General features: G+C 42.6%; 5 protein-coding genes across 10 annotated transcripts; 2 read left to right on the forward strand and 3 right to left on the reverse strand.

Moving 5' to 3' along the window:
• Positions 1-2,133: 2,133 nt before the first annotated feature.
• METTL18 (methyltransferase 18, RPL3 N3(tau)-histidine) lies at positions 2,134-3,824 on the reverse strand (the record flags this gene model as incomplete). 2 transcript variants are annotated; one of them, XM_083867312.1, is made up of 2 exons in its annotated part: positions 3,763-3,824; positions 2,134-3,303 (listed from the first exon to the last, which is right to left on the reverse strand). In XM_083867312.1, exon 2 carries the CDS (start codon positions 3,184-3,186, stop codon positions 2,134-2,136), a length of 1,053 nt encoding a protein of 350 aa, XP_083723438.1. In that variant the 5' UTR covers positions 3,187-3,303; positions 3,763-3,824. The 2 variants fall into 2 exon arrangements, with proteins under 2 accessions (XP_083723438.1, XP_083723439.1); XM_083867313.1 differs by lacking the exon at positions 3,763-3,824 and adding an exon at positions 3,384-3,528.
• A 61-nt stretch (positions 3,825-3,885) lies between these two features.
• FIRRM (FIGNL1 interacting regulator of recombination and mitosis) lies at positions 3,886-31,225 on the forward strand. The gene is made up of 25 exons (XM_083867468.1): positions 3,886-3,989; positions 4,577-4,617; positions 5,288-5,376; positions 6,609-6,713; positions 7,233-7,370; positions 8,283-8,445; positions 8,783-8,867; positions 9,385-9,523; positions 9,962-10,042; positions 10,377-10,441; positions 11,793-11,941; positions 12,478-12,586; positions 13,078-13,264; positions 13,601-13,683; positions 14,063-14,114; positions 14,395-14,488; positions 15,156-15,337; positions 16,012-16,134; positions 17,030-17,125; positions 17,544-17,657; positions 18,066-18,170; positions 18,476-18,556; positions 19,264-19,377; positions 19,662-19,843; positions 31,113-31,225. Exons 1-25 carry the CDS (start codon positions 3,892-3,894, stop codon positions 31,183-31,185), a joined length of 2,748 nt encoding a protein of 915 aa, XP_083723594.1. The 5' UTR covers positions 3,886-3,891; the 3' UTR covers positions 31,186-31,225.
• On the reverse strand, positions 20,318-35,701 carry SCYL3 (SCY1 like pseudokinase 3). The gene is made up of 14 exons (XM_083867467.1): positions 35,617-35,701; positions 32,204-32,478; positions 31,208-31,393; positions 30,444-30,557; positions 29,798-29,854; positions 29,028-29,130; positions 28,392-28,503; positions 27,955-28,032; positions 26,418-26,557; positions 25,943-26,130; positions 25,495-25,666; positions 23,530-23,673; positions 22,197-22,921; positions 20,318-21,020 (listed from the first exon to the last, which is right to left on the reverse strand). Exons 2-14 carry the CDS (start codon positions 32,366-32,368, stop codon positions 20,958-20,960), a joined length of 2,247 nt encoding a protein of 748 aa, XP_083723593.1. The 5' UTR covers positions 32,369-32,478; positions 35,617-35,701; the 3' UTR covers positions 20,318-20,957.
• A 4,970-nt stretch (positions 35,702-40,671) lies between these two features.
• KIFAP3 (kinesin associated protein 3) lies at positions 40,672-109,566 on the reverse strand. 3 transcript variants are annotated; one of them, XM_083868042.1, is made up of 20 exons: positions 109,484-109,566; positions 104,943-105,074; positions 103,553-103,707; positions 102,417-102,472; positions 101,778-101,919; positions 100,555-100,654; positions 99,676-99,800; positions 99,098-99,196; positions 98,248-98,426; positions 95,925-96,087; positions 82,812-82,912; positions 78,414-78,522; positions 77,234-77,346; positions 76,122-76,287; positions 75,778-75,903; positions 75,437-75,535; positions 74,550-74,635; positions 66,157-66,346; positions 61,899-61,998; positions 40,672-42,049 (listed from the first exon to the last, which is right to left on the reverse strand). In XM_083868042.1, exons 1-20 carry the CDS (start codon positions 109,513-109,515, stop codon positions 41,944-41,946), a joined length of 2,379 nt encoding a protein of 792 aa, XP_083724168.1. In that variant the 5' UTR covers positions 109,516-109,566; the 3' UTR covers positions 40,672-41,943. The 3 variants fall into 3 exon arrangements, with proteins under 3 accessions (XP_083724168.1, XP_083724167.1, XP_083724169.1); XM_083868041.1 differs by having other exon boundaries at positions 75,778-75,906; XM_083868043.1 differs by lacking the exon at positions 109,484-109,566 and adding an exon at positions 109,366-109,478 and having other exon boundaries at positions 75,778-75,906.
• A 13,506-nt stretch (positions 109,567-123,072) lies between these two features.
• Positions 123,073-141,120, forward strand: NTMT2 (N-terminal Xaa-Pro-Lys N-methyltransferase 2). Of its 3 annotated transcripts, XM_083867902.1 has the most exons (5): positions 123,073-123,363; positions 123,854-123,986; positions 130,699-130,874; positions 136,272-136,521; positions 138,899-141,120. In XM_083867902.1, exons 2-5 carry the CDS (start codon positions 123,971-123,973, stop codon positions 139,165-139,167), a joined length of 711 nt encoding a protein of 236 aa, XP_083724028.1. In that variant the 5' UTR covers positions 123,073-123,363; positions 123,854-123,970; the 3' UTR covers positions 139,168-141,120. The 3 variants fall into 3 exon arrangements, with proteins under 3 accessions (XP_083724028.1, XP_083724026.1, XP_083724027.1); XM_083867900.1 differs by lacking the exon at positions 123,854-123,986 and having other exon boundaries at positions 123,170-123,363; XM_083867901.1 differs by lacking the exon at positions 123,073-123,363 and having other exon boundaries at positions 123,476-123,986.
• The last annotated feature ends 1,804 nt before the right edge of the window (positions 141,121-142,924 follow it).

Below are 142,924 nucleotides of genomic sequence, written 5' to 3' on the forward strand. Positions count from 1 at the left end.
TCACCTGAGAAAAAGCATCCTTCATTTTCTAATCAGATTCTGAAATGGGAAGCTAATTATAGTGTGTGGGGTTACTTGTGTTGCAGGTGTGCAGTCACTGTAAGATTGTGTCTCTGCCATTCTTCCCTCTAAGCCCTAAAAATTCTGATTCTGTATTTGCACAAAACCAGCCGTGTTTGAGCCAAATACTGAGTGAAGGCACAGTAATTAAACCAAAGATGGTGAGTTTGATAGTGGACTATTACAAAGAGGAAATATTATAGAAGATTTTTTAAGTACCTTCATTTATTCATCCAAAATGACATGAGATTCTTGTTCCTAACCATATTCTTTGTCATAATGGTCAACATTCTTATTACTTCAGGTATGGTTCTCTGGAACTGCCCTAGACTAGCAGGTGTAGAACAACCTATTCAGTCAAGCTATGATTTATCTTAGAATTGAGTTTGAAAAATGACAAACAGTAATCCATTTGTTTCCAGCTTCTCTGTTTTGACAGAAAAAAAATTAAAAAGTTGTTAACAGTACCTTCTTGATTTCCCAAAGCTAAAACTTTTTCTGTTCCTCAGCCTGTAGTCAGCAGTTATCATCATTAAGTTTCAGAGTAGGTACAGAAAAATTCCAAAGCATCGTGGCAGTCATGGCAAAACTGACTTTTTTCCTCCCTCTTCTAAAGAGAGGCTAAATTCAGTAGTTTCCAAAGCATCCCTTTAAAAGTCTGAAACAGTAATGAAGGCTCTTCTGTAAAGTACAGGAAATCCTTTACAACACTCTCTTAATAACAGCAAGTTCAAAATAGGAACTCTGGGGTTGACTTTCAGCATCTCCAGTGATGGAAACTTGATGGCGTAACTTAAGTGTTGTATTAAATTTCTTTCCATCTCCTCAGACTGTTGTTCCTTCTGCTCTACACTGAATATCCTTGCATCCACTTGCATGCAGTGGTCACTGTCTCAAAGTTTATATTTCTGCAAAGGCAACTGATAAAGCAGTGCATGATGACAACAGCTGTCTTAATAGCTCTCTGCCTGGTTTTGCCTTGGCCAAATTTCCCTTTTTTGTTTGAATTTCTGGTGACCAAGACCAAGTTTTGTGGTTCTTTGGGGGGTTGTTTGCATTTTTGGTAAGGCAATTCCTTCAGCAACGTCACTATCTTCAGCCTAGGAAAGTGCCTTGTATTGCAGGCTTTTCTGAGTCCTTTCTGTCCTGCTAAACTGCTGTGAAAAGATTGAAGGTGTGGATGTTCACAGTAGTATCCCCAGCAAGTTTTGAAAACAGGGTAATTAATTTCTAGAAAAATCATGTTAAAACAGTACAGCAATCTATTAAACTCCTGTAATAGCAGAATTTATCTCCTTTTCTAATTGTCTCCTAAAGCTCATTTCTATCATCCTCCAGTGTTTCATTTGTAGGCTTATTGGTTGGTAGAAGGAGTTTATCTTCTATAGAATATTTTTTCAAGTCAGCTTCTAAGCCAGCATGGCTTTTTCTAATTCCTTGCTGAAATTTTCTTAGCCTATGACAGAATCTGAATGTGAAAATTTACAGACCCTCAGCAATAGTTAATATTGCTACATTCTTTAAAAGGCTTGAGTAAGTTGTGTGTGCATTACACATGGAAATATTACATGGACTTCTGAGATACCCAGCAGGGTAAAACAGGGCTGATAAATACAATCACATCCCCCTCTGCTGGCAAAGCAGCAGAGCTCAGGGCTGTGTGGTCCCTGCCGGAATCTGGCTGCAGTTTGGCTGCCCAACCCTCAAGGAGAGCCTGTTGCACTAAGTTTGCATGCTAAATTTATCTCATTCAGCCACAATATGTCATGTATGTCATTCCTGTGACATACAGTTCTGATGCTGATAGAGAATGTGAAAGCCTGGCTGCAGACAATGACTTGCTAAATCTTTATATATAAATTGATTTTTCCTAAACAGATGCTGCTTTAAGCAGAACTCTATGCAAAGTCAACATCAGAAAAGTCCCTTACTTCTGGTCAGACACCAGAACTTGTCAAACATTTCAACAACTACCCTCCTTAATTTGTTAAACCAGAATAACAGAGGAAAAAGTAACAAGACATGAGTATTAAAACATTTTTGAGTTATTTTTGGAAGACTAGTAGTTTAATTTTAACAGGAATTTTTAAAGGTAATTTCTATAATGCATCGCTGCAGACCCTGATCAATTGTTTTAACCAGACTGGTTCTAAACACGTTTTTCTCTTCAATGAATTTCTCAAAGAGATAGATACCACCACCAACTCCAAAATAATGCACTTTGCTTGCCAAATACACACGGCCATTTCTGTCCAAGAGCTGAGCCAGTGTCTCATGCAGAGCACTGTAGTAGTCAGGATTGTAGATGGTCTCAGAGGTGAGAATTATATCGTACTTTGAACAGGGTTCATTGCTGCTTAACAGGAGCTGGCTGACTTGAGACCACTCTCCAGAAAAAAACCTGCACCTGTTGAGCACATCAGGTGAGCCCTCTGCTTTCCTGGGCCTCTTTGAAGGAGGCTTGCTGGCTTTTCTGTCCTTCCCACTGCCCATCCTCCTGCCTTTACTGGTGCAGTTAGCCACCACGTTGGGCAAAGTTATCTCATCAATCACTGTGCTGTTGTAGTCCTGAAAATGGACTCTGGCAGCTTCACCTCGTAAAGCAACAATTCCCAGCAATCCAGCCCCACAGCCAAGATCCAACACAGTCTTGTTGGTAAACTCTATTTCAGCCTCGGAAAAGTAGTCCATGAGATCAAAGGTGCATTCCCAGATTTTCAGCCCTCCTTCGTAGACTCCTGGGATGAGATCAGTGTGAGAAGAAATGCTTTTGGACACGATACCTTCGCTGTCAGCGTCACCTGAACATGTCCTTTCCACTACAGACAGCTTTACATAAGACAGGCCCAATACTGTTTCCATGACTTTATTTTCCAATACTTTGTTGAGATCTTTGGGAATGTTGTGCTCCTTGGCAGCTTTCACACAGAGGTTTTTCTTCAAAGCTGCCTCATCCTGGTGCTCTGAAGCAGCCAGCTTTGGGCTGGAGTCTGCTGCAGGATCAGCAGTTTCCCTGCTCTTTTCTCTGGATTCCTGCTTGTCTTTTGGAGAGCACAGCAGTAAGAAGTCAGTATCTGCTTCACTGTTCTCATTTTCATCAACAGCAAAATTAAATCGAAAATCCATTTTCAAGAATAGCAGTTTAAAAAAAAGCTTAATTTATTGCAGCCAGCTTTTATGTAGGTATTGCTGCAGGACAGAGTATTTCACTGGTGCAATATCAGATGTTTTGCCAAGAGCCAGCTAGAAATAAGAGTAAATAGCTTTAAGTATCATTAATATCAACGCAAACCGTCTAATTGTAGCATCCTGATTTCCATTACCAGGCTCCGCCGGGATGTCGTGGGGTCCCCCTCTCTGGAAACATTCCAAATCCACCTGGACGCGTCGCTGTGTTACCAGCTCTGGGTGACGCTGCCTTGGCAGGGGGATTGGACCGGATGAACTCCAGAGCTCCCTTCCAACCCTAACTATTCTGTAATTTTAAAAACCCGCTCTCTAACCACTTAAGTTTATTAAAACACAGCGTCACCGGTGACCCCATCTCACATACCACACGTACAGGCAAGGGACTTAGGACGCTGCCAGCTCCGCTAAAACCCGCGTTTCAGACTCAGCGTTTCAAGGCGCGCACACCTAGCCCGCGGAGCGGCCCCGGGCGCGTTTCCCATCCCATTTTCCCTGCCCCGAGCCCGCACTCACCGCGGCCGCCGCTCCCGGCCGGTCCCGCTTCTCCCACGTGGAGCCGCTTCCGCTTCCTCGGGCGCAGGGCCTTGTGGGAGCGCGCGGCCCCTTTCCCGCCGCCGGCCCGCGCTGAGGGGAGCGCGCGCCATGTCCCCGGCGGAGCCCGAGCTGCTCCTGCGGGAGCTGCGCGCCTGGGACGGGGAGCTCTGCCGCCGGGAGCTGCCCGCCGTGCTGCCCCGGCTCCTCATATCCTTCCCGGCACGGCGCTTGGGTGGCTGCGGGAAAAGGCACGGACGGGAGTGGGGGGGGGGGTTGGAGGTTGTGCGCATCCTTCAGAGTTCCGCGGTTCAGCCGCATCTGTGTGAGGGAGAGCGGTGAGACCTTTGTGAGGGGCCGGGAATTTCGCTGGAATAAAAGATTCATAGAACGTAGAAAGAGCGTGTGGTTCATTTAGCAATGTAGAAAACTCCCCGACACACCTCTCACCTACCGCCCCCCAACCAAACAAACCCAACCCCCTAAAAAACCCCAGACCACACACCACCAAAAAGAGAAGGAGAAAAGAAAAGAAAAGAAAAGAAAAGAAAAGAAAAGAAAAGAAAAGAAAAGAAAAGAAAAGAGAAAAGAATCCTCAAGACTTACTCTCTAATACATTTTGGAAATACTTTGTTGATCTTGCGGGTACTCCGGGCTCTCAGCCTGCCGTGGTTATGGAGCATCCCCACCGATTTCATACCTGCGTGAGGGAGTGATGGAAGTCGCTGTGGCTTCTGCGGGTGCTTTAAAGATATTCTTCATAGCAGAGCAAGTTTGATTTTCTTTAACGTTTTTACTCAATGTATCAAGAGTCTGAAGACTGGACTGAGCATATTCGTAAGTAACGGCTGAGAAGTCTCTCTTCCTGTGGAGCCCTGTATTGCAATTACGATAAGATCACTGCAGTGCTTCAAATGCTTATGCTGCAACTTTTCAGAGTCTTCAGCAATCCTGCTGGACCTTACACATTCCACTAACTGCATGTTGAATAAGCTTTATAAATGCCCCTGTAGAAACTGCTGCTTTTTCTTTTCTGCTACTTCTGGTCTTTAAGTACATGAAAGAAGAGTGTTTTTAATGTAGTGTTTTATTGTCTTTTGGGCTGTTATCTTCCGGGTGACAAAGCTGATAGTTAAAAGAAAATGAGGCTCATATGTAACTCTGTATGAGTGTTGCTAAACCTCACTGTTACAATGCATATTATGTTGCACTATAAAATGTGCAACTGTTTGGAGTTTGGAATGTGGCAAATACTGGATCTGTAGGCTGGTAGCTGTGCTCAGCCTTCAACTAAGTTTAGTCAGGTGTTATTTTTTATGTGTTTGTGCTTATTGGAGCTGTTACAGTAATTTGATTTGTATGTACACATAATGTATGTGTGTTTTCATGCATTTCAGTGCCTCTCTCAAAATCTGATCTGTTTTTGCTTTCTACAGTTTATTGTTTCCTCTGGTAGGTTGCTGTATATTTCTGAGAATTACAAATTATAAATGTTTTTTCTTTGCAGGTGTTTTGAGGATCCTGACTGAAATGTTTTTGCCACATATCAGCCTTGAAGATGTGGAAGAAATGTTTTTCTCAAAAGTATTACCTAAGGTAGGACAACTTCAGTTAACTGTGGAATTGTCAGTCAGTCCAGTGTTAGAACCTGCTTAGATTGCAGTGATTCTTCTTTTGGGGTTGCACAGTATCTACGGGATACAAAAATTGAAGTTTTACCCTTTAAGAGCTTTCACAGTGTTGTGTTGAATTGTTTCTGTGATTGTTCTCATTCTTTACAATAGGGAGAGAATCAAATATACAATGTTCTGCTTTCTATATTCAGCAATAGAGTTGGGTTTTATTTCTTTCTGAGAAGATTGAGCTTTTTATAAAATTACCAAAGTGGAGATTTTTTAAGTGAGGCAACTTCTCAGGACAAGTAAACGGAAGAGCTCAACACTCCCATGTCATGAATAAATATTGTGAAATTTGTGAATTAATATAGTGAATGAACTTTTAGACCATACTGACCTCACACGTGGGGTTGTTTTGGTTTTTTTTTTAATTAAACGATGGAGAATTTTGTGCCATAGTTGTATTAAAATCCGTGCTTGTGTTTTAAGTGAAGTAAAGCAGTTGCCAAATTACTGATTTAAGTTTCAGGCCTCAGCTTGTCCATTTTAAGAAGCCAGTAGAAACGGCCACTTGATTTCCCTTTCTCTTATTTTATCTCAAGTAACAAATCTTGGGAGATTACAAGAAAATTATCTCATAATAGGCATATCCTGGTAAAGGATCACTGTACTACTGTTAATCCTGCATGTGCCCAGAAGCACCTCACTGTCTTTGCAGTCTCAACAACAACACTCATCAGATATCCCAAAACCTCAACTAAAGTAGAAATAGATGCTGTTTGTACATCACAGATTAATTTTTTAAAATGTATTCAAAATGTTAAAAATCATTCTCAACAAACAATTTTTTTTCAGAGACAGAATTAAAATCTTTTTTAAATTACGTGATTTTAACTAAGTAAAAAGTCTTTGGTAGAATGAGGTATATTTCAAGCAAATTTGCTGTGAAGCTTGTCTTAACAACAAACCTTAGAAAAAATAACAGCTACAAAATCTTCTGTCTATAATATATATATAAAAATGGGGTTTGCTTCTTCTTATGTACTGCTTTATGAGTGAAATGCTGGGAAGTGTTTTCTGATGTGAGTTCTCTCTGTGCCTCCATGCCAAGGAAACAAGCAGGTATAGAATGGTGTTATTAATAGAATGGTGTTATTATGTGCATGTGTACCTTTGTCAGTAAAATGTTTCAGTTTTGTTGTGTTCTGGCAGACTCTGCAGTTCTTTGATAACTTGATGTGTGAATTATCCAGCAAGGCCAAAGGACTGACCAGCCAGAGCACAGAGCTGTGCAGTACTGTAAGGAATCTGCTACAGGCAAGTCCCATCACACAGAGCTGTCAGAATAATGTTTACATCACTTTTTGCTTTTGCCTAAACTACTAAAAGATTTTTAGAATGTTTTTGCCAGCTACTGATGGTTAAGATGTAACTTAATCTTCCTTTGTAGTCAGTTAACATTTTGTCAATGATTTGATTACATCTAGCATGTGATGCTAATAATAATTTTTAAAATCATCTCAAATTCTGTTTAAGTCCCTCCTGCAGATGGAATGTAACTCCCCATATTTAAAGAATGAACCTGGCACCTGTTTATAAGTCACTTCACTCTGAGTTTTACATTTTTGTAAATTGAGAACATTAGTTAGAGGAGTTTTCATAGAGGATATGGTATCGGAGAAAAACTCTGGAGCTTCATTCATCTTTAACAAACTACTTACTTATGCAAATAGCAGTGAACTTGAAATGCCATAAAAATCCAGGTGTGTTTCAGCTGAGAAAAGCTGCTTTCGGAGGTGTTGCAGGAGTGACTGCTGTGCTCTCTGTTGTTGTCAGGCCGTCGTGCAGCTGCTGGAGATGCTGACGGGCTGCGTGCGCCGCCTGTGCTCGGTGCAGGAGCTGTCCCTGCAGAGCATCCGCTCCCTCCCCTCCTCCGTCCTCTGGGTGGTGAAGAGCACCTTCACACACTGCAAGGTAGGGCTCTGCTGGCTGCACGGAAGTCCTTGTGCTCCTTGGCTTTTAGGAGACACTTTAGGAGATCTTATTTTGAAATGATACTGTTAAAGTCTTATTCTTTTAATCTTAGTTGTTGTTTTCAGAATGCACTCAGTGCACAAATACAAAGGTGATTTTTCAGCTGTCTGCCCAGCAAATCTGACCTTCTGGTGAGAGGCTCAGACTGGGCTATTTCCATGCTTTGTATCCTCAGTGTTAACTGAACATTCTGCTCAGAAGCACAGTGCTCTGAGGGATCTGTGAAGTCCTGTTGGCTACAGTATTTACAGAGCTACAGATGGCAAGTTCCAGAGTGGATTGAAAGTTTAGATTAGCAGGTTTATGTTGGTTACAATGAGCAGTGTGGATCAGTTTCAGATATAAACTGCTCTGGATGTTCAGGTGCAACAGTAATTCCCTCTGAGATTTGAAAATAAAACAAGATTATCATACGGACACACTAACTTTTGGTTGCCTTTCATTTTCATGTTTGATACTTCTTTCTTATGGGAACATTTACATCAGTTTTCCATGTCAGAACTCAGGTGCCATATCTTTGTCTAGTAATTCTAATACAAAAGTATGGGAAGTCTTTGGAATGCCACTTCCTTTGCTGCTGACATTGTCCTGTTTGGTTCAGAAATAAGATTTTGGGTTCATACATGGAGGCCTGATCTGGAGCCCCCTAAACTCACAAGAGGCAGCCAGACCTCCTTAGTTTCCCATGAGCTGCAGGTGAACATATTTTATATTGAGTGCTCAGGGGCTGTGTGTTAAAGTACACATTTGTGCCTTGTTCTTTTTTTTTTCCAGAGAAATGTATGGCAAAGCTCATGGTATTTCTTCATGTGAAAAGTCAGGCTTTCACAAACCTCTTCCTCTCCATTTCAGGACAGTGAATCAGTGTACTATGGGCACCTGCACTTAATTTCCGACCTCCTACAATCCATGTTCAAGGAAACTTACTCCCTTCAGAAACAGCTGATGGAACTGATTGATTTGATTTCCATAGGCTCTGCTTCCAGTGAGGAGGATATAACAGATATGGTGTCAGGTATACATAGATTTGATACTTTTTTAGTCTTGCTCAGTCTTTTTTCTATAGAAAATTTGTTTGAGATTTTAAAACAGGTTTCTGAGTGTGCTTACTTCCTGCTGTCCTGACCAGCTTTTCAGAAAGCAGTGTTTTGAACTCAAAATATTTCCATTTTTCTCCTGAAGCTTCATCTGTGGGAATGTTTTGTAGGTTTATGGGAAAGGGGCAGCACCTAAACATTGACCCATTTTCTCAGTTCATGTCAATGTGCTGGTATTCTCTTCATATTCTTTTGGGATTGCTATGAACTCATAAATCTGATTTAACTCTGTTGCTGCTGCTGTTGTTCCCTCAGTAATCCACACTGTGCTGGAGATCTGCTCTGTGATTTCCAATATGGACCATGCTCTTCATGCCAATACATGGAAGTTCATAATCAAGTATGTAGCTAAACTCTTTGGGGTTTATTGTGGTGTAATTTTAAATAATGAATGTCTCAATTGCTTTGTGCTCAGGGTTTCTAATAAAATTAAAATGAGAGAACTCAATGTAGCTATTTACTTTGGTAATTTAGAAATTTAGCTAGGAGGTAATATTAAAGCACTGCCAGTGAAAGTAGGTAGGAATTGATATGAAAAGTAATAGAAACCTGACTTTCTGTATTGCAATGCAGAAGAAAATTTGCAGCACTGTTGTTTGAGTGATGAACATTAAGAGGTCTGACCTGCAATTCTGTAGCTGTTTTTGGCTTGAGTTGGCTGTCTCATTCTTCCATCCTGCCTCTCTGGGTTTCAGTCATGGCCATGGAGAGGGCTGTTCTCTCTGAGTTTCTGCTTTCAGTGTTCACAGATATTGCACCAATCACTGCTATATAAAAGGCTAAATAGAGGAATTAGTTATTTGGATTGCAAAATCACTTCTGACAATTAAATATGTGGTTCCATCACTGTTTTTCAGGCAAAGCCTGAAGCATCACTCCCTGCTGCAGTGCCACCTGAAGCACAGTGACATCCTGGGTGGCCTGTGCAAGGACACTCTTCTTTCTTTTGACTCCTGTTTGCAGCTGGCTGAGCAAATGAAGGTGTCGGAGGTACAGGTGAGTAAAAAGCTCCCAAAGCTGCCATGAACTTGAGGAGGAGAAATTCTTTGTGCTGTGTTATTGCTTGGAGTAATTTGGTTTTGGTTTTTTTGGGTTTTCTTTATTTCTTGTGGTAGACAGGATAGCTTTGAAACCACATGAAAATGAGGCTCACAGTTCTGTGTAGATTGAGGATGTTTTAGTGAGTTTTCACCATACTATGTGAGATTTTTTTGTTTGTTTCCTAAACTGACAATATCCCAAGGTTAATCAAATCCATAATATTGCTTTGAAAATGTTGAAGCATACATACTGAATGTTTTTAAAATTTCCCCCCTTAGCTTAAGAGTCTGTAGAGAATCAAATGTGAAATAGGTTTGAACACTGTTAGCAATCTAACTTCCTGCTTTATTGTGTTACTCTGCATTAACTTTTAGAACTGCTTCTTTTGAACAGGAGGGCACTGACTTCAGGCTGTTCCAGAAAACAGTGAAACTGTGCAGGTTCTTTGCCAACTCCCTTGTACACTACACCAAGGTAGGTTTTAATACTTCAATTCTATGTTAGTATTAAATTTAAACCTCTGGTCTGCAAATAAAATCCTTTTGTTCTGTGTAATATCTTAACAATTTACAGCTATCCCATATGGGCAGTGTAATTAAGATCCATACATAACGTGCTTTAGTTCTTCCACCAGTAAATGCTCACAAGCCTGTGCAGGGTTACTGCTGGGATTTCCCAGAAAAAATAAACTATAACAGGTTGTTTCATGCAGTGTCACTGAGTAGTTGGTAGGAGATGTCCAGTAATTCATCTAATTAATCATGGATTTTATTTTAAAAGTATCACTCAAAATTGATGGCTTTTGCAGGAATTTCTTGCCTGCTTCTCTGATTCCTGTTCTCAGTTACATCAGCTCTTTCTTCAGATATACAGGTATGTGAAGTAAAAATAATTGATTATTGATCATATCTTAATAACATTTCCATATGGCATTCATAAATTACAAATATTTTGAGATGTAAAAATGCAGTTCTCATTCCAGAGTTGTTGCCATTATTTTTCATGTACAGGCAGCTAAAATACTTTTTAATAAATTAAGTGGTTTAGTATTCTATAGTTACCTTAACCCTATTCTTGATCAATACTGTGCATGTCCCATAATGCCAAACTATTAACTTCATTGCAACTATTTATGGCAAGATTTATTAACAATTTATGTGTAGGATATGCAGAAAAAGAATTCTACAACTAAATGCAGGTGTCAGCAGAGGCTTTTGACAGATTTTTTCTACTGTAAAACCAAGTTTGGAAAAATTTGTCCTGGAGAAAGGGGGAATCAGAAGCAGAATGTCCTGAAAATTTTTTATACCTTTACTGTTGTGTTAATAATCTTGTGGAATCTCACAGGAGGACTCTGGTTCTCCTGGAAGCAGATGTTCTTTTAATGCTACACTTAGAAATGTCTGCAAGTGGTTTATCACTTTCCTTTCAAAAAGTTTTGTTGCTGCAGTGGTGAGGAAGCATAAGAGAACCCAGACTTCATAGTAATAACTCTTTATACTAATAACTCTTTATATATCAGAGGGCTGATTTCAGCCTTTTGTTGGAATTCAAACCAGGTTCCATGGTGAGATGTGCATCTGAGTTCATAGTATGTTCCACTGCAAGACCAGGTGGTTATTTTTTTTTATGAGTTTCTTCTTCTAAGTTTACTCCCCTTGTAGGTTTTTCTCAACTGGAAGGTTGTAAACTTTTATTCACTCAGGGAAACTGAGCAGGATTTTTGAGTAGGAAGGTTGTGTTTTTACAGTTCACTTGATAAGCTGCAAGAGTAGAAGGTTTTCATTTCATGATCTCTATCTTTATTTTCTTACTGGTTCTTCTTTTCTTTTATTGCCCAAGTTTTTTTTTTCCTTTTCAGAGAAACTGTGGTACCCTTTTAGGGTCATGAGTTAAGTTAGTGCTGTGACATTTATGGCTGTCAAATTGTGTATAAAGGTGTCTTCTTGGCTTTTCTCTTTCCCTTGACTCTTTGTGATTTGGTATGTTTCTTCTGAGAGATGCTACTAGATTTACACACATTTTCCGTGAGCTTGTAAGGTTTTCTTCAAATGTTTAGTAAAATATTGGATTGTGGTGCTTATTTTAAAGGCTGAATGCAGAGTTGTAACTCTTGGACTATACAGATATTCTAAAATGAGGAGCCTTTTCTGTATTTTATTTCACAGGAACAAGGAAATAATGAATTTGCCTTTTGAGAATTTTTTTTTCCATTCCTCCTCAGCAAATTTCCTCCCAGTCTTTATGCTCCAGAGATCCTGGAAGTTCATCAAGATGAAATATCCCGGGTTTTTCTTGTGGCTCTGGACCCTCTCATCACCCAGCTCCTTCTCTTTAATCCTTTCATGGAACAAGTGTTAAGTGAAAATTTAGGTGGGTTGAAAGTACAACTTCCAGTGCTGTCTGCAGGATCAGCACTGACATTTTGACTTCCTGGGCCATAATATTTTGTACTCATTTGCTTGTCTCTGTTTCTTTTGTAAGTCCTGGCTAATTTGGATGGATTTTCTAACAGATAGTTTATGTTGTTGCTGAATTCATCTTTTCCAAAGTACTCATAGTAACTGCACTATTAATCTGGTTAACAGAAATCCTGTTAATTCTGTTCTTCTGCATAATTTCAATCCACATTTGCCACAAACGTTCAAATTAAGATGGATTTTTTTCTGCTGTCTTATTGGTAAGGGAAGACAGCTTTTTTTTCTTAAATATTTTCTGTGAAAACTAGCATGCCTTTAAACATGGGGAAAATGTCAGCTTTTTGTTTCAACAAGCTTTTCTTGATTTCTGCCCTGACCAACATAAAATAGCCCATCAATTTGCCTTTACACTTGCTTAAAAGCCAGTTTGCACACACAGTAAATATATCCAGGCAACTTGCTCCAGATTTGAAATCCAAACTTCTACAGGTCTCCCTCCTGAGCAGCAGCTGCCCCAGTGTCTCCTCTTGCTTACCATAATGGACAAGCTCTCCTCTCAGCCTGAAGAAGTGCAAACTCTCTGGAATACAGGAAAAAGGTACTAAAAAGGTTTTTGTTGAAGTTCTTCACCACAGCAGTTGCTCCATACAGGCAAACAAAGGGGCTCAGCTGCTGGAGTTGCCTTTGCAACTGAACTTGTAAAATTGTCACTCTGGATTTCCATCCTTTTGCCAACACAAACAGGATCTGATATTCATAGCCTCAGGAATGAAGGATACAGAGACAGAGAGGCCTTTGTTTTTTCAGGGAAGGGCTGGTATTTAGAGTACTTGTAGGGTAGGAATAAGGCTATGGATGTAATTTGCTGATACTTCACTAAGTTAAAATCTCATATGCCTGAACCCTCTAATAGTCGTCTGAATTTATAAAAGAGGAAGCCAGTCAGGAACATAAATCTGGTGTAAAAGCACTGAATTTATTGCCATCTTTTCTGGCTGAAGACAAAGATTTTGTAATACCAATGTTACTTGCAGGAATTGGGATTTAGTCTGTAACCAAACTGGTTTTGTTTTTGTTTTTCCCTTGCAGCCTGTCTTTGTTTTCAGCTCTGTTCTTCAGTTTCCAGCAGTGCTGTGGGGAACTTTCTCTCCCCGTCTGTTTGCCACAGGTGATCAGTACTGGGCAGCCAGCAGTTCCCATCACCCTCTATCACTATGTCTGTGTCCACCTGTGCTCCTTCATTGCTGCCACACTCCCATCACACTTCCCTCAGCTGGTAAGATTGGGTTTTGCCTATCAGTTCTTCAGCTGTTGTGATGCAGAGGTGCTACTTAAAAAGAATGGGTTCTTTCTAATGATGTGGCTCTGAAAAGATGCTCAGAGAGAATCATCTCAGAGACGGTTTTGTAGAAATCAGCTGTGACACAGTTGCATGGCTGGGGTTCAGTTACACTGCAAATGTCGCTTGTGGGAAATGGGAAAATAAAGTTCTTGAGGACCTCAGTGGTCTTGGCAATTTTTATTCTCTTTCAGAGGAGGGAAGGTCAAGTTGTTCTGAAAGTTTAGTGCTTTCTTTTCTGTGGTGTTCAGATTGGGGTAATTTTCTCCTCAGGAGCGTGCCCTGCTGGATGCTGTGCTGGGTTCCAGTATGGTCACGTCTCTGCTGGCAATGGACTCGTGGTGCTTCCTTGCTCGGTAAGAGGCTCACAGTACAAGTCAAGCAGGTTTTCCACACATCTAGCTCATTCTGTTGTTGTACATAATTTGCAATGTGCTTGAGAGAGATTTTTGTAAGACAGAATTGCCCCAGAATTAGATTATTTTCAGATACAGAACATATTTTGAAAATTAGGAGTAGAAATGTCTTAGCCACTTTTACATTCTTTCAAGGAAGAGGAATGTAGCTTCTCTAATAATTGATTTCTGAAATGGTTCTCTCAAGTAAATTGTGTCTCTGCAAATCAAGTTTAAATATGTTAGAGGAAATGGCAATTTCTCAGACCAGATTTATGATATTTAGTCTGCAGAAGAACAGGAAGTACAGATTCACAAGCTGTTGTCTCTCATGTTTCAGGTATGGAACAGCTGAGCTGTGTGCTCACCATGTTAATGTGATTGCCCACTTGGTAAGAACCACAGTGATGTTTGCAGTTTGGCACCAGTTTTAATCTGAATGCTACCAGCAAAGATTTAAATGGAGATTGTTCCAGTTCTTCAAATTGGCTTGGTAACTAGCAAAAGCAGTACAGTGAAAATATAAACCAATATGCCCTGCTTATTTTATTTACAATGTTACTGCTGTGATCCCACATAGCAACTCTCAGAACATCCTGTATAGAATTTGTTTGCTCAGTGGTGATTTTTCCCTCAATGTAATGAGGTGCATTACATTTTATCCTAATGCAGGTGAAGGCTTGGCCCGGTGACTGCTGCCAGGTCTGTGCCCTGGGTGTGCTGCTGAGGCGAATGCTCTTCCTGATGGCTCCAGAGCATCAGGCAAGTCCAGCACCAGCTCCTGCTGTTGTCACTAGAAGGGATTTGAATCAGTGGCCTGTGTTCAAATACTCCCTTTCAGTTCTGGAGAAGTGACAAGATGTTGAGTGCTCACTTGCTGCACTTGTTACTGTACTTGTTATTATTTAGTCTAAGGCAATCAGTCAGTAAGTTATTACTTATTGTGGATCCTACGTTGTGCTCTTTAAAACAAGAAAAGCATATTGACCTTTCTAAGAGTCTTGCTGGGTAGCAATGAAGTCTTTTTTTTGACAAAGTATGAAAGCAGCACATCTCCCCAGATTCTCTGGAACTGTGTCTTGTCATTGCATCTGTGACTGATGTGAGTGTTCTGGTGACATCAGGTGTCAAGAGGAGTGTCCTGTCCTGTCAGTGCTTCTCTGTGTACCCTGGAGGGGCTGAAGCCCTCTCTTCCACTCACTAGGGCCATTGCTTCAAGCAGCTGAAAGAATCAGTTCTTTATGTGACAAGGGAAGTGGCAGTTTATTAACATTTTTTGTGTAAAAAGATGGATTTTACTGAAATACTTTACACAATTTTTTTCACATAATAAATCTGAAGCAAACCAGCAGCGCATTTTGGGTTCTCATCTCTCGGGCTGTCAGATTGTTTTCTGGTCTGTTTAGTTTCTATTACCTTTTGTTTCCAGGTAGAATTTGCTCATAAGTTTCCTCCTGAAGAGGTGGAGAACTTGGCTGTGTGGCAGCATGTGTCCCTCAGAGCTCTGAATCCTGACCTGAGGGCACAAGTGGCATCTCAGCTGTGCTCAGCAGGGCTCAGGCAGTGCCAGCAGTGGCTGAACAGCAGCCGTGTCTTGGGAGGGCTCCCACCCGTGGTAAGATTGCTTCTCTTTGGAAAAGTGAATGAACTCTAGTTTTTCAAACTACAAGAATTCTGTTGCTGTCACCTCAGTTCTGTTACTCGGTCTGTTGCACACTTTTTTCCATGCCTAGCTGGATATGGCATAAGCAAAACTCTCATTTTAATGTTTTCTTGTAGTATGCAGCACCTTAGGACCTCTACTGTGCTAGTGGAGGTTCTGTGATTCACTAGTTATTCTAGGTGTTGTTTGCTCTCTGGCTGAGCAGATGAATTTTTTCTTCAGAATTTCTGATTTATGCTGTACCTCAGCATCCAATTCCTCTTCAGTTTTAAAATCCTGGCTGGTTTTATGCAGCATCAAATCTGAAGGATGCTCACTGGTCTCCTTAATGAGGGAATGTGAGAAACCATAGGCTTCCACATGAAATGTCTGCTGCCAGACTTCTCCTGGCAGTGCAGAAAATTATCTGCAGTGTGTGTGAAACTCACAGGAGTAATGGATGGTTTCCCTGCTCTGGAATCTTTGTTGGCTGTTCTCCTGCCGGATTAGCTGTTCTGTACAGCTGAGGCAGTACAGTGGGCTTCTTGCCACCTTGTATCATTCTAGATGTTTCATTTGAGCCTGGAGTTTTGGGTTGGTTTACATGTGGTGTGTTTTGGTTGGTCTTACACATTTTTTCCTCCTAGAACACAGCCCTTTCTGCCCTGCTGGTTGCCTGCAGTTCTGCTGATGCCTCTCTGGAGGCAGAACTTAGGACATCTGTCTTGGGAGTGCTCAGTCAGTTCTGGTCCTTTCTCCAGACTAAGCAGGTAAGAGAATTTGCTACTCCAGCAGTGAAAGCACATCTTGGAGAGGCTGGTGCTGTTTCCTCAGGTTGTTGTTACTCATTTATTTTACTTGGATTGGACTGTTTCAGTAAAGCCCAGTGTACCAGTCCTGCCCATCTGCTCTCAGCTGGTTTATCTGTAGGGCAGGCATGAGCTCTGGGATGCTTGAGTTTGAATTTCCTGAATGTTACATATATTGTTCCTTGTTACTCCATCTGTTACTCAGTGTCACATTCAGACTTGCTCAGGGAGAAGCCTGAAATACTTGATTTTGCTTCATACCAGTTATGAATTTGGTGTATTTTAAATATTCATTAGAATGTGAACAAAACTCAGGCTGAATTGATTAGAACACAGCCCAGCACATGGAGACACACAGCAGTCAGGCAGTGTCCTTGTGACCATGTACCTGCTCATGGCTGTGCAGCTGCATAAAGGAAAGGAAAAATAAATTGTCTGGTTTTTCATGCTCCAGATTAAAAAAGAAAGTTTGAGAGTGGGAGTGAAGAGCCAACCAATGTGTCCCCCCTGAGGTCTTTTCCAACCTCAGCCATTCTGTGAGGACATTTGGCAACTGAAAGTGAAAAGAAAGAGTTCAGATAACCTTTAGGAGCTTATTGTAGTGAGTGGTGGAAGGAGAGCAGGGTCAGGAAATGTTCTTTAAAAAAATCAAAGAAAATGGTCTCATAAAATATGACTAGCTAGAAATACTGATGTGATTATTTTAATATTTTCTTTGCTGCTTACAGTGCAGTGTTTTACATGTGTGAAGTCAGGTTAACAATTTTGGAATGCTGCTGTAACTTGACATTCTCTCCTAAGCAGTTATTCCATGAGCTAAAATGCAATGTTATTGATATCCTGTGCTCTCTTCAAGGTCTCAGATGAGCCATGTCTCCAGAAGACACTCTGTTTATTACTTCACCTTTTGGAATATTTCATCCAAGCATTAGATGCTCAACTGCTGACCCAGGTAAAAAAAAAATCCTAAATCCCCAACATCACCTTATGAATAATTCACTACATGAAAACCACATTCTTTGTGATTTGTTGAAATCTCAAATGAGTTATTTCACGGTCTGGCCTTCTCTTAATAAGGAAATAATCCTCCTTCATTACTTTCCTGGCCTTTAAACCAAGCACATGGCTTTTTGGTTAACACTGCTTTTGAGAATCCCTTTCCTCTGTAAGATAATTGAGATATATGGAAGTGCTATACAGAGAGCACATTCATTTCTTTCTAAAATGGACCCTGCAGCTTTATCCTGGCCACTTTTATTGGAGGTGCAGCATACCTCCTTCAGGTTTGTAAATTCCATGTGTTTGGATTTAAAGATGAGCCTTGCACATTTTTTACTTGGAGTCTGTGTGATGGGGTTTGTCTCCTGCAGGTGTTTGCAGTGCAGTCATCCCTGCTCCAGCTGCATCCCCCGGATCATGTCCGTCTAGCAATGGTGGATTTTCTGTCTTCCATGGGAAAGGTGTTTATTCCACAAGAAGCACAGGTAAAGGGAATTGTGGCCTTAGTGAAAGTGGCTTGTCTTTTGATATAAGGACTTTTATTTAAATACACAGTTAAAGGATTGAGTTCATTAAATACACACAGGAATGCCAGGACAGTTGTCTTGGATTCATGGTCTGCAACTGGTTTATTTTTCATTAAGATGGGCTGAGTGCATGCAAGATGCTTGGAGGTTTTAATGCCAGTCCTTTCTCACTGGTGAGAAGCAACGAGAACTGAGAACAGAATATCACCTCCCTCACAGTGGTTCTTTGGCCAGACAGGGCAGTAGCACTCTGACATTTCTCAAACCTGTCCCTCAGACTTAGAGCGATTCTTTAGTAAGAAATTGCGATGGTGAGATATGCACAACTAACCCTTGGGAACTGATGGCTGTTTGTTACTGTTGCAGAGGCAGGTTATTCCCCAGCTGTCCTGTCTGTTTGCCTCTCTGCTGGCTGACCAGACCTGGCTGATTCACCAGCACGCACTGGAGGCATTCACACATTTTGCAGAGGTGAGCAGAGCACAACTCTGGGTGAGGGCATTTGGTTCTGTTGACTTCTGTTGTACACAAATTCTCCTGTCTCAAATGTTTGCTGCTCCTCACTGCACAGTCTGAATCTCAGTTACAGATGCTATTGCACATTAAAAGTACTGAGAGCTAGTGCAGTCGGTGGAGATTTCAGGAGCTGAAAGTGAAGAAGGATTAGACACTAGTTGCTTAGATTGGTTGCAAGAGGGCAGGGGCTTTCATAGAATCATCTATTTTGTTCCCCTGTTAGCATGGATGTATTGAACAACCAATAACATTTTTGACAGGAAACAAGACATGAAGATGTTGTTCCTTGGTGCCTTAATTCTGAAGAAGCTAAGAACAAAGTTGTTAATTTTCTGGCTAAGGTATGTATATTGTTTAACCATTTTACTGCTGTCTTAGTTGATGCTGTACATCTGCTATCAGCAATAACACAGCATGGGGCTACACTTGCATTATCTGCATGACCATTGAATAACTTCAAAATAAACTGGTTGAACTTTTCTGTTTGCTTTAATCAGCAGAATTAACATCTGCTATTCCCATGCACACTGCTCCTCCAGTACTTTCAACTTAAAGCATTTTTCTTCCTTAAACAAAAAATAGCTATTAAATTGCACTGTTATTTTTGAAAGAAGTTACCTATTAAAAAGATAGAATTTGGTTTGACTTCCCCATTTCTCTTGGATCGGTTTCTGATATGTAAATGAACATGTATGAAACTTCTCAGTGCCTTTTGCATACAAGGAGAAATTCTCTTAGGAGCAGGTCACTTACTGCAGAACATTGACACTGGGGAAGAGGGGGCAGCTGTAACCTGGGGCAAGACTCTCTGGTTGAGCAGCTTTTGGCAAATAGATAATTTACAAAAGAACTGATATCTCCCAGTGATGCTAACCCAAAGTTGTAGATAACCTCAATCTTTGATCAGAAGAGTGTGTGAGAAATAATATTCTTTGAACTGCACATTAAAATCCCTCCCTCTCCCTTTCATTCTGGCATATAAATTGAGCCTGTGAAGGTTGGTAATGCTGCCTGGGTTTAGTTACCTCTCCTGGGGCTTTCTCCCTAGACAAGGCAGGTGGAAGAGACAAGAGAAGCACGAACAGAACGCCTGAAGCAAGAAAGGAGTACCTGGAGTGCACAGGTTTTCAAAGTGGATGGAGAATTGGAGTCAACAGGAGAGGTATGTGTGCTTCTTTAAACTTAATTTCTGTAAGTTCTGGGGAGTCTCTGAAAAGGCTGAGATGGTCTTGCTGCCCCCCATGTCCTAAGAAAAAGGTCATGTGCACGGCTGGCCCTTAGTCTGATATCCTAATGGTGTGTGGTGCCTGCCAGGCAGCAAGAACCCTCACAGGACAAGGGACTGCTGCAGCTCTGTTTCACCTAAGGGGTTCCTTGCTTTTGAAAGAAGACCGATTGCTTAAGTACAACATTAAATTGATGTTTTGTGTTTACTTAAATCTGCAGCCTGTGGCCAAAAGAGCCTGTCACCCCCCCTCTGAGGAGCAGTACAAGGCAGCAGTAGGCTCGATGGAGGGGGCACTGGAGGCTGTGAAGCTGCTGCTCCAGAAAGGGTCCCCTCCAGGCTGGCTTGCAGTGAAGCTGGAGGCTCTGCACACAGCCATGGCCACCCTCAGGGATGGCTTGCGGTAGGTGCTCCACAGGGCCTGGGGACAGTGACCCAGCTCAGCTCCCTGGTGGGAGGGAAGAGGTGCCTTTGTGCCAGGAGGGCTGTAGAAGAAAAAGCTGTGACATGGGGCAGTGCTTGGCAGGACTGCTGGGTCTTGGTTTATGTGCCAGAGTGGACTGAGGAGTGCAGTGCCAGCTCCTCCTGCATAGCCTGATGGATGGGAGTGGACACTACTGCACATCAGAGCTGTGGGTTTGTATATTGCTTGTTCTTCTACTGTGTGGAGATAAACATTCCATGACATTGTATTCTGAATACTGAGAGGTTTGAATCTGTTTTAAGAGTAGCAGTGACCTTGTTCGTGTCACATGCAGGGGCCCAGGCCGTAGATGTTTTTATCTTTATTTTAAAATACACTGAGGAATAACAATTAAAGGCTCTCTACCGTTCTCTGAACATACCTCTGCTGCTGGTTCCATTCAACACTAGGATGATCCTTTAAAAATAATCTTTATTGGTTACAGTTAAGAGCAGAAAGAACATGGTGCTTAAGCAGTTTGTGGTCATTCACTGTATGGTTCCTAGCACTTCTTGTGCCACCCATTGACAGAACTATACAAACAGAAATAAATAAGTTGAATAAACTGTACATTCATCTTAAAATCATATCTTAGCTGAAAAGTTAAAAGGAGCCATTTCTAAGGGCTTTATTTTTGTGGGGTAGGAAAAAAAAATAAACCGAACAAGAAAACCAAGGGAAAAAGGCACATTAACCAAGAAATTCAGTGTGACTTTCATTTATTGTCAGCAGTTTTTTAGGGCAGGGGTGAGTTTGGGATCAATCTCCTACACCACTCTTGGCCTCCAGTAGCACATCCGCACCATCACCACCATCACGCTGTCCTCTCTCGGGAATAGTGGCAGCACCACAGCTGGGCTTATTGCTGGAGTGCAGGCTCACCCCTGCAGCTTTTGGCACAGACTGGGAAGGAGCAGCCCTGGCAAGAGCTCAGGCCCCATGGTATCTCGTGGCTGTGCAGCACTGAGGTACTTTATCCATTGTACTGGGGAAGCAGCAACTCCTGTCACAGGATCCAGTACACCATAAATCACCTTGGTCTGGTTCAGAACTGTTACCAGTTTGTATCATCTTCCCAGTTCAACTCCTCTTCTTCACCCCAGCCTGTAGCTTCAGCCTAGAATCACATAAAATTATCAAGATTAATGTATGTGGAATGTACTCATGTGCTTAGCACAGCCCCAGGAGCCTGTGTGGCTTGGGAGGGTGGAACATTCATCCACAAGGCCAAAAGCCCAAAAATGAAGTGTCAGTATTTTCAGCTTGTGATTTTAAAGAACTTTGAACTACAAGAGGAATCTTGTAGTTCAACACTCCCCTCTCTTTAAGCAAAGTGTTCATCCTGGTTTAAAGATAAAAGCAGACTTAACAAGGAGTCTTACTTTTTTTTTACTGTTTGTATCAAACCCACTTTCCATTAAAAAAGGACGCCACGCATTAGATTATTTCTTTACCCCTAGGAAAGAGCTGTTTTCTTGTATTCTAACACTAAATTTGATCTCTCACTGACACAGCACAGGCTGTCTTCCCTCCAAAATGGGGTTGGAGCCATGACAGTCACAAGACACTGTGCTACTTTCAAACATCATAAACAACTTAAGTTTACAGCCCAGGCTCCTCTCCCCATGGTCCCTGCTGTTCCTGGGGTAGCTCTCTTGAGGCTGAATGAGCAAAACAACTCGAAGTCAACACCTATTCCCTAAGGGAGTTAGGTGTTCAAGTGGAAATGCTGCTGGCCCCTCCTAGGAAACAGCAGTGGTCCTTGGAGTCTCCCTGATTGGGCTACAGGGATTTATCTGCTTAAAGAAATCCCAGTTTTGTGACCCTCCTGTGTCTCTGAAATAGAGAAATGTTTCAGCTATTCTTTCATGAAAGCAACACACCCAAAAAGCTTTACTCTCTAATTCAGAGGTTCAGGTTTCCTGGACCTTAATGTACAATGCTGTTGTGTTTTGCTAGAAGACTCAGGAAAAACACTTCAGTCCTGAGCATTCTCTTCCTGAAAGCCCCTTCTGTTTGAACATGTCTGTTCAGCAGCCAGGATCCAGTCTTGTTTTACCTGTCTGACAAACCAAAACTCTCCTTAACAAATCACAGGATTCCTGCATCCAGGATACAGCAGCACAGAGTCAAAGCTGGAGCTAAAATTCCTTAGTACTTCTAGTAGTGTACAAATGGAATCCATTCCATTTCCTAACAGAGCTCTTTTTGCTGTATCAAGTGCCCACTGCAGTACCTAGTGCCTGCTAAGATGCTCTCATGGCTGTAGTCACCTAAACCTCCAGCCTCTTACCTCAATCACATCAGCTGCTGCAAATTTAGATGAAAACAGCACAGTCTGGGAGGCACCTTCTCTGCTGGACACCCCACCCGAGAGAGGAGCTTCTGTCCTTGCCTCAGGTAAAATCAAGAGGGGGGAAGAAGGTTTAATGTCTGGGATCATGTCAGCAAACCAGTCCAGCTCAGGGTCTTGCACAGGTTTCCTCTTCACTTTGATCGTGAATTCTTCTCCCAGGCCAGACTCTGATGAAGACTTCAACCTCTCCTGAAAGGTTTTTGGCAACACAGTTTCTCCCAGCTGTTCCTCATGATCCCACTTGTCATTGCTCCAGATGTTCCCATGGCAAGACTTCATGGCAGGACTCAGTCTGAGGCTTTTGAATTCTTTGCTCAGTTGATGGGTACCTGGCAGAGGCCTCGGCCTTTCAGCTGCAGCAGCCTGTGTCATAGTGGGGCAGTTTCCTGAGGACAGGTTAGGACTGGGGCTCCTGGGTTCAAGGTCATCCCAAGGCTTCTCATCTACATCATGATCAGCAAAATAAGGCCCTGCACTGCCCTGCAGCTCCCGGGGCTGAATCTGAATGTTCACAGTTTTCTCAGTGTCCGTCTCCTCTGGCTCACTCCAGTCTGGCCACTCCTCTGCTGGTTTTTCCGAGGTAGTCAAAGAGCTCCTGCTGTTCCCCAGTGTATTAATGCTTCCAGGAATTCCATTCAGGGGGAGCTGAGCGCCTTGCTCACCTGTGGAAGACAAAGGTGTTACATACCCCTTTAGAGAGAGCAAGTGGAGGCAGAAATGGAGTTGTGTCTAAAACTTCTTGACATTACAGGCACCACCTGGCATGGGAACAAGCCAGTAATTGATTGGAAAGCAAGGTCCTCTTGGATTAAAAAGCAGGGACACCTTCCTGCTTGCAAAGGAGGGAATTCACCTCAAAGCCCAGGGGCAGTACAAGCTTATTGCTGATAAGCAACAGGTGATTTGGAAAAGGCCATGTAAGGAAACAGAATCAGATTTGACTGTCAGAATGAGCTGACCTGTAAATCCAGAGTATCTGCTGAGCTGTGGGAGGGGTGAAAGCACAGCACAGAATCTGCCATACGAAAACAAATTCAAAAGTCCAGGCACCCAATCTGTGAATGTCAGCTTCCCAAAGAGCTATTCCCTAGGATGTTAAGGATCACACTCCCCTTCCTTCACTGTTGCCTTCCGTGGTTCCCTGAGTGTTTCAGATCAGCACGTGGGGGGAAATGCACATCTTTTCAAGCAACACTTCTTTGGTGAACAGTTGATTTCTGAAAGGAAGCACATTTTACCTGGGTAGAGTACATTTTAGGGTACGTTTTACCTGTCTTTGAAGCCAGAGCATTGTCTTGTCGCACGGGAAGCTTTTTGGCAGGTGCATTTGCAGAGCTGGGGAATGAGCTGGGACTGCTCTTCAGGGGCCGAGAGGTTTGGTTTCTCTGATTGCTCATGCCATGACTGGGGGAACCTGCCAGGATAAAGGAAAAGAAAGGACACAAGCTGAACTGCCTGCATCACTGGAATGTTCTTTTTGAACAACACTGAGGCCTGGCACAGCAATCCAACAGCTGCACCTCCTGATCCATATATAACACAATACTCCTCTGTTCCTGCTGCCTGCGGCACTTGCCAGTACAAAGTTATGGCAACTGTACCTGGTCAGCTTTTGCTGAGATGTTCTTTCAAGAAAGACACAATGAATAAAGTGATTAGGATCAGAGCAGGTGATTTAAAAATGCTGTTTGCCACCTGGCTGGATCCAAAATCCCAACTGCATTGCAAATCCCCTGGTACCTGCCTTATACAAAAGCACTGCACTCACTCACAGCAATTCCAAGCATAAGCAAACTCATGGCACTACACAAATCCCTTTCCATGGCTGGGCATGGGCACAGCAGCTTCCTGGAATGAGAGTCTCTACTCTGAAGGCTGACTGCAATGCCAGCTGCCCTTATCCCAGCCTGAGGTGAGGAGGGTGGTGGGCAGTCAAGGCCATGCTCTGGAGCTCTCCAAGGTGGGGCTATTTCCCTGGCCCAGTGCTGACAGCTCAGCAAGCACCTGGTTGCAGTTCATTTTTGGGAGCTACAGGGTATGATCAGTACTGGTGGTGATTTGTGAACACCAGCCTCAGCTGTGTGGGACCCTATTGCCACCACTTCTAAATGGCACCGTTTGGGCCAGTGCTGCACTTCCTGCCACAGGGCTCATGTGTGTTCCCAGCCAGCTGTGCCTGCCCAGGCTAGGGACCACCAGTGCCACCAGGGACAGGAAAAGACTGCAAGGAACACACAGAACCCAGCCTCTCCCCCAGTGCCTTTCATAAAGGGCACATCCTTTGCGGGGCTTGAGCAAAGCTTGTTAAGCCTCAGGTGCTCAGGCCCTTGTGTTGCTTTTTGCAGATCATCACTCACTGTTGAGGACAAAGGTGGGGGTTTTGTTGTTTATCAATAGTTAAATTAGATGTAATTTTAAGTATATTCTGAAAAATAAGCGTGGTTTCAGCCTGCAATCCAAAGTGGTTTATTTACTAGTTCACTAAAACAAATGATGTAAAGAAACTAATGCAGTAAGCCATCCACAGATTTTAATGAAGGGTGGTAGCTGCCAGTACACACATAAACAGGAAGCAAACACTTAAACTGATCTTTGTCATGTATTTCATTTGGTATCTCTATGTGTAAAGTTGCACAGATATTGACTTTTGCCTCATTATAAATATTCTTAGTTTCAACATCCAGAGAAGCTTTCCCTTAGCACACTTGGTTCCAAGTTATTTAGCAGGTGCAGGGGCTACTGTCTTCACTTGCATTAGCTGAAAAGCCTCCAGAGAGCTGATAAAATAGGGAAGTTCGTATTCCTTTTCCAATCTATGAATAGAAATTGGGGGAAGAACATGAGATTTACTGGTTTTAAGAATAGGAAGGACAGAGGGAATATTAAATAAATAACTGCCTATATAAGTCCTTTAGAAAGGCAATATAGTTTTTCCACAAAAGACACACACACACTCTATCTCCTTTACCTACAGGAATTCTTAAATGAAGAAGAGGTTTCACTTTTTCCCAATATATTTGGTATATTTAAAATACTTTATATAAAAACTCTTCTTCTGATATCAATTCTCTATCTGCAAACAGCACCTAACTTAAAATCCAAGTTTGGCTGCAAATTAGCTTTTTTTTTCAATTAACCTGTCACCAGGAACAGATTAATAATCCAAGAAACTCTGCCTACACTGCTTGGACAGAACAGGCAAGCATCCCAAGAACACTCTGACTGTATCTTTTACCTTCTGGGGAGAGATCAGCAGTTTTCATGAAACTTGGTGCAGAGCTTTTGAAAATCTTGGTTCTTTCTCCACCTACAACCACTTCAGGGCCAAGCAGGGAGACGAGGACGGCCAGGCTGTGCAGGGTTATCGCCACGATGGAGTCACTGGTGTCCCGCAGGCCCAGCAACACCTGCACCAACCACACACTGATGTCAGCACAGCAGAGAATTCTGCTTTGCCACTGCTTTCCTCTTCAAGTGCTACTTTGGCAGCACATCTTGTTTCTAATCCCCTTTAGCTCTCAGTAGAGACTGGATGTTGTTTCACAGCATAAAATCAGCCTTCCCTTCCACTTGGCAGGGGGTTAGATAAGATTAGATGGTCCTTAAGGTCCATTCCAACCCAAACCATTCAGAGATTCTGTGAAATCCCATATCCCAGGATATCCCACCCACTGGTCTTTAACCTGTGGCAAGATGATGTTCTTCAGCTCCTCCTGAGAGAACAGCTCCGCGTAGGCGTGGATGTGAGACAGCAGCACCATCCGCACGTGCTCCTCGTGCACCTCAAACAGCTTCAGCAGCACAGGGATCACGTGGGCCTGGAACAGGGCTGGTGACAGCAGGCAGCTCATCTGGCTCTCCCCACTTTGCTCTAGGGAACAGAGGTGAGGATGGGAAAAGGCTGCTTCACCCACGAGAGGCAGCTCACCCAGAAGCCACTGAGTGCTGACACCAGGATCATTCCCAATTCTCCTGCCAGCATCAGCAGAGCAGTGCAAAGGAGGAAACACAGATAACTGTTCTTTCCAGTTCTGTCTGTTACAGTCTTTGTTCTGCTTAGGGAAACACCACTATTCCCTTGATTCAGTGAAACAACTGCTCTGAATTCATTCCAAACTTGCCAGGAATAATTGTGATGAGGAAGTATTTAAAGGTCACCTTTCTTTGGGCCCAGCAGATGAGGAAGAAAACTCTTGACAGCTACAGGTTCTGCAAACACGAGCTGATTGAGTAGGAGAGGCACCAGCCGTGATGCTATCAGCTCCTCTGACAAGCCAGCCACCCTGTCCAGCAGGAATCTGCATTCCAGGAGACAGCAATTAGTATCAAGGCACCCTTCCATGCATTTATGCCTGTTTCTCTTAACATCATTTCCCTCTTTTTGTGTCTGACTCATCCAGAGTCAGTGCCCCACTGCAGCCTCTCACTCTGCACTCTGACCTACAGAGAGAAGCCTCTGCTCCTGCCTGAGGCAAGGATAGCACAGACCAGGAGCCAGAACCACATCCTGTAAAACCCCACACCCGGATCATGGGCTGGCACAAGCACATCCAGCTGGCACAGGAAGCTGCTGGGGCACCAAACTGCCTCAGAGCTGGCATCCCTTGTGAAGAGCTACAGTTAAAACTGCAGCAGAGAGTTTTCCTCTCACTCCACACCCTGGTCCATCACAAGGATTTTCCTGCTGCTTTGGAAAAGACTGTTCTATCACACAAGGGAAGTTTTTCTTGCACAAAGGGAATCCCATTTTGAAACCACTTCCATCTAATGAAGCCAGCAGAGTACTGATTGGGTTTATCAGAGTTTGATTTTGTGCAACTGCTCTTGTCTGTCAGATTTTCATTTTTGAAGTATTAATTATCAGTTACTGCTTTTTCTCTACACTTGGAGGAGACCAAGAGAAGGGTGCACATGCTGTGAAGGCCCCTATGCCTGATAAAAAGGGCAACACTGCCCTATCTTTAAGCAAATGTTCATCCCCTCCCTCAGTAAACACTGCTGACACAGAGATAGTGAGAACCACTCTGAATGTTCCTGCTAAGGATCCCCATTCTCCTCTTACTTCCTTCACTTAAGCCTCAAACTAATGAAAAATAACTGATGTATAAAATAGCAGGAAAACAGCTCTGTGAGAACACCAAGGCACTTTTATATGGAAAAAGAAAAATTCAGCTTCTCCCCTTTTCAGGCCTAGATAATGCCATGATTACACAGATGATTTTCCTGACAGAAAAATTCTTGGGGACCACAACAGTGGAACTTACTGCAAGATGTTCCACTACTGCAGCCAAGACGTCCATTACAGGCAACAGCTTTACTCTTGGCACCACAGGATTAATTCACCCAACAAGTGTTATTGCAAACTCTCTAATTGGCAGCTGCACCACTCTGAGGCTGGGGAGCATCAGGATGATGCAGAGCCCAGCAGGGACTGCTCCTCCCAAACGCCAAACCAGCCACAAGGAATTGGGAAACAAGAGGTGAAGTGTCCTCTTTGACAGGACTCTTACTTTGACTGGAGTAGCCAAAGTGTTACAGAGTGAACAATGTTCTGCCAAAGCCACCAAATCTGCCACCTGAGGAAGTACCTCTGGCCAGGAGCCCTCCCAGGTTTATCCCCCTCCAAATCCGTTTGCAGAATTGTGCTTTATCATTCTGAAATTTGAAGCTTCCACATTACAGTTCCTTCACTTACTTGAAAAATTCAGTTTTCTCTTCCTCAGATTTTAGTGTTAAGGTCTTCAGAAAATTCACAACTTCCAGAAAATCATTCCTAAGCACAAAATCAAAAGCCGTCAAGTGTAATCCTTATTGATGCTTAAACCACCCACAGTGAAGAAAGAGACTACAACCCCACCACTCCTTTAGCAGAGAGAACGAGACAGAGGGACCAAGTCAAATGCTGGTGAATCAAGAGTGCCAGCAAGGAGGTGACACCTGAAGGCTGCTGCTCAGCACCTCCTTGGGAGGGCTGGTAACACCTTCTTCATTTAAGGTGTCTCTTTGTCAAAGATGCCTGCCAGGGGCAGGGATTAAGTCTGCACTCCCATCCCACCTTCACAAAACTGGTGCTTTGCAAGACAGAAAAAAACAGTATCAAGACCAAGAGAGGCCTGACATTCCTGTCCTTACCTGAAGAACTCGTGAGACAATAAGCTGGACAGTGGTGGGCGACACTTTGGGTCTGGATTCAGCAGTGTACAGTGCAAGGTTTGCTGAAAGCTGGAGAGAATATCTGCTGAAACTGAAATCCAGAGCACCTACAGTTAGATTTCTCTCCACACTGAACAAGATATGTTCAGGAGTCCTCCACCAACCCCAAAACTTATTTTTAGCTCTAACTGAAAGCAAAAGGACAAAAGGAAAGGGAAAATAGCCTTTCCATTTCTCTTCCTAACCTGCCTGGCTACTGAGCCTCCAAGGAGTGCTGCTATTCTCCCAAGAAACTTCCTCTGCTGCCTCTCTGCTAGAAGTGGCAGTCCCTGCTCAGCTGTGGCACCCATGACTCACGTGCCACATCCATAACCCTTGGTAGGACCAGAGCAAGTTTGGGAGTGCTCCTGTCACTCGGACTGGTGACCTCCAGCCACATCTGACCACGTCCCCACAGGAAAAGGGGAACACAAGAGAAGCCAAGGTCTGCTAACAAACATTGGCCACTGAGCCCACAGCACTCCTGCCAGCTGCAGTTAAAGGTGAAATGTTCAGCCACACAGGGAATGAACCACAGGGCCTGTCACCAGCAAAACAAACCAGTGTCATTCTCACCCTGATCATTGAGAACTGTCAGGAGATTCTCAACCGTTGTCCCAAAGGCGTAGGCGTCCCTTGCATGCCCGTAGCTGCTGGGCAGGATTTTGAAGTCTGCAGACTGAAAATGAAACAAAGAAACCAGCAAAGCAGGAGCTTATGAGGTGTTTTCCATAAGTCTTTATTCTCACCCCCCACCATATACACTCTCCAGTTCTTTTTATAGCACCAAAGCTCCACTGTGTACCCTACAATTAGAATATTGTGCTAAAAATTCCTCCACTAGGGAATTTATAACCCAAAGGAGCAACTCCATCATGATGAAACAACTCCCCAGTGAATGTAGGCAGTCAACAGCTTTGAGCATTTCTATGGAAACAGGCAGTAATTAGAGAGCAGAAGCATGCTCCTTCAGCACAAGCAGCTCCACGGATTCTCAACAGCTAGGAAGTGACTAACAGGTAGGGAAAAGGCTGTGTGAGACTTACACAACCATGGAACCACAGTGATCTGGGCAATCTCAGCAACTACTCTGACTTTTGAAAACTTTGATGATTTGGAAGCAACACAAAGTGTTTGAAAAGCAGTATTACCTGTGCCCAACACCATTCCCAAACCAGGGATGGGACAGAGTAGGGACAAAAGGAACAGAGGAAACCTCAGGTATTATTCAAGAGCCACTTCCATGCCATTTAGGCACGACAAAATGCAACATGAATGTAAAAACATTTCCTTTCCATCACGTTTTGCTGTGCTGCCAGCAGGAAGCTCCTGGAGCTGTCACTCACCATCTCCTCGCAGGGGATGCACGACTGGTCCCGCACCGACTTCACGTGAGTCAGGAACTGCAAGGACAAGAGAGGCCCTGAGCCTCCCCATGTCCCCTCAGTGCCCAGCAGCACAGCAGGCTGTGCCCACGAGCTGGTGGTGGCAGCAGCTGTGCCCCTGCCCCTTCTGCTGGAACCCAGGGCAGGCTGTGCCTGCTACTGCAATGACTCTGCACAGCAGACAGCAGAAATCAGAACAGGAATTGTTCTTTCTGCTACCAAGCAGTGAAAATGCCACCAGCACAAGCTAAGGAGGCATTTAAATTATTTTCCTTAAAGGACTTGTTTCGACCTGAATCTTCCTGCTCTTTTTTTATTTTTTTACCAATCCAGAAGGGCAAAGATTTCTCACTCTCCAGCCAGCAGTGTCCCTTAGAAAAGGAGCTGCATTTTGGCTAATGGAGAATTAATTTGTGGGGACATTTTAGTTTATACTTATGGTGTCCTTAGAGCAAAGATTCAGGACAGAGCTGGAAGTGAGCCAACACATTTAATAGCAAATCGAGCTAAGTGGAAGGACTTGGGCCTTCAGATCCATAGATGGCCAGATTCCATGGGCCAGGAATCCTCCCCTGAGCATCCAGGGTGCCCTTGGCTTGGCTCTTACCTCTGGGGTGGCTTCACTGAAGTTACAGACTGTTTCCATACCTCCCAGCTTCCAGTGCCCATCCTCACTCACAAACAGTGAGGACAGACAGACGTTGTTATGTGTTAGGTTTCCCTAAAACATAAAAACCAAAAGAAGGGTAACTGACTTGGGGGATAGATGAAGATGTAAGATCTTAATCAGCACTAATTAGGTGCTGCAGGGGCCTGAGGGAAAACTGCCAAAAAAGCCCACATTTCCTCTGGGATTTTGTAGGTGACCAGCAGGTGCCAGGCAGGAGGGACATGGTTTTAGAGCAGACAAAGCTCTAATTGTCACAGCCCCTGCAATGCAACTGTAAATCCAGGGAAGTTGTCCAACTGTGAGCACAAAACTCCAGAGCTACAGTCTGAGCTGGGATTTACCTGCAGTCCTGGGCAAACACACAGTGCCCAGACAGGGCAGCAGTGACACCAATCTCTGGCACGGGCCAACGGCTGTAAACAAACACCAAGGCCAAGCAATCCTATTTCCTTAAAGCAAGAAGCATGACAAGCAGATCCCTGAACTGAGAAATGCCTGTTCCCTCATTTCCACAACATTTTCAATTACCCTTTCTCCTCCAAAGCAGCCAATTTTAGCAGTTTCAGTGTACAAGAACTGTGGGACACGTGTATTTCTGTTTGGCAGGAGTCAGCAAGGAGTCACCCAGACAAGCTCAGGTACAACTGTCACAGTTCCTCCATCTCCCACCAGAGCCTGACAACGCTGCCAGGAGAACCTACCCTGTCATGGAGGAAGATGAGTGCCAGCAACACATCGTAGATCCCTGCACAGATTTCTGCAGCAGAGAGTGTCTCCAGGACCATCTCCAAGGGCTTCACCCGCTCTGTAACCAGGTGGATCCCGTTTGCTTCCACAGTGCAGGAGAGGAAGCGCAGAAGGCAAGGATGGCGCAAGGTTTTCAGGTGCTTCCGGGAAAAAAGGTGTCTGTTAGACCTCCTCTGAGGCATCTCCTCCACATGCAGAGCTTAGTCCTGCCCCCTTAGCCATGTTTTCTCATGGAATTCACACAGCCCATCTCTGCTCCTCACCCAACAAACCTCCTCACTCAGACTGCAGAACTTTTTATAATACACTGAAACAGAATCATAGAATGGTCTGGGTTGGAAGGACCTTAAAGATCATCTTGTTCCATCCCCCTGTTAAGGGCAGGGACACCTTCGAGTATATCCCAGGTTGCTCCAAGCCCTGCCCAGCCTGGCCTTGACACTTCCAGGGATCCAGGGGCAGCCGCAGCTTATCTGGGCAACTTCTCCCGGGGCCTCACCACCCTCACAGGGAAGAATTTCTTCCTGATATCCAATCCAAACCTACTCTCTCTCAGTTTGAAGCTATTTCCCCTTGTCCTGTCACTACATGTTCTTGTCTCTCCATCTGTCTTGTAAGCTCCTTGCTGGCACTGGATGGAGAAAATCTTACACAGAATAAATGTCTTACTCATAATAAATATGGTATTTTGGGTGGGATTCACCCAAGAAAGACCCTGACTTGCATCTGCAGGAGGAGGCAGCACCCTCAAAGGCAGGCAGGCACTGCTGTCCTCATCAGTCAGCACACACTGAATCTGCAGCTGCCAACCCCTTCCTGCCCCATGGCCAGGTTGTCTCCCACCTTTTCTCCTGCTCTCACTCCCAAGGGTTTGACCCCTGTAAAGTGATTCCCACCCTGCCAACAAAAGGAGGAACACTGTGCAGTGTGTCCCAAGCACGGTGCAGTACCTTGGCAGCTTTGTTGACCTTCTCCTCGTTCTCCCTCTTGTACACGAACACAGAGGCGAGTTTTCCATCCTGGAGCACAGCCGGGTGGATGGTGTGACCGCTGGGCAGCGTGAAGGGCGGCTCCTCCAGGGTGTAGTTCTTCAAAGCACTGTTCTCCGAGCCCATCCCTTGCAGAGGTGCCCTCCCCACCACAAACAGCCTCTGGGGGAAGGAGGATTTTCTTTGGACAGGTTTCGTTCCAGCGGGCGCTGTCCAGTTCACATTCAGAGCATTTTCTGCAAAGCACAGAACAGCCATGAAGAACCTCCTCCTGCCAGTATCCTTGCCTTGAGTTTAAGGACAAGAACAAAATCCCCAAAGTTTACTTTGTAAAGGAAACCCAGTGTCCACAAAAGGGTTTGGACCAACAGCTGAGCAGCTCTCAGCAGTGGGGCTTGGACTGCACTGCATCACCACCAGCTGTGACACAGTGCAGCACCCACAGCCCATCCCTGACCCGACTGCCAAGCTGAGATCCACCAAAAGCAGGATCCACCAACACCCCCAGCCACACAGACACCCATTCCAAGGGTTTAACTGGCATTAAGCACAGTCAGCAGTTAGGAAGTGTGACTGCCACTCCACAAGGAGCCTCTGGCTTTCTTAAAAACACCATTCCTCAATTCTCCAAGCCAGAAAAGAATTCAGTGAAGGAGGAAGGATTACGAGCTGAATTTCAGGTTATCTATAGGCAGGTACCCTCCTCCAGCAGTATGTTTTCCCCCTTGATCACCTTCTTTCCATGTGACAAATACTCCTTCTGCCTGCCAACCCTTCCTTCCTCCCACAGCCTGTCAGGAAGAGGCTGACACAGATTTCTGTGCTGTTTCCTCACATACAGAACCAGTAAAACAAACACACTGATTGCAGAGGCTCTTTTGGAAAACACTGACCCAGCACATGCTCTATCATCAGGCTTGTTGATCACAGGCCACGGGTGAGACCTGAACCTGCCTGCACACAGAAGTCAGCAAACCTTCACCCAGAATCAGAAGGAAAGAGCAAATCCCTGTTTTCAGGAAAAGTGGAGGGAAATTGCCCACCCCCAAGCTTTTTTTTTTTTTTTTTTTTCAACTGGAGAATTGGTTAGTTGTGGCTGTTTCCAGCTATGACCTGAGGATTCAGGAAGACAACACAGGAGTCTCCCAGCTTCCCAGCAGAGCTGTTCCACCAAACCTGCTGCTCTGTGTCTCCAGTTAGGTCTCCCACAAGCCCTGAGGTCAGAACTGCTCAGGGCCTTTGGAAAAAGACCTGGTTACAGTTTCCTGGCTCCTTTAACCCTCCAGAGGGTACAAGAACCCCTGCAGCCTGAAATGGGGTGGGGGGGGGGGGGGGGGAGAAGAGGGGCTTTTAATTGAGCTTCTGTGTCCTGATCCACCTAAAATCTAAACTGAATTAACTACAGAACTTGCAGCTTCTTCATTCTCTCCTCTCTGGTATCAGGCATGGATCGGCACCTTTTCAGCAATGATTCTTTAAATGAGATCTTTAAGACATAAAGGTAAAGTTATGGAAGTCTAAACTGCAGCTTCCCAGCACTACACAGAGGGGTTGACAGGTGAAGAGAGAACAATGCAGCAATAGCACACATCTCTAAACTGGATATTTTTTTTTTTTTTTTTTTTTTTTTTTTTTTTTTTTTTTTTTTTTTTTTGTGAGCTCTTTGGCACAAAAGCATTCATGCTGCCCCCAGACAGAATATTCTCCTCTCCAGCCAGATCCTGGGAGCTCTGCCCTGGCTGCCCCAGGTTATCCCTCCCCACCTGTGTGCAAGGCACCAGCTGCTGCTCCTGGGCACAGCCAATGCCTTTCTCTGTATTCTGCTTGTCCCAGCTGGGCCTCATTTAGTTGTTCTGCCTCAATGATTTCTCACTCAGATTTCACTCAGGACACCTGAAAGTACCTGGGCTGACCTGCTGCCTCAGGTTCCTCCAAACGCACTTGGGACATATTTGGGTTCAGAGACACACACAGCTAGAGCAGTCATAGAATGGTCTGTGTCAGAAGAGGCTCAGCTCATCTCCCCTGCCATGGGCAGGGACACCTTCCACTATCCCAGGCTGCTCCAAGCCCCATCCAGCCTGGCCTTAAACACTTCCAGGGATGGGGCATCCACAGCTTCCCTGGGCACCCTGTGCCAGGGCCTCCTCACCCTCACAGGGTTTTCTCCACACACCTCAACTAATTTTCCCCATGTTTAATTTGCAGCCATTCCGCCCTTGTCCTGTCACATTTCCTGATGAAGAGTCCCTCTCCAGCTTCCCTGTAGCCCCTAGAGATCCTGGAAGGCTGCTAGGAGGTCTTCATGCAACCTTGTCCAGGCAGAACAACCCCAACCCTACCAGCCACAGGGGAGGTGCCCTAGTCCCCTTATCAACTTCATGGCCTCCTCTGGACTTGCCCCAGCAGTTCCACGTCCTTCTCATGCCGAGTATTGTAACACCAGCGTCATCCTCATGTGATGTACCTGAGATCTGCCTACAACAGCCGGCTGCAAACACTCCTCTCTCCAGGGAAGCTCCTCTCAGGAGGCGCCCAGCAACTCCCAGTGTCAAACATGGGCCAGCCTGCGGCACCCCGAGCTTCCTAGTTCTTTTATGGCTACTGAAACGCCAGCTGGCAAAAGCATCTGCAAAGGTCTGTGCCCAGGTGTGGCTCTCCAGAGCCAAAACAAACCATTACGCAACTCTCAGTTAAGAGCATTAACCTTTTGTGTCTCATTTTCAATGAATTGTAAAACATGACCGTCAGATGTAACACACAGAGGGACAGAGAGGATCTCGGCAGGGAAAGGCAGTGGGATTGGTAGTTAAGGACAATGTGGATTTGCTGCCAGAAAGGGGTGGAATTTCCATTTAGCTTCCTCGTGGAGTGAATGACAGCCGTATTCACCTGACACACACACCGAGCCCCGGGAGCCCTGCCCGCCACCTCCGCCGCCAGCAGAGCCTGCTGGAAGTGCTCTCGGCGGTGCCGGGGGCTTTGCTCCCAAAGGCAGAGGTCTCCCAACGTGACACCTTCCGATGCCCCCCCGGCACCCTGCCCCAGCAGACCCTCGCAGGCAGCCGGGCCATCAGCAGCCAACTTGGGAAGGAAGGGGGTTCTACCGCACTCCCTCAAGGCCGGTCCGACCCTGGGCACAGGGCAGAGCCCCGGCTCCCCGGGAACACCGGGTATGGCGGGCTGCGGGAGCGGCACAGGCAGAGCCGCCACTGCGGGGCTGTCCCCGGGAGCTCAGCCCCGCACACGCCGCCGCGGGCACTCCCTGCCCCGGGGGGCGGCAGCGGCTCCGCGTCCCAGCGGGGCTGGCGGGGCCCGGCCCGCCCGTCACACCCCACGGCGACCCCCGACAACATCCTCGCCCCGCGGCCCACCTGTCCCCGCCGGGCCGGGGGTGCCGGTGCCGCTGGGCCCCGCCGGCCGCTCCGTCTGTCGGTCCGTCCGTCCGTCTGTCCGTCCTTCCGCCCGCCCGGCAGCGCCGCCCGCCTCGCGCGCCCCCTGCCGGCCGGCGGCCGCAGCGCCCTCACCGCCCGGGGCGCGGCCCGCGAAGCGCCGGCCGCCATTTCGGGTGAGGGCGTGTGTCCCTCCAGGTGCCCTTGGGATCAGGGACTCGTGGAGTCGGCAGCGTTGGAAGAAACCTGTCAGATCATCCAGTCCACTCGTGCACCCAGCAGTGCCACTGGAACCGCTAAACCGCATCACCCAGCGCCGGGCCCGGGCGCCTCCGAAACACGGCCGGGGACGGTGACTCCAGCACCTCCCTGGCAGCCCGTCCCAGTGCCTGACCGCCCTGACAGTGATTTATTGTTTCTCTCTAATACCTAATCTGAATGTCCCCGGTCTCGGCTGGGCCATCTCCTCTCGTCCTCCCGGCAGAAGAGGCCGAGCCCCGCTGGCCGCAGCTCCTGTCGGTGTCTGCGGACAGCGCTGAGCGCCCTGAGCCTCCTCCGGGCCCGGCACCTCCCGCTCCCGCAGCCGCTCCTCAGGGATGTTCTGTGGACTCTTCACGAGACTCGTTGCCCTTGGCTGGACACGCTGCCGCCCCACAAAACCCTTTTTTAAAGACACTTTTAAATACCGCTGCCGTCCCCTTGTCCCGCTCAGGCCCGCCCGGGGCCGCCGGCCCGGTGGTCTGACACTCCCGCGTGAGGGGATCCATTTAATGCCATTAAAACTAATTGCTCTCCGTGCCGCGGCCTAAAGTGACTCCGGGGAGAGATTTCACGGGAGTGTTTTGGACGGCGGAGCGAAGGTTGAAAGGAGCGGCTCCAGAGCGGTGGGAGGTCTGGGCTTTTCACACGCTATTTTCATATCGCCGGTGTTATTCCAGTTTCCTGCGGCGCCAGGACGTGAGGATGTGGTTTGCTCAGCCCCTGCGAACAGCAGCACAGCCCGGCCCCGTGGCCTCGTCTAGACGCAGGTTTAATGGCCAGGGCAGAGTGTTTATCACAGGTGGTCTGAGCTCTGCAAGTGCCTTGGCTTTCTTTAGTAACTCAACTCCACCAGTTTAACCTGCACTGAGTTTTGTGCTGCCAAATCCAGCACGAGCTGTGCAGAATGTTTTCTTCAGCAATACGCTTTGCCCACTCCATTCCTAGGGAAGCCTTCCAGTGCTTCCAAGCACGGATGATCGCAGACACACAGGTCTGCTGGACAGTGCCAGAGTCTCTTCAGCACAGCTAAAGCTCTGCTTCCTGGATAGCAAAAGGGATTCCCTCAGATCCACACCCAAATTCTGCTCAGCTGAGCCTCACCAAATGTTCAGGAGAGTGAGGAGAGAGGATTTCGCCTATGACTGTGCATGGGGAGGGCTGTAAGGTGGCACATCGGGGTTAACGTGCGGACACAGTGCTAGGAGGAGTCTGCTCCTCTGGCAGGATATATTGGTAGATGGATGATCTTTTTTAGAAAAAAGAAGAAATATGATGGGAGGAGCAGGGTGCAGGAAAGTAAAATGGGTCATGGATAGCATGACATATGTAGTACATCACACATTACAGGGTAATATAATGCACACAGGAACAGAAACTAACTAGAGTTCAGGTACACCATCTCTATCTGTCAAAGGCAGGAAAGATCCAGAGTCTTTGGCCCAAACAGGACAGACACACAAAAAGATCCTGGCCCCAAAGTGCCAACTAAAGGGAACTATGAACATTAGTCACCAGTTTATTCAAGGGGCCAAGCATGGGTTTGTATGTTTGTGTGTGTTTGTGGCAAGGCAAAGGCAGAAGGTCAGAAGACATGAGTAACTGGAGGTAAAGATAAAAACTTCTTAATAAGCAACAACTGATTTCTACTCACAGTCCTCGGCTCGAGCTTCAGGCTGTGGTGTGATTCATGCGGCTGCCAGGAAGAAAAAGCAAACTTTGGCTGTTCTACTTCATTTCTGGTGTGTTTCCTTTGCTGGGCTGTCTCTGTGCGCAGCATTCCCTTTACCTGCTTTTCCCTGGCCATTCCATCATTTCACACAGGCTGAAGAGGCACCGAGGGGCGTGCCCTGCTCAGGGCCCTGTCACCGACTGCTGCTCAAACACCCCAGCTGGGCTTCTGTCCCAAACTTCACCCTTTGTCTTTCCTAAGCACAGCCAATGTGTTCTCCTCCAGAGAACAACCCAGGACCTGATCAGGGAGGTGTGAACCCCTCTCCTTGTCTTTCAAGGGCAGAGGGAAGAGCTGGAACCAGCAGGATTACAGAGCTCCTAGCAAATGCCTCATTAGGATTGCAACTGTTTCTTTAAGTCAGGTGGGCAAGAAAAGATTGGCACAGTGGAGAGAGAGAAAGCTTGTGACTGAAGAGGGGAATGGAGCAAAAATCATTTCAATGGAGTAGAGCATGACAGGTGTAAGAGGTCAGCTGGGGAGCACTTAGAATCCCAGAATGGGCTGGGCTGGAAGGGATCTTAAAGCTCATCTCATTTCCACCCTGGGCAGGATCACCTCCCTCTATCCCAGGGTGCTCCAAGCCCTATCCAGCCTGGCCTTGAACACCCCCAAGGGATGGGGCAGCCTCAGCTCCAGTCTATCCAGCACTGTGCAGGTTCTCAGTAGTGCAGAGATGTTCCCCAGCTCAGCCTTTTCCAGGCCAGGAGCCTTTGGGAAAGGCACAGGGAACAAAGGCTGCGGGGGTGCTCCTTCTCCAGTGACATCCTGCATGGCCATGTGAATTACAACTACAGCACAGCAGCTTTTTGCTTCCAATGATGTTTCTCAATTTCTTAATAAGCAGAAGTGGGTTTCCTTGATTTTAGGGGGCAGGGACCCCAGCATATTTTTTCCAGCTCTGGAAAAGTCCATGTTTTTATTCAAGTGGGTGTCCAGACCAACTGGCTGCAAATACCACCTTGTGACTATGAAACACCTGCAGGGGAGTGCAGTCTTCCCGTCTGTGCAGCTCCAACACATCTCTTGGCACCTCAGAGCTCTTTCAGAAGAAAACCCCAAAACCTTAACCTGGAGGGGAAAATGAGCAGATCACAGGAGCTTCAAGGGTGACATGAATTGCAGCAGGAAGGCAGCTTTGTGCATTTCATGGTTTTTGAGGATGGTCACAGAGGGAATGGAGGCTGACACCTTTCTCAGCCTCTGGCCATGGTGAGTGGATAGCTGAGCTTACCAGTGCTGCACTGCAGGAATTCCATTAAAGAACCTGCCAGAGGGGCCCAGAATCTCTTGTATCTAAACAGAGCTTGTCCTGCTTATTCCAGAGGAAGATACATCTTGTTCCTCTTTCATTTAATCCAGAGTGGATAAAATTAAACAGAATCATGGCAGTCTGATTTCAGAATGAAATGCACATGTTAAACTGTTAGCAGACAGCTCCACAACCCCCTGGATATTTGAGAGACCTTGAATCAGGTCCTCCATGAGCTCGCAGGGAGAATAATATTTGTTTACTTTTGCTTTCACCCACGCTGCTGCCCTGGAAAGCTCCTAAATACTGGTGTAGTACAAATAATAACTGAGCACAAGATCTTAAGCGGCTACATGGAGCAGATTGCTCCTAGAAATGAGCCCGGCCCTCTGCACAAAGCCTCTCTAATAGCTACCAGACGTAGGAGCTTCTCACCCATTGCTTATTTCATTGTGCTATTAACTTTACAGCCTAATTGAATCTAAAACACTTGCCTAACCAAACTCATTAATTAATTAGCAGCAGGCTGGGAAAGAGGATACTCCTAGGATGGCTCGGGATTGCTGCTGGAGGAAAAGAAGAGCTCTACAAAGCCAGGGAGAGAAACCAGGAAAGAGAGGACAAAAGAGAGGACAAAATAAAGCGGATCCCTCCTCGCCCTGTTTTGCGCACAATACCCAGGGACTGAATCCATAAAATACAGATAACTAAACAGGTCAGACTCTCCCATCTTCCTCTGACGCCCACAGGAAATGTGATATAGTTTGAAAAGTCTGTGTGCTCCTATCTTTTCTCCCCATTTCTGGCTCAGGAACTGTAATTAAAGGGAAAATCAGCCTCTCTCCTGCCTTGAAAGTGCAGTGGCACAGCTGGTTTTCATCTTAGCAAGCAGGCTCTGTCCTCAGGCTACTAAGTGCTGAGTAATTTTTACCAAGCTCTGTTTGCAGATAAATGATGTTCTTCTCTTAGCTGCTGCCAGGCAAAGCTACAAATACTTGATCTTTTATTCTTTTCCCATAAACTCCTAACATTGAATACTAAAAATGCAGCCAGAGATTTTTCCACTGCCATTTATTCTCAGCATGGTCACAACTGTATTACAATTACAGACACTCACCCTTCGCTGGAGCTCCACTGCAGCTCCTCATTAACCTGAAGCTTCCAATTAAAGGCTCCTTCAGTTTCATTGATAGTTTGCATATACTCCAAGGACCCACTTCATTTTGTTTTTCCCCCCAAAACACGTTCCATGAGAAGGGCAACTGCTTTAAATAACTTCACACTAATTTCTGGAAAAGCCTGACGAGCTAGTGCCAGTCTCAGAAGAAAAGCCTGAGTGTGCAGCTTGGGGAATTTCTCTCACAGCTATTAAATATAAAAAATATCTGAAAGCTTTTGACTAAATGTGGCACAATCTCTGGGCAAATCCACTGTGGGCTCAGAACAAAGGAAAGAATCTGGAAAGGTACAACACTGGAAACCTGTTAATGTAGTTCAAGTTTTCTGCCATGTTTCTTAGTGAGAGATTTTACCTATTCTAAGAAACTATGTAAGAATTAGTTAAAAGTGGTAAAGAAAATAATTTTTAAAATACTACTTAATCTTGGCAACGCTGTTCTTCCACCTACCTCCAGTGAGTGAAGCCCTGAACAAGAAGCCAGCACAGGGAGAAGGCTGAAAACTGGTATGAAATACCATGGCTAATTTTAGACTCCTTTCCAGTCACGCAGCTTGAAACACAGGGAGTAATGGTGCTTATAAAAGTACTTGCACACTTTGTAAAGATAACAGAGGGTTTCAAAACAATTTTTATTTCAAAGGTATTTTTGAAGTATAAGACTATGAGTTTGTCAGATTCCCCAAACAATCCATGCCTTTGAAGATCACCTTCCCAGCACAGACCCCAGTCTTTTGGAATTACTGGGGACTGGTTCTGTAGGATCAGCCCCTATTGCAAGTCAACTTTCTGTTTAAGCCATAAAGCAGGGAGGAAGAAGGAGAACAACAGATCTGCAAATCAACAGACATTAACTAAAGAAAAAGGATGAGGTAGAGGTAACTTTTCTGTTAAAAAGTGAAAATTTGAACTGCTGCCTTGGTAGCTGTGGCAGAGAGGGCATTATCATCCCTGTCTTCTGTCTGTTACAGTGGGCATGCAAAGCTGAAGAACAGCTTTAGCCTGAATTCCATTTGCAGGTTGTTTCAAAACATGACATAAACCAAAACCACATTGCAAGTCCAGCATGAAGGGGTCCTGGCCTGACTCTGCTGCTCAATGATCCCTGCTTAGATCCAGGCTTAAACCCTAGAAAGGACCAGGACAGGATGGATTTGTGTTTCCAGATAGGGAAGCTATAGGGGTAAAGGCTCTGCCTCTGGATTCTGAACCAAGTTACAATGTTTCTTGCTCTTGCTGGACCTCAGGATGGATGTGGCTGTCTTCTCTCAAGCTCGCAGAACTCTGTTTGAACACTAGGGTAAAGATATTCTGTTGTGTAGTTTCAAATTTTAAGTGTTTTCAACCATTTAAAATAGACTGTAAATGTATGAAGCTCCAGGGGACTGAATCTGTGCCATCTTTCCATTATTAAAATGTTCGGACCCAGGACTGGACTTTGGTCCAAACTCTGTGTCAGGGCAGTGCCAGGAGATGCTGGGGCTTACTGGTGTTCTGTGACTGAAGTGTGAGAGGGAAACAGTCCATGTTAAACACACTGCACATGGAGCACTCTTCTTAAGTGCCTTGTAAAACACACAAAACATTGGTTAGAAACACATTCACCACTGCTGACCACACAGGTTTTTATATTTAATAGAAATTAAATTAGTAGCTTAATATACATAATGTGAGACTTTCCAGTCCAGTAGTTTCCAATTCCCGCTTTCAAGTCACAGTTACTGTACAAAAATAATAACAACAAGGAGCAACCGAAGAGTAAACACTGCCACTAACAAAGGGGACCCAGAAAGGCTAGATTTATGTGGAGTTACACATGCCAAAGGATACAGAGAGTGGAGCCCTGGCGGTGCAGTCATGCAGGAGCAGGGCAGGGGCAGCGGGCTAGGCTCACCGCGCTCCGTAGCTGTAGTAGAAGGGCTCGTCGGGCCGGTAGCCGTAGGCAGTCACCGGGCGCCCGGGAACTGCGCTCTGACCGAACCCATCGACGTCAATGCTACAAAATAACAAGGAGAGAGAAAATGCAGGGCTTTGTATGGTATGGAAGGAACACCATTGCTGGTGGCTCAGCTCCTCCTGCTGATGCCTTTTCGGGCTTACCTAGAAACAGAGGCCAGACAAAGTTAAGGGAATAAAAAGCAGGTGTATTTGTTGAAGGGCCTTCAGGTATATTACAGGCAGAAAAAGCCCCCCAGGGGCTACACCCAAAAATGGACGACGGGTCACGGGTTTTCCCACTTCTATAAGTTTGGACCATTTGAATATTGGGGGTTAATCTTCCAATTCCAGCTTCAGGTAATGAAGTAATTTACCACAAGTTTTCTCCCCCCAACTCACTTTTGTTTCCATCTCTCAGGGCCTGAGGAAGTGAGGTGTCCCTGACTCCCAGGCCTGGACAGGAATTATGTCTGACCAAAATGTGAAGCCACTACCTAGCACTAGAGTTCTACACTAAAGAATTTCAGGATTACAAATGGATGAAAAAATATAAAAGCTAAAATCCTAAGGCGTCATTGCCACGGAGATGGTTTTGTGAGGAAACTTTGCCAGCCATGTTCCCCTTCTGGACACCAGTTCCCTGGTGGGAAAAGAAATGCTGCAGAGACATCAGTGCAACTCCAATCAGGGAAAGGCTTTCAGTTCCAAGACGAATCCCAGGAGAGACAAAAGTCTTCCCTCCTTTCACAGATTTACTGGCCAAGCACTTTACTTCCATGACTCAGCGTCTCCCTCTGTACATTAAAGTCACCATGTCCTTCAGGCTTCTGGCAAAACCTGTTGTAACCCTGCCCCACACAGCACATCTGAAGAGTCTCATTCCCTGCCTTCAGTCCAGTTCTGAGGTGCATGGAGAACACCAGTTAAAAGTGAGAATATCTGGTTGTCCTGGGTTGCAGTGTAGGATGTACACAAAGTATTTATTCTATCACCATCTTCATGAACACAGGTGGGGCAGTGTTTTTCCCAAGCCCCTGCCTCTTCTGCTAATGGCCCATCAACGCCTGGACAATGACTCACAGGTAACTCCCTCCAGGAGTTATCTCTGTTTAATGGGCCATCAAGGACCCACTTCACACTCCTCATCCCATTGTGAGATGCTCTGCCCAGGGGGAGGAGCCAAGCAGTCTCACCTGGATATAAGCTGGTATGTGGGACAGTGCAAGCAGCCCTGACCCACTGGATTCCCAGAGGACCAGAGCTACCAGACCTTTCTACAGGATCACTGCTTCAGGAAGACCATCTCATCTGGACTGCTTCCACCATCCTGCTCAGGTTGTATTCTGACTCTGTCAGTGGTCCTTTGTGTTATTGCATTTATTTTATTTTTACCTTTTTACCTTTTTTCTTATTAAATTATATTTCTGACTTGGAGCCTCTCACTCATTTTGCTTTCAAACCACAACACTGGTAAAAGATGGTGCTTCTGGTGGGATACAAGACTAGCAGCCAAATGGTGGAAGGAATTAATCACATACTGAAAAAGATATATATTAATGAGACAGCACAATTATTTTTGCATGTAAAGAGGCATCTTTTACACCTAGATAGTCCCACAACAATGAGTTAGATACTAAAACACAAGAACTGCATAGGGAAAAGTGGCTCATATTTCATGCTCAACAATAACTCATGCAGGAGGTAGAGAAAAAACGAGCATTGCCTAAGACACTGGATTACTGCCTATTCATAGCTATGTCACTTCTTAGCTTCCACTTCAGTAGGAGGACAAATGGAAAAGGATCCTGATTTATTGTCTGACTAAAGATGCATTGAAAGGAGTCGAACTTCTCCTCTGAAGACTGTCAAAACACAAAGAACCAAAGTGCTTTTGGAGTGGGGAAAAGCTGAACCTTATTACTGCCAATTATCCATATGGAACATGGGTTATGCAACAGTCAAGGCTGGGAAAGAATGACCCCTGCAGAAGATGTACAATGGGGGGGCCCCAGGCCCTGGCTCTGCAAGCAGCTGGCACTGCTGAATTGGTTGGGCTGAAAGGGCTCAGCTGCATGGGGGGGACCATGCCCATCACTGTCCTCACAAAGGCACTTTCCTTGGATTTTATCTCAGTGAGGTCCTAGAAAAGGATCCCTAGTGCCTGCTTTCTCAGAAAACAACTTCACTCATGGGATATCCTGATAGTCAGGTGAAGGTGGAATGTCTGAGGCTGAGATTTGTCCTGAGATGGAAGGGACATAATCAGCAGCCAAGCTGCACAGAAAAAAAAAAAAAAAAAAGTGAATGCATTCCTCCGGCCACCCATTCCTTCCTGTATCCACTCCCAAGTACTCTTACCCTTTTACAAGCCCATTAGGAAATGAGCTGGTGACCTCTGAGGCACCTTCCCCAGATGCCTCCTTTGTACCTGGCCAATAACAGCTTTCTCATTATCGGGCCTGAGGCTTTGAAAGAGTCCTGAAAGAAGGGATTAAGAGAAATCCTGTTACTTTGTGTTTATCTCTCATCTCCAGAAACCCCAAACCCAGCACTCACCTTAGCCAGTCCCTGCCTCTCCTGTGTCACTGATTTGCAGTGTGCAAAGGGATTGACAGACAGACCTCACCCAGGCTGCCCTTGGCTGCAGTGTCTCTGCATCAGGCCCAAAGCTCTTGTGAACAAGCCAACAAGGACAAGCATGAAGCTGACCGGTTTGTTCAGCAGTTCAGAAAACAAACCAGTGTCAATACCTTAAAGGGTTCTTTCAGTACTGTCAGTGCCATGAGTTAACAATGTACTAAAAGAAAGCGCAGTGGGAATTGGAAGTACAGGGTCCAGTTCTGTTGTGCTTCTACAAATTCCCAGTGACACCAGACACATTACACTGCAGAGAAGCAGGATCTTTTAAGGCTACCTTTAAACTCAGGAGTTTCATTGCTTTTCTCCAAAGATCCTTAAAACATCTACAGTTGATTTATAATGAAGAGCTATTTTAACAGAAAACGCTTTTCTGGGTTTACCTTTTCATGATGTTTTCTGTGACTATAACAATGTTAGTTGTGGATAAGTTGTTTTTATTACAAGTGTTGTAGAATTGGGGGCTTTTTTGCATTTCTGCAAACCACTGCAAAGCCCATTCTGGAATGATACACAAGTGAGTGAGGAGGTTGTGGGTGCCCAGGGCTGCTGACTGCAAGTCAAGCTTGCAGCAACCATGCCCAGGCTCACAGCAGTGTCATCCTCAGGTTTCCTGAGGCAAAGAGGGACACAACCAGGATCCTGAAACCTAAACTCCTTTATACAGCCCAAGCCAAACCACCACGGGTTTTGGCAATGAGGTGTAATAACGCCCTGAGCCACGCGGTGGCAATGGGCCTCTATCCCTGCAGGCTGAGCTCTTCCAGCCACTTCCCAGCTCAGTAATCCTTATTCAAAGAACTTCTAAATGTATTTAAATTGATAACGAGAGCAGGGGAAATATGGTTTCAATCACATTCTCAACAAATCAGTTTTTTTAATATTTTTTAAAATAAATGTGTAAGTAATTAGGTAAAGATCCCTAGAGTTTAAACTTTGAGGAGTATCAGTTATTTCCAAATGGTTCAGACATATGTTAGTGTCCTGAAGAAAACTGGAAGAGATGGATCAGCTGATAACTGCTTTGGACAGTCAAACCCCCCCCCCCCCCCCCCCAAACCAGAAAATCACATTAAAACACCTTGATCAAATCACTACTCTCTCTTATCTAAATATTTCCCTGAAGTAAATGAAGTCTTGACCATGCCTGCAAAAAAACTGGCTTCGTTTTTCCATGTTAGTGCTCTTGAAGCACACCAGCTTTGCCTGTTGGATTGTTTGCACTGGCAGCCTGCAGCACGGAGCCTGCTGGAGCTGAAGGGAAGGGTCCTGAGCCCAGGAGGTGACGCAGGGGCAGGACGACCACAGAGCAGCACATGCCTGCAGACCAGAGCCCAGCTCACTCCCGAGGCTGCCAGGACAAGGGCAGCACCCACCGAGGTGAAAACGGATTTAAAAACAAGTCCTGATGAATCCCTGCCCCTTCTGCCAAGAACAGCAGAAAGGGAGAGCCAGCAGAGATGGCAGGTCTGCGGCTGTAAACACTTGCTGGGTAACGACTGGCCTGAGATCATGATCTGTGCCATGTGTGCTCAGATTTATACCAGCAATCAACCTCAAGACTTGCTCTTATGAAAAACGTGTTGTTGGCTTTATGCTACAGCATCTACCAGGAAACTCAGTGCTCAGCAGAGCAAGCACCAAGCCTATCTTCCCGTAAATTAGGGACACATTATTATCCACTGAGGCAACAATACTTGTGCCTGAGCTAGTATTTTCTCCTCCCAGTGCTCCCTGCTATGTAACTGGGTACCCAGAAGTGCATGCACCCCTGCAGCTGTAGAGTGGATGTGGATCACAGAGCACCACAACAGCCTCAGTACATGGCTCAGGCTGCTGCCTCAATCTGCAAGTCACCGCAGGCAGTTCTCTCACAAATCACACACGTGCACAGAGCGGCGCTCGCTGCCACTCTGGCACAGCACAACTGTGCTCTTGTGCAGAGCTCTGCCCCTCGCCTGGGGCTGATGGAGTTAAACAGTGAACAGCCCAGCTAATTACTGTGTACTGCTAACCTCAGTTGCTGGTTCATTTTGAGACCCTTTAAAATATGAACTGTGTATTTTACCCCTATGCACTCTCTTAATGATTTGTTTTTTTTAGACTGAAATCACTTCCAGCCATCAGTTATACTCGAGGTCTCTACACATGCACTTCTCCAAGCACAAATATTTCTTTTTCCTATTGGTCTGCCAGCCCCTGTCAGAGCAAATTTCACTTTAAACTAAATGCTGTGATACTTAAAACCTCTTGGATTACTCAGGCTGCTAGTGTGATCTATGACCTTCCCCAAATGACAGCTGAACTTTCCAATTTGCTTGTACTGCTAGGGAACTGAGGAACACATGCCGAAGAGGAAAATGTTCCTGATGTGCATGAGTGAGGAGAGATTTCTTAACAGCCTTGCTTATTGATGCTTGCTCTGATTCAGAGCATCCAAATTAATATACCCTTGTACAATCTTAGGTGCCCTGCCAAAATTCAAGATGTAAAGACCAGTTGTGTCCTTTCTCCCAACAGGAAATGGCAGCCAGCATCCTGCTACATCCACAGAATCCTTTTGAACTAGATAGGCTTTGGACTAGACAGGTTTCATGGGGTGTGTGGAAGGCTCAGCAGGCTCTATCTAACAGGGAGCATTCCATGGGGAATCCTCAGCTGGGGTTCCTCTCCAGGTGTCTGTGCTGCTCCCCAGGACAGGGTATCAGGAGAGGCTGGTGAGCCTGGGCTGGGTAATTAACACCTGGGTAATTAACACCTGGGTGCAGAGCTCCCCTGACGCTGCACATCCCCACCCTGTCCACACCAGTGCTCACATTGGGACCAGTGCTGCTGCTGACAGGAGCTCTCAAACTACTGCCTAATTCCCAAGTTCTAATTCCTCCAGCAGGGCCTCAGAAAGGCAAGTCCAGCATCACTGGGGAGATTCTTGGTCAAAAGTAAACATTTGAAATCCAACTGAAAGCCCTCCAGCAGAATCCATGGATCTTGGAGTGATCCCAGCAGGAAGCACTGCCTGGGAAACAGGTCTGAAGCAGTTTGGCACACATTTTATCAGAGTGTTCTGTAAGATACTGTCACTGCCTGTGTAGGTGACAGTGGCCCTGGAAAAGCCTTTGGGGGTTAAATACCAGTTTAGGAGCTCACACTTCAGGGCCAAAGTTTCATTCATTCCTGCCCAAAATTAAAGCACCCTGGAATCACTGTCCCCCGAAAATGAACTGCAAGTTAAACACAGAGTGCTTCCACCAGAGCCAAGATTTCATCTCTAATTCTTTTCACTCTAAACTTCTAAAACCCTGTCAATCCTCCCTCCTTACTCTGCATCAACAAGCCCTCATGCCTCAAAGGCTCTCAGCTACTCAGTGGGGATACAAGATTTATAAGCTTATTAAAAATAAAATCTATTTTATTGTCCTGGGTTGCAGTGTAGGATGTACACAAAGTATTTATTCTATCACCATCTTCACGAACTGTTGAAACCAGGTGGGCTAGTGTTTTCCCAAGGGTGTCTTCTGCTAATGGCCTTTGGGGTGTCTTCTGCTAATGGCCCATCAACGCCTGGACAATGACTCACAGGTAACTCCCTCCAGGGGTTATCTCTGTTTAATGGGCCATCAAAGACCCACTTCACAACTCCTCATCCTATTGTGAGATGCTCTGCCCAGGGGGAGGAGCCAAGCAATCTCACCTGGATATAAGCTGGTATGTGGGACAGTGCAAGGGCACTTATCCACTGGATTCCCAGAGGACCAGAGCTACCAGACCTTTCTACAGGACACTGCTTCAGGAAGAGCACCTCACCTGGAGTGCTTCCACCATCCTGCTCAGGTTGTATTCTGACTCTGTCAGTGATCCTTTGTGTTATTGCATTTATTTTATTTTATTTTTACCTTTTTACCTTTCTTCTTATTAAATTATATTTCTGACTTGGAGCCTCTCATTCGTTTCGCTTCCAAACCACAACATTTATAAAAAAAAATCTATTGATTTTTAATTACATAGATCCTCTGACCTTAGTAAGACCAACCAAACACTATTTGCAACTCTAAACTCATCAGCAACCCTACCAAGTCCTAATGAAGGACTCAAACCCAAAGTTCTCCACATGCTCCAGTGAGCTGCTAGGAGGGGTTACACACGTGGCACCTCTGATCACACCTGCAGCTTTCCAAAACGCCTCCTGAGGATCAGAGAAAGGTGTTAGAACCAGAGGGGTTCTGAGCATCTTTCAGAAGCCTGATGTCAGCCTGATGTACAGTTCATAGCAGCCCCACTGTTTCCTCTGTACCTCCTCTCTCTATACACTGGCTATTATTGTTTCTAAAAATCAGACTTCACTCCCAAGCCATCCCCACCTCAGCCCAGGCAGGCGTTCAGAATTTCAGCCACACATCACTGAGGTCCAAAATTTTCTCTTCCATGAATCTACTCATGTGTGACAGTACAGCTCCCATCCTGTATTCCCTTATAAGCTCTCATGCCATGAAGCCCTGTATTCCACAATGCTGGATCAAGTTCCTGTGTGTAAAAGACAAAACAAATCAGCTGAATACTGAAGGCTGTACCTTCCCCTCAGGAGGTGCCAGAGCCGCAGGAGTGGCACACCAGTCTCTAATCAAGACAAGCACAGCATTATAACCTGTACAAACGACATGCGGTTCACTGATTAGAACACTTGCCAACAAGACACACAGAAGTTTGCCAGCAGCAAAGGCTGTATTTTTTTTCCTCTTATCTCAGTGGGTGTTTTTGTTTGTTCCTGAAGTGTTGATGAGTGCTGGTCTGGGACAAGGAGTGCAGTGCAAGGCAGTATAATGACACAGGGGATGCTCAGCCCTGCCAGCCCAATTAGCACACTGGCTGATGAAATCTGCAGCTCCCTCCCTTCCTCCCTCCCCAGGTTTCCTCTGCAGAGACCAGGCACAGAAAGGCAGGGAGAGCTGGGAACATCCAGCCCTGACCCATTGTACAAGCAGGGATTAAGGCATGATGTGCATCCAAGCACAGCAGGTGGGAAATGGTTTGGAATTCCACAGAACACACAAAGACCTCCAGCTTCTAAAGCTGTCTGCAGGTATGACACATTTAGCTAATCCTTTGCAGGTACCAAGGAACCATCACACTTGAACCAAGGCTCAGAGCCTCTGAAGCTGTGGACTCTGTGGCCTTTCTGCTGCTATTCCCTGGCAGCTGAGTACTGGATGGGATCCCATTCTCCCAGCACCAGCCATGGTAGGGTAAAGGGCATCAGAAAGGGGCACAGGCCTGTTGCTTTTGACCTTGCTTTAAGTCCAGGGATTTAGATGATAATCCCATTTCCTCCTACAAGCCAGTTACCTCTGGTTTGCCTTCACTGACCATAAATTTTCTGTCCTTCAGAGCAACAGCACAAACCATGGGTTATGGAGAAACTCCATACAACTGAGAAGCCTTCAGAAAAAACAATGTTTCTTTATATAATGTCCTGTAACTGTAGATTCTCCAACTACTGGTAATGATGTTAAACTATAAACCACAAGTCTACTAAATTCTGCCTCATGACCCCAAATTTTTCTCCCCTATTTTTTTTTTCATGCTTTCTATTCCTCAGGCTCAAGTGGGAGGGGAGTTTCCTGGCAGTGTCTGTGATTGTGCCCACTGCATCAATCACCCAAGTCCATCTCTACATTAGCATTAAACATTAGTGTCAATTAAACAGTAATATTGTATCTGCCCACAAGATAGAAAATATCCAAATGAACCTGTGCAATAATGCTTTAGCTCCCTCATGCATCATAATACAGCTTTTATGGATATGATCATGTCTCTCCTTCCATGTGATCCAGCTTTCTTCAGCATACTTAATGACTTAAAGTTTCCAATTGCTTCTGGACTTGTTGCCCAGTTGTATCTCAGCACAATACTGCTGTTTCTCCCATTTAATTACAAACAAATGGAAAGCTGACAATGGTGGAGAAATGAGCACTGTGTCTTCTGTGTCAGGCTCCAGCTATGCACCAAGCAATAACCACACCAAAATCCACTGGGGGAAGGCAGCATTAAAAAAAAAAAAAAAATAAAAAAAATATCCCAACTGAATAGTAAGAAAGCACTGAACCAAAAGCAAATGACCCTACTTAGCCAAATTCAGTGCGAGCCTTGCTTGAAAGCTGTAGCTCCTGCTATCCCTGCTCTGCAAACACAGCCTGGGATTTGGCCTCAGTTTCTTGCTGTCAGTTACCTGCTGTGTGATCCTGGACAAGTTGCTCCTTTTCTCCATGACCTCAATTTCCCACCGGAGTATTGGAAGAGAGAACACCCCAGACATTAAAGACGGCCAAATGACAAACTACAGTAATGAGAAGACTCAAATTATACTGACATAGACAGAAAAGACTTTTGCTTATTTCTGAAAGACCCTTTAGGAAAAAACCCAAAATATTATTTCTGCTCTGCCAGAAAAGCAACCAACCCCCAACAGAGCCAGGGGGCAAAACAGCAGCTCAAAGGCTGCAGTTGTTTCATGCAGCCACGTTGTTCCTTTGAAGGGCAGCGGAAGAACTCCTGTAGCATTCCTGCATTCAGGCTCACAGGTCTGCCACAAGGACAGGGAGTTTCTCAGCCATTCCCTACAGGATTTCTTAAAAGGTCAAGTGCACAGACAGAGCTGGAACGGAAATCAAGAGCTCTGGCTTTCCATTTTAAGCCTGACAGAAACATCTCCACTGCTCTTGGCTCAACAACTGTCCAAACCCACTGATTAGATACATCCATTTCTTAAGAATTAATTAAGAACTAAAACAAATTAAAAAAGCCCCAAGGAACAGGCAATAAAAAGCAAGATGTCCTTTCCTCCCCCTCTCTCCTTGCACAGTCCAAAGTATATGTGTCAACTCCATAAACTGAAAGAGTGCATTGCCTTAATCTGAACTGTGAATAGGCCTGGCCTGGGAAGCTTTCACACCTCTCTTTTAATTGTTTCCAGCAAGCTCAGTGCTGGGCTGGGTATAGAAAGCTTCATGCAACTGCCTGAGCAAAATAGGATGCTGAAGTTTCACAGAGATGACTGGTGTCACTGACCAGATCAGGATCTGCTCCAGCTTCCACCAGTCTTCCCATTTCCACACAGGAAATGTTCCTTGCTTTCTGTGCTAGAGCAGGTCACTGAAAATATACCCAGAAATAAGCAGCTGAAGCAAAAATGCAGCTTTTTGGTGGAGAATTTTCCCTTAAAATGTTTATACAAACTCCTCCAGCCCAAGCATAGCCACTCAGTTCTGTCCTTCAACACAAATGGGGCCAGAAGTTCCCTGCTGTGCACCAAAGCCTGGAGAAGGCAAGGCCACAGGGCACTGGTGACATGGTGCTGTCTGCAGGGCAGCCCGCTGTGGATGAGAATCCAGATGCTGGAGGGAAGGAGGGAGGGAGAATCAAGAAATCTGTTCTGCTCTGACTTCCAGCTGCAGCCAATAAAAGCTTTCAAAGCCTTTTCTGAAAGTTAACATTGCTGGGGGATTTGCAGCACTCACAGCAAATGCAGTTGCAGTGTAATTACTGATGAAGAAACTTTATATATTTTTTTTATCACCACAGTTGATTGTCCTGATTTCAAATACTTCTATAGATCAGCACAGGGCCCTAGTGAAATCTTGACAAGATCTATCCCAAATCAGCAATGATTTTAGTGAAAATCAAGAAGAAAGTAAATCTCAATGTCTCCTAATACTTTTTCTTAAGAATAACACTGGATATATCAGGAAAGAAGGCATATACAAATACAGACGAGGAATGTGTTCTTGGAGATTTATATCTTAAGAGTATTATTATTATATAAGAAACTCAAACAAATGAAAAATCAAATGTTTCCAGACCAAAAAGGATGATCAGGGAGTATTGGAAAAAATAAAATTTAAAAAGCTCAAAACCCTGAAGGCAAATAAACTCTGTAAGCCAATTTATTATTTTTTTAAATCTCTGAGTTAAAACCCCATCATCTTAGTTTTCCAGAGGGAAAAGGGTGGGTCAGTCTTTGGAGTTGGATGGCTGATGCTGATAAACACAGAATCAGAATAAAGTTTTAGAATCAAAACAATTTTAAGTATTTGGCAAAGAAATTAAATTGATGTATTAATTTTTATGCTAGAAACTTGTTCAGAGCACATGTTCAGTTCAGATAATAACCACAAGAAATATCCCACTGATATATGGGCCTTTTTAAAACTCCTCATTTTAAGTTTAATTTTGAATCCTGTGAGCATGCTTAGGCCCAGCACACCAAACACCCCTCACTTTATTACAGTTTTAAATCTTTCTTCCAGATCTGGCCTTCCAACCACTTGTCTTGATAAAATAGTTCACTTGAAAAAGGAAAGCTCAATAAAATGAATTACAAAACCAACAAGATTAAACTGATTGTGCTGTTTTTGTACAGTGCAGCCGAATTCTGCAAATATGCTGCTGGCTGTGGTTTGGCATTTAACAGCATGTGATCAGTGAGAAGGAGGAAATTTTATTCTCATTAACTGTTGCAGATTTACTGCAGTGAAAAAGGGCTATGTAACCTGAGAAGTGACAGAATGGAAAGATCAAAGCAGCAGTCTGGAAACTAAATAAACCTTCTGGCTACTTCCTGCAAGGAAAATTCACTTTGGCAATGTAAAACAGAGTCCAGTTAAAAACTACTCTCAGTTTTATGAGCTGTCACAGCAGCTTGAGTGGTTTGGACCAGTCAAGTTTAGAACATTATATTTCCTTGTTTTTGTCTCAGATACTTCTGTAAGCAGTTTTATAGTTTCTTTTTCTTCTTTTTTTTATTTTTAAAGAGAAAAATAAAATTCTTTTCTTTTGGTTGAAATTGAGAAGGTCACAGCTAAACTCATTAAAAACAAGCAGGTCTTCATTTGCACATTCCATTCCCCTTTACTACATTTTAATATTTTACTTTGAGATTTATATGCAATGTACATTTGCTTTAATAACTCTTCCGCATTCTGTTCACTTATTGTTTAATATAAGTGCAAATCAGTTTACAGAGCCCAGATGGCTTGTAACCAGGGAGCCAGTCTATTCCTAGTAGCACATCTGGAGGGACTGAGCAGCAGACAGAACGTGGGAATTAATTAATGCTACATTTCAGAAGAGACAGACCCAGGTTTGGGGGATTTTTTGGTAAGACATTCCAAAGGACTTGAGCTCACTGCTCCAGCATTTGGGTATTCTTTTAAAATTCTTAATAGCCACCTAAACCATGATGGTTAAATGAGGCCAACTGCAGGTGGAATATAATAAAATAAAAAGCAACTAAAAAAAATGTAAAAGAAGTGACTGCAAATGAAAGAGGCCCAAGTATCCTGTATTTCAAGAGAGCTGAAGTGCATTAAAACCTCACTACTTATTCTCTTCCCAAACGGCATCTGCAACTTGCTGAAAAAACTGCTATTTTAACTGTGTTAAAATATTCCCCAGCAAGCTATTTCATCTCTCCCATACTGCTGCAATTGTTGGGAGCAATTAAACCTCTCTTACAGTAAATGAAATAAGGGCAACCTGATCCTTCCCAGCTCCAGACCACACACCTTGGCGAGGTGGTGTGGTCTGGTCACTGTGGGAGCACTCAGAAGAGCCCTGCCCTGTTCCAGCTCTGGCACCTGGCTCTGGAGGAGCAACATCCCTTCTCCTGCTCCAGCTCTGGCACCTGGCTCTGAAGGAGCAACATCCCTTCTCCTGCTCCAGCTCTGGCACCTGGCTCTGGAGGAGCAACATCCCTTCTCTTGCTCCAGCTCTGGCACCTGGCTCTGGAGGAGTACTTCCCTTCTCCTCACCTGTGCTTCCCAGCCTACCTTGGCTATTACCTCTTAAGGACTGTGGGCATTGGCTGTGTGTGTGGAATACATGGAGAGCTGCTTGGCAGCTTCTCCTGATCCTAAGAACACATTGAAAACAAATAAACACCCAAGTACATTCAAAAGTTGTTGTAGATCAAATATTGGATATGAATAATATTGTCCTTTAATGGATATTCCTCAGTTTACAGCTCTAATTCTTCAGTGGTGCGGAAGTTCTCCAAACTCTGGGAAAATCTCATTGATGAATATGGGCCACAGGGCAAAATCTTCATCTTCTGGAATAATGAGACCCTTGTCTTCAAAAATGCTCCAGTAACTGTCCACAGCATAACAGCAAAATTTGATTAGATCCTTATTAGTGACATCTGAACTGGATTATATGATCAGGTTGAAGCCTTTCTCTGAACAAGGCTTTGAGAAGCCAGTATGAAAAAAATAATGAAGTGACAGCTAGCAGGAATATGAGCACTACTCAAAAAAAAAAACCCCAAAAAAACCAAACCAAACCAAACCAAACCAAACCAAACCAAACCAAACCAAAAACCACCCAGAAAAGGATGGAGAGCTCTAGTTTAGTACTGATGCAGAAACAAATTACTGTAAGACACAAAGAAATTCAAGCTCACATTCAAAAAGCTCTTAACAATGAAGCCTTCCTGTTCTGGAAGCACCACAGCCACTTTTCAGTACAGAGAGAGAATAACTACACAGTGAATTTTGGGTCATTTTAGGCCATGATCCAGGCAGGAACTGAAGCACTCAAGTGAAGCCATTCAATAAGCTTGTCTCAGACTGTGACCAAAACCCTCCAAAAAGCAGCAATTCCCACTTTCTTCTCACATTCTTTTAGATGCACAATCTCAGTTCCAGGGATTTGTAGCACTGAGGAACAAAATTTCTCTGCCAGTTCCCCAGGAAGTCAGTGCCTTTAACTTCTATAAAACTAAACATGTAGGCACAGTTAGGACAACAGAGTATGATAAAAAGGTGACTCTCCTGCTACTAACAAGGTTTCTGTGGGATTAAAAGAAAAAGAACACAAACCAATCAAAATAAACTCTCTTTGTGTCCAGGAACTTCATAGGTTCTTTAAGGCCTTTTCAAATTTGTTTCAGTGGGATTTACAATTTGCTAATACTGATGTGTGATAAACTAATAAAACCTGCCTGCAAGGTTATAGGCCCAATTTACTTATAAACCCTAATTCGATTCTCCTGGGAAATGCAAATTAAATAGTGTCCAAATGGCAGAAGCTGAGTAAAACTCTGCTGAACACATTGCAAAGGCAACTAAGTTGGGTTTTGTTTTTAAAATAAGGTTAATTATGGAAAAGAAGAAGTACTGCACAGAACTGTAAAAAATACCACTAAGGTAAAATGGTTCAAAGTAGAATCCTCTTGTAATAGTAATTTATACTCTTCTAGGTTTTCTTTCCATTAATGAAAAGATTTTATACTCCCTATATATCCACCTCTAAGACAGGGAAGTATTACTGACTGTTCAAATAAGGAGGAAAGAGATGTGGGTACTTTCAGCACAGATCCCACAGGAGAACATCTTTTGTCTAAAGGAGGATGAAACAGTTTGTTCTGCCACTGATCCCTGCTGCTGTTTGCTAACACAGTAGGTTTTCACCCTCAGAGACAGACTGCAATATGATTCTCACCTCCTGAAAGGCTGGGAAAGGAAATGTTCCAGCTTGTAAATAAACTGTGCTGAACTTTACTGAAAATACAAGATGGATGAGACACACTCCCTGGCAGGGTCACTAAGATCACCAATTCCTTCAGTCCTTTCCTTTAGCAAATCTAATTGAAGATGAGGATCTATATGGAATATAGCTCTAAATGTCAAAGTAAGATGTTACAGGTACAACCATTTAAAGGCATTTTGATAATCATTCACACAGTGCACATTTGCCAGCACCTGCTGCAGTTCCTGTACCTGACCCAGATGGGAGCTGGGACTCATGACTAGGAATTCACACCACAGGGCAGCAATCAGTGGCAATGAAGGGCTACAGCTCTAGGTTGTTCCACCATGAAAACTCCCACCAGATTTTCATCAGGGTTTCTGAGTGAAAAAAGGCCACAGATATGAGCATTCTTGCCACTCAGGGTGGACTTTTAGCACATGCAGACATCACACATGGTTAGCTCAGTTATAGATAAGCCAAGTCACACTGAGAGTGTTGGAGCACCAGGACCTGTGGCCAGGTCCTGTTTCCATCAAGCCCAGACACAAGAGCCTGGCTGTGCACCCTGGAATTTGCCAACAGCAGCCACAGCTCTGCTGGGCCAGCTCAGAGCAGCCTGAGAGGGCCTGGCTCCAGACACTGAGCTCACAAAACATCCCAATGACCTGCCATGGCAAAAACAAGACATGCAGCTACAGCTTTAGGCTGTAAATCCAGGCAAGAGGAAAGATGTTCCACCAAGGACAGAGACATGCAGTCACCCCATAAAACTGGCTGTGCTTGACATGCCAAACCTCACTGCTTCCTGGGGAGCAGCCTCAGTCAGATCTCTGTTGGGAAGAGCTGGGAGTGCACATGCTGGGAACAGCACACACAGAAAGGCCTTGTCTCAGAGAAAATGAGGATTGTGCAATGGCAGCTCTGCTGCATTTTATAACAAGGTTAAAGGATCCTGCACTGGAGAAAATTTCTTCAGGGAAAAAAAAAGTTCTGTCCAGCTCTAGCATTCCTAACTATTAATCTTTTCAAAGCTACAGACTGAGAAGATTTGAGAACTCTGTTGAAGATATTAACCAAAAACTGGCTTTTGCAGTCAGAGTTTGTACCATTACCTAGCTGTAGCTGGGAAAGGTTAAAAAGTGGCCTCTTCCCCAAAGGAAGTGGCCTCTTGCCCCAAAGGGCAAGAAAAATACTGTAGCTATCTCTATTATAAGGTATTTAGCCATCACTATTATGTTTGTGTCTTAAGAAAGTAATTAGTCTCCAGAAGGTGATTAAAATTTGATGAATGACCATAGATTCTGGAAGATGTCTTTCAGCTGGTCTTTATCCCCTGCAGCTCAGACACTAAGCTGTCATCATCTCAGCCAAAGGTGAGCAATTTTTGTTTGCCACAATCATAAAACCTTCACTCAATATTAAGCCTTATCAGAACCAGAAACCTTGCATTCAGATTTTAATAACAGATGAAAATTTCAAATCTATGCCTAATGCCCATCTGTTTCTGAAAGACAGTAAGATGATTCAAAGCTGATAATCTAATCACAAAAGTTTTTTCCTAGCCAATGAAAAAAACCTGGATAGAAGCTGTCAAAACAACCTCCTCAGCCACGTCTTTTCTGCTGAATGGAAACCATACCCTTCAATCTATCTGCATTCTGCTCCAAACCTTTGAGGAAAACAAGCAATGCTGTTTATGGACTTTACCACTGGTCCTGTGGATGTTACATTCTGAAATAATTCTATTTATAGGCCCCATACATAACAATACAGTTCAGGGCTAAGAGCTGTAAAGGGAAGCTGCAAAACACACAAGCCAGTTCCCCAGAAACAAAGCATTTCTCAGGGTGGCACTATCAGGAAAATGGCAGCTGCCCAGGTCTTCACTTTTGTGCTGCTTCTGCTTCATGATGACAAGTAACAGAAATAACAATTATCAGGATGTGAACATGTCTTGTAGATTTGCATGCAAGCAAATCTACAAACTGAATGCAGGGCCAGATTCTTTTACAATTCTTTTCAAAGCTCTTTACTTCACAATGCAAGAACTGATCATGTGAGGTGCATCTCAACTCCTGAGAATAACACTACTCCAGGTTTCAAAGGAAAAGTCCAAGACAGCCCATGAAGGGAAGGCAGTGTCTTTGAAAAAAAGCCTCCAAGACACTCCACCTAATTCCTCAGATCAACAGATGTTTTTACTGCCAATGCTGTCACTTCATGTTTCCCTCCCGAAAATGACAGGGGAGAACAGCCAGAATGTGGTAACCCAGTGAGTGCAGATTTTTAATTCCTGTTCTGCTTGACTTCACAAAAGCATTTCCCTACCCTCCTAAGCCTGTGCAGCAGCTCTAGGTGTGTAGGCCCAGTGTCTCCTGGGACAGGGACTCCATAAGAGATGCTTGTGGGACCCCTGCTGGATTACAGAAGAGTCAACAACTTCAGATCTGCACCTTCAGACACAGTTGCTGTTCCAATTGCCCTGAACTTTCCCAAATGAAAGAGCATGGAATTGCAATGGCAGAGAGAGTGCCCTGGATCTCTGCTAGCACAGCATCCCCCAGCCAAGGAAGTTGATGATATAAATGGAGTAACAACACGACAGGTGGCATGGGCTGTTATCAAACATTGCTCCAGGGAAAATCTTCAAAACAGTTTGAGTTTCATTGTGGCCCTTGACAGCCCCTCCCCATTATCGCATTTCTTTGGCTCCAAGAATTAGGATAGTGATCAGAACGCATTTAATCCCTGGTAGTGCACTGAGGGCACCAACAGCAGTTCAACATGAACTCAGTTTCTCAGTGATATGCAGCCACTAAAAACGTGGGACTTGTTGGCTGCCTTTTCAGCCCTCCTGGAGGCAAGGGGAAGTCCTGATCCACTCTGAGCACATTGCAAGGACAGGAAACAGTCTCAGAGAAATTAAAGAGGTAACATATCCTTATTCTTTCTCATAGGAATGCAGAAAGGAGAGGAAAGGATTAAATTATTCAAGGCTGAGTAGCAAGGAGTCAGCTCATGGTTGTTACCTACCTCAAAATTCACAGGGTGGTCTTAAATGGCAAAGAGTCTCTCTCTTAAAGAGTCTTCAGAACTCACCCCATTGCTGAGCAGAAACTGCTCCTATTACAGAATTGAAAAGCCTAATATAAAAGGCAAAGACCAGAAGACACAGGCACAACAAATAAATGTATAATAAATAAAGTATAACAAATGAAAACACAAAAACCAAGAATCTACTCATAATTAGCAATCTCTCTCTGAACTTCCAAAACATGTTACTATTAACTGACTTGCTAATTGTCTATGAAAACCACAACTCAGCTTTCTAGCTAAAAAAGCTTCTGAATACATATTCAAATATTAATAATAGAAAAATGAACCATTTTTATAACGAAAATCTTGATTTATTAGAAGCTGGAACTGGTTAAAAATAAATCCTTGACATAAGGTTCTTGTTAGCTTTAAACTGTAAGCACAAAAATACCCTAGAATTATGTTTTGGTATGGCTGAAATGTACACTATATAACACATAAAAAGCGCCTTGACTTGCTGCTATTATTTTTAATTAGGCTCTGTAGCACGTATGGTTTTACCTTCCAACACCAGCTCAAATTGGGAGAAGGGAGCTGCAGACTCATGGGACTGGCAATTCCATGGCTCATGCCTTGGAGCACTAATGCATTTTACATTAGGTCTGAGCATCAGGAAATCCTGGCTGCTGGCGCCAAGCAGTTTCAGCCTATAATGACCCACATGTGAAAAGTCGGATTCGCCACTCAGCTGCCAGTATCTATTCTATCAAACAATTCACTCCTGCTCTGCTACAAATAAGACAGAACATTTGCAGCACTCCACACTGTTTCCAATTAGACTGCGCGTCTGGACTGCAGATAAGCCCGTGGAGCAATCATATTGAAAAAAGTCTTCCTGGAAAACAGAGTTCTAGTGAGAAATCCCAATGTTTCAAAAGACCATCATCAATGAGCCAACTTGCAGTTTTACTGTTTTTATTCTTGAGGTGAGCCTTCAGAATGCCTTGAAACACACAAGAAAATTCTACAAATACTTAGTTTAACTAGGTATATACCAGATGTATTTTGCTACTCATGTTAGTTGGAACACAATCCAATTAAAAAGCAGGTTACTATTGGAACTCCCTGATGAGGGACTGCAGTTTGAGGCTGACTGATGTGCCTTCACTTTTAACCAAGGACACTGAATGTGGTTTTGTTTCACAGCTGAAAGCTCTCTGGCAAAACAAAAGTATCTTGACAGGGAGTTTCTCTAAGTTTACTGGAAACAAAGGAGTCCACAAGCTCTACCCTACACCTTTCCCCACACCTTCAGGGGGGCTTGAAGACTGTTGGGAGCACCCTCCAGTGTTCTGGTGAACAGAGAAATCCATCACCTCGTGGGCTGTGTGTCTATTCTGAAGTTAAAAATGGTGAGTCACCCACTGAGGCCCCAAGAGCAGCACAGAGCTCACACTCACCTCAGTTTCTCTCCCACCTGCAAGCTCTGCAACAGAACTTGCACATTTGGAAATGATCAGCAGAGGCACCAGCATCCCCTTCCCAAACACAGACTCACACTACTCTAAACTTGATGCTTACTGAGTATAAATATTTACTTTTTTTTAGAAGATCTATCTCAAATCCTGCCATTTTTTTCCTGAGCACGTTAGTTTTAAGGACAATTTTAATTTGTCCTTAAAAATGTTACCACCACTCCAACCCTTACTAAATGTTCAGCTTTCTGGTCCATCACAGGTAGAATAAACAAACAAAAGTAACTGTCCACCACGCTTGATTACTTACAAGAAGCCCAAGGAAGAGAGGAAAATCTTTTTTGCTTCAGCTGTACATATTGTGAATAACTTACATTTTACAAATGGTGACTAAAGTTGTGAGTGGTGAAAAGAACATCCTCCCTTTGGAAAGAAACATCTTCAGCCCCAGGGTTGGGCATATCCAGATAGCTGGGTCCTGTTGAAGTGAATGCTGTACCTTGACTATCAAATGTTTGAACTATTTCCTGCTCATGAGTGCACAGAATTCATGCTTTATAAAAAGGCACTTCCTAAACTCCATAGCATCAGGATTCATGAAGATTCCTTTCTTGGAAATGAGTCTTTTCTATTTTGAACTCTCATGGGAGAAGTTGACTCAGAAATTCAAACTGGAACTGCTTGCCAACATTGAGAAGGAGAGGTCTTTGACCAGAGGGGAAATTTAGAGAAAGATCTCCCAGAATATCAGCAAAAGCTAATGTATTTTGCTCCTACAGCCCATTTTCCAAGTATCCTCAGGAATCTAATTGAAAATAGCTTGGGAAGACTTAGGTTAATGGAAAAATACCAAAAAAACTCCAGACCCACAGCAGCTGAAAGACTTTTTTTGAATTTAAGAATACTGGAAACAAACATCATCTGGGTAATCAGCATCTCAAGCCTCTCTTTAGGTGTTTCTCAGTGTCTGAAGAGTATTTCAGTAGTTGTCATAACAGGTGGTGTGTTCTGTGTTATTGTTCTCTTCTACAGCTTTTGCAAACCTGTGATGTATTACAACACGTTAGCATGTTAAAATAGACGTGATTCAGACAACAGACCAGAACTGCTTGTGCAGTGTAAATCATTCCTGCTGCTATGGGGGCAAAAATTACTCAGCACTACAAATGAAGCCCTATAAAGAAACTTGAAGAGCCATTGTTGGATGACAAGAATTCTTTACTAGGAGCAACTTACTTGCCAGAGAAGGGGTGCTGCCCAACCAGGTCTCCATTCTGAAGTTGGTAATCCCCGAAGATATCCGGACTCACCGCTCCATCGGGGGCTATCAGCCCATCTACAAAAACAAAATATGGTGACATGTAAAGGAGGAGGACTGAGGGTAAGTGGGCAAAACCATCTGTCCTGGTTTCTTTTAGCAATTCAGCAGGAATTAATTTAAAGTATTTCTGTGAGGAACAAAAAGCCCACTGCCCTGAAAAATGCTATACCTGAGAAATATTGGTATATATATACATAGGTATATATATATACATATATAGAGCCTATATTATAGGCTTCTTCAAGCCTACAAAAGTTGTTTCATGACAAATCTTGTGTTACCCATCAAAGTAAGCCCAGAGAGCAAGTAATCAAAAAGGTAAAACATTAAACTGGGCCAGCAGCATAAAAATAAAAGGCAGCAAAGGTCTTAATTGTTCAGACTCTACACTGCACCACTGTAACTCTTCAAACTTGTTGAGAAGTTGAGAACAAGAAAGTGACTTAAAACCTATTTCTTTTATCTTGTTCATCTTTTAATATCTCAGAGCTCTTTCCCACAAGAGCAAGCTTTTCATGTGATATCCTCTTAGGAACACAGATTACAGGTTTTTTGTGCTTCCTTTACATTACAGCATGGGCATATGAAGATGCAGACATTTGTAAAGCCAGAAGTATTCCTTAAAGGCTTCACAGTCTCTGCTTGCTTTATGAGGAAAAGAAAATCAGGAGCTAACATCTTCCTTCTGTTACATCAATGTAAATCCAGAGAGTGTCTTTGAAGTAAAGTCACTGAACTGACCCCAGCTGAATGAGAGCCCAGTTTAACTCTTTGCTGTTCCCATTCACAAAACACATTTCTTTTTAATATTAAAGGCACAGTTCTTACTTGGCAATTAGCATTAGGCTCTAATCAGATAAAACAAGCTCTTTCATTAAAATAGACCCTGCATTAGTTTGTCTCCATTACTGTATGAAAATGATTCCAGACTTGAAGTGCACAAAGCATCCCCATAAAACCAGTGCAGAAACAGGTACACCAAGACTGGTACATTAAGAGTTTGAGAGAGGGAAGAAAGAGATTCCTAATGACTAGGAAGTTACAAATGCCATTCCACTTTAAAGAAAAAGAGATAAGATCCAGGGAGTCACAGGCCACTTAGCTTAACCTCTGTGGTTTCAAAACTACTAAAACTGCCTGCACAGGAAGTGGTGGAAAGTTACTTACAGACACAAGGGCTTAGAGATGACGACTCTGGCATTCAAACAAATCTCCCTGTGCTTTATGAATTTACCTGATGTTTTTTGAAGATAATATAGTGACAAGTGATAAAAGGAATACAATTGACACATCTAGATTTCTAACAGACATTTGATGAGGTGCTACAGAGATTCATTTAGAAGATAATACCTCATGGGAAAGTGACTGAATGCAAGGCAGCAGATTGCAAATGAAAAATGCCAGCCGTGATCAGACGACATTTTAGCAGCATCAGATTGCTGTACATGGCCATGTTCTAATTGCAGACATGTGTGTACAGTATGTGCAGGAGTATGACTTGACAAGCAAGTGATCTGGCAGGGATCAATATTCCTGTCTCTCAGCATGTTCAGCGGGACACAGGTGCCCTGTGACATCACACAAATAGAAAATGTCCAAAGAATGAAAGGAAAGTTGAAATGGCCTTTATCAAGACTTGTGCCAAAATTTTCTATCTCACCTCCTAGTCTGTGTGCTCCACTGAACTGAAATAAGGACCATAATCACTTTTACACTTGCAGCACTTCAGACCAAAACAATCCATTTAAGTGACTATGCATTTTAAATAGTCAGGCTAGGTTAAAACTTCTCTTCTTTGAGAGCAGAGAATCTTAAAAATAATGTCTTTCTTTGTACTAATAAAGCAAGCACTACATTTTAACTCTGAGGCTACTGCTGCCACTACTTAAAGTGTCTTCAATCAAGAGTGTTAACAGTCAAACCATAACACTCAGAGTTATGGCTCACATGAATTTATAGGAAAATGAAAGCACATGGATAGCATCAGCTGCAGAAAATGTGATTACACAGTTAAAAGACATCTGTTGTTATGTACATTTCAACATAAATTAGGTTATGCACTTTCAGAGCAAGACAGACACTGAGCTCAGGAAGGTAACTTCAGAGATTCTACCACATTTTTCATGTAGATTTAAATTACTGCTCAAGAGAGAGGTTGGCCTGTCATGAAATAAGGAACTCATCTTGCCATCAGCAAGCTCAAAAACTATTATGGTCAAGGTGGGACTTGTACTGAGTGTCAGCCATCAGTGTAGATCACTTCTAGAATTATTAAACTGAAATACAAGTATTTAATTTCTGACTGCACAAAGATTTGTACTTTTGGTGGGTTTGGTTTTTTTTCACTAGGTAATGATTTGTCCTTCAGAACCCAAATCCCTGCTCCAATTGGTACCTTAACCTGTAGCCTTTTTAAAGGAATATTATGTCCCATTTGAGATGCCATATTTCAAAAGTTGAAGTCTAGGAAATTGCAGAAGCACACAACTACTGACACTTGTTGCAATGAACCTGAGAAGTGAATCTACTTTTTTAATATAATCACTCTTTAAAAAGGGCTACCTTTAAAAACAAAAGCACATTTCAAACATCTGCAGAACATATCACCAGAATTCTACCACTCCTTCCCAGTCAAGTATCAATTCCAACACAAAAAATGCAAAAGGGAAAAAAAAAGATTACACTAAAGAAGTAAGCTGCTATAGTAGAAAAAAAAGAAGCCTTATGTTCTGATATCCTTTGAGAACAGTATTTGAAAGGCTACTGAGATCTTGCACAATTATTTTCTTGCAGCAACTATGAGTGAACATGATGGGGTTTAGTGGTTTTGTTTTTTTAGTTACTCTTCCTGCAAATTGATTCGGAGTCACAGAATTTTGTGACTCACGCTTCATGGCAGAGGACTGGACACTTATGTGGAAAATTAAAAACACAGACTCAAACCCAGCAATTTACAAAAAAAGCAAAAATTCATGCCTCAGTTTTCCAGGTGTTTGAGGAGGATCTAAACCCACCAGTCTGAGAGGGTAAGCCAACTCCTAGTTACAAAAAATTCTGGAGACATTTATCCACTGGGCAAATTATTTCATTATTGTCTCCTGCAAAGTTTTTGTGAACCTTCCTCCTGAACAGCTGGCAATACTAGGTTAGGTAAATCAGTATTTACAGAAGAGATTCACACACTTCCCTAAATCCTAGACACACAACAGCAAAAATCATATAGCTAGATTAGTATGAAGTCATGGAATGATGGCCTCTGCTAAGGAATCTACAAGTTTGCTGTGACTCAACTGAAGTCTATCATCAATATCTGCAATAAAATTCCCATTATGCAACTAACACAATAGGCAGAACAAAATTCAGCATAAATTCCACAGTTGTGAACTTAGCAGGGATGAGAGAAGGTTTTTGCTTACAGAAAAAACAAACTACGGACACAAGAAATAGGTGGGAAGAACAAGGCTGGGCCACCTTTACTTGACTCCACTGTCATGGTCCATCAGCTCTGAGACAGGTCTACTCATACTTCTGCAGAGCTGTAACATCTCCTAAAATCATGGATATGCAGTATTTGATCCATCACTAACACCCTGATACCTTGGGATTTTAACTTTTATACCTTTCAAATCTTGTACTGCTTTAGTGTGTAACTCTGAACTCCATATAGAGTGTTAGCTGCTGTCTTCACATTTTGGTCAGACAAAACGATTCCTCTCTGGGCCTGAAACTTAAGTACACCTCACTGTATCAGGCCCTGAGAGATGTAAACAACAGTGAACTGGGGGAACGTGACTTCATTGCCTGAAGCTGTAATTGGAGGATTAACCCCTGATATGTAAATGGACCAAACATATAATTGTCTGAAAAACTCCTGACCATTGCCCATCTTGGCTGTAGCCCCTCTGGGAGGCTGCTGACTGCCCAAGGTGTATCTGTTGAAGGCCTTTAATAAATACCCACTTTTACTCTCTGAATCTAGCCTCTGTTCTAGGTGGCCCCTCCAAGGCATCAACCCCAACAAGGACAAGCCCATCCCTGGCTGGCATCAGTGCTGCTCCCAGTGCCACAAAACAGGAACTGTCCTGCTGGTTTGAGCCAAGCCCAGCTCAAGCTCTCACTGCAAATGCAGAGGTGGCAATCCCAGTGCTAAATACTGACAGGTGCTGCCCTTACCTGCATTGTAGTACAGGTCAGGTCTCTCCAGAATATCCCCCTCATGGATGTAGGGCTCGATGGGATCATCCCCATACAGGTACTGCTCGCTGTCATCCATCTGCCGGCTCTCCACCATCTCCAGCCACTGTGAGTTGTGCCATCGGAACTTCTCCGTCTGGATCTTTTTAGCCCATTCCTCATCATATTCCTGGTAAAAGTCACCACACAGTGGTTTAGGGTGAGCTATAGACAAAGCTGGTGTAACAGGAAATGGCAGGGGAATCTAACAGCACCAAAAGATGCAAGTTCAGGGGCCAGTGATTGAAATGCTCTACTCAGTTCAATGTTCTTAGAGCAAAGAAGGAATTTTGCAAGCATTGGGCATTATTCTGGTTTGTGATGCAGCAGTACAATCTTCCCTTCATGGTTACGAACTTTACACCATTCAGAAAAAACCTCCTGCTTTGAACAGAACAGTTCTATCATCACTCTTCTCATTTGGTTTAATTAAGAAGAGACTCAATTACTGCCAATCTTCAGGGGATTTTTAGTAATTAATTATTAACACTGGCCATATACCCTGCACATCTTCATTAAATGAGCATTTCCTAGGACAACTGGTTATTAAAAAAAATATTAAGAAAAAAGGTTGTGATAAAACCAATAAAATTCTTTTTTTTTTTTTTTTTATGAGCTCCAGCAAGAATTTAATTTTCAACCTCATGCCAAATTGTATGTATAAAGTTGATCAACCACAAAAATGGTAGGTTAGTAAACTCTGAGAGAAAGTTCTCCAGAAAGCTGAGTAAAACAGGACATAGATTCCAGTCACTATGGAAAAATATGCAGGCATGAAATTTCCATCTGGATTACAGCCTAATTGTACTCAAGTGGTGTGATATTCATGTAAAGGAACACCAGCATGAGGGGACATAGCCTGTGGTCACTGCAATCAGCTGTTCAGAGAAGGATCTTCTAAACAGAGCAGATTTTGGGAGCTGTGATTTCCCCAGAGGGAGCACCAAGCCATGGATAACAGTTCCTCAATCCTGCTGGGAAGATAGGGCCCAGCTATCTCTAGGAAGTTCATCAACATAGGAAATCTGCAGATGGTATCCACTTGGGAATAGTCACAAATAATGCACCACGATTTCTACTTTTTTAAACCAATGTATTGTGAGCAAGAATAGCATTCCTAACCAGAATGTTTCCTTTTGTGGGAAGAAATATCCTTATGAAATACATTAGAAGACAGGGGATTGGGATGTAACTACAAAGGAGAGAAAAGTTAAAAATAATTTCTTAACTCTCATGGTGTTTAACACATGATCTAGACAGACTTTCCTCAGAGATCTAAGCTGGAGTAGTTTAAGGCTTTAAAAATCCGCTTTATCTAGCCCTGAACAGGATGACACACAATTAGTGACAATACCTTGGTTGTGGAAGTGGGAATTTCTGCTCCTGCTAGACATGCCCAAGTAGATCTGTCTACAACCAGAGGCCATTAAAGGCAGAGAAGGCAGAATCAGCTGGCTTAGTAGCTCAGGCTAAACTTCTGAAAGTCCTGTAGTCTGAATTGAGGTTTTAAACTGACTTAATATTCAACCAGCCATGTCTTCATTGCTATCATATGTGTTCCACAGGTAACAATTTCTGCCCTGTGCCTTTTCCACCTTTGGACTGGAGGATAACACAAAAAGCAGCTGGCCCTGCCAGTCTGCCAAAGGCTTCTCTGACACTGCCAACAAGTATCTAGAATATCCAAGATTTCATTATGCTCAATTTCTCCAATTCCACCTCTGATCAACACCAATTCCTAGACCTTGCTAATTCTACTCCTCACCATCCTGGCACTCTTGTTCAGTGATACTGCCCAAAACCTGGTGTCCTGCACAACCTCCACACCCAGAGCAGGGATCACCTGTGGGATCTGTAGATACTCTCACTGCCTAGGGAAGCAAAATTCCACTTTCTGTCTGTCAGTATTACTGCAGCCTTATGGAAGGAGAAAAGACAAGGCCAAAATCCAACAAACACATACTTCATACTGTTTGGAAAAGAACACCTCAGGCTATTTCTTGATTTTTGTCCCTCATTTCTACTCCTGATTAAAGAGAAAAACTAGAAGTAACAGTAAAAACTTAGAAAAAAACAAGCTCATCACTGAGATTCATAAAATAACCCATAAAAAAGGACAAGGCATGATTTTCAGTGATGACATCTGACCAGCACCTTGGAAACAGCTCCTTTGCTGCATCTGCCAGAGCTAAACCCTGGGCTGGCTATTATGTCAGCCTCCAGCAGTCGTGAATTACTTAGAAGCTTTAGAAAAACATCTTGTAACTGCCAGAAATCATACTGCAGTCTCAAGAACACTATTCCCAGAAGTCATGATTACAAGGAAGGGGAGGAAAAGAAACAAATTTAACAAACAGCTAATTAGATTAACCTCTGTGAAAGCTGAATCCCTTTTACATTATCCCGTTTACTTTTCAAAGTTCTCAAAAGCCAAAAGGCCATCAGCTAAATCACCTCATTCACATTTACCATCAACACACTTTGAAAACACTTGAATATTCCCAAAGTTACAACCCTAAATGTATCCCACTTCCTGACATCAGAGTTCCATTCACACCACTGTCTGAACATGCTGAATATCTGTCAGAAATAGACATCAAGTTCTTATATCCTCCTGCAAAATCAGTTAACATTTCTCAGATTCTTAACTGATTTTTCCCTCAGATGATGACAGGAGGGCAGAATATTCCTATATATTCTACATTTCCCATCCTATATTAAGAGCTTTAAGAGTCCAGGTATTTTTCCTCAATCATTCATCTAAATTTTGGAAAATGGTATTAGCAATTGAACAGCACATTACTTAAAACCCACATTTTATCCATTCATGTACTTAAGCAACTTTCTACTTGTTGTTCATTCCCAGTGAAAAAAGCAAGGTACAAATGTTACAAAGAAGTGACTGCACCAGAACTAGATCAATGATCAGTTCTGTCAGAAGTTTCATTCTGGCAGCAACCACAGAAAAGAAAGATTTAAAATAATCTAGAATGATTTACATAACCTCAGCACAAAAAAAAGTTCATTTAAGTAGTGCTAGATCAGGAATATGTCTGTAGATTTTCCACGGAAATATGCAGAACCACCACTGGGTAAATGATTAATGGAATAACATGAGAATGGAAGAAAAGCTGTAAATGCAGGACTACAGCCAAAAGGCAGTAAGAAACCAAATTAAAGACATTTAGAGCAAAACAATTCCCTAAAACACTGCAAGTCTTCCAGTAATTATATTTTGAACTATTAAAACATTATTATTATTATTTTGTGGGGTGTTTTTTTGTTTTGGTTGGGTTTCAGTTTTTAAACACATAAAGCACTCCTTTACAAGGGAATTTCTGCAAACATGAAACCAGAAAACTAAAAATTATGGAGATACACCTATAGCTTTGAGCCCTCCAGTCCTTTTAAATGTTAAGCTACTGGAAAAGCACTGCAAGGGAGAATGAGAAGGTGAACAGAATGTACCTATTTTCCAACACCACCCCCCTCAAACACCGCAGTCATGGTCAGAAACTTAAAAGCAGGAATTCTGAAAGCTGATTTTATTCTCTTTGGAGCTCCCTGACATCACTGTTTTTAACATTCGGTTTCCATAAATCCAGAAGTGTCATAGAAGATGTATGGCTTGACTCTGGGAGGAATGTGCCATCCTTTTTGAAGTTCTACTTCCAGCTTTGTTTACTACTGAACCATTGAAATATTATGAAGCGTTAACTGGCCTATTATCAGAGCGTGTCTGTTCCCTATCAGGGTCCCCTTTGTCACTGGCTTCCGTCACACCTTGTATCTGATTAACACACTATAGGATAACACAGAGCTACACAGATCTGCTTTGTGTTCTCTCACAGCTGATGAAAAACAGATTTTCCTTTTCACTTTAATGTGGTTGCCCTTTAATTGGGTCTGTAATAGGGTTCATTTGATGTGATTCCTCATACTGAACTGAAACTGCGATACAATAAGTAGAATGCTCATTATGTTCAAGGCTCCACTTAGTGATTTGTTACATTCATCATTAAAAACCTACTGTTTACATGAAAAATTAACCATTTATTAAGAAAGAAAAGATTTATCTTGTCTAGATATTCAAAAGCTAGATATGTGATTTTAACTCTGTACCTCTATAAACCAAGGAGAGAAACAGATGTTAGGGATCACCTTCTGCAGGTGTCTCCCACACCTACCTTGGGGTAAGTACCACTGCAGGGTAATTCCTTCACAGGCTGGGGGAAAAAAAAAAATTCTTCCACCACTTACACCTGTGCAACCTGGAGTCACTGCTTCACAACCAGCTTCAATACTATAAATATATTCTGACAGGAAGCTCACAAAAATCTGGGAGCTGAAAGTAATGGCCAGATAAGGAAAGAAGAGTAACCATTGATGCCCTCTCAATTTAGGTGGCTCCATAAAATGTAGGACACCCTCAAAGTTCTTATATTGGCAGTAGCACAGTAAAGAAATATTTTTTCCCTCCCTTTTGGAGGAATGCAAGGTATCTCATTGGCAACCTGTTATGTAAGTAACAGATCAGTGGTTTGGCTCACCTTCCTAGTCCTACAAATCCAGAGAGCAAGCATCAGTGCTGAAAGGCAATCTGTCCAGGGCAGGTTTTATGTGAAGACAAAAACAATCAGGATACTCTTGCCCTATCTAAAGCTGCCTGTGGTTACTCTGCTGCAGGCAGAGCCACAAGAAGCAACAGCACCAAAGCAGACTGCTGGCAAATTGAACAGTGAACAGAGGAACTTCAGCAGCTCATCTGCAGCCCCAGCCCCTTGCTGCCCTTCTACCCACCTCTGTTTTCATGCTTGCTACAGGATAACAGGGCAACAAGATGCACCACAGAAAGGAGGGGGTCCTGTCAAGTGAAGGGACAACCTTTTTTCCTAGAGTGACTACAGCACCCTTCATGGAAAGAGGACATCGAGCTGGAGTCAAAGGTTATCTATTTTCAGAGCATGCTGCCTATTCAAATAAAGCCCACACCAAATCCCTGTGATCTGCTCTTCCTTGACTCTAAGAGAGCTGGCCAACATCTCATACAGCTGGCCCCAAATCCCAGAGCACAGAGGGCTCACAGCACATTCCTGCTGCTTATGTGAAATTCCAGCATTCCCAACATGGAGGATTTCCAGCAGGGAGCTTAACTAATGTGGAAAGATGCAAGCTGTTCATTAACAATGAATTCCATAAAAGGCAAGCATTATTTGCCATTCATTACAAATACCCAGAGCAAAGAACAAGAGCTGGAAAAACACCTTCGGCATGAGGCCGTTTCTAAATCCCATGGACATTGCTGTAACTATCTAAAAGATGTATTTTTACTCCTGCAGGAAGTATTGTGAGCCACTCTTGATCATAAGAGAAACAAGATGATACAGCAGGTCTGGATTTGAAGCTGCAAAGGCACTGAAGAGAAAAATTGGGGGAAAGGAGGAGGGTCAGGCTACAGAGTCCTAGGATCTGATGATGGTTAATTAAATATCCTTTGAATAAATGAGAAAAATAGTTTGACTGCAATCAAACTGAGCTAGGAGCAGAAAAAGAATAAGAAAGCTGAGAGATTAGTAGCCCCCTTGACTCTTGATAATGTTGCCTAAGGTGAACAGAATAAAACCATCTCAAGTAAGCTGACATCTCTTTCCACAAGCTTGGAGTTGCAGTTGTCCAGGCTTCTGAAGCAGGGGAAAAGGGAAATTAATTTGCTTGAGACTCCTATACCAGCTGCTGATTCCAGGCTTTCAGCTAAGCCCTGAGAGCTGCCCCACGTTAGGGGTACAACACACTGAACTGGCTGCTTGCTGCCAAAGCTCAGCACATGACTGAGACTGAAGCATTCCTAAATCATCAACTCAGACTTTTTTTGACAAAAGGGATATCTTGCTTCTCCCACTGCAAAGCTGAGACTGCCCAGTATATACTGTGCTAAAGCAGCACATCTGTTTCAGTTCATCAGTGGCAGAGTCCAGCCAAGCTATATTAAACAAATCATCACTAGTGTAACATTTCCATAATTTCTGTGACAATTACTTTACTACAGAAAGCATTTCTCCCCTAAGGCTTATAAGCCATGTGATTTTCTCCAGTGCTATTTCAATCACAGTATATACAGCTCATTGATGAGTGAAAGAAGCATTTGTCTCTCTGAGTAGAAATTATTTTCTAATCCACTCCCCAACATTTATTTTCTGATTTCCATCAGAGGACCTATTCCTGTCAGCATGTGTGCAACAAGAGTGAAAAGTGCAGGTTTGCTTGTTGTGGATTTAGCATAGATAAGAAGTTTCACCATTCCTGGAGAATGTTTAGACACCTCAGCAGGCACTGCTGGTGTAAAACTGCCCCACAACCAAACACCTCTGTGTTTACAGCCTGCTTTAACATTCCTTTAACACCCATCAAGATCTGAGCTTCTGATAATTTGCTCTCTTGTATTTTCTACCATCACTATTTAGAATATGTTGCCTTTTTTGCTTGTGACTTTTTTGTACTGAGAGACACAAGTGCAACCAGATTCCAACACGATTGAGAAAGCAACCAATTAATTAATGGTTCTCTTCGTCTTCCAGAAAAGAGAGCACATTATGCTTTCTGTTCCCCTCAGGGCCATGGTATTTATGCAACTTATAACCCCAACACCCAGATAATAAAGCCAGAAAGACCTTCTTGGTAAAGGAACTCTCCTAATTCACCAGCTAACACCATTCTAAGTGTGACATTGGTCCACAAGCAGGGAAAAATATAATCTACCACCATGCAAGCTGCTCTCAGTATGTGTTTGTTGTGTCCTCCTCCACCCCCAATAACCACAGTACCACATCATTTCTTCCCTATATTCTTCCTCAAAGCCCTGAAAATCCTGCCCAGTGTTTTCTGCAAGTTGAGAAGCCTTTCCCATCCATTATCTTAGCATTCCTCACTGACTCATGGTGAGCATAAAGATTTTGTGTTGTTAGGAAAAAATGCCAAGTACATATTTTAATCAGATGGTAATATTGAATATGAAGCTGTATTTTGGTATGTTTATTCTTCCAGATTCTATAGATTTTACTTAACAATATTACCAGGATTTTTTCACTAACTAGGTATTACAACACACCTCACTGTAAAGCTTCCCCATATGAACAAACCAACATGTGAGTCACTTGGAAATTGCAGTGGCCCCACAAGGTAAAACAAGTGTTGGATGCACTCAAGATTGTCAGATAAAAAAAATCCTTCCACTGTTTCCATTGGAGATGTCACTAGAAATAGCTGATTGTATTAAGCTGAACATAATGCCCATCATAAATAAGTACTAAGTGCAAATTCATCTGTGTTTAAATCTAGTCCTTAATGAATATCAATAGCAACTCTGCCACTGGAGCAAATCTTCATTCCATGCCTCCATGAAGAAAAGACAGAGCCAGATAAAAAGAATTCCAGTTCAGAAAATGTTATGTCATTTTACTGGTTTTAGGGGACTATTAAATTAGAAGACATTATTAATGAGTATAACAGAAGAAGGCAAACTAGACTATATACAGTAATTTGCAGTGTAAGTTCGGCCTTACACTATATTAGACTTTTCAGAGAACAAGCTGCAGTACAGATAATTCAACTGAAAAAGGAACAATGTAGAGGACTGAAAAAAGCAATAGGGAGACAAAGATACTGCTACTCTTGACTAAGTTAAATTGTTCTTGATGATAAAATTTTATTTCATAACAGTTACTTTGTATCCAAAAGAAAGTACAATCACCATAATCCTCAACAGCACATGATAATTTAGTATTCTTTTTTTTCCAATTTAGCAGTGTAATACAACTGTCCCAAAAGTTTACTGTGATCCATGGATAGTTGGACAAACTAAGTTATGTAGCTAAAGGAAACCTATCCAAAAGGTGAAGACAATATTACTGCCTGTTCCCCCAGCAGGGAACAGCCAGTGTCAGGATCACTGCCACGTTTTCTTTTTGAAACAAATATTGGCATCAGGCAATGTAGAGAAGCTGAATAAAGCTGCTGGGTAACAAGAGCCATTTGTCTGGAGAACTAAGAAATAATGAAAGCTTGGCATGCTTATGTAATGTGATTAATTTATTAAAGTCCAAAAGCACTTTTAAAATGTGTAAAGTTACCTTGTATGAATTTTCAAAGTACACACACACACTTTTTAGAAGTTTGATGCACAGCCTAATGATTGTCATTGTGCTCTGAAAATTCATTTTTTATCCACATGATTAGAAAGTTGCACAAGAAAAATACTTTCAATTTGCAATCTACTAAGTTATTTTAGAGCTCTCTTGTGTAAAGAGGCTCTGGAAGGGTAAAGAAGTCAGACCTACCGCTATGATGTCCAGAGTGTTGTCGCAAACCTTGCGGATCTCGGCGTTTTTATCATGCATCAGGTCTATCAGGTATGCTGGGGCTTCTGCAAAGCAACTGCTAAGGAGAAAAACATTTCTTTTAACCCCCTCACAACCCTAGGTTCTTCAAACTGCAAATTTCACTAAGAAGCAGAGGCAGGAATTTTTCATCTCATGTAGCAAGAAAGCATTTTTCAAATGCTGGTGCTTTATCATGCCAGAATTAGCAAGAGATGAAACTTCTTATTTTTAATTTTTTAAAGCTAGCAACCTAGGAATCCATACAGGACACAAAGAACAAACACCCAAATGGCTTCTCAGATATTGCACAGAGATTAAAGGCAAAAAGAGCATGAAGAAGGATTCTTTGTATTGTTAGCAATGTAATCACTAACTTGCTATCCCTCCCAGGGCTAATTCAACCCATTCTGAATGCTTCAATAAAATTTAACATTCAGCTAAGGCCCACAAAATTTCAGACCATGCAACATATTTGTCTAATGGTGCAATGCAAAAAGTTTGCCTATGCTCTACATATGTTCTTCTATGAACTGTGAATTTCATTATGATTTGCAAAACAAATTCAGACAGTGAATCAGATTGGACAGCAACTAATGAGTCAGCTGGTCCAGTGATCCCCCTCGTACTTCCCTCCCTGCACCAAAGCAAACTAAGTTTTTATCTTTATTATTAATCTTACAGTCCCTTTACATGCTAAGGCTGCTTGGGGTTTTTCTTCAGCTGAAATAACCATTTACAAAGAAACCTCTGAGATCATAAAGTTACTGCAAGAGAAATACAAGTCTAACACCAGCAATGGCAAATTAAATGCTGCAATTGTAGATGTTTAATCTGTAAAAAGATACGTGTTTCCTTGATGATGACATCTCTGGTGGCTTGGTGGAACACCATCTGATAAAACACATAGATGATCTGGCAGACAAACTCATCATCTTCCTGCTGAGCTGCAAGGAGAAAAAAAATCCACCACAATTTCAAATCTCACAAATAGAAGCTTTTGATGGTTAAAGAGTTGTGAAGGTTTGGGAAAACCCCAAATCTCTTAGACGACTAAGAATCTAACACTAATGGAGTAAATAACTGCTCCTATTCCTCACACAAACATCACCCCCTGCCCTCCAAGGAAACAGCAATGTCAATTCCAGCTCCTGCTGTGCACAAGTCAACTCAAACACGGCCAATTTACCATTCAGAAGCTCGATGAGTGCAGGGATGATTCCAGATTTAGCCAGCAGAGCAGCACAGGAGTCATCCATGGAGACTGTCCCAATCATGATCACCACTTCCAAAACAAGGTCATCCTCTGCTGAACCTGCTGAGACAGAAGGCAGGAAGCAGGAAGTATTACCTCTCTCAGGAATGCTTAGTCTACTGGCAATTGTGTATTTATCTGAAGACATGCTTCTACTCTTCAGTGTTATGTTTTCCTAAACAACCACAAATTCTAAAGTTAAATAGACCCTCCTCTGAGTGCTCTAAATATTCTTTGAGAGACCCTGCTTTAGAAGCCCAACCCAACTTTGTACAGACCTGGTTTTAGCTTATCCTTGAGATATGGAACCAGTTTGTATTCCTTCAGCACAAGTTCCCAGTCCAGCTCTGGTAAGGTCAAATTTGCAAGTGTTCCCAGGCATTCAATCACAAATTCTTCTTCTTCATCATTTGATACTTGAGCTGCTAAATCACCAACATATTCCTGAATAAAATACAGAAACAACCATTACAAAGGAATAATTTGGGTTTCTGAAGAACTCACATCTCAGCCAAAACAAAGGTAGTTCCCATAAGAAAACTAAAAAGATTTTGCTCTGAAATTAGGACTAATAAGGCAGTTTCAATTCCAGTTGATGAATAACACAAGAAAACATTCCAGCACTCTTCTTCTCCATCCTTTAATTTTCAAAGGATGTGAATCATTTGTTCCAATGTTCCAAAAGTAGTTACTATAGCACAGAGTTTAAAGAAGCTCTTAGAAAAAAAATAAAGCAGATAGAGAATACCATCCTGCCTCACTGGCAGTAGTGGTGTTCTTTACCTAAAGATTTAAATAAATAACTATGAGATTTTCTGAGGACATGAACAGGGGAATAACGGCTTCTACTTACTCACTTCATTCTGCTTTAAGACAATCTGATATTTGATCCACATTTATGAATATGTTTAAAATCTCCATGATTAGAATGTTGTGTTTTCCTCCTTTCTTTGAGAGGGTGGCTTTACAGGATCAATATTTAAATATGAAGTATTTAAAATACCCACACAGTGGGTGGGGGGGGGGGGGGGGGGGGGAGAAACCCTACCAGATTTTTCTCTCTAGGTCCAAAAGCAGAAATTTAGGTTAACTTAATTGTTATGATGTTCACCCCAGCAACTGGGGCTTTTTTGTTTGTTTTGCTTGGGTTTGTGTGTTTGTTTTGATACTTACTGGATAAGGCTAAAGATCTGTTTTCTCCATAGTGAGGGATCCAAACTCTGATCTACCAGCTAAGATAGCCTTAAAAAACAAAACATAAATCACCCCAGGACAGACAAGGAAACTTAAATTGGACACCCTGCAAAACAAACCATGGCAGCTCTCCAGAGCCAGTCTTTTCCAGAAGGATAAAAAACAGAGATAACATTAGGTAAGACCTAATACTTACAATAAACTGGCTTTTAGTTGGTCCATCGTGTTGGGAAATATTTCTGATCATCTTCATTAACAACGGGTCCTTAAACTTCAAAGCCCGCTTCATGAGCATTTTCAAACCATTTCCTGAAAAGAAACAAACACTTAGACAATTCTCCAACTAAAAAATTCTCTCCTCTAAAAAAGAGGAAAGTACTGGCTGATCAAAAATCAACATGCATCCAAAAATGTGCTTTAAGCTTTAAAAGTTTAGAATGGAAAAGTGCACAGCAGTTGGTCCAGGCACAGAGATTACTCTCCTCATTCTATGGAATAAATACGTTGTTATGCTTTTAAAAGTTGATTTACCAAAGATCAGTGGATGGGAACAGATCTGAAGTACTTGACAGCACAGAGCAAATCCTGGTGTTAGCATTATGCTTCCAAAAGATCACCCTGCCTACCTAAAATGTGCTGCTAGCTTGAGTTTCGCTTTTAATATAAAATTGGATCTCCCTGCTCCCCCTTCCACAGAGCTATGCATGGAATTTTAAAGTGGAATTTCAGGCCACAGAATCTCTTGATTGCAATTGTCCCCTTTGAAGGCCAGTAATTGACTGCAGGGGAAAATGTTCAGCACAAGTGAAAGTTGGAGCTACTGAGTAATATAGTTTCATTTAAAACTGCTAGTATGAAAATAATGGAACTTTAAAAGCAACCCAGAGCTACTACAAGAAATGCAGTAGCTAGACCACCAATCAAAATATTAGAACCCAAAAGAAGCTCAATTATAATAAAAAAAAAAGGAAAGATGCAACTAAAAGAATCACTGCTATTCATCCGATACTGGCAGGTGAAACACCAATCAGCCAAAGATGGACTCCAGGCATCAGGCAGAATAAAATCCTGATGTCTCCATACAGCCATATTTTCCCATAGCAATGTCATCAGCCTGTTTATCAGAACTGTGTCCATGTGCAAGAGGTGTGGGCATCTCCCTCAAGTGTCATTCCGGCCAGCAAGAGCACATGTGAGGAGGATGTGGCCATTTGCTTCCAATCATTACCCAAATACATGCATTTTATTTTTTAAAAACACATATATACATTTATAACTGACTCAAATATACATAATTTATATATTTAAGTATGACAAAAGAAAATATACAAAGTGTAATCATCTCCAAACCCCCACCAAAACCTCGGTCCAGTTACCTTCACAGATGAGCTGCACATTTCTTTTGTTGGCAGCAAGGTTAATACAGAAAGAAATAAGTTCCAGGTCAACTCGCTCATCAGGACATTCAAAAAGCATCTTCATTAACTGCCAAGAAACACAAGCACACTTGGGTCATTCATCTTTCCAAAAGCGATAAAAAAAGCAGTGTTATGATATCAACTACAGTACCTTTTTTAAAAATTAGTATTCAGCATTTCTACAGGAACAATGGAAGTTACAAAGGTCAGGGGCATGACATGTACAGTTCCGTTATTTAGGGATAACAATCTCTATAAAGCACCAAAAATGGCAATCATTCATCACCTTAAATTAACTTGGCTCAGTTACATTTTATTGCTACCACTGAAATTTTTGTTTTACTGGTTTTTAGTATTTGTGAATGGATAAATTTGTTTAGAAAACTTAGGTGAATTTAATACAAGAAAAAATGAAGAAAAAAACAACCCACAACTTAATTACACAGAAGGTCAGATTAACACCTATTATCTTAATAAAATTATGACTCTAAACAGAGACTTAATTGCAAAATAATTTTACTATTTTGCTGTGAGTTACTCCATTGATAGGTAATTTAGCTGTCCCTGCAGCACTGTTCTTTATCTTAGCAGCTTCCAGCTAGAACTGAACACTGCCACATCCCACAGACTCCCCAGCAGTAATCCCATTCTTCTGGTCACATTAATGTAAACAGACAATCACCTGTAATCCTGTTCAAACTGTTCAGCAAATGTCAGTGAATTCCCAGGTGGTTCCCAAGGCTCCTAACCTATGGATTGCCATCATTTCACACACCTGCCTCTGTACTGTCCATTACATCACAGGCTGGCTATCCTGGCTCATTTGGTTCAACAGGAACAGGTTTTGAAATGCATTTGGAATATATGAACATGACTAAAATAAACCCATTTCTTTTCCCTCTGGTTCCAGTCCTGGCAGAGAGGCCCTGGACAGCCTCAGGGCCGGGGCACATCACCCTGTTTGCTACCAAAAACCACTCAGTTCATAAGACATGTTCGGATTATAATGCAAACCAGTGTGAAGACAAGACAGATTACTGGAAGAGGAAACAACTAAGCCTAAAGATAAGCAGGACATAAGGTACAAAAACTGTAGCTCAGAAAGGGGTGGGAGGACGAGAAACCAACAAATAATCATTGAAGTTAATGATTAACTAATCATTAAATATTTGTGTGCTTGCCTCCTGCTGGAAAGACAAGCTTGTAATGCATTAAAAGCAGAGAAAGTAGGTGAAGAATCCATTTAAAGAGGAGAAAAATAAAAAGAAACAATAGGATTGCAGGAATTCCCTCCAAACTATTTTACTCAGCCCTTCTGTATGTTTACCTATGATCAGACAGAAGGCAGTAATTCCAAAGGGACCCAAAAAAAAACCCCAAATAAAAACTACATTACAACACAGCTATTTAAGTCTTTCCTGAGACTTTCATGTACTCGTTTAAAAGCTATCATTGATTTCTTCCTCCCTTTCTTAGAAAGGTAGAATCAGATTTCTCTAGGTTGTTTTAAGAACTTATAAAATCCCTGGTTTATTAAATCCTTAAGCCTGACAGTCACGTAAGAGGGAATTAACAGAGAAGAAAATTGCCATTTAACAAGTAGAACATGAGCATTCAAAAATCACCCCCTGCAACTCTTCTGTTACAAAACCTTTAAAAACAGACTTTTAAAATCCTTCAAATAATTTGAAGGGAAACATTCTCATTACTTACACAATACAAAATCTGTGGAAATTAAATGTTTAACAAGATGGGATTACACTGTTAATTACTGAACTACTTCTCTATAAAAAGAAAAAATATATCCAGTTTCAATTAAAGCTGTTCAAATTTTAAAATAATAGTTTCATACGAGTTCCATGTTTCCCATTATGTCTTCATTTAATTTGATCGCTTCTTGCGCCACTTCAAAAGGAAGAGTAATTGCTGCCAAATAGGAAATATTAAAATTAAATTTGTTCTGCTTTTACTATGTCCATTGTCATCTTTTAGTGATTTAACAGGAAGGCAGTAAAAAGACTGCAGCATGTGCAATGAAGAGGCAGTAGTGTTCAATCAGACAAGTCCCATATTGAGTATCAGATACCACAGACCAGCACTGAAATCACTGTGTCTAGACTCTCTGGCACCTGCCTTCACTTATTTACCAGTGACCAGAGGCCAACCCCCACAGCTCTGTGTTCACATACACCTCTGTCCAACCCCCTCCCCAAGCCCAGCTCCAACATCTTTGAATGATTATGCCAGAACTGCATGCCTCAGGAATCTCTCCTGAGCGGCTACTCCCTGACTCTGCTGTTTGAAGTGATGCTCTGGTTTCTGAACTTCAGCAGATAATGGCGGACAGGAGCAAAGGGGGCTGTCAAGAGAGGACGTTTACCAGCATTAAGCTGAAAAGAAGCTTAGAGATCAAAGAGGGGCCAAACAGGACAACTGTGGTGGAAAACATGTGGACAGCTCTGGAGAACCTTGCATACCGCTCTGCGGTAAAATATTAAATATCGCCATGACATCACTGCCTAACCATGCTCTTTGATTGGCCAGGTTATTAGCAATAAAGGCTTTTATAAGCATCTGGATGGCATTTGCACCTATTTAAACAAAACACGCATTGCTGAGGTCTAAACAAGAATGAACTGTTAATACTCACTTTTAACTGTTACTAGAGTAGCACCCACTAACTCCTGCAATCTGCAAGGATGTTTACCCGGGACAGCACGCGCGAGCCCTTGGCCAGCACTTCACATGGCCAGAACTACCACAGGGGGTGCTTTGCCAAGCACTTTCTACAACTGCTAAACATTAATTATTATTTGCCAGTCTAGAGGAACAGCTTTCCTCAAAAAGAGACAAACCCATGCAAGGGCGTGTACCACCACTGAAAAGAGATTTTGGGTTTTCTGGATGGAATTAGATAGCAGTGAGTCCTTTCAAAACAGTCCTTTTCCTGATGCCTTATCCACTTCCTAATGCTTTCTACTACCTGTCTTCCTTGATAACCATCCTAATTTTAAACATTCATTAGTAAAATGCAAGCTCTGGTTGCTCAGATTCTTTTTGAACAGTGTGCAGATGTGACCTGTGAAGCATCAATAGCCATAGTTATACTTTCCAATTTTATTGTTTACTTCACTAAAGCCCATTGAAGGCAGCAGAATTATTTGCTGCTCCACCAGTTTTTGGGCACAGCTCTGTAAGCACTGAAGGTCCAGGAGTCATACCAAGATTCTCTGGGAGCACATCACAAGCAAGTTCTGGTGCAGGAATTTGAGTTTGGCTGGTAACTGCTAGAACAAAAAGGCCCCTTATATCACACAAATGCCTTAAAAAGTAATTGCTTCTTGTGGTAGAAAAGACAGCAGGATGCTTACAAGACCACTTTGTAACATCTATTAGTTGTTCTCACCAGTTCCCCCCTCTCTATTATCCAAAATCATCTTCTACATGGAAAAACTTCACCGATTTTACCATAAGATAACTACTAGAAACATTCTGATAACTTTTCATGACAACTTTCCATTCTGGAGTATTTGATGTTAAAAACCCATTTAGGAGGAAAGAAGATACCATGGTGCAATTCTCAAAAAGCTCCCAGAAAGCTTTTACACTTAGGCAACACAGGGTTTCTCAACATGAGCCTCACCAGGACTGAGAAATAGGTCAGTAAGAGAGGACTCGGTATTTGAGGAAAACAAAAAAACCCAAACCAACATGAAACAACAGAGCACATGCACAGAAGAAACTAAACATACCCACAAAACCCCAAACCCCATAATATTGACTCAAGCATCTTCTTGAGTCAGTAAGTAAGAAAACATAGCCTGAAAGATCTGTGAAGAGCCTTCCACAGTCATCAAGTCTCCCTTTGCTGTACACACCTGCAGTTGGAAAAGGAATTGTCATGTAGGAACGTAACCCTCCTTGGCTGGTTTCCAGTTCATATCCTGCAATGCAGGAAACACTGAAATTTTGATACCCAATGGGATCAGGCAAGAATGCCTTCTAAAACTGTAAAGGAAATACTTTCCACTACATTCCCTAAGGAGCTGCTCTGCACAAGCTTTAATCTCTCTCAAGCTTTCCAATCTCCATTAAGAACCACTGGGTCACCTGTAATTTCAGCAGTTCATTGGTGCAGCTCAGGTGTCAGCAGCAGTGACAGAGATCGGTCACCTCTGCCTTTGCTGGGGACCATGAAAACCCAGAGGAACAGTCCCTGCCTGAGGAGGAGGTGCCTCCCTGCCAAGCAGCACCGCGGCTGTTCCCCTTGTCACCTGCGGGTGTCAGTGAGAGCTCTGCCATGAGCGAGGGACTGGGAGAACGAGGGAAGAAGGATTTTATCAGCTCATCACATACCTGAGGGATGCAGTCCGTGTATGCAAACATCGACTTAAAGCAATCGTCCATGCTGATGTGATACAGAATGCAAATCGCTACTTTTTTGTTATTTTCGTTTCCTAGAAGGAGAAAAAAATATATTAGGAGAATTTCTAGCTGTTGTTAAATACCCAAAAGAGGAAAACGAAAAGCAGAACAATTCTAGCTAATAGAGGGAAAATTTAAATCAGAAATGACACATTAATGAAAGGGTCTTGGCCTGGCCCAGCCAAATGAATCACATATTAGTGCAAAGAGGGAACCAGGGCACTGGTGAATACTCCTTGCTCTTCCCAGCATCTCAAAACACTTCCTTAATCCCACTTTGCAAGGAATATATTTTGTGAAAGGAATGCGTAATAATGACTGGCTATCCACAGAAAGGCTTAATCAGTTTCCAGCTAGACAATTAAGATTTAGCTGTGGATACTCCTACTGAAATAACAAGCTTGTCTTGAAGTGAAATAATAAAGAATGTGCCAATGCCAGAGAGAAAAATAAGAACTACCACTAAGAGGTGTTATAGAAAGAATCCACTGCCTTTCAAGCAAATCACATACTGGTTGTTTTACTCTCCTATATAACAATATTATCCCATGGGTGCCTTTTGTGTTTCATACACATCAAAAACTACATTGGTGTATTTTTCATAGTGATATTTATCAAGGAGAAAGACTCTCAAGGAAAACTGGAGCAGTTAATGTGAGTGGGGTGTGAAGTCTTTAACTGAAAGGTTCTATAAAATCATTTTACACAAACATACAAATGTTTAAGAACAACACAGAGGAATTTGCTTCTGACTCACTGCTGAAACCCAGACTGGGCATTCTCAAGTTCCCCTCTAGCCCTGCATGAGCAGGATATTGGCTATATATGGAATAAAACCTGCATCTGAATGTGTACATTAGTTAAATCAGGATGTAATAAAGTCACCAATTCTAAATTCACTCACAGTTCCTACACAACTCATCAGCAATACCCTACCTCCCACTTCTATATAAGCTAAGTCAGAAAATATCTGTGTAATAATTTGGCAAAGCACAAAGACCTCAAACAGCAACCAACACAGTGAAATTTTCCTTCTGCATACATCACCGGGAGCTGGAATTTCCTTTGAGCAGCAAGGATATGATGCCTTTATCCAGGGAATGAGCCTTTTTCAAAACTGAATTATTCAAAGAGACCCATGAAACCCCTCTGGCAGCTGCCATACAAGTGAGTGAAGTATTCTTAGCCACGTTAACCTAAAATCACAGCTGACCTTTCAAATCCTTCTAGAATCTTACCTGCTTGACAAAACATAACTGGTATCATGATACATTTAACAGCTGGAGGAAGTATAAGGCCCAAATGTGAAAGCTACTCTGACAATTATGAAAATAAAAGCACAGACGGTACCAGCAAACAAAATGAACTGGGTGTTATCTTTAGTGCTTCTCCTCTGACTGGTCATCTTACCTACCTATTCACCTGCAGAAACATTGGGAAAACAATAACTTCATGAAAAAAACTTCCCACGCATACAGGTAAAGGTTTCTTCTATACAAATTTAGAAGTTTACAGAAGAAATTATTCCTTGGGTCTAAGGAAAAAAAAAAATCTATTTACATTACTCTTAACACTTCACTCCATGCCTGTATTTAGGACTTAAACACAAGACACATTTTACAATTACACTAAGCTGGATAATGCAGGAAACTGTGTGTGAAGTAAAAGAGAAGCCAGTATAAAACAGAGGTAAGTTCCCAAAACACCAACAAGAGAAACTGGAATGAAGTTAGACCATATCTTCAGCACATATGAACTGCCAGACCATTAACAAGAATGATGCCCAACTTAACTGTTTAACCTCTGTCCTTTGTGGGTTTTTTCTTCCTCCTTATTTTTGCAAGTTTCATTTGTGCCAACATAAAGCATCAGCTAAGGTACAGTTTTACATCTGGTAAGCTCAACAGCTTCCTGGTATCTGGCAATATTAGTGGCTTATTTTCAATCATAATAGGCTGATATAACAGTAAAGGCCTTCTGTTTTCTTTCTCAGAAGAAACTCTGCATGATTTTCTAATCCCTTTTTTACAAAGGTCCAGCTGGTCAAAATAACCTTTCTGATGCCTGAACACCATTGTGGGTGTCAGTGCTAAATTACAGCACTACCACAGTTTCAAAACTACCAAAAATAATCAAAAATACTCAGACACTCAAAGTGTGAAGAATATGTGGAATCCAAATAAACTTATTTTATCTGAACAAACTCCTAAAGAGTTTCTTTATAATGACCAGCACTTAAATCATTCTATGAAAGTGCATTCCATAAAGTAATTTTCATGACACACAAAAGGCAGACAGCTAGTTTCAAAGAGAGAAACTAAATTTAAATTCCTCCTTCCTGTGGAATATCTGACCAATTTTCTCTGAATTGCCCTGTCCTATTGTCAATAGGGAGAACAGAGAAGAGTTTAAAGCATTTAAGTCACAGACAAATATTGCATAGCCTCAGCAAGGAAGTACTTTTCAATTTTGAATAAAACAAGTGAATTCTACTAACTTGATGATAAAAGTTAACTACAGAACTAAAGCTGAAAGCAAAGAGTCTATAGCTAACCATCTTTTTAAGTTTAAATTAATTTTAATTTCCCAGAAAGGAAGAGATTTCAGGCTGATATCTGCAAGTTTCACTGTTCTACTTTCCCTATGGATGCACTTCGGTGAAGGAAAAGCAGCACCTTGTGATTTTGTCAGTTCTCACACAAAACAGCAGCAACTCCTGATCCACAGAGTCAAACACTGCAGGAAAATCAAGAGGAGGTGGTTGTTCCCAAGAATATAATTTAACACAATGTTCATCTCACGCTCACTTGGGAAGCACAGAACCTGCTGGAAAGCTGACTGAGACCAGGCAGAAGTAGCGGGTTGAAGATTAGGAAGAAGACAAACACAGCAGCTAAAGCATTTTAAACTCGAAGCATCACCTGCAGGCTGAAGGTTACACAAAAGGGGAAGAAATGACAGACTCTGAAAAACCTACCAAGCCAGTTCTCAGCCTTTTACATTGGTACTTCACTTCCAAAAATATTTACTGGCAGCTGCTCACTATTACTGGAATATGTCAGTACCAAGCTTCCTTTTTCTAATTATATTCTACTCATATAAATGCTAATTAATTAACCCTGAGTCAAGCATTGCATAAATACTTGGCTGTAAGAATTTCAAACCCTGCCCAGCACCTGGCTGGAAAACAGCTTTCCAAAGCACCCAAGTGATAGCTTTTCTGCTATTTTTGACCACTGCTGAAGGCCACACTTGGAAAAGCAGACATTGCAAGGAAGACTTCCTTATGACTGGGTGTAGTAAGGATCAATTATTGCCCTAACTAGAAAAAGCAAGAGGAAAAAAAACCCCAAAAAACAGATCTTTGCCAAATGTGTTCATAAAAATCACCAAAGTTTTGGTGGGCTGCCAGAAAATTGTGGCCTAGAAATGCTGGTAAGTTTTGAGCATCAAGCTTTTTATGACTGAAGGTGGAATAGCCAAATGGCCTAAAGCAGTGAGGGCAGCCCTGGAAAATAATGGCCTAGTCGTTATGGATTCTTCTGGTATTTATGGCAATAAAACATGAATCATAATGAACTCATTGGATATTAAATGTGGGGGTCACGAGCCCTTTGATAGGATTTCCACAAGAATCTACCATTAATTAACCAAATAATTATTTGAAAGTGTAACTGAATTAGCCTTAGTTCTTATACAGCCATTCCTGAGAAATTGGTCATTCCCAGCTGAGTGCAGTTAATGCCTTAACAAACCAGTCATTAACTGCAGTTACTGATTTTGTGGGAATTATTGTGTTATAAAATACACTCAACAGTTTATAGAAACAATACTTAGATTTTTTTTTTTTTTTTTTTTTTTTTTTTTTTTTTTTTTTTTTTTTTGCAGCTGTAGTTCAGCTGGAGCAGATGGGATGGAAAAATATCAGGTCCCTGGGGCTGTTTTCACAACTAGTTTTCTGCAAATTAGAGAGGAAAATAAATACATGATGGGTTCTAAGTTCAAAATGGCTTCAGATTTTTAGCCTTTGAACACTAATAAGAAGCCATGTGCCAATTCTAGGGACCAATACCTGAATTCTATGTTTAGTTCTTAATATGGTTAAAGATCTAAATACTATTAGTAGCAGAAGCTAAAAAAAAAAATAAAATTTCTTGCTCACAAGATCAAGTCCTAAATTTTGGTTGACTTTGTGACCTTAAAATAAAAAATCCTCCATTAGCTCCATGACAAAAAGAAACCCTAAAGCTGTAAAACTGAATTACCAGTCTCAGTTGCAGCAGCAGCACTCAGGTTTCAAATGCTAAAGTAAAAAGGAGAATATGAATTATGGACTAAATTATTCAAATATAACACTCTCAGTAAATCAAGCAGCCACCACTTCTAATGGAATAATCAATGTCTCCACTTTAGATATGAAATATGCCCTATCCCACCCATGTGCAAAACATTAACAACACTAAATCAAAACCAGAACACAAATGAAGATAAATACCTGTTAAAATGGCAGAGTGAATCTTTATTTCAGTTTCAAACTCTAACACCCTTACGTGATCTGCTGCAGAATTAGGCAAGGAAGAAATCTAGATTATTAGGAATGTCACAAACTGAGTATCAGATCTATGTGTTGTCTCACCCTAATGTCAGAAAACAGATTAATCAAGAGTTTGTTCAAATGTATCATAATTAGCAGTGATTTTATGAAAAAATTGATAGAAAGGTATCTCCACTTACCTTTATCCCATACCATTCCTCCTAACCAGCTCTGAAACAGTTGGACCTAGTTAGTTCATGTGTGCTTTAGGCACATATTGGTTTGATTTACATACGTAAATATAAATCATATTGGATATATCAGTTTATTTTATCTAGAGAAACTGAAAGAATTTTCAAATCTGCTCAGACTCAAGGAGACTAGACATTGTAAATAAAACATTATGATAGTAATTACATACTAATAACCCCCCTTGTGCCACCTTTATGTTATTTGAAACTGGCTTCATACCATAAGCCTAATTTAAAACCTCAGTGTTGCCATGGCTGAGTTTGGGGTTTAGTTTTCTGGGGATTTTTTTTCCCTTCACCAAAAAACCAGTACATGCAACATCTGAAACCTGGTTACAATTTTTTTCCTAGGAAACAAACAAAGAAGTTTAATGGCAAAACCTAAAGGACTCAAAACTGACTAATTTGAGTTATTTAATGTTGCAACACACACAAAAAAAAAAAAAAAAAAAAAAAAAAAAAAAAAAAAAAAAAAAAAAAAAAAAAAAAGCTGTATGTCTGGAACCCCAGGTTCCATTTCTTTGCCTGTAACTCCATGCAAGACAGCCTGACAGACATTCAGTAACCACCTCAGTGCAGCACTGCCACTCAGAAAGACAACACAGCACAGCCACTGGAAAACTAACACTAATGCTGTAATTAGGTGTGTCCTTTTTTGAGGCAAAGCAAACCCCATTTTTGTCCTTAGGATGGGCTATAATCAAGCATACTTGAACTCTTGTGAATTCACACAGAAACTGGAAGCTGATGAGTTGCAATATGCCATATATCTCACAAAGCAGAAAGAAATCAACTAAAAATTCAGATTAAAGAGAAATCAAGAGATAATAGGATTATCCCTGAAAGAAGAAGGTAAAGCTGCTTCTCTTTTCTCTACAAAAGTATTATGGTTTGGGTCAGGCTATGAAGAGATAGAAAAAAGAATTAACAATTGTTGTTATTACCAGAAATTAGAACTCAGAACAAGTTCTTAGTCTGATCCAAACTAAGGAAATATACACTTCCAAAGTAAGTGGAAAAAATTCTAAGCAAAGATCTTCTTCTAGAAGTCTCCACCATGCTACATGATTAAATGGAAATGTACAGGACATGCATAATTTTTGTCATATCTGCACTATTATTTCATTAAAATAAACCAACTGTTCCAATTAAAATTACTAGAAAACATTGAGACTTTTTGGATCTAAACACAGCTTTCTAATCTAGTTTGGAATTCAGTGGGAAAGGACATAGGTGGAGGTTTTCGGTGCTCCTGGCTCCACAGCAGAGCAGCTCAGCTCTGAAAGGATGGTGCAGCTGGATTCCAACATGCTCCTGTGCTTGAAGGAAGAACAGACCCAATGCAGGATGCTGCCTCTTGCCTTGAGAAAGGGATGATTCACCACTCTGAAATGGACACTGCTTTTACCCCTGTTCTGAAGATGCTGCAGTACAAAGCTGAGGTTCAAATCTACTAAGCCCAAAAGGTGGAGTTAAATATTGGTTGAGCTTTTGAGTCTTCCAGATAGCAAGAATTGAGCTCCATATTACTCAAGCACCCATTTAAAAGGGTTTGAAGAGAATATTAAACTGCCAAAGCATTTCTCACCTCAGCAACTGCTGACATGGGGAACCTACAGTTGGTCTCCTGGACTGCAACAATCATTTGAGAAACTCTTAAGGAAGGAACAAACTTCTGAGTTAAGGTGCTTCCACATGTCCTGAAGGAAAGCAGAGAGTAACCTTTCTTCCTTACACCTGAACTTGTAAAATCTTCAGGAGCTCTAGGACACTCCAGCAGAAAAATTGTTCTACATGGTCCTTTGAGGTGACCCCTCCACCTGCAGCCCTCACAACAGCTCTGGAAAAGGTGCTCCTCTCTTCCACCCTGGCCCTCTTCATGATGAAACCACCACAGCTCAGGAAGATTAGCACAAGTGCCCCACCCCTTCTTTATGGAGATTTTTCCAAGAAACCAGAACTAGTTGTTTGTGTTCTGTAATGCTTCCGGCATCCAAGTTAAGCTCTGTAAAGCTTTCAGATGTCAACAGTTCAGCAGAAGATTAGATTTACTTTTTACTATTAAGTATTAATTTGCTCTTGCAATAAGCTAAGGAACCATTAAAAGCTTTGAATTAATCAGTCACATCTTGTAAGCTCCACAGCAGAAATACTGGCTCAGGGAATCCTTTCCATTTGTGAGTTCAGTGAATTTCCAACAATTCAGCTCCCTCATCTTTAGATTGCTGCCATTTCTCCACTCCTGTCCTTGCTGCTGCCATGAACATTTTTATTTTCAGTCAACACACAGGAAGTTAGTTTCTTTTGTTCCACTCAAGTTACCATCTCTACTAAAAAAAGCCAATAACACAGGTAAATTCACACATGCAGTTGTGTGTGTGAAAGCAAGGAGCTTTCACTCACCTGATACTGGTGAGTCTCTGCATTCAGTTCTGTATTTCTCAAAATGAGAAGTCATTTAATCTTTAAAGTTTGCTGTCTGATCCACATTCAAGGTATCTAAATATAAATGCTGAGTTCTGAGACATACTGCACCCACCTCTCCTTAAGTCACTCCGACATGCTTAGGTCTATCTGCACTTCTAATAAGGATTTTGAAAACTAATGTTAAGAGATGTTTTTTGTTTGAGGGGGTTTTTTTGTGTGTTTGGGTTCTTTTTGTTTGTTGTTGAAGATTTTTCTCTTTTTTTAAGCCTTGGCCATACTCACCACAAATGATAAAAAAACTACCATTAAAATAAATCCCTTAATAATTGCTGCTTTCCAACAGACTGGTCCCTGTAGTTGAACTGTTACTTAATGTGCTTCAGCCAGCCTTTACTATAAAGGAATGGAGACACCCCAGGCAATATTCACACAAGTAGTATTGGAACCAGCTGCTGCAGAGCCACCTTAGGAAAAAAAGGTTTCTCAATTTAATTGGGAAAACAGGAGGAAGCATAAATTTTACTGCCATTAATAACTTCAAGCACTCCCGATATGACTTTACCTCACCCTGATGGCTGGACATGTGCTTTTTGTTAGGGTCTTTGCCACATCTGACCCTTATTGTTTGCTCACTTGATCAGGTAAGAAAATGTATGTTTCTTTATAGGATAAACGAGGCCTATTAAAGTCAGAAAAAACCACTGCAGTAGCCTATAAGAAGCTCCATTTTTCAACAGATGTGTGAAGCTCCATAATAAGTTCATTACAAAAAGGCCAAGTGAACTCATAAAGAGAGCACATCTACTTTAAGCCTTCTTAAAAGAAACTTTCATAAAAGGAATAGAGCATTAAAAACCCACAGCACTCCGTTAATTAGAGAGCAAAGTACTACTTGGCTTTTTAAACAGCAGTCACCATATAATCCAGCTTGGCTGCAGACCATATCAAGCCTTGATTGTTAAGAAGCCCAACATACAACTGTTTGGCAATTCTTTGATTGCTCATTAAGCCCAACTTGTAAAGAATGGAAAAATATCAGAGGAATTTCAGCAGTTCCCAGAAAAGATTCTATCCGTGAACCCAGTAAAGAAAGGCTCTTCACTGAGGACTAAATGTGACTGTCAGTGCTACTCTCTGCTCTGTCTTCTCCAGCTTAAATGAACAAGTCAGAGAAGTCTGACTTACTTCAGAGTTTGCACAGCCCTTGAATTTTATCTAAAATAGGTGGCTACTGCTCCTCACTGTGCTTATATTGAGTCTTAGAACACCAAGAAATTAATGGTGAAATTGTGAAAACATCATGGCAGGATGCTCACATTAATAAGGCAGAGAGGCCTGGGCACAATGTGTGACTGGCAAAACTATACTGCTGCTACCTGGGGCTGCCCACACTGTGTTTCAGAGTGCTGTATAACAAACATTCATCTGCTTGGCTGAACACAAATCCACAAAGCCAAATTGCTTTCAGCCACTGTAATCTGTGCTGGAAAACATAACCCAGGATGTTCCTCACCACCTAAAATCTTTTTGACATTGACTACCTTGGCACTGTGTGGCACTTTCACAGCTGTATGCACAACCCTTCTGCACTCCATGTTCTGTTTGGGCCTGATCTGCAGCCGATCTGTTTTGTGACCCACCCACTTTTCAGTTCATCAGTATCTATCTGTGTTCAATCTTCAATTTTTTAAAGCAGACAGTAATTGCAAGACACCAAAGAGATACTTCAATCTGACTTCCAAGCATAATGGGGTTTTATTCTTTCAGCATGGCTCACACTGGGGAGTGAACGAAAAGAAAATGGCATTTCAAGAAGGTATGTATTGAGTACACCTAAGAACTGTCCAGCAGCTCTAGGAGATTATCACATACACAATCAAAAAAATGTTTGTTCCCTGCACAGAGTCAGACCTACTCCTTTTACTCTTTAAGCAGCAACACAGTTCACTGACAGCTTTTGCAATATTCCCTATAATTTGCATCCTTGGAGAGGGATACCTCACTGACAGGAGGAAGCAGAAATGCCAACACTGCCCATCACACAGGGAGGCTCCCGGGAGCTGCTTCTGAACAGGGCTCCACCAGGAGCTTTTCAGGCTGCCTTAACTCCCACAGCAGCCCTCAGCTGGCTCTGCTGTACAAACTGCCTGCTGCTCTCCTGGCAAATGGGGAACTATTTGTCTCACTTCACAAAGACTAAGAAACAATCCAGACACAGCATAAAATAATACCCTTATTAGAAGACTATGAATCACAAGCTGTGCCTATATTAAGGAGAGCTGTACTAAAAATTTTGTATTCAGTTTGGCCATTTAACTGAAAAACAAAGTGGATTTGGTCCAAACAAAAAGTGAGGGGGGGGGTTATTTTTCCTTTAGACAATATTTTCTTCTGTTTGCTGCCAGGACATTTACTTTAGAAGCCAATCACACATCCAGGGGAAGAATTATGAAAAAGGGTAACATTTCCCTTATGTGCATCAGTGGGAGAGCATTTTCAGGGATCAAGATCTGTATCCTGTTTTTAAGTTCAGCTCTATGTTTCCCTCTTTTGAAACTCTACCATAACTAGAGAAACTACTACCATAACTAAGTCCTCTCCTCCACTTCCCTTGAATTCTGCCATGCAAAGCACAATGAGAGCACTCTAAGAGGGAAGCAAACCTCCATGGAGTAGTGTGTAGCAGGCTGATTTGGTCTCTTTCCAAAGGGATTACTGGAAGATACTGAACCCGTGTTTTCCATATTTCAGGCAAACATCTAGTTTAAACCACTTGATGAATTCACATGAATTCTCACCTTAGGCAACTGAAGTCATACTTCACATATATTGGCACAGAAAGGAAAGATTGCTTGCAAGATAATTTCTAAGTATTAAAACAGAGCCACACTACAAAAAAAATCCCTGCAGGGTTCTGGTGGTTCAGCATTTAAAAGGTCTGGTTAAAGGATGGAAGTCACACAAAGCAACAAAACCTCTTTTCATAGCTCCTCAACCACCCTATGTATGGAAAAAGCTGAATACAGCAGACTGTATCTTACAGGCCTCCACAGCTCTGCTCTGCCTTCAGATCTCAAGTCTGAAGCCAAACTTCCCTTAGCTGCACACAGCTCTTTGAGCATCACAGCGTAACACAGATCAGCTGTGGCTGATTAATTTGGGTGCCTGCAGGGAGCAAGAGGAGCCTTGTCATATACAATACTTGTGACTTGTGAAGAGAAACCGCGAAAACGAGCAAGCGGTGCTGACTGGCACAGCTCCATGGGGAAGCAGGCACTGGCACTATTAAAAAGAAAAAGCTAATTAAAATGGAAACCAAGACTTAAGCAGAAATTCTCATGTCCATGCTTTCAACAGCAGCCTCAACACTCTGGAGTGTGATTGAAAGAAAGATGGTCCTTCGCCATTATATCCATGGCATACTTATTCCACTTCTGAGAGCTCATTTGGAGCCAGTTCATCACCACTGCTTCAGCCTCTACCTCCATTTAAGAGTCTTCCTGCTCCCAGGCAATTAAGTGTCCCTTGGGAAAGCAGTGCATCTTCCAGAACTGCAGACTCCATTCACCTCCATGCTCAGCCCTACACCACTGCCTAACAAACCCTTTAATTCTTTGCAATCTCAACTCTCCCCTTGAACACCTACGACACTTAATTTGTACCCATCTCAAAGCCAGTGCTAAAGACTCAGAGGCCCAGCATGCACAAATGCTGAATTTCAGGAGGTTGAGTCAGCACATTTGACCTCTTGGCATTAAGAGTTGTACAGGTACTTGTCAACAGCTGTTGTGCTCTGTTAGCACTTGGAGATGACCTGCAAATGTAAACTGAAGGGTATTGACTTGAATAATGTGTGTTTAATACCCAAATAACCTGTATAAATGGGGCATCTGGCATATGGCTGTTTTATTATTCAGATTGCAGACTTCTCTCAGACAGGATACGCCAAGTGATGCATTTGAGAATTGCTTGAATCATCATACCAAGAAAAGTCTCACAAATCACAGTTACAGCTTAAAGTAATAGACAGTATTTCCATCTAGGTTTTCTAGTTAGCACATGAAAAGTAAGTATCAACCAATTCTACAGGGAGAAGCAGGGACAAACAGCACATGCCTCTATGAAAAAGTAAAATTAGAAGCAAGAGAAAGAATGGTTAAATACTTCTGAGATGAGAAAAGAAACACTGTGAATATTCTGGAAGTACCAGTGGGACTTGCAGTAGATTACCCTAACAGCCACTTGAGGAACAGACTCCAATCCTAGCAACCAGCTCTTCTGAGCTAAACAGCCTTCACACGGGCCTAGTTACCACTCTAAGAGAATGGCATTTGAAAAGCAACTCTCCTCTCCACATTACAAACAGACTCTAGAAAGCAGATTTTAACTGGTGAGTTCAGTCTGACTCTAACATTAAATGGGGAATTTCTGGGAGCAGGGACTTCAGTGATTTGTGTCATGCCATTGCCCGGGGTGACAAATCCCCAGAAGCCCCACTTAGAGCAGCACTTTATGAACAAAAGGGACAAGTTCCTGCTCCAAAAAGCTTACAACCCAAGCTGAACCAAAGTAATCAGACCCTCTCTCAGACAAGAGGAAAGAGATTTCCTCATCAGCTTCTGTTTCTCAGTTCACTTTACTAATAACATTGTCTTGAGGATAAAAAGATAAAGAAGAGGGATTTCAAATGCCAATTTTCATTGTCCTAGTTCAGACCACGCAAACATGGTTGTGGGACAGAAAGTATAAAAGGATGTGAGGCATTTTAGGCTGAACCAGGTAGCTGTTACATAATAATCACCAACAGGATTAAGGCTTCCAAAGCACTGTAAGTTTTCATGGTGTTCACCAAACAGCAACAAGGTTGTGTTGAGATTGAAGTAGAATTGAGGAGACAAACAACCCCAAGAGACTTCAAATCTAGAGAGGAAAGCTGAGATTCACCACTGCATTGCCCTTGCTCCAGCCAGTATCTGGATATAAGCTCTGCACTAGATTTAGCACATCCCAAAGCCAACAGATTTCAGAAGATTTTAGCAATGTCTTGCATCAGTGATTCACACCAGACAAGATCCTCTACTCTCACTCAGCAATCCTTAGAGCCAAACATTGCTAAACCTTTAGTGTATCTACCAGAGCAGCCTCCAGGTAGTATCAGCCAAAGAACACACAAAAAGCAATAAAAGTTCCTCCTCAGAACTCCAGCGTACAACAGTGATCAAACAGAACGATCCTCAGCTTTTTCCAAACTCCTTATTGTTTCCATGGCTCTCCCCTAGAGACAACAAAAAGTTTCACTTGTAACTCATGTACTTACAAGATCTTAACGCAAAACTGCCAAGTTGAAAGTCTAGAAATCAGTACTGCCTAGATTGAAAATTAACAAAATTGGGAGATTTCTGATCTGGACAAGTTACAAGAGTCAGCAAGTATATCAACCTTCATTAAAAACTTATCTATCTATCTATCTATGTAGTTTGCACCTTCATCAGCTAGGCTCATTGCTGGTTATTCTTCCTAGCTGCTCCCCCAGAATTTCAAACATCATTCATGTGTCAGCCCACATGGTTTTCAGGTAGCCACTGAAGTAATTTTGAAAAACTGCAAGATTCATTCTACAGTTTAAGAGACTCTAGAAGTAAATCTACTGGAAACATTCTAACCTTCCATTTAAATCTGTGTGTGCCACGATGATCTGAATGCTGAGAAGCTGGGAGTAGTGAGGAATGGCAAAGACAAAAGTGACACAGCAGCTGTGAGGTACATCACACCATGATGCAAAGAGCTGCACTGGAATGCTGAAATGTCTGTGTCAGACAAAAGAAGACATACCCAGCAGTGCACTGAGTTTGGGAAGCAAACCAACATGGACCATTTTACTTCTCAGGCCTGTATCAAAGGAGAGATTCAGTAAGAGTCGAAGAGTGATGTTCAGCAGGTCTTCATGTTCACACGGTACCATTTTCACAAGTTTTTCAATAATATCCATTTCAACCTGTATTTCAAGAAAACAAAACAAAACAAAACAAAACAAACAAACAAACAAACAAAAAAAATCATAACCCATCCAAACTTACTTTGGCTTCAGTATCCAATTTGTAGCCATAATACTGAATGCTAATGCATTTTAATATGAAGTAGTTTTGATTATGCCTTTGTGGTTGAAGTCTTCTAGATTGGGTTACTGGGAAACATTGATTAAAAACCAGTTCAGATGTCTTGGAAACATTCCTCACAGATGGAATACTGCAGGAATGTGAAGACTTGACCTGCAAAACTAGATTGGGGTGAGCAAACTCATTTAAACTTTAACACATGCAATCCTGCAGCAACTGCCAGTAGAGTCAATGATAGACCCAATCAAGAAAAACAGAAAATTGGCATCCAAAAAGAATTTGAGACCTTTCATTATGAATTTCAAATGAACTCCTAGACAGAAGTGTGCATGTGCTCTCAGAAGAGGCATGCCATCCTGCATGTTAATTTAATAAAAGCATGAAAGTCATATTGAAACATGTATCACTTTCCAATTAAAAAGTGGAATCCAGGAACTGAGAAGTGGTATCAGTTCCTGAGATCATGTTCACTTCACCAGCCAGAAAACACATCTGAACTGGCAAGACTTCAGAAAGTTTTTATCATGTTTTAAGCAACATTTCTGTGCTTTTATTTGACATAATCTTTTAAATGCATTCATTTTTTGTTTCCCAGATCCTTCTTTGGCCAGAAGGAGGCACATAAAATTACTTGGCATTCTTCAGACTTCTCCATGTACATTACTACTCTAGTTATAAATAGACACTGAATGAATACTAAGAAGTTACAGCTCTCCCCACACAGCACAGTGCAATAACCCAAGAAGTGCCTGGACAGCTTTGATCAGAAACAATCAGATAGCAAGAACTCCTACCTCACTGCTTTGAATTTCATATGGCCCTGGAATAGCCAAGGAAAGAATGTGCTATAAATACATTTGGATTATTCAGTTTTACTTAGAATCAGGTGCTGCACAACTAATCTTGGATCATTTTGCCTTTGACAGTTTTGTATTACTGCCCAATACAAATATGAGAACACCTTATCCTTCACTTGTAGCTTTCCTAAATAAAACCATGGAGAAAAAACCATCATCTTCATTATCAGTAAGGAATGCTCAGACAGCTGACCTGAAGCACACCAATATTTTCAAAATTGTTAGGACACTCTGAAAGAAAATGGATTCAACAATTTTGTTTTATTTGTCTTTCCACTAAATCAGATGGAATGGGGAAAGTGTGCCAGCAAATCAGTGGGCTGGAGAGCTAATTCTTATTTTCCTAACCAAGTCCCATATATAAATAAGGGAGATTCTTGTCTGCAGTGTTCAGTGCACATGCATGCAAAGGTCCAGTTAATTCACTACTGCTTTTACACAGATCTTTTCATCTCAGAGTCTCTGTGTACCATTGATCTCAGATTACACCTCTTGGATAAGAAAAATGTATCATTTTCATCTACTAAATTGTAATAGAGGCACAAAGGTGAAGTCAAGCATCTATTAAAGTATCAGTAAAGGAGATACTTGGCTAGAGCTTGAAGTCACAAAAAAAGTATTCTACAATTTTAGAAGTGAAAGACTTCACCAAAACAAAAGGATAGGAAGGAAAACTGCCTCCAGTTCTTAGGAGCTACTGGCAGCAGGAAGGAATAGATGTGAAGTGCCTTTCAAAACCACACTGACATAGAAAATAAGTAAACTAGTCTAGCAAACTCCAGAGGGATAAATACCCCTCTCCATAAGGAAATACATGGCAGAAACAATAATATGCTGTCACAAGAGTATAGATTGGGGGCAGTCATGGGCATCACCAGAAGTGGGGGTATGACAAAACCCTGATGTGCTGAATTCAAAATTTGGAATTTTGTGGATCATATTTTGCTTCATATTGTCTGTCTGGGATGACATTTCCTAAAACTGTTTGCAGTAGGTTTTGATTGGATGTTGTGCTTTTCTTTCACTTATTTTATTTGTAACTTTTACTTGTAACAAAACAGGATAATCAGTGCTAGAGATACTCAGTATGAAAGCAGAGATGCCTCCCTCTTCCCTCCAACCACACAAAGTTTTCAGAACTCCAACCTTTCCAGCATGGCAGTAGAGTGCTACAAGCCTCACCATATCATTTTTGTTCTCCATGAAAATGCTGAGTTTCTTCAGGAAGGTTACAACGAGGATGAGCAGCTCAAAATTATCCCGGTCCAGGGCTTTCACCAACATGTGGACAATGTTCTTGTTCCTCATCTTCAGCTCAATGCGAGTGTCCTCAGCCAGGTTTAGGAGAAGGTAAATGGCAACTAACAAAGGTCAACACAAATCACAGCAACAGATCATAACCAACACAGCTAAACAAGTCTCTATTTACACTTTAAGTGCTGAAGGCAAGACTTGCATAAGCATTATGCTCCCTTTTCAATGCATTTTGAAGGAAATTGCCTGTGAATGCTTTTTTTGCCTCTTTATAAAGCATTAAGAAGATTAATTCTAATCATGGCTCTGAAAAAAAAATAGAATTACGATCACTGGAAGCTTTTTATGTTGTGTGGTTTGTATTTTTTTATTTCAATTCCAACAGGAGCATTAAAAAAGCCCCTCTCAGGAAAGAGAGAGGCCATTTAGACAATTTCAATCTAATATGAAGTACAAAACTGAGATAGAATGAAATATATTCAAAGAGTCAGATACAAGCTAATTTAGGCAAATTCAAAACAACCCAAATACCCAACTCCTCCCAAACCAACATCATGAGCCAAGAGTGGATCACTTTTGCTCTTCTTCTGACAAATAGCTTTTAAAATTACTAATAGCATCAAACAATCTGATTAAATACTTGTCTTCTCCCTATTCTTTGGCAACTCTTCCATATTCATCCACACATTCAGGATGATTCTGGTTATAACAGGAATCAAGCAGGATCCCTCAGCCATGTTTACCAACAACAAAATAATTTGCTACTTGGATTTGGTACCTCTAAGCAGCTGTTCCTGCTTGACAACCAGCCCTTTGTATTTCTTGTAAGTTTTCTCATAGTCCTTTTTCAGGGTTTGATTTTCAGGATCTTCATCAAGTGAATTACAGGAGTTAAGGAGTTCAGTGAAAAGTGATGCAGGTTAGATGACAATTGCCCTCAAAAGTGTTCCCCAATCACCAGTGAAAAGCAAGGGATGTGTGGAACACTCAGTGTCATGACCCTCCCTCAGCACCAGCCTGCTACTCCTGCAATCCAGGCAGGATTCTTCTGCCCTTCTAGGCAGGGATATTTTACACCCTAATAAGCAGCACAGATGTTCTAAGACATACTGCTGATAAAAATATAATTTTTTTTTCTTGTGTTGCTTTAGTAGCTTCAGCTTAACCTCTTTCATATCCCAAAATCTCCACTCTTGGTCTTTCTCAATTTCTCTATACCTGCAATTATATTTTGCATTTTCTGGTAAATTCTACTGTTTTTAGATATGATGCTGTGTATTCCTCTTGTGTAACCAAACAACATTCATCAAAATAAGTCAGAAACCATCAGGCTAGGCCAGAGCATCAAAAGGATATCAGCTTTCTTCTTTTTAGCAAGTTCTTCCTGCCAAAGCTCATGTCTCTTCAGTTCATGGTCTATGATATTCATACACAGGGCTCCAATTTTGTAATGTGTGATTATCCCATGAAATTGAGAGAAACTACATTGATGAAATAATACTTGTGAGGAATAAATATCAACAACTCTATATCTATTTTGACATCTATGGCAACAATACTGCACCACATGAAAAAAGGTATTTTAAAAAGGTATTTACAGTGTGCCCCATTATAGCACTTCCCTACTGGAAAATTATTTCAAAACAAGAACAATCCCTGCAAACATCAATATTTTCTCAACTCGTAGAAAGACAAGGAACAGTTTGTTGTTCCAGATCAAAATAAAAACACATTTCAGTTTTTGTGCATAAAGGAAAAGGTTTTCCCCTCAGCCCTGCTTTCCATACTGCAAATGCTTCAGAGCACTCTCTCCTCACCAGAAACATAACAGATACCTAAACCCAAGGTAAATGCAATTTCTGCTTGAATTATTTCTAGGCAGGGTATGCTGAAACACTGGCATAGCTAAACAAGAGCAAGCATTCACTTCAGTTTTGAACATTGTTTCTTCCCTGTAGGAGTGCAGATGGAAATTAGTGGTGGCAGCTCAGCCACTTTTCATTTCTGACACAAAGCTATGAGTCAGAATCTTTACTAGTTTCCTCCCAGCTCTCTTACAAACTGCCTCACTATGAGAGTTCTTTTTGTTATAAATGATGAAACTGAGGCACAAATGTGTTTCTGTCTATTTTTCCTGTTTCAGAGAAGTTTTGTAGTGCAGAGCAGAAAACAAATGAAAAGCCACTTATCAGAGCTACATTCTTTATGTTCCTAAATCCGGGACTCTGCACTCACCTTGAAAAGCAGAAGAAAATGTAAATTATATTGGTAGCCAGTTCAATGCTTTGTTTCCAGTCTTCCCTCAGCACTCTAGCCAATGCACCCAAGGCAGTTTCTGAAGTGGAACAAGATTTAGAGAAGCATCAGCATTTTGTGTCCCTCCTTTTCAGCTTGTGAGTGTCAGAATTTGAATAGACCTTATTCTAAGTTTTCTAGTGGAACACTTTCACAGGTATCTCACTTTAACAGGCAACAAGAGCTCACAAGCTCTGTCTGGAACAGCACCAGAGAGTACCCTGGGTGGCCACCCTGTCACAAACCCTAAGAGGCAAAAACATAGGAGGAAAGTGCAACCAAACATCAAAGTCATCTTAAAACTACCACTAACCTTTGGATCTTGCAGCCTCTGCCAGCTCTGTGCTCCACACTACACTGCGTCCCCTGCCTAAAACACCACCATTTTCACTTTCAAATCCCCTTTAAATTCTACCTTGACAGACAGTATTTCTCATCCATCTTTCTATTTATTTTTCCCACTGAATCTACTTCATATTATTTAATAATTTGGTTTCTCCTTGTCTTATTTAATCTCACTTTTCCATTCACCTTCCCCTAGCTAGTCTCTCTTCATGTATACCATGCTAGTCCATCAGAAAAGCAGCAACTGGGAACACAAAGCACTAAATATTTTCAACAACTCATAGGGACAAGCCATTATTTCATGGCTCACCATTCCCCTCCCATCCTTCTTCTGTGGTGACACTGCAAGATGGGCATGTATTGAAGTCATCATTTACTCAAGGAATGTGAGGGTGTAAAGGCTCAGCAAAAGAGACAAAAGGGGCAAGGAAAGAAAATTACAAGATTAAGTTATGTCAGCTTGCAAACACCCCTTTCAAGGCAAGTCTCCTGATCTACAGGATACAACACATTCCCATCTCCAGCAGTAATGCTGGCTGAAGCTAATTTAGCATCAAAATAACTAGGATTCAAAAAAAAAAAAAAATAGCTGAAGCCTGTAGAGCCTAGGAAGATTTCAGTATTAGGCTCCCCTAAGACCAGTCTGAGCAGCATCCATTTGTAGACAGAGGCAACCGGGCTTTGATGGCCACCTCATTATACACAGAGAAATAGAGTCTAGCAAACTAAAGAAAATCCCTAATTAAAGGTGAACTACTTTTCCCTGGACACAAATTAAGAGCACATCAAGAGAAATTACCATTGGGTTTTAAAATTACCATTTATAAGCAGCTCTTCCAAATTATCAGGATTCCTGGCCAGCTGCAGGATGAGGGCGGAGCCACGCACCTTGTCAGGAATGTCCTCGTACAGTAACTCAATGTACTCATCCATGTCATTGATATTGGCAACTTCATCAATCTGGAAGCAGCCACAAGCAAGGGTTTCACAGAGACACATGGCAATTTAACACCAGCAATCACAACGTTATTCAGTCATGACACCAAAAGGCACTCAGCTTCTGAGTACAGGTCTTAGGCAAAAATAAAATACAAGCTAAAAAACCCCAACACATGCAGAATCACTGCCAATGAACACCAGGAAATCTGGGGAGATATAATTCCCAAAAATAAAAGGATGCTCAGACATGACTCTGTGTCCTGTCTGATGTTCCAGACCTCACTGGCTGTCCTGCTGTGTGCTATACTTGGAGGGGCAAGTATGCAAGTCAAATATTTTACCCTTTATGGAGGTAATTTTTTTCCATTGTGCAGTATTTCCAAACCAAGTTCTTTGTTTAAAAAACAAGAATTAAAAAGCCGCAATAATTCAGCATTTCTTCTCCCCTCCTCCCTTTGGTAACTGCTTACTGAAGTAGTAAACAGGGTTTGCATTTCTCTTTTAAAAACAATATTTACCTCTGTTCCTTCAAATGGGGGTGGATCTTTTGGCTTGCTGGTTTTCTCTTTCTTTTCTATAAAGGAAAAGTGCAGTTGAGTGTAGTTAAGTTACACACAAACACAGACCAAGCACATATCCAGTGTTCTCATAACGAATACCCTAGTTAAATCAAGGTCAAAGTCCTTTTGTGTCCAGGTGACCAGCCACACTAATACAGGTTTCTGAAGCTGAACAGTCCCTAGGGAGTAAAGCAAATCCTCAGCTGCTTTTTGACAACTCAGTCTAATGATCAGTGGGGGCAGACAGAGGGCAATAAACATTAGAGCAAGCCCAGAATGACAACACTCACTCCCAAAGTGAGACACCTCAGCAGCTTTGATTCCGCTTGTGCCCTGTGACACACCAAGACACAGAAGCGCAGAGTGAAAGAGGGTAAAACATGCAAAGCTCTTACAATCAAATCCCACATACAACATAAGTCTTTGTCTTAAATTTGTCTCACTAGGAATCCAGCTTGAAAACAAAGCTTACCATTACCTTGATAACTGCAAGGTAATGTAGAATCTAATGTTAAATATTCAACTGTGCCCTGAGCAGAAAGTTCAGGGTGAACTTAAGACATAAACAGGAGCACCAAGAGGCCAGGAACTTAAGATGACAAGGTGAGAGAAACACCCCAGGCTGTTTGCTACACTGGACCAAAGCTTGTCAGGCTCTGAAACTCTTTAGGTTTACACACAGCCCAAGTTCAGCCTCAGCACACTGTCTACCCTAGCAAGAGGCGATGGCAGAGGTCTCTCTAGGAAGATCCTCTTAGAGACTTTCGATGTCATCACTGTAAGTGCAGGTTCAATATGATGAGGCTGCACCCAATAGCAGAATCTGTACCACTCAGCTTCTGCTACAGCACAAGGCAGCCAGTAAAAAGCATCGATACTAAGTGTAACCAAAATATTAAAATACATTTGGTTGTTAAAAAGGTAATTTCCTCCAATCTCACTTCAAGATCATAATTGTGCTCAAGGGTGATAAAACATACATGTCCCCTACTGTCACCATCCCCAGACACATTGGGCTCTCAGCTAGAAACCCCAGTATTTGTTCAAGGCTGAGGCACTCCAGCCCCAAGCTACTTTGTTGCTGTATGTTTTACCTGTTACTGCTGAGGTATCCTTGCGGTTCCGCAGGTAGTACAGCAGCTGCTCCACTTCTGCCAGCTTGGAGGGGTGGATGAGCTTGCATTCCTCAACAACCTTCCGAGCCAGGGAACAAATGTCTGTGTTTGCATTAAGACTCTTCAGCCGAATTCTGCAACACAGACAAGTCTCTTCTCAGTTTTTATATTTTTTTATCTTCAGTCCTTTGATTACGTTTACACAGTCAGGAATTTCTTCAAGCAGAAATGATCCTGATACACCCAGTGCCTGTGCCTTTCATGCCAAAGTGGTGTCTCTGAACTCCAAATGGCAAGGAACTGTCAAACAGATTTGGTGGAGCGTAACTGTTCATGAGCTGACAAGCAGCAACATTAAAGGCAGCTGTATGAACAGATCCCTTACAACCATCTTAGACACAAAAGACAGTAACTGATTTACAATATACCCCATAAAAAGTGCACAGGACCACAAAGGAGGACTGCACACAAAAAAGTCCCAGATGAGAGACAGTTCTGGGTGTTCTCTGCACAGGAAGGTTCTTTTGCAGTGCCAGGAGTCTCTCACAGCTCTGGCAGATCTGCAGCCAGGTCCACAAGCAATGAGCAGTAAGAAATCTCTGCGAGCATTAACAACAGGGTGGAACAAAAAGGAATTCCACTACCTTGCAGGTGCAAGTTGCTGATTCATCTGATGACAGAAGAATGCTTCTGATATCTTCAAAAATTTGAGACAATTTAAGGATACCCTTCCCCCCCCACCCCCCGTTATTATTCTAACACACACAGAGGCAGCTGCTTCAGCTCAAATTTTCAAAAAGAAAACAGTACAGAGATAAAACCCCCCTAGAACAGGTCCAACCTTGCAGCTTGAAAACTGAAGTTATGATAGTTCTCTGGGCTTTTCCAGTGGGGAATATTTTAATAGTATTGAAAGAAATTAACCAGGCAAAAGTAAAATGCAGATAAAGCAGTGAATTCACTGGTTGGGCAGGGGCAGATCAAAACAACAGGAAAACCAACAGCTGGAGCATAAAACTGTCAGGAGGTTCAGGGGTACTTCTTGCTCCAACATGAACTACCATTTGCACAGGAAACAATCACTTTACTCTTCTCTGCCTCAATTACCCATCATGTAAAACAGGAGCCATCACTTTTCTTTACAGAACACCTTAAAGGACATGGCTAAAAAGCAATTTACACCATGTGTTTCAGATGTTAACCTTCCTAGGCACATGTTATTTCCCAGCTTTGAAACCTTCTGCTAGTCCAGCACTAAGCTGCATAAAGATTATAAGCTACAATTTCTCAGAGGCAGGTGGTACTCTGAGTTACTGAATCTATGACTAGGAAGATCAAGATAAAATATCAGAGCTTGCTGTGACCTTACATTTTCTGACATCCCTTGCGTTCCCCCAGCATAGGGTCTCCCATCTCTCCCAGAATTGTTGCTTCCACCTCATAATGGACAACGAGGGCTTTCTCATGTGGATGCACATCTATGTGACCTCCTTTTACCTTCCTGTCAGAAAGGAAAAAAAATTGATTAAATGAAAAGCTCAGAAAACTCACCAGAGCAGAAATCAGTTACCTGCCTCCTGTTCTATGCAGACCCTAAACCCAAGTAGTGCTCTCTTTCCACACCATATTCCATCCCACACAGCTGTACCAAAACTCTTCTAGTGGCATATTCTTGGCTATTACCTGTAGTACAGAAATATCCAAGCCACTGGTCAAGCCTCATTCACAAAAATCAGAAAAGAAATTAAAGTTATCTGTTCCACATCACCACAATGCATTTCACCAAGCAGGTGAATTTCCCAGTTGATTCTCCAATACCTTGTCAGTATTGAAAAATCTTTGTCTAATGGCCTTCACTTAGTGCAGCCCTCTACAAACGGAATTTTTTTGTCATTTGCTTGGCTAACTCTTAATAGTTACAATTTGATGAGATTGAATTACAAATAATTTGTATTTCAATTTAAATATTCTCTCTTGAAACACAAACTTCTTTGCTACCATTGTTCACCTCACTGTGCCTGCTGCCAGGCTTGAGGAACTATCAAAATCAACAGCTGCCATCAAAAGATATCAATCACTTCTACCTTCTTTTCTACAGCTACAGATCCCTGGGAGAAGTATTCTCTAGAGAAGCACTCTGGGGTATGCAAGTGCCAAAAGGGCCTGTCCTGCTCTCTCCTCCTTTGTGCCAACAATTCTGTGTCCATGCAGGCCCAAGGGTCCTAAGGAAAGGCTCAGATGGATGAAGATACACCTCATTCCTGCTCTCAAGCAGTGGCAGAACCACATCCAGGGAACAGAGCGACACATTTTTATTTATTGGTAAAGATGACACTTGTCCCTTTTCCACCTGATACTGCCAGTTGAATATGTGCAGTGGTGCCATAAACCAGGCTGCTGAAACACTGCAAATTAAAACCACCTCCAAAATGCAGGTTTGGCTTTTGGGATGTGGAGTGGGTTTTTTGTTGGGTGTTCAGGTGTTTTAGATAGATCATGTCCATAAAGAGAATTACAAGTGGCTTCACCAGTAGTCATATCAGCATCTAGGAGACAGCAGGTAGCCATGGCATTGGGCTAATTGGATGCGGGAAAATGACTTTGACCTCATAAAGCTGGAAACGTCAGCAGATCCAGAGACAGCCTGTGGTGTAACCACTCTCAGCAGAAAATGTTTGAAATGTGTCCCCATCTACCCAGCTACTCTGGTGTCCACTTTCCCTTTTGCAAAATACAGCTGCAAAAAATACCTTTGTCTCAGGATACAGCTGCCCAAAAAACCCCACAAGCCACAGAAAGGTTTGCTGTGGGAAACGGGGAGTCCGGTTCAACCACCAGCCTTGCAAGGACATAAAGATACACAGAGCAAACAGAAATACCTCCCTGCTAGAGAATAACATTTTCCATGAGAGTACAGCAGAACTCTCTTTATGACTTGAGATTTTTTGAAGAGACTTGGGTTCATTCCCCTTTAACAGTACCTTGAAACAGATGTTTCATTACAGTCTGTTCTCTGTTCTCACAAGGTCCAGTCTTGCAGGACAGGAAGCTTATGGCAAATCTATTCCAAAAGAATCCAGCACTCACTCCCCACCTCCAAATGTATCTCTCCCACATTAAGATCTATCAGGAGATGCCAACTGCAAACACCCAGACTCCTGACAGTCAGAGCTCTGGTTAGTGACAGCTTACTAATATTTACAGATATAAAGAAAAGGATGGGTAAAGAACAGGAGTTTGGTAAAGTTTTACAAGAATAAAGCTGAACTAACAGCTCATCATTGCCAAAAGGATTAGATCTTCCCGTGTTTTCCCTGCTCCTGGCAGTCACCTTGGAGTTCAACATGAGGGCTCATCAATCCCTGTCACAGGCAATTCCAGCAATTCAACAGAAAACTCTCCACGTTTTGGAGAGAGGAAGTTTTTCACTGTGTAACAGAACTAAAGTGCTCTACAGAAAATGAACAACACTGCCTATTTATCATCAGGGGAAAAAAGGAGTGAAACCTCCCCCTTTTGGCAACAGTAAACCACTGATGAGCTTAGAAACCAGGAGAGCCTTAGCTTAAGACTGCTTAAACAGTTTTAGAACTTCCCATATTTAATTTTGTCTTTCAGAGGGACAGATGGGTAAACTGAAGAACTTACAGCTGCAGAGATTTTCTGCCCTTTCACACTGACAAGCACCATCTCTGCCTGAGCTATTTCTGAGCTAATGAAGTCACAAATCGATACACAGCCAAGTTCCCTCTCTGAAAATCCTACCTTGTGAAAAGCCTGAGGACCTACACTAAAATGTACTCCCCAGCCACTGAAGTTGTTTTGCATTTGGAAAACACTGCATTCAGATTGTCAGCATCACAAGGTAAATCTTCATTTACAGAAAAAAAATCCCCTCCTCTCCCCTAAATCTACAAACATCTTCTTTACTGATTTTCTACACATCTAGAGCCTGTAAATCACTTCATAAAGCACTTTAAACTGCAAATGCTATAATGAGTAGAAGCAGGAATGCTCTGGGGAGCTCTCATGCACATCAGCCTGTCCTTTCACTTCACTGCTTGCTCCATCAACAAGAGCCCAGTACAGTTCCAGGTTTAAAAGAGACAGGAGCTGGCCAAGCTGAGCTCACATAACCAAAGCTGGAGCATTAATATCCTTTATTAACTAATTCCTTTAGAGGAAAAAAGCAAAAGCAAACTATCCCAATGAGAAGTGGGACAAACGGTGCAGGTGGGTCAGGCTGAAAATCCAATAACAAATCCCAGCAAGTCAGACTTGGTGGAAGGGGGAGAGCCCATGGAGGATGACAAAGGGAAACAGGGAGCACAGGAGTGCCCAGACCTCACACCAGCCTGGTCACATTAAACAGCACAGCAGGTAGGTTTGGCTTTGTGCTCCCAAAAAAACCATACAACTACACCTGTTGCAGGGATGACTACAAAACAAAGATTCCTACAAAATCGCACAAGATGGCAGAAACTGAAAAGATAAGGCTTAAAAAATAGGCACTACTCTAAGGTTACAGCTGTTGATTTAATTAAAGGTAGCCAATCAATTTTTATCCGTCATGGCATTGCTATGACAGAACTGATGTTCAAAGACTACCAATATTATTATTTTTTTCCCTGCACTGTTTTCAACTATGGGTCTTAATATGTAGCATATAAGGGGAGAAAAAGCAAAATCTAGACAGTCTAAACAGGAAATTCTGCAAATACTAATAAGTGGACAGGAAGTAAAAAACAAGAGCAGGAACTCCTTAGGATTCATGACGGATTGGATAAAATGACCAGCATGAAAAGAGAAAGTGACACTGTGCACACATGACATCTGAACAGAGGCCTAGATGACCTGGCATCCTTTGGGATTGATTCACTTTTGCTCTGAAAAAGCTGACAGAGATCCAACAGTTGCCAACTCAGGCCCTATTCTTTAGGCTGACTGGTCTCACTGCCAAACAGACAGATAAAAGGCACCATTCATTTATCATGTCTGCCACATCGAACCCAGATTATACACTTTATACATCACAGTTACCTCTTCCACTCACGTCACTTGTCCTGCCCAATCTGCCTTGCCATAACATCTAACTACTCCTAACATCTCTGAATCAGACTGCCAGCTTCTCCCCGAACCTGGCCTTACTGTCTTTTATCCCATCCCTGACCCCCAAAGCAGCTATCTGCCCCATCCCAGCACCTAATACACGATGATCCTCTCCACCCATCTCCTAACAGCACCCGTTCTCCTCTCACCCTGCTGTCACTTCAGTGCCTCGTCCCAAACGCACCATAAAACGCCAGCACAGCCATCCCCAGAGCAGAGCATCCCTCCAAACCTTCACCCCAGCAGCACCACTCCATCTCCCTGCCTACCCTGCCTTTGTAACCTTCACTCATCTCTAACCCTCCCAGTCCTTATCCAAATCTGCCCAAGAGAGTGGGGCAGGCTGAGGGGGGATCGCCTAAACAAATCTATCCCCCATTCCCAAACCCCTCACCCATCCTACCCACCCACCACAACCTCCAGCCAGCTTCCAAAATAGCCCCTCTTCACTCCCAGTACCTCCACCCACCTCATCCCCATCCCTCTCAGAACACTCCATTGTCATCTCCCCAGCTATAATCTCCCATCCATCCCCAAGCCAGTCCGCACTACAAACAGCGACACCTCAGCCCCTTCTTGCCCCCAACCCACCACACCCTCAGCTCCCTTAGGTTACTCCAACCACAACCGCCCATCCACCCCTCTGCAAACACCCCGCAACACCGTGTCTCCCACGCCATTACCTAACATACTCCATCCCTCAGGACAAGCTGCCTCGCCTCATCCGCCACGACCCCCCTCTGTCCCACGGTTCACCCCCAGAACGAACCACGGCGGCTCGTGCCCCTCCTCCCCGGTTACCTCTTGAGGTACCGGGCGTCCTCGCTCTGCATGGTGCCGGTGACGGGGGGGCGGGTGCCGGTGAGGGGCAGGGAGGGGTCGGGGGGGCGGCGGCCCGGGCAGGGCGCGGCCCCGCGCGCGCGGTGCTCGTTACCAGGGAGAGCGCGAGCCCCGCCCCGCCCTGCCCTGCCCTGCCCCGCCCGCGCACGCGCACGCGCGCGCCCTCTGAGCACGCGCTGCCGCTCCCCCGCGCACGCGCGCCGCGCTCGCCCCTCGTCCCCGCCTTTCCTCCCCGCTAGCGCCCCCTGCAGGCGCGGCGGAGGCGCTGCCCCTCACGGGCGGGAACACGCCCCTCCTGATCGCTTGCGGGGCCTCGGGAAAAGAAGCTGTGTGTTTTCCCTCCCTAAGTATGTACGCAGAAGTTAAATTTCTAAATTTTGTGGCGCTGCGTTTCTGGGCGTCAATGTCATCAGCTGCGGTTCAAGCGGGTAGAGACTTGACTGAGAGTGAAAAGTGACCTCACCTCACTGCAGTAAAGGCAGGTGTGTTGGTACCCTTTACTTAGTCTTCTGTATTTATTTAATGCTTATTATTTTGAAATTGATATCCATCACTGCCACCTCCTGACAAATTTTGAAATGGTTTTTCAGTTAATCAGCGAGTTGTTTTTGGTGGGAGCTACTTCAGCACACTGCAAAGAGCAGCAGTGAGGGCTGTGAATTCACAGAATCACAGCACGGCTGGGGCTGGGAGGGACCTCTGGAGATCACCCTGGCCAAGCCCTCTGCCAGGGCACGGCCACACAGAGCAGGTCACACGGGGATGTCTCCAGGTGTGCTTGGGATGTCTCCAGAGAGGGAGAATCCACAACCTTCCTGGACAGCCTCCTCCGTCACGCTCCGTGCAAAGAACTTCCTCATGTTGAGGTGGAGCTGCTTGTGTTTCAGTTCATGGCTGCTGCCCCTCGTCCTGTCACTGGACACCACCGAAAACGGTCTGCCACCATCCTCTTGGCACCTGCCCTTGAGACATTTCTATGGATTGATGAGATCGCCTTTCTCCTCCAGACTAAACTGTCCCAGCTCCCACAGTCTCTCCTCATCAAGAGATGCTCCAGAGCCTGTGTGCAGCATTTAGAGGAGGATTCAAGAAGGGCTGTTGTGATGTCCTGCCCCATTATGGCCAACCTGAGCTGGCCGCTGGTCCTCAGCTCTTGGCTAAGCCCAGCCTTAAGGCAGCTTTGGTGTTTTGAAACCTAATCTTCTTTTGGGTCAGCCCCTGACACACAGAGAGCACGGGGATGACACTTCTGTAGCTCCAGGCAAAGTGGCTGCAAATCCAAAATCATGTTGGAAAAGTTACACATTCAGCCAGCACCTGAATCCTCTGTCCTTTTATCTTGTCTCCAAGCTGCTCTAAAGAACAATCAAATAGCAGCATATCCAAGAGGTCTCAGAAAGGACATTAATGGGCTGTAGTTTTCTGGAGTACTCTTTACTGCTCTGTAGCCTACAACTGAAAATTCTGTCTACCCAGAGTTGCAGGGGTAGTGCAGAAATAAATAATAGACAACAAAGCTTTTGTTTTTTATTGTGGTAAAATATTAAGCATAAATACTTAATGTCTACTGATCCCATTAAAGACTAAGAATTTTTATACTTTCACGATCTGTAACTGAGCAGAATAATATGTTTTGTGGAATCCACACAGTGCCTGCCTTTGTTTTAACAGAAAATGGAAAAAGAAAGTACCCTGTGAAATATGAAGTGCTACCTTAGTGCAATGAATTTACAAAACATTGTTAGAACATAACACCTTTGTTACAAGGCTTATTCTATTTTTATCACAGTAATATCATCATAAAAAAATAAAATACAGCTACCTAATCAGAATGATAATTCTCCAGTGATTTCAGCAGCTCTCCAGATAAGCATAAGCCAAACATTAAACTTTGAAGCCATACAAATAGTCTGATATTTACTGAGCACTGAGTACCTGACAGTCTCCATTTATTTCACTACAAATTTATCTTATTTATCTAGTCACATATGCCTGTGAATGGAGTCTAGTTTTAGACACCTATGGAAAATAAGCCAAATATTACAAGATGAGAATGATACAAAAGAATGTGAGAACTGAAAAATATGAGTAAAGGAAAATTTATTCCAGTTAAATGTGCCATGAGGTTTGGGCTAAAATTGGCTGTTTTTCAGGACCTGAAGGGACAGCGGAGCCTGAAAGAGTCCAAGTGGAATATCTTGGCTTTGTAAGTACTGAGCTACCAGCACTGCCAAGATCAGCCAATTCTGTTGGTCAGTGACAACAAGTTGATGCTGGGTTTAGAAAACCACATGGCATAAACACCCAAACCCATGTATTGCATGGTAGATTCTTCTAACGTTAAATTGCAGAGCACATGCTGCTTGAGGTTTTGTTCTTCTACAGCCTTGCCTTGAGCTTCTGATGTCGTTCTGCACAATTCCTTACATCCCTTTCCTTACAGTGTGATGAGGTTTATGGGATGGGACTCTGGAGATCCCCTCACCTGCGCAGTAGAAGTTTCTATGAGGAGGAGGAAGGAGAGGGTGGTGTTTGAGGCAGAAGGGTGATCAAGCTGCAAGCAGAAGCTGGAATGTAAAAGATTTTTGTGTTTCTACTTTGTTCTTTTGTTTGGGTGATTTTGGGGTAGTTTGGGTTTTTTTTGCAGAACAGTTGTAAGAGATATTGTTCTGGAGTCAGCTTGAAGAAGAGATTTTTTTGTAGTGAAGGAATATAAAGGAGGTTGTGAAAAAGCATGAGAGCTGCAGAGAAAATCAGAATAGGAAGAGAATGGGGGAGAAAGTTTCATGAGAAATTGGGCAAGAGGAGTGAAGCAGGTGGGTAAAAAGAGGAAAGACAACAGTGGAGTAGTCTCATATGGTATATGCATGTATGTGTATAGGTGTATATATATGTGTGTATATATATGTATATGTAGTAAAATAAGCACAGATGGAGTAATTAACAACTTTTTAATGAAAAAAGCTCCCAAATTTATATTATTTGCTCAAGCTGCAGACAGATGTTATTAACAGAATACACTTGGGTGACATTGGAGCAACACCCACCACATTGCCTCATGGTAAACTTGATTTTATTTCTTCCTGTTTGTTCTCTTAGGACTGAAAATTACTGATACTAGGGGTGATTTTTAAGTCAAAAAAGGTGTGTCCATTGTCTTCAGTGAGTCTTTGGTATATGACAAGACTGCATGTTGAAGATGTGTTGGGACTGGTTTCTTTTACATCATCATGAAAAAAAATTCCACCAAAATAACCAACATTGTTTTTCTGTAGCAAATTGAATTGTTAAAATGTAATAGACTAATAATCTCTTGTGTTTTGTGGAGTTGAGAAACCAAAGCAACCCTGAAATTTGTAATCTAGCCATTGAAGATTGCATCTTGCTCTCAGGAAAAAAAGAAATTGGTGGTTTTGTGGGGAAAAATCATGAATATGAGGCAGTTGCCTAGACCTTGTAAAATGAAATGTGCATAAAACTGCTTAAGACTCTTTATTAGCTAAAATAAAATGGAGCACTCTGAAAGGACGACTTCCAGGGAAACATGTTAGGTGATTAGACTGTGCAGCTCAGTGGGGGATGGAGATGATGTTGTTCTGATGTGCTGTCACACAGTAAGGGATTGAGGAATGGAGGTAATAAACCGCGGGCTTAAAAGTTTATACTGGGAGGAGGAAGTGAGACAAGGCAAAGCAAAATCTGATACACAAAGAGAAAGTCTGGCTTAACTCTTCTGCATGGAATTAATCTTGGAGCACAGATCAAGGTGATTCTTCAATGCCTTTTGGATCAGCAGTGACAGGGACATCTGTGCAAGAGAAGGACATTTTCTGTGTGACACTTGATTGTGCTGGCAAATCCTGGGTGCTTTTGTTATCCTTGAACATGAGACTCCACAAAAATGAAAACAAGATTGATTTGTATTTTATGATACATTTAATCAAACGCTGAGCTAAGTAAATGCATCAATTTGCAACTCATTCAAACCAGGGAAGAACTTTACCTGTAGGTTTCCATTGTTTCAGATTAAAAAGAAACATCTAAAGATATGAAAAGAAGCAGATTGAGTTCACTGTAGAGCAGAGTGTGCTGTTTTCTCCTTTGGCCTATGGAAATCAGAAGTGCTGCCTCCCATGGGATTGATCTTTGATGGCCTTGTAGTTCCTTCTGGAGCTGGGGTTGTGGTAAAGTAACCACTTACATTGGACTTCCAGTGCCTGACTCGAGGCCATGCCTTTCAGAGGGAATTTTGCTGGGAGGAACACAGAACACCACATTCTATATTGTCGTAGAATCTTAGAATTGTGTAGGTTGGACAGACTTTTAAGATCGAGCCCAAGAATAAACCTAACACTGCCAAATCCACCACCACTAAAGCACATCCCAAAGTGCCACACCTACCTTGCCAGTATGTTCTGGATGTGGATGTTCAGTATTTGTGCTGCACTGGGATTTGCATTTTCCATTTCTCCTCATTTTCTGGCAAATAGCCTGAAAAGATTAAATCTAGAAGTGTCCACACAAGGAGGAACAGATGGCCTCTCTCTGTTCCTGTCATCTCATGACCCCTCATGACAATGAGGGGGATTTCTCCTGGAAAATCCTGGTTCTGCTGAAATCAATGAGGGTTTACCACTGACCCCAGTGGGGACAGAGTTTCACCTCTTAATGTTTATTAGATGCAGCAGGCAGAAAGCAGACTCATAGCTATAAAGGCCGTGACATTTTATGGTTCTGACTCTGCAACCACTCAAGCACATGCTTAATTTTGCCACAGTAATAAAGTTAAGCACTAGCTAAAGTGTTTTCAAGGAGGGGTCTCTTTTACACTTGAACAAGTCTATATTTCATCATAAATCAGGAATTCCTCTCCTTCAAAAGAAAAGGATTCTGCATGGGATCATCAAATTGTTTCTACTTTGCACAACAATAATTGCCTTTTTTTCAGTTTTTGTCCAGAAAAGGCAAAGGGAGAGCAAGGAATGAGTAGCTCGGCCGAAGTGGTATTGCTGTGGTGACACTTCACTTAACTAATTTCAAATGGATTCAAGTGGGAAATACCAGTTTTTCAATATTAATTCTAAATACTTCAGACACTGGCTATTTCCTTTAAAAAGTGAAGATTTTGCACAGCACTTTACAGTCAAAATCTTTTTGTTAAGTTTTTTAACTGTCACGGACAATGCCGGCATCGTTCTTCATATCAGGAAAAACTCTTCTACTTTTACAGATAGCAGAATTTTTGTATTTGTTTCCACCTAATTTTAGCCAAAGCACATAAGGAGTGTAGCAGACTGGAAGTACAAGGAGAGGCATTCAAGCTAGATGAATTCAGACCTGAAATAAAACATAAAATTTTAGTAGGATAGCACTTAACACATGGAATGACTTACCTTAGGATTTATGAGTTGATGCTTCCCCATTATTACCAGTATCAGGAGCTAGAGAAAGAGAATGTGGGTGAGTGTAGAGTAAATCCTTTCCCAGGGTCTGTCCTGATGCTCATTGTTTTATTTCCATCATGGAAGGAACCAAGCAGAGGCTGAACTTGGGTTTGATTAAGTGCACTTTCCCCTTTGCCCTGCTTGGTGAGGGAAAAGCAGGAGAGCATTTGGGGCACCTGGAAGAGGCTGTCAGAGGAGGATGGTGATGGTGGGGTGACAACGAAAGACCTGAGAGGCAGAAGGGAATGTAGAGTGAAGAATATTCCTTCACCCCCTCAGCTGTGCTTTCCAGGAGCCTGGAAAGCACTGGGGGAAGGAAAAAACAGAGACTGGTCTGGCTAGCCCATGAGTAAGAAAATAGGAGAGCCCAGGAGTTCAGCTCTGGAAATTACTGGTTCTCAGGAGCTTCTGAGTTACAATATTGGAGGTTTTACAGTGCTGTTGAGCTGTGTGTTGAAAAAACAATCCTTCAGCTTTCAACTAATTTAGTTACCATCTGTAAGCTGTTTAAGCCATTCCCCTTATTTCACTTTCCCAGTTTAATTTTGCTCTGTGTGCTTTTTCTTCATTCCATCTCCTACATGTGCATTTGTGCAGGCACAGAGGAGCACATAGGTGTGTAACTGAGGGTTTTCTATGGAGCTGGAAAACACAACTGTCACTGATGTTCTTTGTGGGCAGAACAGGGTGATGCTACATCACTGTAACCCATCCACAGACTGCTGGCATTTTGCTGTGGGGACCCACAGCCTGTTTCTCACATCGGCATATTTTATATAGACACAGGAAGAATGAAATACATTAAAAAGTAAGTGCTTTCTGCTACAAAACTCCGACATTGGCATTTGTGTAGATGTCTGAGTTTTATTTTGTACAAAACGCAATTTGCTACTGGATTTCAGATTTCAGAGTTAACATATTACAGTTGTCCTTAGCTCACCCAGCTGAGCATCTCATGTGTTTCATGAGATTCCCCTGGAACCCAGGGGCATATCAGTTGTCATGTCAAGGCATAGTGAGGTGAGTAAATTAGTAGCATTCCACGTATCCTGGGCTTTATTGGCTAGTAGGGAAGAATCCCAGAAGGAAAGCACTGTAATTTTGCCAGGTCCATCCTGTGTTTCCTATAGTTTTGCTCTAGAATTTTTTTTCATACGTATTGTCTCAGTGCCAGTGCTTGTGGTCTCTGAAATTAAAAGCATTTCTCATAAAGGGGATTATGAGATTAAAAATACTGCTCGTAAAGAACACATTGATCCTCACTGGAAGGATGACAGACATAAAAACATCCAATTACTGGTGTCACTAAATAAAACTAATTTAGGAGATAACAGTACATTTTAAGCAAATAGTGGGGATGTATTAGATTTACAAACTGCAAGAACTTTCCTTCCCAGTGTGCTCGTTCTTCATTTATCATTTTATAAGAAAACCCCTTAAACGAAAAGTTAGTCTCATACAAATGTCACTTGCTAGCTTTCTTGCTAATCCAGAGGAAATATTATCCTAGTGGTCCCTGAGGTCCAATGTCTAGGTGTTGGATACATGATAAACTTACTTGAAGCTTTCTCAGTGAGATATAGTCCTCTGGAGACAACTGTGGATTTAATTTTTCAAGCTTTAGTACAACCTAACCTCTTAAAAACAAGATTTAAGTTTCCCTTGTCAGGTCAGTTAAGAGTTTATGCTTTTATTTTACTCTTTTTTTTTTTTTCATTTCCCTCCTCTGCTACTTGCCCAGACTGTTAATCCCCAGCCTCTGGAGGAAACATTTAACCATCTCAAACCTTTCATGTCTTGATCATTTTTTGGGTCCAAAGGACAACACACATACATTTGGCTTTTGAATTGTTCTAGTCTGAGAGTTTATCTAGAAAGTATCAGTGCAAAGCAAACAATTTCCAGTCTTGATCATGTAGGTTCTACATCAGTTCTGAACAGAGGTGGTTTTTGCAAGTTCTGAACCACTCCTCTGTGTAAGAGCAGTATTTCACACAAAGAGGTGTGTTTTTCTCTGCAATTTATCTTCCTGTGTGTTTATGCTATCTGGGAGTTGAGTTTAATCTAGTTTTCTTACCCCTTAATATTTATCACTCAGTGTTTCAGAAACGGTAAATTTAATGTTTCAGGGCATGCACAGAATCTAACTGGTGAATTCCTGGTATTGAGATACTCCACACAACTCAGAGACAGGTTAAGGATGAAGGCTGATTAAGCCAGCAACATCATGGACACTGAAATGTATCTGAAATGCAAAGGATATTATACTCCTGATACTTTTACTGATCCAGAAAAATGCTGCTTACAGCTCCTGACCCCTGTCATCTCCCTGCTGTGCACACACACACACACACACACACACACACACACACACACACACAGTCCTGCCAGACTGTTCCTTCTCAGGAGCTAAAGGTGCCAGAGGTCTTTCAAGGTCACTTGTCATATTTGTTCTCTACAGTCAACTTTTCTTTTTTCCTTTCAGTTCATTTTTCTTTGACTTCCTGAGGAAATTAGTTTTATCTTGCCTTACCTATCCGTGCATTCATCAGGTTTCTTCTCTCTCCCTCTTAATAACCTTGTGACATGTTGGCCAAGTGCAGTCACCACTGAAAGATGTGCACGGAGTCTGCAAGTTAATTAAGTTTCTTGAGGTTTGTTCTCTGGCTGCCAGGTAGATGAGGGAGAGACCTGTGCTGAGGACTGTGCTGAGGGAGAGTTAAGCAGAGTTCAGCTCTTTGGCAGCTGTGAGGGGTCAGTCCCTCCGTGCACACTCTCCACACAGACAGCACAGAGGAACTGCTGGCCAAACTGTCCCAGAGCAGCTCCAGACTGGCTGCAGCACAGGCAGTTTGTTGTCCAGGGTGGATCTTTCCCAACAGATGGCAAGTGAGAGGAACTATGGGGCTTGTTTCAGATGGAAGCAGAAAGAAACACATCTAAAAGAAGCTCTCATGTTGCTCTGTGTATTTTCCAGTTTAATTCTAACAGTTCTGAGTGAAATGATGTTCACCACCACTGCTGTGAAAAGTGCTGCTGTATCAGATCAGGGAAACCCAGTCTGATGTTTGCCATCTGAGCCAACAGCAGGGAGGGATCCACAGAGCTGCAGATCTTAAAGTCTGGATCTTTACATCTCTGCCTCTGCAAAAAAGAGATGCAGATTGAGAAGGTTAAATGGACTCTCTTGTCCATGGTCTGCACACAGCACTTCTTTCTACAGCTCTGTTGTTACCCATTGCGCTCTTTTCTTTCTCAGGGTGGAGTTTCTCTTCTGTCAGGATGTTCACGCTCTACACAAAGGTTGTCTCCTCCTGACATTACCACTTCCATGTCACATCACCAGCGTGTGCCCCGTTTTCCCCACACTGCGGGGGGCTTAGGGCTTAGGCCTTCTGAGAGTTCAGGAAAATACCTGGTCTGGTTCTGTGCAGGAGCAGTATGGAAGTGCTAAGAACTAGCCAAAGCACATTTCCTACTGAATGGATTTAGGCTGTTCCCTTAATCTGCTGCCAGTGGCTGTCAGACACAGGAAAGCTGGGCAGTAGCTCTGTGGTCTGAGCAATGGGTCAGTCTCATGCCCTAGGTAGGAAGGATCCAGCTGAGAGGAAGTGGAAAGGCATGTTTTTTCTGGCAGTGTTGTGTGCAGAAGGAGCTTTGATGGTGTGGGTTGCCATCTTTCTTTTGCTTTGGAATTGAAAATAAATCCTTGAGAGACTTTTCACCAAAGCATTTCTGGCAGTTGCATGCCAGAGCTGAAAGACATTAAGGCTGACTTATCTCCCACTTGCCCAGTTCTCCCTGAGGGGTTTCTGCATTGCTTTTTGTGCTGTTTGATCAGTGTGCAGCATCCTCTTTATCCCTGCTCACCAAACCACTATCCCCTCTGATCACTCCTTAAAACTTTCTTCTTACAGCTTCAATGGCTGAGCCAGGCAGTTTCCAGAGCCCCTTCCTCCTTGGTTAGAGCTGTGCCTACATTCTTAAACAGAGCTGTGAGGGCATGGGAGCTGTGCACACTCACATGCACAAGGCTACAGCAGACTTGATCCCGCATTTTCCAAACCAAACAAGCCTCCCCACTCAGCCAGGAGAAGATTTTTGTTAGCTTTCACCTCCAAAAGGAGCTTTACCCTGCACTTGAGCCAACAGAGGGCAATAGACTCAAAATTCAATACTGAAAAGAAATGCTTTTAAAAAATGTCTCTGAGCAGCCCAGCCCTTACCATATCTGAAGTCACATATCACAGTGAAAGGCAGCATTCCACACTGGACCTAAAGCCTTCTCAGGCTCCATCAATTAAACCACCACATCTGGGGTGGAAGAGACTCAGCAAAGAGCTCTCACTAGGGTTCAATGAGAACCAGATGTTGTGGGCACAGCTGTCATGCTTCTTATCAAGAACAACAGAGCAGCCCCTGCTGCAGTTTCATCAGGAACCCTGCCCTTCCTTCCCTTCATCCTCAGCACTACTGAGCGTCCCTAACCAGAACCAAATAAAATCCTCACAACCAAAGTGTTTAGGAGTCCTCCCCAAATATTGCTATTTATGTTGGCATACTGTTTGTGGATCTCCAGATCAGGGTCCTGCTGGGACTCTCACAGTGCTTGGGACACGATCTTCAAGCTGCCTCTCCTACTCAAGAGTGGCTTCATTCACGCCCTTTATAAAGTAATTTAGTGTTGGCACCAGGGCTAGAAGGTTTAGAGGGAAAGCAATGTGTGCTCCCTCCATAGGGATACAGCTCTGGCCAATTTCAGTTCCATTTATTTTAATATATTTACCCATAGGGCTCAGATGCTGTGTTTTGTTGCTTTAGATGGAATTCCAGATTGCTAAATTCCAATTGTATAAACGATAACAGATTGCTGCTGTGACTGCACCCATGAAAGCACATAGGAATTGTGCAGGATATGCCCTGAAGGCTCTGAGTCATCCTGACCTACAAGCAGTGAATTCTGCTTTGGAAATGTGGTTCAAAGCAAGGGTTTCTCCTGAGACATCAGAAGTCCTGTCCTCCCAAGGTTGGGTCTTTGCCCACAGACTTGCTTTGCTCTGCATTTCCTTGCCACAGAATGATTTTGCAAGACTGACCAGTCTGCTGGAGACATTATTCTTGTTTGCACTTGCAAATGATAGACTGAAACCAATCTACCTGAACCTGATTATGAATAAACAAATAAAAATTAGAAGGGAAATAGCCCTGCAAACAAACCAAAGCATTTTGTTTGGCCCAACACAGAAATTTTTGTGTGTGTGAGAAAAGGGCAGTCTTTCAGTTTCTCATCAACCCAAAGTACTTTTTTTTTTTTGTCAATTCTACAGTCAACTCAAAACTAAATTATTTCCACAGTAATAATTTTGAAAACTGCTAAGTCTGATAGGACCCATGAGTGGCATTCAGGATTGTGACTAAGAGTTTTGGACCTTAGCAAGTCAGATAATTTGTGCATCCACTGTGCATCCATATTGCTATTTTCCAGCCTGACAGCCAGACAGGGCCGTTCACTGCTGCTCTGAGTGAGCCATTGAAGCTGCAGCCAGGGCAATCCAGGCAGGAGGCAGTGTAAAGGTTACCAGCTGCCATCCAACCTTGCAGCTGTTCTTCAGTGCCCTCAGAACTGCACGTGTGCCCTCTGCCCATGCCTCTTCTGTCAACATCATCCTGTGGTTCTCCAGAACTCCTAAAAACCTGTTGTCAAAGATAAAACAAAAATTACTTGCTTTAACCGCATCTACTCCTGACAGCATATGCCAAGCATGAGTGTGAGGGAGAACGACTGCAAAGGCCTTTCTAAGATAAAGAGAAATCTTGCAGCAGTCCTGATGGTTTGTCTGTGTGGAAATTAGATTGCATACCAGGTGTTTTGTAAGCAGAACATAGTCATTTAAAGGCAATATTGACCCTTTGTGAGCACATGTTTTTATTTTTCTCTTCTGTGCAGCTGATGTGTTTCAGAAGTAGTGTGTACAGCTCAAATCTGCACAGGGACAGGTGGTTACCTACTAATACAAAAGCAAGTCCAGCTCCTCTTTAAATATCCTGATGCTCCAACAAGCAGATGCCCCTTGGATCTTGCAGCAACTCATCATAAGCCATCTGATACCTTATTTAAAATGGGCTACTTAAGCAGAGATGAGCTGCAGGTGTTTTAACAAGAAGCTGCTCTAGCTGATCCCTCACTTTAATTTCTGCTAAGCCTCTTGTCACAGAACTGCCTGATCTCATGGGAAGGAAGAGGAAGTCACACAGCAGAATTATTTGCTTACTCACATAAATACAAGCACATTCTTATTTTAGACCAAAAGCTGTCCAAGCCAATGACTGTCAGGCATAATGGATGTGTAGACTGTTAGTTCAGTTTACTCCACTTTATCCATAGCTCTGGATTCTCCAGGGTCCCTACCACAAAGAAAAAGGCTGGGTAGCTGGCTTCAACTTCAGAAAGAGTCAAATGGCCATTTGGGAAGGGAGACTAAGGTTGAGATGTGGGTTTGCTCACATTTCAGCAGTCACACGACAGGTAGTGTGGGTGCCATCACGCCCATACTCAAATCCACACTTCTTGTTAATGCAGATGTGGGATGTGTAATAGTGCTTGAATTGTTCTCAGCTTCTGGGTAGACTGATAGTACTCGTGTTCAGAATGTGAGTTTAGGAGACAGCGTGAACCACTTGTGAGTTTTTCTTAGCAGAAAATATTAATATGCTGCTGTTGACAAATAGAAAATGAAGCACTCACTTTGTGGAAACAAACAAACAACAAAAATCAAACAAAAATACCCCAACCCTGCTATTTATGCATTCTTTATCATGCAGTTCTGGGCACAAATCTGTTGGATCTAAGCTTTGACAGGAGTAGGAAGTGCTTTGAAAGTCCTTTAAAAGGCTCAGTGCTCTTGAGATTCACTTGCTTAGGTGTACTAGTATCTGAAGACCAAGGGTGTGTCCACAGCAACTCATATATTACAGAGCTGCAACAGGGATTTGATCACATGCAGGTAAAATAACAGAAGTTGTGTTTATGCAGCTTTCTGGAAATTTTCACTCATTTTGTGTAGGGTAGCACTACTGTGAGTCAAAATCACCTCTAATTTATCTAAGAGAGTTATAACCAACATTCACCATTAAAAACAAACTCTGTTTTTTTCAGAACTGCTATTTCTGACACATTTGTATTGGGTGAGAACTGTACCATGGAAAGATAAGTGTGGGTGTCACTGTGCCAAACAATTCTTATGGGGTGTCTGGTAAGAGGAAATCTCACTTTTTCTGAGTGAAACCAGGATTACCTTTGGCTGTTGTGGCACCCCCTGGAGCACACCTCTCTGACAGGATGAAGCAGGGAGATCTGCATTATGGATATGGCCACTGCCATCCCAGGTGGCTGTTCCAGCCCCCAGACTGTGGCAGGCGACAAATTCCCACATGTCAGTTGTGAGCTGGACTAGGGAAATGATCCCACTTGAAAGAAAATTAAGTATATTTTTCCAAATAAGATTTATTTTCCTTCGTGAAGGCTGGTTCACCTTTGTGCTGTTCTTAAAAACTTGGTCAGATATTTGTCAGGAGGTTGCAGTGCTGCTAGGAATGTAGGGCAGCCCACTGGTATTGGGAACATCCAATTTCCTGATTGTGCTTCTGCAGTGCAGCGTACTGACACTACAGACACCTGGAACAAACAGCTTGGAAAGGGGAAACCTTTGCTTGCTAGAATCACAGTTTATCAGGACTCACAGTTTGTGTAGAGTCACATCCATGTTCTGTCTTCTGGCCTTCCTCTTGAGTGCCCTGCACTGAAGAACTAATAGTGAAGGAGCGACACAGAAACAAAATCACCCTGCAAGATATAAGAGGGAGATTCTGGATAATATCTGAGTTCCTTTGAAGTGAAAGCTGAATAAATTAGGAAAAGTACAATTCAATTAAAGCTACTCCTTTTTGGAGTAGATATACTGTTAACCTGGCTAAGCTGTTTCCTGGTGGATTTTTTTTTCCCACTTTCCAGCACCTGCTTGTTTCAGAGGGCAACACTCCAGGGATAACTGTGAGACAGTGCCAAGAGCCAGCGTTTCTCACTCCCACCTCGCCCGCCTCCGCCCCCTGCCACACACCCCGATATAGAATGACAGCACATTGCCACAATTTAAATGACACTGCCTCTGCCCCCTCGGAAGGACAGGTCCTCCAGAGAACACTGGCCACAGCAGCTGCCCACTCTCCCCCAAGATATCTTCATCATGGCCTACAAAGCAGCACATTTGGCTTTTAAGTCGCGCTGGCACAAGACAGACGAAGAACTCTGTCGGCACAGCATGTCCTTTGTCTTGCACAAGGCCATCCAAAACGACTTCTTCAAGTGTTACCTTTATCTGCTGGAAAAGCTTCCCCTGGGTGAGTTGCCGTGGGCAGGAGTGTCCGTGTGTGCTCTGGAAAGATGGATCGTGTCAGATGGTGCAGGGCAAGCGTGTTACTGACGCTGACAAGGAGGAGTAGTTTTGAGAAATGCAGCTCAGGAGATTGCAGTGCTCGCTAAAGAGCTTGGAACTGTGTCTCCCAACTCCCTCTAATCCAGTAGCCTGCTGTTTCACCTAAATACTTCACAGATTCTTAGAGGAGGGCAAGGGAAAGACTTGCAAGAGTGAATGAGAAGTTTGGTTTCTGTCTGACCATCCCTGTTTTTGCCATCATTTGAGTAAAACATGCTTTGACCTGTTTGCAGCTTGGAAGGACAAATGGAAAATTAGCAGAGCTGGCAGATGGTTCTTTCTTTTGCCTGATACCTGTTTTGTTGTCATTCTGGGTATCCTTAATTCTAGTGTTTGTATTGTTTTGGACAAGTGCTTGAAAGGAAGTGATTTAAATTTTTTTTTTTTTTTTTTAGAGTCTTTGTTACGGAGATTTCTGCAAAAGATTGTCTAACCTACTGTTTGTTCTCTGGGAGGAAAATGCTTCCAAAAATTGTTTATAGATAAATTTCAGTGGCAGCCTCTGGTACAGAATGCCAAGAGGGTTTGGTAGGTTTTTTGTATTTCTTTTAAGATGTAGAAAATGAATGTTCATTTCTTATGAAAATTGAATAAGAAACCCTGAATAAGAAACAAAATTTCCCTGCATGGAAAAAAAAAGTAGATTTGACTTGAATCTGTATTATGACAGCATGTCCTGGTTCAAGCAGAATTATCCAGCCTACACTCAATGTCAGAACTGCAGGAATTTTAATATGGGAAGGATGAGCCTGTGCAATCTGTTTAAGTGAATTCTTGGGGGTTCCTTTCTAATTGAATGATCCATTTAGGCAAAACAAATCTCTTACCTGTTGGTGTGAACTGTACAGATGCCAGTGATAACTCTGCTCAAGAGGGTAGAATTCATTAATCCTGTAAAGAGAAAAAATATTTCCATGTTATCTTAGTATTTTTAATGTGGCTTTTTAAATGCAATATCTGCAGCTATTTAAAATGAAACATGGAAGATAAATACTCCTATCCCTAGTGGTAGGTAGCTGTGAACAATGGAAAGAAAGGAAAGATGGAAAGGAAGGGAAATAATTTACAGGTTGATGGAATCTCATGAAGTCGATGAAAATGTTATTCTTTCATTTGTTTTGAAAATAAACTGAGCAGGATTTCCTACAGTGTTAACTGTTAGTGTAAGTACCACTACATCATTTTAAGGTTACAAGGTACCATTATGAGTGTCTAACTTAAAATTGAGTGTAAAAATTCTGGCATTGGGCTTGTAACTTGTCTGGGTCACAGTATGTATTTATGAACACAGAAATACCTTGGTTTAAGTGTCTCAAATGGCTGAGAACCCATCAGTCACCATTCAGCTGTTTCCAGGCTAATTGCTTCACTCATAAAACTATACTTATTTCTTGTCTGAATTTTATTTGAATTTCCATTCCTGGCCAACAGGCTTTGAAAAATGTTCCTATCAGACCAAAGGTCCCCTCTGCCAGGCTTTTCATGACCTGCCTCATTAAAACTTATCTAATGATCTAACAAGGCTATTGCCAGCTTGACTTTGACTCCATGGAAGATGGACTGTGAGGCCAGCCCTTATGTGAATATGCAGCATGTCTCTTACTCCATGGTTATTGCCATGAATTAAAAGTGGGTGTGAGGACAGGTGGAATAGTTCATGTGCCCTGAATCCAGGGAACTTCACATCCTGCTATGATGCCCAGGGCATGGGTAGGGGGACAGTCAGGCAGGTAAAGAATGTTTGGGTGATTGGCTCGGAGAGTTGTGCTCAAATCTTGAGCTCAGTGGAATCCTGCAAGGGTCTGTCCTGGGACCTGTCCTGTTTGGAACCATGGAATGGTTTGAGCTAGAAGGGACCTTCACGTTCATCTGGTTTCAGCCCCCTGCTGTCTTTATCAGTAACCTGGAGGAGGTGAACAACCTGGAAGATGTTTTATCATCCCATCCAGAGACTGCAGGCAGTTGCCAGGACTTGCCCACAAGCTCTAAATCAGGACTGCCACCCAGAGGCACCTAAACAGGCCTGAGGAAGGAGGCAGTAACAACCCAGTGCCATTCAAATCCACTGAAATTCCAGCCCAAACACCAAGTGGTGTACCCCTGGGCAGCAGCACCACGGACTGGTCAGTGTCTGGCCAGGGAGTGCCCTCCTGGTGGGGTTTTGGTAGGCAGCAGCTGAATGTCCTGGAAGCAAAGAGAGCCAACAGAATCCCAGGATGAATTAACAAAAGCATGGCTAGTTGATCGAAGGAAGGGATGATCCCCTTTTCTGCGGCAGTCATTAGACCCTACATGTAGAGCCTTGAACTGCTAGTGCAGGAAATGACATGGAATGAATTGGAAGACCCTCAATGTGGTGAGGGAACAGGAACACATGCCTTGTGAAGACAGACAAGGGGAATGGGGCATGTTCAGCTAGAAGAGAGGCCAAATATCCTGCTATTACCTACAGGGAGGTCAGAAATAAGATGGAGCTAAGATCTGCACAGTTGTGTGCAGCATGAAGACAAAGACTGGTGGCCATAAATCAAAAGTAGTCCAGACTGGCTATATCTTTTTATGTGAGGACTGTCAGGCATTGAAACAGGTTGCTCAGGGACGTTGTACAATTCTCCATCACTGGAGGCTTTCTAAACCTGGCTGTCTAAACCCTGATGAACCTCATGTCTGTCCCTGCTATGAGCAGCAGTTTGGAGCAGAGACTTCCTCAAGTCTCTCTCAACTTGGACTATCCTGTGATCCAGTGCTCTCTGTGATGGCGAGGACAGAACGTGGCAGGTCTGAACATCTCTGCATAATGTTTCCAGCTCAGTTCAGAGTGGGCCTGAGCAGAAATGAGCTGAACTTCTCAGGCCTCAAGACTAGAGCCAGATATCTCTGTGTAAACAGTGTCAAAGGACTAGAGCAACACCATGACCTAGCAGGGAAGTTAAGCATGTGCTTGACCCAACTTAGGAATAATAACAGTGAAACCAAGCCTCATACTGAATCCTGCAGTGCTGCCCAGGGTCAGCAAGGTCCAAAACTTCCTTCAAACTCTGCTAACTCCACACTCCCCCCACTCCATTGCTGGGTTCAGTGGTGGAGCTCTTCTAGGCATGTTTACTTAGGAGCTGAGCATATCTGGTATCACAGCCTGTTAAAAGAAACATGTCACTTTTACAGACCAGGCTAACATTTATAAATAAAAGACATGAGTAACTTCAGGCCCTGATCCAACAATGTACTTAAATGTGTGTGAGAGCCCTTAAGCCCAGTGGACTTTATTGGAGCTACTCAGATGCTGGAAATTATGCACGTGTTTACATGGGCTGTGGGACTCAGTGCCAGTGGGCTGAGATCTGCAGTGGAAAACTGAGAAGATCCATCCCTGGAGACAAATATTCCTGTGTGTGAGGCACGTGGCTGTAAGTAAAATCTGCTTTGGGGGTGGGATGATGTTCATCCTCTATAAAACAGAATTTACATGGTGCTCAGACCACAGTAGAGAGGTAGATTCTACTGTGCACACAGATAACTGTTTTTCAACTGATGCACAAAGCAGATGTTGCATTTAAAAGGGAGCACTCAGCCAAACTGGAATTAGTTCAGTATCTTGCAGAAGGCAATTTGAGCCACAAAATAATGTTCACAAATAAAAACTTCAAAAAAATTACTTGCAACATTTACTTCTGCCAGGGAAATTTAGTTGAGGAAACCCTGAAGTCAAGAACTGTAAGGCAGCATACTGCAGGTTGGGATTGCACTGGGTCTTACCTATTAAGTGGTCCATTTCTTCAGAGCTTTAGACCGGATGCCCTGAAAACAACATTTTTAACTGATCCATAAGAAAATATGAGAGATAATGTTTTGAACTTTGCAGGGCAAAAGGCTCAGGTGGATAGTGTCTCTCTAAGTTCACATTGGTTGGCATTCAGCTGTAGATCACAGTCTGCATCCAGACTGTGTTTGCAGTGACTGAAAATTATTGATGTCTCATGACTGGAGTGACCTTTAGGGAGCCAGTTCATGCCCTCAGCCTGCCTGAGCTGTGGGTTTGCTTCAACCATCTCTGCCTGGGGACTTGCCAGCAGATTCAGCTGAGGGACAAGTGTGCCATGAAAAAGTTTCTTCTTTACTGGAAACACATTCCTGACTTTAAATCTTACAAGTTACCTGCCTTAACCCTGAAAACCTCATATGTTAGACAGCTGCCCGCCCTGTGATGTCTGAGGAAGTTGCAGCCTGTGTTGTGCTATCCTGCTCATGCCCTACTTTATGAAATTCATTGAAGGCAGGCTGTGCACCCATAGCAGGCCTCACAAGTATTTCATTTCCTGATGCACAAGGCAGTCCCACATGGATCATGGAAAGAGAGATGCCTCTGGCTAGGCAGGTCCTGTTATGAGGGGGAGGCACAGCTGCAGCACTGACAGACACCAAGGACATGTGGCACTTCCCTTTTGGGGTAGATTCCTGCAAGCTGGCAAACCTCCTCCTTCTCCCTGTGGTGCTGCTGCTGGAGCCTGTGTGCCAGGCACAGCTGCAAGGCAGATCAGAGGTGAGGCTGATTGGCTGTGTCTGGAAAACCGGTTGTGCACTGGGAGAGTTGGCAGTGCTGCAAATTCCTGAGAGGGAGGAGCAACACTGAGGGAGCAAGAGGTGGAAATCACCTCTATAGATTTCACACTGTACAGGTGAGGCTGTGGGCCCACAGGAGAAAACTTTGGGTACAGTGCCCCTCTTTGCACTGGCCCATGTCCTTCCATGCCCTGGGGTGGGAGACATTCATAAAAACATCTTTGCACAGTGTAATGCATAGAGAAGCCCCTGTGGATGCTCACCCAGAGCTGGTTTCAGATGCCAGACGTAGGGCAGGGCTCTGGGGACCCAGATGGCCTGGGAGGAGCTGCAGTCAGCTGGTGTGTGCATGTAAGTCCTGGCAGGAATTCTGCAAGCCTGATATTGGTTCTGAGTGAGAAATGTGAGAGCACACACTCCAGATCTGATATCCTGAACACCATATCGTCCCCCTGTGTTGCTGCAGGTCAGGGTCATGTTTTGAGTAGAAGGACTCTGAATATTTGGTTCATGCTGTCCTGGTGTGCAGACAGCCTGTAAATGCCTTTCCTTTCAATCTAGCAAAATGGGATAAATCACTGTCCCCTGACAGGTCCATGAAAAAATCCCTGGAATCATCACTGGGTTCATATATGGAAGATCTCACAAAGCCAACAGAAATGAATCCCAACAGAGATTCAGTTCTATTCAGCAGAAAGGTTGACCTCAGAAACAGAGCAAAAGGAGACACAGAGAAGACAAGATGGTGCCACTTCTGGATAAGGACAGAGATATCCCTTACTGGAAAAATCCCAGCCACTGATGGAGTCTTTTTCCCAGGCTCTGGGAGCCACCCTGGCCAAGTTGTGCTGGGGATTGGCTGCTGCCCCCTTCATATTAATTTCTTCAGCTAAATGGTTTCTTCTGAGTATGTGAATATAATCAGTGGAGTGTGTAAAACTCCCAGGTTTGACCCTTGCTGGGCTCAGTGCTTCTTGTGGTATAAATTTCTCAGGCATAACATAAATGTGTAATGGATTAAAGCCTTAATAGTATCCATTCAGCAGTTGACTTAAGCAGGTGATGACAAGAGGGGCTGGTAATGCTGCTTTTGTTGGATGAGGGATATGCTGGGCACGCTGCTTATATGTAACCCAATAGCACTATTCTGTTCCGAGTGGTCCTTGGTGGTAATTATTCCCTACCCTACTTCCTTTGTCCCCCCGTCATTTGCCTCCAAAATGTCACACTCCTGCTGAGGATGGGCAGGCACACACTTATCATTCCCCGCTGAGCTTGCTTGCCCTCAATTAAATACATTCCAGGCTTATATTCAGGGGCTCTGGCCTTACTCTCCTCCTCTGTGTGGTGGGCATAATTCCTGTTCCCCAGCCTGCACATGCCTATGCAGCCCCTTCCCAGCAGCAGCTGGCAGTGCTCCCATGGAAGTTTGAAGATGCAGGGACAAAGAACTGCTCCCTGGTCCTTCTGTGCAGCTGGCAGGGAGCTCTCCCTCTCTCTCTTGTCATGAACACAGAAGGTGTTTGCTGCTGGACCACTTCCAGTTCCCTGAGCACACTGGGAAGCTGCAGCAGAGCTGGTCTCACAGTGCAAGGTGGTGCTTGCAAAGGCTGGTTCCTAGTGTGGCTCCATCCCTCCTTGCTTGGCTTTCACTGTCAGGCTTGGAGGTGTGTTTTTGGTGGAGGGTCTGTCACACTCACAGGAGAACACCTGGGCAGTTGTGTGCACACATGAGACAGTCAGGGGTGATGATTTCCAAGCAAAATTCATAGCCTGCCTCAATCCAAACTTTCGAGCTTTGAACCCATACTTTTGGTATGCTGATGCACATCAAGTACAGAAAAAGCCAGGATGTAGAGGATAGACCTCAGTTTTCAAAGAACAGGGCAAAATAGCCCTTTATCCAGCAAAACTCACAGGTTTTAATAAGAAAGCTTCAAAATACTGATTGCTGTATGTTACCAGCAATGTAGCCAAGCAATGAAAAGAAACATCCAAGGCTCTGGCACACAGGAACCATTCAGTTTATCACCCACTGATTACCTTCCTCCTTGATCTGTGGTAGATGAAAATTTAGGACTGTCTCTTCTAAATTGGGTCTCCCTGTGTACTCATTTAGGCCTGAGGCTACCATCTGCTCCTTGGTTCAGCTTACTTGCACTGCCACAGACCATACAGTATCACTAAAAATAAACCAGAGCAAGTGCCTCATTCATCCACTCTCTTCCTGGTGCAGTCTCCATGCAGCTGTCAATAACTGGAAAGCGTATCTGAGGATCTGCACAACAATTGGGTCAGTGATAGCAGAAATTATGACCCTGCACAGTGCTAAATGCTGCCCCACAGCTTTTCCAGGAAAAATCAAACCACTTCATGTCCTTGGCATGTGTGTTCACTTCAAACCTGAAGTGATTTTTCACTGACACGAAAACCTAGTGTGATGATTGAAATGACTTCTGAACCTGGAAAGCGCTAAATTTGCACGAGGAGGGCTGGATCCCTTCAAGATCTTGTAGGATTCAACCCAACACCGTTCCTTCCACCATTGCTTTAGGAACAGATTTGGTGTTTTGAAGGCTCAACTTAAATTTACAGGTCTTCATCATCATGCCTCTGGAGCAATTAACTAAGCCAGAATTATCTGTCACTAGCAATAAAATGGTCATTTATCTGCTTGCAGTGAAACTTTACGCCCTGACAAGTCAAGTCATCAATGGGGAGATGCAGTTCTATGCCAGGGCCAAGCACTTCTACCGGGAGGTGCCCGCCACGGAGGAGGGAATGATGGGAGACTACATCGAGCTCTCCAACACAGACGTTGAATCCTCCCGGGAATTTCTCAGGAAGTTTGTTGGGGTGAGTCGTTTACTCTCATCTTCTGCAAGAAGCAGTGGTGATGTGTCAAAAATGACATGCACGGTGCCCAGCCACCACGTGTCACATCTGATTTGCAGTCACGGGTCACCACTGTTGTTGGGTCTAGTCGTGTCTTCTGACAGGTCATTCATCAGCATGAATACACATTTTGTCTGGTCTCACACCATTATTTACCTGTTTTACATCCTTTACTAATGCTCCCAAGCTGCAATGAGGGTTGTGCAAAGAGTTCTTGTAGCTGAGTTTGCGTGAGGGATTAATTCTGAGTGCAGGACTGGGACCTTTCGTGATAAAATCCTTGTTGGCTTCAGTGGCAGATTTGTCTGTGCAAATTCTTCCAGTCCAGTTGGGAAACTAGCTGAGACTAAATGCCCAGTTTCTGGTTTGCCTATTTATAGATATTTCTGAGAATGCTGCAACAAAACTCACCATCTCCCACACACTGGAAGTATATAGAATAAGTTACACATTAGGCAAAATATTTTTCCTTAAACATTCCAGTGTCACTGAACACCTTTTTAGGCAGATTGCTAAAGGGCTGTAAACATCTTGAAAGGTCTGCTCTGGCCTGAATTGCAAGAAGGTGCCAAGTGGGATTTTAAGAGCAGTATCACTTTGGTCTTTAGGTTTCCAAAAATCCTGTTGAGTTCTAAAGCTATCTTTGGAAGTCTGAAAATCTTTAGAAGTGTGGCCTGATAGTTTTCTGACTGCTCTTCCCTCTTCCCAGGGAAGGAGCCCACTAAATCCGCTCAACAACAGTATTAGATGTAAAAGAATCCACAAACAAATTTTTAAAGTTCTCCTGCTGACAAAATGACTAGTTCTATATAATGCTACCATAGCTCTTTAATTTTCTGCTCAAATGTACAAATTTGGGAAAGCCAGATGACCTTTTTTTAGCCTGAATGATCCACTGTGGGAAGAAAGCTCAATAGGTTAATTAGATGTTGTATAAAAAAAAAGCACCGTTCAAATGGATTGGGCTGGAAAATGAGTGTGGCTTGACAACAGATACAAATCATGCAGAGCAGTGAAGGGCAAGTGATGGCAAAGTTTGCTTTATCTGATAGAGGGAGACACTTGGGGCCATGAGCCAGCAAAACACAAGTGGATAGCTGCATTTTTCTATATCAACAATTATTTGTGTTAATGCTGAGGCAAAAAAGGGTGCTCAGAACCTCCCCATATCACACTGTCAACAAACACAAAATGAGGAAAAACAAACAAGGTTCAGTAAGGAAATGAATTCAGAAAAAAATTAAATACAGTTGAGGCAAATGCCTTAAGTTTTATTTAACTCTTGTTTTAAGGACATTTGAGGAATTCAAGTGGTGCATAAGTGTGTGCTCAGAGGAAGGTTTCTCCCTTCCTAGACGTCACATAGAGGCAGTTTCCTGCAGCAGGTTTGTGTCACACTGTTACACTTTCTCCTCTCCAAGACCTGAAAAGGAAAGATGTACAGTCTGTGACAGAGTTTCACAAGCCAAAGAGGAATCATACCCAATGCATCAGCTGTGATGACAGATACAAAATACTCCAGAGCAAAATTCCTACTCCTATAATTAGCCAGGGATAGAAAGGATACTCTGAATGGCCAAGATCAAACAAGAAAAAAATAAAAGAGGAACAGAAAGGAGTCTGCACCTTTTGCTTATTCTGATTTAGTTTGTTAAAGCCTGTCCTCTGTTGAGATGTAGTCAATTGATTATGTTACCTATGGTCTATTTTCCTTTCTTACTACAGAAATTTGAATCCTGCTCAACCAGATACAGATATTTAGTGGCTTTCTGTAGCAGTGACTTTATAATAAAGCTAATGAACTGTCTTACCAAGTTTACGGCTCTATGAATATTTTTTTAACCCATAAGGTGATCAAGATAGAAAAAAAAATCTCCTTCACCATAATATACTTTCTCTTTTTTTAAGAGAAGTCTAACAAAATTGGAAAGTAGGAAAATTTGTTTCAGATCAACTGAACAATTTTTTTATTGTTTCACCCTCTGAAAAACTTTTCTCTTTGTTTTCAAGAGCTCAAATCAGTTCCAAAATAAAAAAAAATGCTCTATAGAAATGAAAAGTTGACAAGTTTGAATTCTTTTTTCTTTGAAAGTTATGAAAAAAGAATAAGTACTTTGACATTTTTAACATTCTTCTCCATGTTCTTTTGGCTAAAAAATATTCTCCAGATTTGAAATACCAGTTTCACAGAGAGTTTTATTCACTTAAAACTTTACCTTCTGGCAAAACCAGCGCTCCCTAAAAAAATACTTGCCCGGTTCCACTCAGATTACCCCTCTTGAGTTAGTTTGGCTGGCGTGGAAATGCCACACAGTGACATTTCCCTTCCATGACTGATGTTGCATACCTTTAGGTATGGCATTTCTTAGCATGATCCTGAGCACCACTGTAAACTGAGCTACACATTTCTTTACCATGGGAGAATTTATCTTGCCCGGGCACATGGAAGGAATTACAGAGAGGGACTGAAGGCTTCACTTATATTTTAGCCTGTCTCCTTCGCGGGCGAGTCGAATGGAGTTGAAAGTGCCACTGTGCTCGAGTTAAGAGGTTTTATGTGTGTGTGGGCAGAACTCAAACCAAGAGCAACATGGCTTGAGCCAACAGTGCTCTGCAGACAAGCTCCAGGCTGTCTCAGCCACAAGGTTATCAGCACAGCTACAGCCCTGCATATTTATGGCAGCGTGCTAATGCCTCAATGTCCACACAGCCACTGTGTTTCCAAGTGCCTAATCCGGAGGTGGGGAGTAAAAAAGAAAATAAAGAAAACAAAGGAAGCATTAATTCGATGTCAGTTGTGAGCTGTAGGTGTGTAAAATATTACAGATGGAGATTATATTGACTTTATAGCTCCCTCTCTGCCCTCAACGCTTTCTCCCTCTCTTGCCCCCAACTCACCTGCATGATTGGTTACTTGCTGAGTGAAAACTTCTTGAAAGTGATTTTTCTCCAGTTTGATCAGGGTGATAGAAGAGATGTTGTTGAAAATGTGCTCTTTTTTATTTATTTAGAAGGAAAACCTCTGGGATTTTTATCTGTTTCTTGAACTCTGATTCTTTTTTTTGTCCTACATAACTTCACTGCCTTTCTGCTCTTCCCAGACCTGAAGTAGCACCAGGAATATATCCCATAGCTCTTTTATTCCGAATGAAATTTATGAGTGCCATATTTAGCTTTAGATAACAATTTTGGGGTGTATATGTGTCCTTAAGGACAGTGATTCTGAGTAATGGGAAGCAAGTAGTCAGAAGAGCAGTCAGTCTCAAATTTTGAAACCTGTTCTGGCTTACGGTTTTCACTTACACTATTTTTTTAAATAACGAGTCTGATTTTCAACTCAATTAGACTTTTGGGAAAATGTTAGCCTTCCAAAGAAAATGTTAATTCTCTGTCAAAGCCCTGAGCACTTCCAAACTGAAAATATATTAGCTGAACATGGAATTATGTCAACATTTTCATTACAAATGGAGCCGTGGTGTTTCACAGGGCTTCTCAACTGACTGCCCAAAGCTCTCACTCCTTTTCAGCAAAGTGTGGGATCGAACTTCATCTCCCAAGACTGTTCCCTTTCCTTCTTCTTGATGGCACACAGAGATGTGTCATCAGAGGTCCTTGCTGTGATGTGTCATGGGAGATGAATTTCTTGTTTTGAGTGAGGTACTGTGACTGTAGATTTTGTGAAACACAAGTGTTGAAGGAATTACCTGGCTTTTTGTCAAATTCTGTTGGTGGTTTTGGTAAATCATCTCAGTTTTCTCAGCAGCTTCCTCAAAGATTTTTAGTTAATCCCATCAGTGTAGACCTGTATGTATCTGCCAGCCAGCAATATGGACATCCACCTTGTAAAGATCCAAGACGCTGTTCCTTCTCCATTCCTGAACTCCTTGTTACCTCTTAGTCTGGTCCTCAGCAAAAGCCACGTGCTCCTAAGTGCAGCCTGTGGATGAGGAATGGCTCCCATTTTCTGGCTAACTACAAACAGGTAGTCTCCAGAGCCCAATAGGGTTGAAGGTCTGTGGACTCATGCACACATCAGGAGATTAATCTTCCTGGCCATACAAATTGGCAGCAGCAGCCCTGGAGACTGGTGAGAGCCCTTGAGGGCCATGTGCTCTTTCTGCAGTTACTCCATGTAATCAGATGCTCGCCTGGGCTATTCATAGTCATGTCATTGACAGTGCTGTCCTTTGACCTTAATAATCTACTGAATTACCCACTGAAGCCAGGCCAAAAAAGTGTGAGTTACGTGATTTATGCTTGGTTCATTACAAAGGAGGGTCTCCCAATAAGCAAGAAGAGCAAGACTCTTCCTGGACTTATTGCCTTTGAGTGCAGTGAAGTTGCAGCAGGAACTTTGGCCCACAGCTTTCACTTCAACGCTCAGTTCCAGAGGACAGGGAAAAGGTGTTTACATTTGCTTTTAATATATTTGTTTAACAGATAGCTTTGGCCAGGGGAGCTCCTATCCCACAGTCAGTGCATGTGTAGACTCAGAATTTCTGTTTTACAGAACAGCAGCAGGCTCTTAAGAGCTGTTTTATAGCTAGAATGGAAGCTTTCGGGGTGAAATACAGCTTTCATTATAAAGCTTCTTTTAACAGCGCTTCATTATTTTCTCATAGTCACAGCCTTTGTGCCACATTTTTTCATGTCTGATCTCTGTCCAAAGATGACATTTATGAAGAAAAAAGGAACAGTTAAATAAAACCTAGTTAATCATCTTTCTTGTCTCTATGCCTAAAAGAGAAATTCTGTATATGCTCCAGCCCAAACTTCTTGAGTTCTCGTAAGTTACCTACCACTCCAAGATCTTTGTTCAAACACAATTTGTTTTGAGAACTGCACTTTGATCTCAGGGATTCTGTGTATCTGCAGAAATGCCCATGGGCACCTTGGGAGCTCTGTGCTGCAGAAGTTACTGCTTCCATGCAGTATTTGCTGTATGCTTCCTTTTTTAGAGGCCTTTACAGGTCACAGAATGAGGCTTATCTAGTCTCATAGTTGCCTGTGAGGTGTGAACATTTGAAATTGCAAGGACTTTACAAAGAGAAGTGGATCTTCCGAGAAAGCTAGAAGCTTGTAAAATACTCTGTCTCTTCTTACACCAAGCAAAACCTTCCTGTACAGCCATAAATGCAGTGAAAAGTCCCAGCAGCAGCAGCCCAGGAATGTCACAGCCCAGCCCAGCCCAGACAGTGGAACCCAAATCTGTGCTGATTCTTATCAATCTCCCAACAGCCCTGCAAAGATGAGGAGAGAAGACACCAGGCTGGCTGGACACAGAGAGGGTTGCAGGGTTGCTCTGATCTTTTCAGGTGGTATTTTTCGGATTTCAAATAATTTTCTTGTATCCCACAGGGGGTGGGGAAGGCTGGCACCAGCCGCGCCCTGGACTGTGGCTCTGGGATAGGTCGGATCAGCAAGCACGTCCTGCTGCCGGTTTTCAAGAGTGTGGAGCTGGTGGATATGATGGAGAATTTCCTGGCTGAGGTCCCAAACTACCTGCAGGGCAAGGAGGACAGAGTAGAGATGTATTACTGCAAAAGCCTCCAGGAATTTACACCAGCCCCACAAAGATATGACGTCATCTGGATTCAGTGGGTTTCAGGTTAGTTCTGTGTGATCCTTCTGGCCTGACATCTCACAGAACATGCAACCTGGGCTCAGAGGAGTTCTCAGTCTTTGGGACTAGTTCCTAAAACATCAGGAGAGACTTCTGAGAGTTCCCCCAAGCCACATGCACAGTGGCTACAAATCAAGTTGGTTTTTTCAGGTCATGTATTGGAGAAATGTACCAGTCCCTGGAGAGCAGCTTGCATGCAAAGGTGCAGCTGAGGGGATTTTCTGGAGCAGGAATACTCTTTCTTAGTTGCCTGAGGTGCAGCCAGACTTGAGAACAGTGGTTTCTGAATCTGGTTATGCAGATTTGGAGGTATTTCAGGAAACAATCAGGAAAAAAGCCATAGTGGAATCACCAATACCTATAAATCAGATCAGGTCTTACTACATGCAGTGATGTTTATCAGACAGGTTCCCTTAGCTGTGTCACACAGTAGCCTCTCCTATAAGAAACATCTGCTTCTTGTCCTGCAGCCACCCCAGTGAATGCCTGCAGCATTTGGAGCAATCAGATAATGAGGGCTATGTACCTTACCAAAGAAAAATAAAATTCTGTGCAGTGGAAAGAAGGTTTTCTCCTAATCTGTGAACCAAAGTGTCCATGGTGCAGTTTTAGAGGGCAGAAGGAATTATTCAAGAGGAGGTCTGAACAAATTGCTTTAGAGCAGTGTAATTTTCCTTTGTGTTTTTGCTTTTCTTTAATAATGAGTCATTGCAGTAAATGTAGCTCTTGCCTCGCCTTTTGAACAAATCCAAGTCAAAATGAGGAGAAATGAGCTTAGACCTCCCTAAGGCTGTGTTGGTCAGGTATGTGGCTCCTAACTAAGGGAGCTATCCTATTCTTAACATAGACATAGATCTTTATCTCCTTTCCCCATCAATGTCAAGGAGATATTGAGTCATCTTAGTCATTAATCAAACTTTTACTCCTATCTTGAATTTGGCTAAAATATGCCAACAAATTCATTTGATGGAGTGAGTGTCTGCTAGAGAGCAACACCTTCAAGATCTCATTTTGTTAGGGAGTTACCCTAAAAGCCAAGTAAAGAGAAAAATAAGTTCCAAAATAGGTGTTCAAAAGCTTCAATAAATCTTGCCAATGAAATCTTGATTTGTCTTATGCATGCATAAGCATGTGAACCCTGCCAGTCATTTTGGAAAAAAGTGAAAGTGCAAGCTTACATTTCATCTCGAAATTACCATTTTCCTTCAACTTGAAAGGTATTCAGCTTTAGCGCCTTTTTTTGTTTGTTTTTGGTTTTTTTTTTTTTTGTTTTGTTTTTTTTTTGTTTTTTTTTTTTTTTTTTGTTTGTTTTTTTGTTTTTTTGTTAGGACTAGTTAAAGAAACTTGACATGCTCTGTCAAAATGTGGTTTTGAAATTACAACTTCCATTTATAAAAGTTTAAATCTTCCATCAAGAAAACAAAATAGTTTAACTAGAAAACACAGGTGATTATTTTTTCCAAGTTTTTCATTCAGTTTCTGATCACCTGTCCTTGTTTATTCTTGTTAGGTGTTTCACATCTGAGAGTTCTCATTTTGCTCTTCTCTGAGCTCTACACCACTGTTCTCAACAAAACTCCTGGTCTTTGAGAAGGAAGGATAAGAAACAGAATCTCAATAATATCTTGGAAAAAACCACTATTTTAAAATGTTAACATATCTGCAAAAATCCCATGGGGTATGGAGTAACATGAGGAGTTTAACTGGCATTTTGGAAGATCTTGCATTGTTTGCTGGATCTTTGATCCAGAACTCTTTTGATGGGTATATAGTGTTACACAAATTTACAGAGATTTTTAGCAGTAAAAGAGAGGGGACTGGGATTATCTAGTTTGACCTACTCTATATCCCAAGCTGTTCTATTCATTCCTTTACCCTTGTGCTAAGCCAGTAGTTTGTGTTCAATTAAAACATATCTTGAAAGATTCAACCACACTTGGTTTGAGGACTTGAAGAGGTGGTAAACCCCACTTCTGTTGGTAGTTTCCAATGGGTAATTGCTTACACTGTTAAACACTTGTCACTCGTTCCCTATGTGAATTTGTTTGGCTCTAGCTTCCTGCCACTGATTCTTATTATAACTTAAACCACCAGATTAAAGATCCCTTCAGCACCCACTATTTTCTCCTCTCCCCTCAGTGGCTTCTGTCCACATCTGTTGCTGCTACCAGTATGGATCCTAAATATTGATTGGAGTTCATATTTATTGATCTCGTTGATTTGCCCAAGATTTCCTAGTTATATCTGGCAGGACTAGAATAATAATTTCCTGGAATAAACAGGCCATGGAGACTCAGATCAAGGCACCATTCCAACATGTCTGAATGGCTGACAGTGATCTTTTCCATCTTTTCTCCTGTAGGATACCTGACAGACAAAGATCTCCTGGAGTTTCTGATTCGCTGCCAGGACGGCTTGAAGGACAACGGTGTGATCATCCTGAAGGACAATGTGGCCAGGGAGGGCTGCACCCTGGACTCCCTGGACAGCAGCGTGATCCGAGACCTGAACATCCTGCACAGCCTCATCGAGATGAGTGGTCTCACTGTGCTGCGGGAGGAGAGGCAGGAGGGTTTCCCCGAGCAGTGTGTCCCTGTCTGGATGCTGGCCATGCAGAAAGGCCACTCCTGACTGCCCAGGGACACTGCAGGAACCAGACTGTGGATGAGCCATGCCACTGGGAAGGAGAAAAGCACCTCCTGGAATTCTCACCATGCACTGCTCCAGGGCAGCAGCTCCTAAAGGATCAGGAGAGAATGACGAAGTTTCTCCCAGGAACAATCTGCATCTAAATCCTACCTGCTCCTTCATTCTTTCAATTTTTAAAGTTTTCCTAACCTTTCCTAACCTCCTTGTCAGATCTCTCTTCCATTAAGCAGTCAATACTGTACAAAACTAATTTAATAGACAATAATTAGTTCTGAAATTTCTGTAGTAGTTAATAGATTTTTGGGTGTTGTGTAGGAGCTGTTAACAAGCCTGGTTTTACTATGGCACTTAAGTCTTCTGGGAATTTAAGAAGAATCTGTTAGATCACTGAAGCAGGAAATTCAAGTCACTTCTGGAAAACCTCACCCAAATTGTGACTGTCCTCTCTACCTGTACTTTAAAATATTTAAATCAAGAATATAAGGAAAGTTTAATTTTTTGTTGGCATCAGCTATGCAGGGGGTTTTTTTGTTGGTTTTGATTGATTGTTTGGTGGGTTTTGTGGGGTTTTTGGTTGAGGTTTTTTTTGCATTTCTGTCAATTTGGACAATAAAACAACCTGGTTAATTTTCCATTTTTAGGAGCTACTTCATCTTCCTGATGTTTCTGCTGTAGAACAATAGTGGTGCATAGGGGATTTCACAGTCGGGGGGAAAACTTGGCTGACAAATATCTGCATGTTTGCATTGAAATTTTGTGAAAAGCTTGCCCCACATATTACATTCTAGAAAATATTTTTTTTCCCAAATGTTCACAGTGGAAACCACTTGAAAGCCTGTCTTTATTTTTCATACCACTGTACATTTCTTTCTTTCCCACATTCAGAACGAGTCTGGCACCATATGCAGAGCTAATGGGACTTCACGGAGCGTTAATAGTAAGACTGTAAGAAGAACTAATACAGTATTGTATTAATTAACAACTGTGCTAAACTGCAGAGAGTGTTAGTGTAACCCAAAAGTTGTGATTTATATTCAAAGAGCAGCTGTATAAGCCTGGATTTGAAAATACTGACATGCAGCCCATCTCCTTGAGGCTCACAGAAATTATAAATTGAGCTTCTTGTCCTCTTCATGGAGGCACAGAAAGTTCATTTTGCAAACAGATTAAGAATTTGGAATTCTGCTTCATTCTAAAGATGTGAAAGAGGGAATTTTGAAATTTGTTATGAGGGAAAGCTACACAACTACAGTTCTCCAAGTTGATTAAAATTTTTTCTCCAGACAAAATCAAATGTTTCTTTTGAATTGAAGTTGTAACATAATTTGCACTTAAAATGTTACTAAGGCTTGTTCAACATTTTAGAAATTAATGATAACATTAGAAATGTCCTGACTGTCAGAATTTTTATCACATCTTACTCCCCTGAAATGCAGTCCTGGCAAAGCTTTTCAGACTTTGTAAAGAGTTGCACTCTGACAAATCTCTCTGTACTAGTGGAAAGGAGTGGAAAACACCCCTCACATGACAGCAAGCACAATTGGCTGTGTCAAATACTGTCAGCTGTGTTAGATTAACTAAAAAAGAAGCCTGAAGATAACAAGATAAGGGAGCTTCTCAGCTGGATTTTAGTACACATTGCTGTCCTTTGATAACAAATCTCCAATTTTGATTTTAATTGCGTAACTCATCTTCTCTGGCAATATGTTTGCACATGTTGAGAATTACCAGTTTATGACAGAAGGCTTTCTGCCATCAACTCTTATCCAGTAACTCTTCTGTTAATGTTCCATCACTAATTGTAGCATTAAGGAAAACCACACTGGTGATTCGGTGAATATTCTGACATTTCTTATAGCCTAGAAACCTATGGTTCCCATGACTCAGATGCTTCTGGAATGTTTTGACTAATTCTTTCATTCTGATCAGCTGGTATTGGATGGAAATTGAGTAAGTAATATTTTTATCAAGAAAGAGGCATCAGACCTATAGTTAGTAACACCAATAAGCAAAAAGAAGGGAATATTTACATATTTTCCTTTACATGGATTAGAAATTAATTTGCCCTTCACCATTTTTTTCTTCCAGCCAGAGACATCTGTTATGGTGCAGAATTCCTGGGGACTGCTGGAGATCCTTGTGCAGTGGCATCTGTGCCAGGCAGGTCTGAGTGGTGTTGTCACTGCCATGGTGAGAGAATGGCATTGTGGAAATGGGGGGATAAAGAATTTTATACAAATCTAAACAGCTGCCACATCTTACAGGGCACACTATATCAGCTGGTCATGTACACACCAGAGTGGGTGCAGTTCAGTAATCAGAGACCTGGTTCCAAGGTGAGTTTAGAATGCAAAGTGGTTCAGGATGAAAAATGGAATGTAAATTACTGGTGTGGTTACCAGTGAAATACATTTTTCAATGTAAAACTGTTCTTCCTGTGTTTTGTGTATCTTTCCTATTAGAATTTCCAGAATGCATATACATAAATATATAATGAAAATGGGTTCTGTTAACTATGTGAGAAGAGAGAAAAGTAAAATCTTAATTTAGTAGGAAAAAAAACATATTTCATGGTTTCCACATTCCTGGAAATTAATGTTTCATGGTTATGTTGCTTCCACAGTAAAATAGTAAAGCTTTTCTGGTGACATAATGAATCTCAAGAGTAAAGAAACACAAGTCCTTCAGGAGCTTAAATACATGAGAAGGCTGCAGACTGAAAAATATTTTGGTTTCCTCCCTTTCTGAGTCATATTTTAATTCAAGAACTCCCAGTCATGTAGTACAGGCCACCCTTAAATGTTCTTTAATTTGGATAAGGGCCAGTCTTCACTTAGAAATTCAGGGCTGTCTGCATTTTATCAATTGTATATAATAATAATAATAACAACAACAATAATAAATAATCACAAATTTCAAACAGGAGATTTTACTTAGAAATCATCTATGTATCAGTTGTTCTTTGGTGTTCAAGGACTGGAGAGTCAATTCAATGGCTCTGCCTCAACTTCCATGTTATTCCACTCATTTTAAGAAGTCTTTAGTTCCTTGGATTGCAGAGGGGGTTTGAATCCCATTTGTTTGGTGCTCATTTAAGACTTGTTCTCCATCTTGTCACCAGAGATTTAATCCAAGATCAAGACCCTGTCTGAGACAAGGCTCCCAGAACACTGAGGATCCTTCAAGCTCCAGTCCTCATTCACCACTGGCAGGTGATTAGGGAAATACCCAACTTGTCCTTCAATCAGATCTTTCTCCCAGGCACCCACACCACGTAAAGGCTTGACCAAAGCACAGTAAATCCCATTTCTGCCAAGCCACCACCCAGGTTCTGGTGTCACTTGGTTTGCCCTTATCAGGTCCACTGCTTCTGTTCTGTGACTGAAGGCCAAGTATTACCTTTGCTATGTGAATGTGAGCCTCAAGCCCTGACTGTAGCCTGCAAACACCACTGCAACCCCTCAAAATGTAAAGAAACAATTGTTGCTGCATTCTGAGCAGCAATCCCAGCCATGCAGCTCCAGCAACCACCACAGCTTGAGCTTTTCATGTTCCAAAGGCAATGCAGACATTGCAAATGTCCTTTTGTTCCTAACTGGAAGAGAGTGCCATGGTTTTGAAATGTGCAGCTGAGTGGATGTGCTGAAATGCTTTGTTTCAGAAGTACTGAAATGATATCAGATATTTTTAGCTTGACTTTCTTGTTTGGATGTTTATATAAGCTAGTTTGAACTGACAT

The sequence above is a fragment of the Zosterops lateralis genome, assembly GCF_965231275.1.
Source record: "Zosterops lateralis genome assembly, chromosome: 9".
Classification (NCBI taxonomy): domain Eukaryota; kingdom Metazoa; phylum Chordata; class Aves; order Passeriformes; family Zosteropidae; genus Zosterops; species Zosterops lateralis.

Coding starts and splice junctions, on each gene's coding strand:
- FIRRM (XM_083867468.1), top strand. CDS start 3,892: ATGTCCCCGGCGGAGCCCGAGCTGCTCCTGCGGGAGCTGCGCGCCTGG. Junction 14,489..15,155: donor GGCTCCAGAGCATCAGGCAA/GTCCAGCACCAG, acceptor GTTTCCAGGTAG/AATTTGCTCATAAGTTTCCT. Junction 15,338..16,011: donor TGGGAGGGCTCCCACCCGTG/GTAAGATTGCTT, acceptor TTTTCCTCCTAG/AACACAGCCCTTTCTGCCCT.
- SCYL3 (XM_083867467.1), bottom strand. CDS start 32,368: ATGGGCTCGGAGAACAGTGCTTTGAAGAACTACACCCTGGAGGAGCCG. Junction 29,131..29,797: donor GCATCCCCTGCGAGGAGATG/GTGAGTGACAGC, acceptor TTTCATTTTCAG/TCTGCAGACTTCAAAATCCT. Junction 25,667..25,942: donor AGAACATCATCTTGCCACAG/GTTAAAGACCAG, acceptor TGGTTGGTGCAG/GTGTTGCTGGGCCTGCGGGA.
- KIFAP3 (XM_083868041.1), bottom strand. CDS start 109,515: ATGCAGAGCGAGGACGCCCGGTACCTCAAGAG. Junction 100,655..101,777: donor GGAAGAGCTGCTTATAAATG/GTAATTTTAAAA, acceptor GTTCCACTTCAG/AAACTGCCTTGGGTGCATTG. Junction 74,636..75,436: donor TGTCATCATCAAGGAAACAC/GTATCTTTTTAC, acceptor GTTGCTTTGCAG/AAGCCCCAGCATACCTGATA.
- NTMT2 (XM_083867900.1), top strand. CDS start 123,210: ATGGCCTACAAAGCAGCACATTTGGCTTTTAAGTCGCGCTGGCACAAG. Junction 123,364..130,698: donor GCTGGAAAAGCTTCCCCTGG/GTGAGTTGCCGT, acceptor ATCTGCTTGCAG/TGAAACTTTACGCCCTGACA. Junction 136,522..138,898: donor CTGGATTCAGTGGGTTTCAG/GTTAGTTCTGTG, acceptor TTTCTCCTGTAG/GATACCTGACAGACAAAGAT.